Raw genomic sequence first — 121,896 nt, 5'->3', positions numbered from 1 at the left:
CTCTCCTTTCCTAGATTTTCATGGCTTTTTTGCCATGTGCCCTTCTGTAACCATGGATCAGCCCTTTTTTCTCCTCTAAAAGAGTGCACCACAGGATGACTTCCGGCTTGCTTTTTCCAGGGGAGAACACAGGTGCTACAGAAAGAGATGTCTCACGAAAAGGAATTTTGGGGTCACACAGCTTCTTCTTCATAACATAAAGGTGGGGTACAGTTGAATAACAAAAACAAATATCTAAGATGTTTGAACCAAGGTCCATGTATTCATTTATTTCTCAAGGTAGCATGAAGATAAAACAATTGAAATTCCATCTATAATGAGTTACAAATGATAGTAAGCTCAGGAACCTTGAGCATATATATCTAAGCATATATATCTATAAGGCAAATAAAACAAATATGTTTCAGAATGTGGGCATCACATTTTAGCTAACCTGAGGAAAGCCACTCCAAGCCCCCAACACCATGACACCAAGAATCATTCTCAACCAATCGTTTTCCAAACAAAAGGTGAAAAGGCAAAACTGTGGCTAATAATAATAGAAGAAAAATTTCATCCAGAAAGACTGGAGGCCCATCAAAGTCACATCTCTTCTTCTGATTCTTGTTCTCGTTCAGCATTTTTCAGGAGCCCAACTTCTGAGGGGCAGAACCTCGTCAATCGAGATTTAACCAACCTGAAGACAGAATGAAAATCATCTCGTATTATGCTGTTTAAAATTAAACCTCCAAATTATCTGTATCTATAATACAACAAACTCCAAATGATCTGTGTAAATGGAAGAGGTACCCCCAAAAAGAAAATCACTTTTATTTGTCTTTGGAGCTACCTGCAAACATTTTGTGGATTAAAGCTGCATATAAGCAAACAAACACAATAAAGCTCTAATATGTAATGATTGTTTGTATCATATTCAACATTTATAACTTTAATAGTTTCTAAAACAAACAAGAGAATCTCTGGACTGAAGTAAGCCCAGACGAAAGAGCTCAGCTGTGTGTTAAAGAAGCCTTCTCTGAGAAGGAAGCACACAAAGGCATCTCCTTCCCCCACGTTGAGCCCCATGTCAAGTCTGGGCTGTACTGCAGCCCTTACTATCTATGTCTGCAGAGAGCTGCTTCTTTGCTGGCCTCAAGCTGCTCTGTTGCATGTGATGGTCCTAGATGCATTCAGAAGTTGAAAGAAGTGACCTGTATTCTTCTAACTATTTGCATAGATTAAGAGAATCTATAGGTGTGGTCAGGAAATTATCATTTTGGCATTGGAAGATATGAAACTTCTTGGTGGCAGAAACTCAGCAGGCTCTTGACTTCTCTGATGTAATAAAAACTAGGTAAAGCTTTTCCTGTGCAGGATTATTTGTGAAGCCATCTCGCTGTGACTATTTCAATAAAACATAGCTAACTTTCAGAAATACACAATATGGAAACAAACTGATAAATAAAATCATTCTCATTTTTGGGGAAAAAAATGTCACTAGCCTATCTGTACCTATATACTTGTTTCCTGCCTTTCTGCTCCCAGTGAAGGTCTGGCCCACCCCTCACAATATACCTAGTTTTCACTTGTGCTCTGGATCTCACTAGAGTATGAACTTCCGAAGAACAGAGACTTCATCTTATTTACTGCCTTAACTCTTGCCAGAGTCTAGAACGATGTCCGGTACAGAATGCCTCACCACATATTTAATGATTTAGTGGGCTTGTGGAACGATCTTCCCGGAGTTTACATCACTCACCTTGTTGTTCAGTCACTCAGTCGTGTCAGATTCTTTGGGACCCCATGCACTACAGCACGCCATGCTTCCCTGTCCTTCACTATCTCCACAGTTTGCTCAGACTCAGTCCATTAAGTCGATGATGCCATCCAGCCATCTCATCCTCTGTCACCCACTTCTCCTCCTGCCCTCAATCTCTCCCAGGCTCTTGGCACCAGGTGGCCATCAGAAGTAATTCTTCAGTCACTTGCAACTCACCATTAATTCCTCCAACACACAACTGAGCAATATCAGTAACATCTATTGACTTATCAAGAGCCAAGAAAAATGACTCAAAGTCATTTGCCTTGATAATTAGTTAACCATTGACCTTGCTCCCAATGTCCTCAACTCCAATGCACTACTCTCATGAAAGACCAATACTTCTGACTAAGGGGACAACTGGGACAGTGTGTCATTTTTAAACCCACACAGTCACCTGCATATTGCAAAATCTGACTATGTGCTAAATGAAAGGAATTAATTAGTTACTTCATTCATTAGATTTATTCTTGATGACTCCTAGAAAATAAAGAACTGTCTACTTATTACCAACTAATTGTTAACACAGAATCTAAGGACTCCTCCTTTTCCCACATCTGCTCTCTGAGTTGTATCTGTTGCTGTTGTTGTTCAGTCATAAGTCATATCCAACTCTTTGCAACTCCATGGACTACAGCATGCCAGGCACCCCTGTCCTTCACTATCTCGGGGAGTTTGCTCAAACTCATATCCATTGAGTTGGTGATGCCATCCAATCATCTCATTCTCTGTCACCCCCTTCTCCTCCTGCACTTAATCTTTCCCAGCATCAGGGTTTTTTCCAATGAGTTGGCTCTTCATATCAAGTGGCCAATGTATTGGAGGTTCAGCTTCAGCATCAGTCCTTTCAATGAATATTCAGGACTGATTTCCTTTAGGATTGACTGGTTTTGATCTCCTTGCTGTCCAAGGGACTCTCAAGAGCCTTCTCCAGCACCACAGTTTGAAAGCATCAGTTCTTCGGCATTCAGCTTCCTTTATGGACCAACTCTCACATCCATGCATGACCACTGGAAAAACCATAGCTTTGACTATACAGATCTTTGTTGGCAAATAATGACTCTGCTTTTTAATATGCTGTCTGGGTTGGTCATAGCTTTTCTTCCAAGGAGCAAGCATCTTTTAATCTCATGGCTTTTAATCTCATGTCACCATCCACAGTGATTTGGGAACCCAAGAAAGTAAAATCTGCCACTTTTTCCATTTTTTCCCCCATCTATTTGCCATGAAGTGATGGGACCAGATGCCATGACCTTAGACTTTTGAATGTTAAGTTTTAAGCCAGCTTTTTGGCTCTCCTCTTTAACCTTCATCAAAAAGCTCTTCAGTTCCTCTTCACTTTCTGCCATTAGGGTGGTATCAGATTGAGGGATAGAGTAATAAAAGGAAGTGCAAATAATTGTTATTTCTTGGAATCATGCAAGTCCAGGAAATTAAGGTCAGGGTGTGTCTGGGCTTTTGCTCCCACATGTTCTTTTCAGTTAATATAAGAGCAGAGCTGAGACTCTGGGTATACTTCCAGAGTCGATCTGGAAATCAAACTTTCAAAGGCAAACTACAATCTGATATGAATTTGTTCATTTCTATTTTGTTCTTCAATATGGCTCACAAGAGTCGTCTCCTTGAAGACCAACCTGAAAATGGGTAGTATTTCTCTGTCCATCCAGAGGGGCTTTTTAAATAGCTCTGTACCACAGTGGTGTCATATATGAAATACAATAAAGATTTCATAAAGATAGACCTGTCCTATGAGCTGTCATGAGGAGAACAGCAGGCATGGGACTAGATGAGGCAATCCTTAAATCATTATTCTGGAAAGCTGAAAAGCACGGCTTCATTTTTCAGAGATTTGGGAGGTAGGAGTTTCATAACCCAGTTTTGTTTCCATGGTGATCTTTGTGCTCTGTCAAATAAATTCTGATAGAATGTCCTCAAAACCCATCAGCTGTGACTGAGTTACAATCCAGTTTCACAGTCAAACCATGATGAACAGATTTTCAAAACTCTTCATGACTACAGGAACTACATATGACCTCACTGAAAGTTTGTATTTATTCTTCATGATATTCTTTAAGCTACTGCTTAATGTTATATAAAAATACACTGGAACACATGTTTTTGGCCTTATATTTCAAGAGCAATATGAGAGTGAAACTTAAAAGCATATAAAACAGTATTTCCAAACAACTGAACACTATTTGAGTAGTTCTGAAACAGATCTGTTAAAATAGAAATAAGTGTCTATTGGGTGCCTATATAATTTTGACAGCATGACAAGAGCTGTGAGAGATATGAAAAAAGGTCTTTTCCTGCCGGTGAACAATCTAGGTAGCAGATAAGACTAACATGAGCTAATAGTAAATATCACAAGATAGATCGCAACTGTTAAAATGTGTGTTAGAGACTAAAGTACTGTAAAACTCATGAAGGGAGATAAGCAAAGACTAAAACAATCACAGAAGTTTTCACAGGAGAGATGAGCATTTAATTGGGATATGCCAGGTAGAGGTAACTATGTGGTCAATAAGTCAAAGGTTCTGGGTAAGGAGAGCCAATTGAAACAGTAAACATGGAGTTTCTGGTTTCCAGAAAACTAAAGGTGGATACGAGATTCATTAGTGGTCTGAAGGTTTTTGAAACAGGAAGAGACAATAGTCTTCTTTTGGCTCTGGATGGGAGCTGACATGGGGTAGAGAGATTGCTTGAATGCCGGCTTTATTCTTGGAGGCGGCACAGCCCCTAAGGAGATGAGGCCCAGAAGTCAGCCTAAAACAACAGAGGAAGAAGTCAAGTTTCACTCAATGACAGAGTGAGCCTTAACCACCAGCACATCCATATGCTTTGAGGGAACTGAATAGGACTAATAGAAATCACTCAGTGAGAAGGTAGAATTTCCCAGCACCCATGGCACTTAGACCTCTGTACTACACTGTGCTTAGTTGTTCAGTTGTGTCTGACTCTTTGAGACCCCATGGACTGTAGCCCACCAGTCTCCTCTGTCCATGGGGATTCTCCCAGCAAGACTACTGGAGTAGGTTGCCATGCCCTCCTCCAGGGGATCTTCCCAACCCAGGGATCGAACCCATGTCTCTTGCACTGCAGGTGGATTATTTACCATGTTAGCCACCAAGGAAACTTAGACCTCAAGTATGGGGTAACTACAGATCAAGGTAGGCTGACCGAAAATATACCAGAGACATAATGGAAGCTAGACCAGGAAAGGACTTCCTCACCCAGAGACACAACACCAAAGCTCTTTAGCAGTGAAGCTCAAAGAAGCACAGAGCAGGAGAGATAACCCGGGTAAATGTCTAGAGAAAGGACTAGAAAGCTAGTTCAGGCAGAGTCTGAGACCCCTCTGGTCTAGAATCAGCTACTGCAATTTAGGGATTTAGAGAACATGCTAGATGTGTACTATCCAATATGGTATCACTATGCATATATGAATATTTAAATTAATTAAAATTAATGCGGCAGTAGGCACATGTCCGCCTGTAATGTAAGAGACCTGGGTTTGATCCCTGGGTTGGGAAGATCCCCTGGAGAAGGGCATGGCAACCCACTCCAGTGTTCTTGCCTGGAGATTCCCCATGGACAGAGGAGCCTCATGGGCTACAATCCATGGGGTTGCAAAGAGCTGGACAGGACTGAGTGACTAAGCACAGCACAGGCACATGTCAAGTGCTCAATAATCACACAGAGCTCATGTCTATATGATGACCATAGATATAGAACAATCTTCAATCAATGCTAAAGTCTGAAGGATTGGAGCCTGCATGATCAATAGTTGGAATCAGCCAGGCCAACTGTGGTTTGGCATTAGCTACCATGCTAATAGAAATAATAATGAACCAAACTCGCTTCTTTCATTCCTATAATCCTTCAAGCTTCAGCTTAATTCTCAATTGTGAGGAGGCCTCCTCTGTGTTCCAATAGTGCTTTATTCTTACACTATTTCCATGTATTGTACTATATTTAAACTGTCTCTCTCTCCCCATAGGGTCTATACCTTATACACTTTTTGATACAAGAGAAGAACAAGAACAAGAGGAATAATATAAAGAACAAGAGTGAGCGGGGGAGGTGGTTTAAGATAGCAGCCTAGGAAGGTCCTGAATTCACCTCCTCTCATGGACACAGCAAATCTTCAGCTACATAAGGAACAATTCCCTAATTAAAAAAAAAAAAAAGACCCGAAAACTAGCCAAAGAGCTCCTCTACAACACAGGACAAGATCCACAATGAGATGGGTAAAAGAGGCAGAGACATGGTCCCATCAAAGACCCCACCCCCAGTATGAAGACTCACAATCAAAGAGATCTCACAGATACAGAGCTTCTTCCTGAGGAGCAAGAATTTGTGTCCTATATCAGGCACCCGGACCCCTGGGACTTGCATTGGTGAGATGAGCCCCAAAACATCTGGCTTTGAAAGACCAACAGGGCTGATGTTGAGAAGAACCAAAGGGGTGTAAGGAACAGAGATTCCATTGTGAAAGGGCTTGCATGCAGCCTCACCCACCTGGCCATACAACATAAAACCCACAGTTTGAAAAGTGTCTAGACCATACATGAATGGAATTCATTTCCTAACCTTAGAGCATCTACTAGCAAGGAAGAAATCTGTTAGGATTCTCTCCAGGAATGGAAGCACTGGCAGGTTCCATTTTTGCTTTCTTCCCCCTCTACTTTGCTAGTGCCAGCACTAGCAGCCACCATGTTTGCACTCTTTTTCTAACTTGCTAGCGCCAGTGTTAGAAATCAAAGGAGAAATTAAAAAATACCCAGAGATAAGTGTAAATGGAAATACAACATACCAAAACCTAGACAGCAAAAGCAGTTCTAAGATGAAATTTATTTATAGCAACACAGGTCTACCTCAAGAAATAATAAAAAATTCAAATAAACACCCTAAATTTTACATCTAAGGGAACTAGAAAAAATGAACAAAGCAAGCACACAGTTATTATGAGGAAGGAAATAATAAAGATCAGAGCAGAAGTAAATGAAATAGAGACTAAAACAGCAATAGAAAAGATCAATGAAACAAACTGCTGGTTCTTTGAAAAGATAAAATAGACAAACTTTTAGCCTTACTCCCTAAGAAAAAAGGAGAAGGCTTAAATAAATAAAATCAGAAATATAAGAGGAGAAATTGCAACTGATACCAAAAAAAGGTACAAAGGATTAAGAAAGTATTATGAACTATTAAACACCAACAGATTGAATAACTTGGAAGTAGTGAATAAATTCCCAGGAACATACATCTTCCAAGACTGAATCATCATGAAATAAAATATCTGAATAGATCAATTACTAGGAAAAAGACTGAAACAGTAATCTCAAACAAAAAACTGTTTATGAAGAAAAGTCCAAGACCAGGTGGTTTCACTGGTAAACAGTACAGATATTAAAAAAAGATTTAAATACCTATCCTTCTCAAACTCTTTCAAAAAATGTAAGAGAAGAGAATGCTCCCAGACTCATTTCACAAGGCTAACATTACCCTGATGCCAAAATCAGACAAAGATATCACACAGGAGAATAAAATTATAGGCTAATATCACTGATGAACATAGGTGCTAAAATCTTCAACAAAATATTAGCAAACTGAATTTAAGAATGCATTAAAAGGATCATGTACCCTGATCAGTGGGATTTAATCCAAGGATGCAAGGATGGTTCAACATCCACAAATCAATAATATGATACATCACATTAACAAAAAGAATAATTAAAATCATATGATTATCTCAATAGTTGCATTTATGATTAAAAAAAAAAACCTCTCAACAAGTGGGTATAAAGAGAACATACCTTAACCTAATAAAGGCCATATATGACATGCTCACACGTAACATCATACTAAGTGATGAAATCAGGAAGGTTTTTTCCTTAAAATCAGGACCAAGACAATGATGCTTACTCTAGCCACTTTTAGTCAAAATAGCATTGTAACTCAGAAAATTTAGGCAAGGGGAAAAAAAGCATACAAATTGAAAAGGAAGAAAAACTGTTACTACTTGCAGATGACATGATACTATATATATATATGTATAGTATATATATATTGGAGAAGGCAATGGCACCCCACTCCAGTACTCTTGCCTGGAAGATCCCATGGATAGAGGAGCCTGGTAGGCTGTAGTCCATGGGGTCACTAAGAGTTGGACATGACTGAGCGACGACTTCCCTTTCACTTTTCACTCTCATGCATTGGAGAAGGAAATAGCAACCCACTCCAGTGTTCTTGCCTGGAGAATCCCAGGGACGGGGGAGCCTGGTGGGCTTCTGTCTATGGGGTCGCACAGAGTCGGACGTGACTGAAGTGACTTAGCAGATGACTTCCCTTGTAGCTCAGTTGGTAAAGAATCTGCCTGCAATGCAGGAGACCTGAGTTCAATTCCTGGGCAGGAGGATCCCCTGGAGAAGGAAATGGCAACCCACTCCAGTATTCTTGCCTAGAGAATCCCCATGGACAGAGGAGCCTGACAGGCTACAGTCCATGGGGTCACAAGAGTTGGACACAACTTAAGAGACTAAATCACTATGTGTGTGTGTGTGTGTGTGTATGTAAAACCCTAAATACTCCACCAAAAAAAAACAGAACCAATAAATTCAGTAAAGTTGCAGGGTAAAAAATTAATATGCAAACTTATATTTTTATATGCTAACAATGAACTATCAGAAAGAAAAGTTAAGAAAAAAATCCCATTTAAAATGGCATCAAAAAGAATAAATTATAAAATACATGCAAACAAATTTAACTAAGAAGATGAAAGATCTACACACTGAAAACTATAAGACACTGATGAAAGTAATTGAAGAAGACACAAATGACACAAATAAGCGGAAAGATATTCCATGCTTATGGATTGGAAGAATATCATTAAAATGTCCATATTATCCCAAACAATCTACAGATTCAATGCAATCCCTACCAAATTACTAAAGGTATTTTTCATAGAAATATAACAAACAGTCCTAAAATTTGTATGGAATCACAAAAGATCCTGAATAGCCTAAGCACTCTTGCAAAGGAGAACAAGGCTGGAGGAAGCATGCTTTCTGATTTCAGACTATGCTATGAAGCTGTAAAATCAAAACAGTATCATATTGGCATAAAAAGATCGATGGCACAGAATAGATAGCCTAAAAATAAACCCACACATAATATGGGCAGTCAATTTACAATAAAGAAGGCACAAATACAAAGTAGGGAAAGGCCAGTCTCTTCCAAAATAGTGCTGGGAAAACTGGATAGCCACATGCAAAAGAATAAAACTGGACCACTGTCTTACACCATATGCAAAAATTAGCTCAACTGAGATATTTATATGTTTATATTTATAATATTTTATCCTTATATGTATGTAATAGAATATTACTCAGCCATAAAAAAGAATGGACTGTACCTTAAGGGTATTATGCTAAGTGAAATAAGGCATCAAGGAAGAAAATACCATATGATTTTAGTTATCTGTGAGATCTGAAAAACAAACAAAACACATATACAGAATGGTTGCCAGAATGTGGAGAGGTAGGCATAAATAGATGGAGGGTATCAGGAGGCACAAACTTCCCAGTTATAAAATAAATAAGTCTTATAGTTTTCAAAGTATCGGTCTTTTGTCTCCTTAAGTAGGTTTATTCCTAAGTATTTTATTATTCTTAATGAGATGGTAAATGGGTTTGTTTCTTGAATGTCTCTTTCTGGTCTTTCATTGTTAGAGTATAGAAATGCATAGATTTATGTGCACTAATTTTCTGACCTGCAACTTGACCAAATTCACTGATGAGCTCCAGTGGTTTTCTTTGGATTTTCTACGTATAGCATCTTTAGGACTTTCTGTGTATAGCATCATGTCATCTGCAAACAATGACAGTTTCACGTCTTCTTTTTCCAATTCGGATTCTGTTTGTTTTCCTTTTCCGATTGCCACAGCTAGGACTTCCAAAACTATGTTGAAGAGAAGGGGCAAGAGTGGACATCCTTGTCTTTTTCCTGATCTTAGAGGAGATGCCTTTACCCTTCCACCTTTGAGAATAATGTTAGCTGTAGGTGTGTCTTATATGACCTTTCAGGTATGTACTCAAATGATGTTGAGGTATGTACCCAAATCCCAAAGAAAGTGAAAGTGAAGTTACTCAGTCGTGTCCGACTCTTTGCGACCTGTGGACTGTAGTCCACCAAGTTCCTCCATCCATGGGATTCTCCAGGCAAGAATACTGGAGTGGGTTCCCATTTCCTTTTCCCAAAGAAAGGCAATGCCAAAGAATGCTCAAACTACCACACAATTGCACTCATCTCACATGCTAGTAAAGTAATGCTCAAAATTCTCCAAGCCAGGCTTCAGCAATATGTGAACCGTGAACTTCCAGATGTTCAAGCTGGTTTTAGAAAAGGCAGAGGAAACAGAGATCAAATTGCCAACATCCACTGGATCATCGAGAAAGCAAGAGTGCCAGAAAAACATCTATTTCTGCTTTATTGATTATGCCAAAGCCTTTGACTGTGTGGAACACAATAAACTGTGGAAAATTCTGAAAGAGATGGGAATACCAGACCACTTGGTCTGCCTCTTGAGAAACGTATATGCAGCAACAGAATTGGACATGGGACATGGGACAACAGACTGGTTCCAAATAGGAAAATGACTACGTCAAGGCTGTATATTGTCACCCTACTTATTTAACTTCTATACAGAGTACATCATGAGAAATGCTGGGCTGGAAGAAGCACAGGCTGGAATCAAGATTGCCGGGAGAAATATCAATAACCTCAGATATGCAGATGATACCACCCTTATGGAAGAAAGTGAACAGGAACTAAAGACCCTCTTGATGAAAATGAAAGAGGACAGTGAAAAAGGTGACCTAAAGCTCAACATTCAAAAAACTAAGAGCATGGCATCTGGTCCCATCACTTCATGGGAAATAGATAGGGAAACAGTGGAAACAGTGTCAGATTTTATTTTGGGGGAGTCCAAAATCACTGGAGATGGTGATTGCAGCCATGAAATTAAAAGACGCTTACTCCTTGGAAGGAAAGTTATGACCAACCTAGACAGCATAATAAAAAGCAGAGACATTATTTTGCCAACAAAGGTCCATCTAGTCAAGGCTATGGTTTTTCCAGTGGTCATGTATGGATGTGAGAGTTGGACTTTGAAGAAAGCTGAGCGCCAAAGAATTGATGCTTTTGACCTGTGGTGTTGGAGAAGACTCTTGAGAGTCCCTTGGACTGCAAGGAGATCCAACCAGTCCATTCTGAAGATCAGCCCTGGGATTTCTCTGGAAGGAATGATGCTAAAGCTGAAACTCCAATACTTTGGCCACCTCATGCGAAGAGCTGATTCATTAGAAAAGACCCTGATGCTGGGAGGGATTGGGGGCAGGAAGATAAGGGGACAACAGAGGATGAGATGGCTGGATGGCATCACCGACTCGACAGACACGAGTTTGAGTAAACTCCAGGAGTTGGTGATGGACAGGGAGGCCTGGCGTGCTGCAATTCATGGGGTTGCAAAGAGTCAGACATGACTGAGCGACTGAACTGAACTGAACTGATGTACCCAAATTATTTTGAGGTATGTACTCTCTGTGTGCACTTTCTGAAGAGTTTTTAAAATCATAAATAGGTGTTGAATTCTGTCAAAAGATTTTTCTGCATCTTGAAATGATCATGTCACCTCACACCAGTCAGAATGGCCATCATCAAAAATCTCCACAAACAATAAATGCTGGAGAGGGTGTTAGAAGGGAACCCTCTCACACTGTCAGTGGGAATGTGAACTGGTGCAGCCACTGTGGAGAACAGTACAAAGGTTCCTTAAGAAGCTAAAAATAGAGCTACCATATGATTCTACAATCCCACTCCTGGGCATCAGTTCAGTTCAGTTCAGTTCAGTCACTCAGTCGTGTCCGACTCTTTGCAACCCCGTGAATCATAGCACACCAGGCCTCCCTGTCCATCACCAACTCCCGGAGTTCACTCAGACTCACGTCCATCAAGTCAGTGATGCCATCCAGCCATCTCATCCTCTGTCGTCCCCTTCTCCTCCTGCCCCCAATCCCTCCCAGCATCAAAGTCTTTTTCAATGAGTCAACTCTTCTCATGAGGCGGCCAAAGTAATGGAGTTTCAGCTTTAGCATCATTCTTTCCAAAGAAATCCCAGGGCTGATCTCCTTCAGAATGGACTGGTTGGATCTCCTTGCAGTCCAAGGGACTCTCAAGAGTCTTCTCCAACACCACAGTTCAAAAGCATCAATTCTTTGGTGCTCTCCTGGGCATATACCCAGAGAAAAACATGGTCCGAAAGGATACATGTACCTCAGTGTTCACTGCAGCACTATTTACAACAACCAAGACATTTAGGAAGCAACCTTAATGTCCATGGACAGAAGAATGGATTAAAAAATTTGTGGTACACATATATATAAAGGAATATTACACAACTATACAAAAGAATTAAATAACGCCTTGTGCAGCATCATGAATGAACCTAGAGATTGTCATACTGAGTGAAGTAAGTCAGAGAAAGCAATATCATATGATATTGCTTATACGTGCAATCTAAAAAGAAATGATATAAGTGAACTAATTTATAAAACAGACCTACAGACTTAGAGAAGGAACTTATGGTTATGGCGGGGTGGGGGAGGAATGGGGGCTATTTAGAGAGTTTGGGGTTGACATGTACACACTATTATAGTTAAAATGGATAACCGACAAAGTCCTACTATATAGCACAGGGAACTCTGCTCAATTTCCTATAACAACCTAATGGGGAAAAGAATTTGAAAAAGAATAGATACATGTATATGTAGAACTGAATCACCTTGTTGTACACCTGAGACTAACACAACCTTGTTAACCAACTGTACTCTAATATCAAATGAAAAGCTAAAACATGAAAATAAAAGAAATAAATCATGGGAATGTTACATATAGCATGCTGACCATAATCAATAATATTGCATTGTAGATTTGAAAGTTGTTAAGAAAGTAAATCTTGAAAAGTTCTCATCACACGGGAAAAAGTGTTTGTAAATCTGCATGGTGACAAATGGTATAATGAGACTTATTGTGGTGGTCATTTTGCAATGTATATAAAAGTTGAATCATTATGTTGAACACCTGAAACTTGTATAATGTTGTGTGCCAACTGTGCTGTATTTAGTTGCTCAGTCGTGTTCAACTCTTTGGAACCCCGCGGACTGTAGCCCATCAGGCTTCTCTGTCTATGGGGATTCTCCAGGGAAGAATATTGGAGTGGGTTTCCATGCCCTCCTCCAGGGGATCCTACCAATCCAGGGGTCGAACCCAGGTCTCCCACATTGCAGGCAGATTCTTTACCACCAGGGAATCCCCAAGAAATACTGGAGAGGGTAGTCTATGCCTTCTCCAGGGGATCTTCCTGACCTAGGAATTGAACCAGGGTCTCCTGCATTGAAGGAGGATTCTTTCCCAGCTGAGCTACCAGGGAAGCTGCATGTCAACTGAACTTCAATTTAAAAAGAAATCTATCACAGGAACCAGGAAAAAAAAAAAAAAAAAAAAGAACAAGCACAAGAAAAAGAAGAATCTTCGTTGAGTTCGTATTATGTTGTAGGCAGTTGAAATACACGATTTTCATTTAGGTCTTCATCTTTTAAACAACAAAACTGATATTTAAGGTGATTAAATAATCTACCCTAAGTCATATAGCTGACAAGCAGCAGAGCTAGAATATGGGTTCTTAGCCATCTGTATATTGCCCCTCACTCATCATGAAATATTGTATCAAAGTCCTCGTAAAAACATGGATCATTTAACTGAATCTTACTGTTAGAAGTATTGCAGTAAATGTCAAATTAATCAGATACTCAAACTTAATGGGAGACATACATGTTTGTCAAGAATGACCACAAGCTTGGGAAATTCTATAACTGAGGTATGCATGGGGAAATGGAGGGGGCTCACTGCAAGTATGGGGAGGACTTTGTGGAAAAGAAAACAGCATATGCAAAGACATGGAGGCACAGAAGAGCGTGTTGAAGGGTGATGCATAGGTTAGGAGCACAGCAGAGGTACTTTTTAGCTATTCCAACTTTAAACCAGCATTTATTCTTTTCATTGGACATGTCTGTGCTAGGAGATAATTTTCTGCTATATTACCCTGTTTTGTGGAATGCTAAGGAGGGAAATACCTCTTTGAACTTAAATTTCAGTCCTGATGAGTCTTGATGATCATAAACCAAAAAATAGAACTTCTACGAACAAAAGCACTAACTTACCAGGTGACAAAGGCATAAATTGCTCCAACGATGATAATGGCTGTTGCATAATGCCAGCAAAAGCATATGGAGAGAAACATAACGTTGTCATGATCCACTAAATCCCATGCAGGACCTCCACTGGGAGGATAAAGGACAAACCCGATCTGTAATTTAAAACAAGAGCACACATTAAGAAGTACCAGCCATATTCCCAAAGACGGTGCAGTTCAAAATGTTTTGTGTCAAGATTAATGGTAACATAACTCCCATTATCTGAGATGCTACAGATAAGAAACTCTACCTGTTTTACTAAAATGGACAATATCTACTAGTTAATATTTTTGGAAAAATGTTAAGGATATTTATAGATCAATTTTCAAGATACGAATAGTAATCATCTCTGGATATTGGTAGACTTTCAGAGAATATGTTAGGATTCTAAGTTGCTCAGCTTCACTAAATTATTTCAAAATCAGAGTTTTGAAAAACAGGTTTTAAAATAAACAAAGCCCTTGGGTAACATTATATTCATACTGAAAGCTTGTCTCCTAAGATCAGGAAACAAGACAAGGGTTTCTTATTTTACCAATTCTACTTAACACTGTACTAGAAATTCTAGCCAGTGCAATTAGTCAAGAAAAAATTGATAAAGGGCATCCACATTATAAAGGAAGAATAAAACTATCTATATTCACAAATGACATGATCTTCAGTTCAGTTCAGTTCAGTTCAGTCACTCAGTCGTGTCCAACTCTTTGCGACCCCATGAATCGCAGCAGGCCAGGCCTCCCTGTCCATCACCAACTCCCAGAGTTCATTCAAACTCACGTCCATAGAGTCAGTGATGCCATCCAGCCATCTCATCCTCTGTCGTCCCCTTCTCCTCCTGCCCCCAATCCCTCCCAACATCAGAGTCTTTTCCAATGAGTCAACTCTTCACATGAACGGCCAAAGTACTGGAGTTTCAGCTTTAGCATCATTCCTTCCAAAGAAATCCCAAGGCTGATCTCCTTCAGAATGGACTGGTTGGATCTCCTTGCAGTCCAAGGGACTCTCAAGAGTCTTCTCCAACACCACAGTTCAAAAGCATCAATTCTTCAGTGCTCAGCTTCCATCAAAGTCCAACTCTCACATCCATACATGACCACTGGTAAAACCACAGTCTTGACTAGATGGACCTTTGTTGGCAAAGTACTGTCTCTGCTTTTCAATATGCTACCTAGGTTGGTCATAACTTTTCTTCCAAGGAAAAGTCATTCATTTCATGGCTGCAGTCACCATCTGCAGTGATTTTGGAGCCCCCAAAAATAAAAGCTGACACTGTTTCCACTGTTTCCCCATCTATTTCCCATGAAGTGATGGGACCAGATGCCATGATCTTCGTTTTCTGAATGTTGAGCTTGAAGCCAACTTTTTCACTCTCCACTTTCACTTTCATCAAGAGGCTCTTTAGTTCTTCTTCACTTTCTGCCATAAGGGTGGTGTCATCTGCATATCTGAGGTTATTGATATTTCTCCTGGCAATCTTGATTCCAGCTTGTGTTTCTTCCAGCCCAGCGTTTCTCATGATGTACTCTGCATAGTAGTTAAATAAGCAGGGTGACAATATACAGTCTTGACGTACTCCTTTTCCTATTTGGAACCAGTCTGTTTTCCCATGTCCAGTTCTAACTGTTGCTTCCTGACCTGCATATTGGTTTTTCAAGAGCATACATATAATTATAAAGAAACCACACACACAAAAAAACTATTGGAGCTAATAAATAAATTTAGCACACTTGCAGGATACAAAATCAACACACAAAAGATGCAATGAACAATTCAGAAAAATTGTTAGGAAAACAATTCCACTAATAATAGCATTGAAAAGAATAAAATACTTGGGAATAAATTTAAGCAAGGAGGCTCAAGATTTGTACCTTGCAAACTACAAAACATTATTGAAAGAGATCAAAGAAGATCTAAATAAATGGAGTGTAGCCAGGGGTCGCAAGAGTCAGACACAACTTAGTGAATAAACCACCATTACACCATATATAAAAATAAACTCAAAATGAATCAAAAACCTAAATATGAGAACTGAAATCATAACTCTTAGAAGAAAACACGAGGAAAAAGCTTCATGTCCTGGGATTTGGTACTGATTTCTTAGACATGACACCAAGACACATCAAAATTTAAAACTCATGTGCATCAAAGGACAGTATCAAGAAAATGAAAAGACAACCTTTAGCATAGGAGGAAATTTTGAAAATCATATCTGATAAGGAATTGATATCTAGAATATATTAAGAATCCTTAATCTCAACAAAAAGCCAAAGGAAAAAAAAAAAAGCCAAACAAAATTTTAATGGGCAAAGGACTTGAAGACTCATTTCCCCAAAGAAGGTGTTTAAATCCTCAATAAGCTCAAGAAAAAATTATAAACATCATTAGTTATTAGAGAAATGCAAATCAAAACCACTATGAAATACCACTTCACACCCCCTATAATGGTATTAATAATAGTAAGTAACAAGTGTCGGTAAGGATATGGAGAAATTAGAATCCTTACATGTTGCTATTGAGAATGTAAAATGATATATGTATGCATGCCCAGTCTTGTCTGACTCTTTGTGACCCCATGGACTGTAGCCCTCCAGGCTCCTCTCTCCATGGGATTTTCGAGGCAAGACTACTGGAACAGGTTGCCATTTCCTACTCTAGAGGATCTTTCCAACCCAGGGACCAAACCCATGTCTCTTGCATCTCCTGCATTGGCAGGCAGATTCTTTCCCACCGTAACACCTGGGAAGCCCATAAAAATGATACAGCCATGTGGAAAACAATTGGACAGTTTCTAAAAAAGTTAAATGTAGAATATCATTCTAGATACTATATTTATCCAGAATAACTGAAAACAGGTATCCAAACATCTACACTAATGTTCAAAGCATCATTCTTCACAAGGGCCACAGTTGAAAACATTCCAATTGTCCATCAGCTGATAATGAACAAGCTAAATGTAGTATTTCCATACCACAGAATATTATTCAGCCATAAAAATGACATTAATTTATAATGCAACATGGATGAACCTTGAAAACATTATGTTAGAGAAAGAAGAGAGACACGAAAGGTAATATATTGTATAGTTCTGTTTGTATGACATAACCAGGATAGGTAAACCATAGAGACACAAAGCAAATTAGTGGCAACCAGGGACAGGAAGGAAAAGAAAAGGGAATGACTGGTTAATGGATCTGGGGTTTCTTTTCAGGGTGATGAAAATATTTTAGAACTAAATAGAGGCGAGAATTGCACAACTCTGTGAATGTACTAAATGTTGCTGAATTATACACTTTAAAAAGCATAAAATGTTGCTAGAGGGGAGAAGGTTCCAGGGATGAGAGAATTGGTGAGGGAGATTAAGAGGTACAAATTTCCAAGTATGAAATGTACACTGTTGGAAATACAGTCAACAATTATGCAATATCTTTGTATAGTGGCAGATACTAGATCCAGATAATACATGGATATTAGATCTGAGGGATCACATTGAAATGTATAGAAATATCAAATCACTATGTTGGGCATGAGGAACTAACATAGTGCTCTAGGTCAGTTATACTTCAGAAACAAACTCATAGAAAAAGAGATCAGATTTGTGGTTACCAGAGGTGGGAGGTGGGGGAAGGGGAATTGGATGAAGGCAGCCAATGGGTACAAACTTTCAGTTATAAGATAAATAAGTGATATAATGTACAATGTGATCAATATAACTAACATGGCTGTGTGTTATGGAAGTTAAGAGAGTAAATCCTGAGATTTCTTATCACAGGAAACAATTCTTTTCAATGTCTTTAATTTTGTTTCTACATGAGATAATGGATATTCACTAAACTTATTTTTGTAATCCTTTAATTATGTAAATGAAATCATTGTGCTGTATATCATAAACTCATACAGTGTTGTATGGCAATTATTCGTTAATAAAACTGAAAAAGCAAGGAAGGAAGAGGGGGAGGGAGGAATTGAATTCTGTTATGTGAATTTTACTCCAATAAGAAAAGTAAGATAAATAAATAATAGGTAGATACATAGAGGAACATATGTCAGGTTTGAGATCTAAATGAGATACAAAACCAAGATAATTCCATGGGTAACTGTACAAAAGTCTACCATATATTAGCTAACTATGTGTCAGCTACTGTGCTTAGGAGGTTTCTCTACTATGGCCCTTCAATAATATATTATTATCCCAAGTTAATGTATTGTTATCCTCATTAACCAGATTGGAAAATTGGGTGGTTTAGTAATTTGCTTCTGATCATAAATCTAACAAATGTAATCTTACTGGGGAAAAAAACCAGCACTTTATTTTATAATATTGAGTGAAACCATTTCTGTTGGAAATTTCCCGTAATATGAATAAATCAGGGAAAAGTAACAGCTGTGCCTTAATCACATGTTCCTGTTTCCCATCTGAAAGGATTCCCTTGAGGGAATTCCCTGGTGATCCAGCGGCTAAGACTCTGAGCTCCCAAAGCAGGGGGTCTGGGTTCTATCCCTGGTCATAGAACTAGACCTCATGTGTCACAACTAAGAGTTTGCATGCTGAACTCAAGATCCTGAATGCCCAGCAAAGGCTGGCGATCCTGTGTGCTGCAACTAAGAACAAGCACAGCCAAATAGATAAATATTTAAAAAATAAAGGATTCCCTTTAGCTGGAAGGAGATCTGCCACTGGTACTCCCTGGAAGATGTACCACCATGTGTCAGGCACTGTAACCTCACTCAGGCACATAAGTTCAGTTCAGTTCAGTCGCTCAGTCCGTGTCCGACTCTGCGACCCCATGAATCGCAGCACGCCAGGCCTCCCTGTCCATCACCAACTCCCGGAGTTGACTCAAACTCATGTCCTTCGAGTCAGTGATGTCATCCAGCCTTCTCATCCTCTGTCGTCCCCTTCTCCTCCTGCCCCCAATCCCTCCCAGCATCAGAGTCTTTGCCAATGAGTCAACTCTTTGCATGAGGTGGCCAAAGTACTGGAGTTTCAGCTTTAGCATCAATCCTTCCAAAGAAATCCCAGGGCTGATCTCCTTCCGAATGGACTGGTTGGATCTCCTTGCAGTCCAAGGGACTCTCAAGAGTCTTCTCCAACACCACGATTCAAAAGCATCAATTCCTCGGCGCTTAGCCTTCTTCACAGTCCAACTCTCACATCCATACATGTCCACAGGAAAAACCATAGCCTTGACTAGATGGACCTTAGTTGGCAAAGTAATGTCTCTGCTTTTGAATATGCTATCTAGGCTAGTCATAACTTTTCTTCCAAGGAGTAAGCGTCTTTTAATTTCATGGCTGCAATCACCATCTGCAGTGAGCCCCCAAAAATACAGTCTGATACTGTTTCTACTGTTTCCCCATCTATTTCCCATGAAGTGATGGGACTGGATGCCATGATCTTTGTTTTCTGAATGTTGAGCTTGAAGCCAACTTTTTCACTCTCCCCCTTCACTTTCATCAAGAGGCTTTTTAGTCCCTCTTCACTTTCTGCCATAAGGGTGGTGTCATCTGCATATCTGAGGTTATTGATATTTCTCCCGGCAATCTTGACTCCAGCTTGTGTTTCTTCCAGTCCATCATTTCTCATGATGTACTCTGCATAGAAGTTAAATAAGCAGGGTGACAATATACAGCCTTGACGTACTCCTTTTCCTATTTGAAACCAGTCTGTTGTTCCATGTCCAGTTTTAACTGCTGCTTCCTGACCTGCATACAGGTTTCTCAGGAGGCAGGTCAGGTGGTCTGGGATTCCCATCTCTTTCAGAATTTTCCACAGTTTATTGTGATCCACACAGTCAAAGGCTTTGGCATAGTCAATAAAGCAGAAAAAGATGTTTTTCTGGAACTCTCTTGCTTTTCCCATGATCCAGCGGATGTTGGCAATTTGATCTCTGGTTCCTCTGCCTTTTCTAACACCATCTTGAACATCTGGAAGTTCACGGTTCACGTATTGCTGAAGCCTGGCTTGGAGAATTTTGAGCATTACTTTACTAGCATGTGAGATGAGTGCAATTGTGTGGTAGTTTGAGCATTCTTCGGCATTGCCCTTCTTTGGAATTGGAATGAAAACTGACCTTTTTCAGTCCTGTGGCCACTGCTGAGTTTTCCAAATTTGCTGGCATATTGAGTGTAGCACTTTTACAGCATCATCTTTCAGGATTTGGAATAGCTCAAATGGAATTCCATCACCTCCACTAGCTTTGTGTGTAGTGATTCTTTCCAAGGCCCACTTGACTTCACATTCCAGGATGTCTGCCTCTAGATTAGTGATCACACCATCATGATTATCTGGGTCGTGAAGATCATTTTTGTACAGTTCTTCTGTGTATTCTTGCCACCTCTTAATATCTTCTGCTTCTGTTAGGTCCAGACCATTCAGTTCAGTTCAGTTCAGTTGCTCAGTCGTGTCCGACTCTTTGCGACCCCATGAATTGCAGCACGTCAGGCCTCCTGAACCCTAATTCTCATCCTCACAACCACCCCAAGAAGAGGGTGTCTCATCCCCATATCACAGAGGGTAGAACTCAGAGACTTCGGTCATGTCCCCAGTATTACAAAACAGTTGAATGACGAACAGGGTTCCAAGCCAGGAGGGCCTCCCTCCAGAACTCTGTGTGCTCCTTCCTCTACCCAACACGCTTTTTCATCATTTAGCCTTTCTCCATGGGGCAATGTGAAGGACAGTGGCTTAGACACCAGGGTCCATGTGAGTCATCTCAGCAGTTTGATACAGTTTGAACAATCGGTACTGAGACAGTAATTGGTCCCATAAAGACATGGTACTGTTTCTCCCTTAAAACACAGATTATAGACTGGCAGATCCTGAGCCACATTTATATCACAGATGTACTTTGCCTGCCCTGCACATTTTTAAAAATAAGTTGAATTAATTTACAATGCTTGAAAAATTAGGGAACTTCATGCAGAAGTCCATAGTCTCAGCTTACTTCTAAAAGTAGAAATAACTGGCCACACCAGACCTGCCTTTCAAAGCATGAACAGCAACATGTATTCTCCATTGATTCATCATTCAGGTTGGTAGCTGCCTGACCAAGTGGAGCAGTCCAGAGGCCTTCATTTTTACACTGGTCCTATGCACTTTATTTATTAACCAATGTCACATTCACACATTTTTCTAAAATATCAAAGCTGACAGACTTCTTTTGTTGTGTCTATTTCATGGATAAGAAATCTAAGTAAGGCGCGAACCTGCCTCAGGGTCTCCAAACAGTCACAAAGGCACTTGCATCATTGCAAGAGCTGGGGACTCTATGAGGACAGGGCTCCATTCTAAAGGGATGAGTAATTAACAAAAGATAAATCAGTTATCAAATTAGAGATCTGAGCCTACAGTACCCATAAACTCCAGGAGGAGAATGCCACCCAGCTGCTTTACCTGCTGTTTGAACATATCTGTGTTTTGTAATACCCCTTTATAATACTTCAAGGAAAGCTCACAGTGGAAACCAAAGTGATCAGAGCCCAGGTCCCTGAAGGCCCTGGAAGAAAGAGAGACTTTCTAGCTCCTCTGTGCTCACTGTTTGGAAATGACAATAAGGAAACTCAAACCATGTTGTCAATTCTCAGTTTAAGGGGCCCAGCCATTTCAACCAGGGTGTCAGAACTGCTTCTCATGTTCTCCTCTCACATCAATACATGGAGGTTGACAGAGAAATCTGTGTCAACCAAAGGCCTTTTGGGAGGTTGAGTTTAATGACCTATCTAGTTTAAGGACTAGCTCTCCAGTTCCCACCCATCAGTCTCACTTGTGTTCCTTCAGTTCCATTCGTACCACTCACCTACCCCTGCCTGGGGAGTGATCAACTCCAGCTTCCAGAGGGAAGACTTAGCAGTTGTTGTGAGTTAAATCATTCCTTCTAAAAGGGCATGTTGAAGTCCTAACCCCTGATACCTGTAAACGTAACCTCATTTGGAAATAAGGTCTTTGTAGATGACATCCAGATGAGGTCATAATGGATCAGAATTGGCCCTAAATCCAGTGATGAGTGGGGCTTCCGTGATAGCTCAGTTGGTAAAGAATCTGCCTGCAATGCAGGAGACCCTGGTTTGATTCCTGGGTCGGGAAGATCTGCGGGAGAAGGGATAGGCTACCCATTCCAGTATTCTTGGGCTTCCCTTGTGGTTCAGCTGGTAAAGAATTTGCCTACAATGTGAGAGACCTAGGTTCAATCCTTGGGTTGGGAAGAAGGCTGCCCATTCCATGAACTGTATAGTCCATGGGGTCGCAAATAGTTGGACACAACTGAGTGACTTTCACTTTCCAGTGATGAGTGCCCTTATAAGAGGTCCATGTAAAGACACAGGTACACAGAAATACACATGTGTGACTCTGGAGGCAGAGATTGGAATTATACTACCAACAGGCCAAGGAAAGTCAAGGGTTGCTGGCAACTGACAAATTCTCTCTTGGGGCCCCCAAGAAAGAACCAACCTGCTGACAACTTGATTTTTAGTTCTATCTCCCAAAACAGTGAAGTCTTCCTGCTTGTTGGAATTTGTTTTTGCAGCCCTTGTACACTAATACAGGGGCTAAGGCTGAAATAAGCAGAAGAGTATCACCTGTCCTAAAGCTCAAACCTGGACATATTGGTGACTCTCACTTCTCTTTCAAACCCCAACTAAAGTTCACCTTCTCCTAGAAGATTTCTCAACCCTCTTCCTATGGAATTAATAGTATCTCCTCAAGGCAGAGGCATTTTCAGGGTGGAACATTTCATTCAAGCAACAGTCTCATAAGATATCATTACTATTTTTTAGTTGAGGAATCTTAAGCACACAGAACAGTTAGTCTATGGTCATCTGATTAATATGGTAGACCCGGAATTCAGATCTGGGTCCGCCTGACCCGGACTCACAGACTTCTCCCTTCATGCCACAGTCACAACTGTTTTTTTCAGAGTTTCCAAAATCAAATCCCTCCCAGGTGTGTCCTCCTCTTTCCTTGATTCTCTCTGCACTGTGGTCCTCACACTGGGAATGACGAAGTACAAAAGTGAGCTTTAGAAATACTCATTCACAAACGGACTCAGAAAACATGATTCATGGAATAAATGTGCCTGAGAGATTTTTTTAACCTTTTCTAAATTGCCTTTGATTAGGCTTTTGAAAAAAATATATTTGGCTGTAATGTAGTTCAGGAAACTACAGGAACCATTTTGATAGGTGGGGAAGGGAATTCCCTTCAGGTTTGTCTATTACTTAATCATTTATATATGAGCTATTTTAAATAATGGCCACTGCAGCATTTTCCTCATTTTATTCACCTCTCCATATTTATGGTTCCAAGAATCCAGGTGTACCTTTTCTCTAATCTATCTATATATTGTTTATTAATCACATATGGAGAAGTAGCAAGAGAAAAAATATGCTGAAAAGCAAATCACAACACAATAGTATTAGCCTGAGATACAGTTTGGGGCATAAACATTCATAGCAACAAAACATGGAAGCAAAATAAATTCACCTAAGCCCCTGAAACATTTTTGTTTCAGAGGAAACTAACCGGGAGAGAGCAGGGGAGGAGATGTACTATTGTTAAACCTGCCTTTCCTGCCAGCGTGTGTGTTTGCATTGGTATCAAATGTTCATTTTCCTTTAAGTCCCAAACTAATCTAGGCATAATGACAGATGGAAAGTTTTTAAATGATCTCGGATTTATGCCCAAAGATTCTAACCTCATATCTCTTCCTTAGAAAAACTCTTGGGGGGATATTAAAATATTATTCCTCTGCCAGAAAGAATGATATTAAGCCAACCTAAAATCCCAGGGAGAATCCCAGGGACGGGGGAGCCTGGTGGGCTGCCGTCTATGGGGTCGCACAGAGTTGGACACGAATGAAGAGACTTAGCAGCAGTAGCAGTAGCATGGTCAGTTATGAAAGCTCACAGCTTCCTCCTTCAGATATTTAATCAAACATTAATGAGTAAAGAAACACTAAATAGTTTCATTCATTCTGAGCTTATCTTTATTATTCCTTTTATCAACTCTGGGTTTCTCCCTTTCTCCTTACTTTCTAACTTCTTTATTTGCATATTTAGCTCTTTAAAACCTTAATTTAGTAAATATATGGAGAATCTTCAACCCAACAAAGATGGAATATTACTATCTTTTCAAATACATGGAACATTTACTACTAGTGACATTGGGCTACATTCCAAAAGCGGTCTCAACACATTTCAAAGGGAACACATACAAAGCAATAGAATTGCAAATAAATAATTTAAAAAAGAAAGAATATTTTGGGGAAACTGAAAAGTATGCTCCTAAATAACTCATAAATTAAAGAGGAAATCACACAGAAAATGCAACATTCAAAATTTCCCAAGAGTGAAAGCTACCATACATGAAATCTCACAGGAGGTAGCTATAGTAGTAATATAGAAAAAGAATTCTATAGAAAGGTATGGGGCTTCCCAAGCAGCTCAGCAATAAAGAATCCACCTGTTGTACAAGACCTGGGCTCAGTCTCTGGGTTGGGAAGATCCCGTGGAGGAGGGCATGGCAACCCAGTACTCTTGCCTGGAGAATCCCATGGACTGAAGAGCCTGGCAGATTATAGTCCACAGGGTCGCAAAGAATCAGACATGACTGAAGCAACTGAGCATACATGCAGTCTTAGATGTATTATATGTAAAAATAAGAAAACTAAATATAAGTGAATATTCAACTCAAAAGACTAGAGAGAAGGAGAATACAACCTCATGACACTAAAGAAAAAACTGAAAATAAGGAGAAATTGACAAATGCATAACTAATATAAAATTTTAACAGACCTCTATCAGAAAGTGAAAGATCAACCGAATGAAAAGCAATTAGAAACAGAGAATACATAAACATATAATTAACAAGAGTTCCAAGAGCCTGACTTTACCCCACACTGAGAGGAATTTTAAATTTCCTTTTAGTTTCCCTGGAACCAAACCACCAGCCATCATATCTACCCCAGACCTGGAGTCCATAGGCCTGCAGTCCATATCTTCTCCAACTATGCATTTCTATTCTATCTGGCCCACAGGTGGCTTGCCCTAGTTTGGGTTGTTTAATTGCAACTACATATTTTTTACCCTCTTACTCTCATTTATTTTTCTCTTTTTTAACATCTTTTAAATTTCATAGGTAGTTTTGATAGTTTATGTATCATTGTTATATGTTTGAATCAGAGGAGATTTGTTGAAGCATAAACCCACTGTCATCTTGGTCAGAAGTTATCACTGTTGAATTTTTTAAATTTATTTTTAGTTTTGATCAGCAATACAGCAATACATGCACAATGTATAGTCAAATATTCCCATCAAGAGATACAGAATGCATAATTATGTTTTACATGCCATTCTATTTAGCTTCCCAACAGATGATAGATAATCTCACAATACAACTTCTGTATACCAGCTGGTTAAATTCACCGGTTATAAATTTTATCACATGATAAGTTATTTGTTACTTTTGCTATATGATTTTTCCTTCAAAACAACCCTTGAATCTAGCTCTTTACTCGCCTGTTCTCCAACAGCCTTCCCCACAAGCTTAAATATCACATCTTTCCTAGCTCCCATTTTGACCATGATGTTTCTCTGCCCCTTGCCCACCAGGGCATTGTTATCACTCTTCACTGAAATGCAAATCCCTGGAAGAATCTCATCATCCCATATCCTTGAGCCTTAGTGACTAAAAATCTCCTTTAAGAAATCTTCTGTCATTAAACCACATTCACCTTTCATCCCAGGCTTTCATTATATCTATATATGTATATTGGATTATGATTTATCAGTCTCTATAAAATAGTGGTCCCCAATCTTTTTGGCAACAGGGACTGAATTCGTGGAAGATAATTTTTCCATGAACCAGGGTGGACGAAGCAAGAGTTTCAGTTAAATTCAAGTGCATTATATTTATTGTGTACTTCATGTTTTTTCATATTATATCAGCTCCACCTCAGATCAGACATTAGTTCCCAGAAGTTGAGGACCCCAGGTGTATAGTATACATTCACTAATAGGAATATATGTTTTCAACAACACTCCAAGATTAGGGAGTCAACAGTAAAATGGAAAATGCCTGGGATTTGGAGTCAGACAGACCCACTTTTAGAACCTAGCTCCATTTCTGTGTGATCCTGGGAAAGTAACTTGCTCTCTCTGAGCCTTCTTTATCAGTCAATTGGGGATGATAATATCTAACTTCCAAGTTGTTGTGAGGACAAAATGAGAATGAAATAATGTGTATGTAAAAGTTGTGCCCAGTGGCCAGCATATACTTATTCCTCAATACATAATTCCCTCCCTTTCCTGCCTTTCATATGTTTCTCAAGCTTATTACTCATTAGGCTTTAAGTGGCTTTAGCATCAGGAACTGCTTCCAGCTAAGCACCAGCTCAGAGTTCCTACAAAATGGATATTCAGGTGTGTGATAAAGGTGTATACCTCCCACCTCCTTCTGTCACTATTCTCACCAAGGCCGCTGGGCCCCTCAAAGGCCTGCTTTCTCACTACCAGCAGCATATCAGAAGGACGTCTTTGGGTTTCAGAGCACAACACCTACAATCAAAGAGGGAAGGCCATCAGTGCAGACACCAGGCACATTCACTGGAGCCCCCAACTCACCTGCCAGAACCAGCTTCCGTGAAGCAGGAAAAGGCTTGTCCGCAGAAGTTCCACAGTTATATTGGCCTGTATGAAGAGCTCCATGAAGGCAACCAGGCCTGTTGAAAATATGACCAAGACCAGAAGCTTGTGCACGAAGATGTCTAGCATTTCCCGGCCATGAATGTGATTGTAGAAGACAAAAGCTGTCAGAGGCAGAAAAAATCGTTTGCCTTTTTCAGTGAAACTATCTACTGTTTCCCTCAGTACACAACTTTCATAAACACACACATTTATTTGTCCAAAATATCAGATGCCCACTGCTTCCTACAATATTGGAAACCTCTAGCATTTGGGAGGGCTTCCCAGTTGGCTCAGTGGTAAAGAATCCACCCGCCAATGCAGGAGGTGCAGGAAATGTGGGTTCAATCCTTAGGTCTGGAAGACCACCTGGAGTAGGAAATGGCAGCCTGCTCCAGTATTCTGGCCTGGAAAATCTCATGGACAAAGGAGCCTGGTGGGCTACAGTTCATGGGGTGGCAAAAGAGTCGGACATGACTGAGCACACAGCATTTTTGGAGTCATCACTACCTCTTTAGGATGGAATCTTTCAAATTTCCTTTCCCCTTCCCCAGGTTTTATTCTCTTCTCCACTATATCATGACATTTTCTATAACTATATTTCAAAGCCATCTTTTATGCAAAAAGAAGAATAATAAGCATGAACGGAAACAGGTGTTGAGGTGAACAGACAGATGAATGAGACAAACCCTCACCTTAAGAAATTCAGTCCACTGAAGGCAGTAAATATACACACAAGTCATAAGAGTAGAATTTGATGGGTATGATAAGATTCTCTGGAAGCTCCCAAGAAATAGTAACTAACCATATTTTTTAATCCCATGTACAGAGATGCTGGCTTCAGTTTCATCCTTTTCATTTAGATGAGGGGGAAAAGATGTTCACTGAAAATATGGTAATACCCTGAGATAAAGAGAATCATGGCATCATGGCTGGTGCCCAACCAAAGCTCTTACCTTTGGATGTGAGAGGCAAAGTGGACATTAGGAAAGACTATCTCTTGATAATGGGGAGATTTTTCTAGTTCTACAAACAGTCTATCCCTTACATATAAAATAAATGAAAACAAATCATTAAATACTTGTTTTCAGTGTTTCCTTCCTAACAGGGAGGCTAACGGAACAAAGAATGTTAGGACTTCATTTTCATGCGACCGGATATTTTGGACCCTGTTTATCATATAATGGTGGAGTTTGACTATATCAATACTAGATTTGGAAGCTACTCTACTGTGAGTGGTCTCCTCGTTTGAGGATATTTATGCTTCACTATTCTCAGCTCAATTCTATATGTCAAAAATAGAAATGATGATCATCTCTTGGATAAATCAGAGGTAAACCATGGCTGTCATTGTTGTTGATTTGTTGCTGAGTCGTAACAGACAAGTTCTGCAAACGCAATGGCTGGAGCCCACTAGGCTCCTCTGTCCATGGACTTCTCCAGACAAGAATACTGGAGTAGGTGTTTCTTTAAGAAAATGTGAAATGTGAATAAAACACATTGAATGACTGGGCTTGCCCAGTTGTACTAAATGAGTCAGTGTGTGTGTGTGTGTTAGTGTTCAGTCATGTCCAACTCTTTGTCATCCCATGGGCTGTAGCCGGCCAGCCTCCTCTGTCCATTGAATGCTCCAGGCAAGGATACTGGAGTGGTAGCCATTTCCTTCTTCAGGGGATCTTCCTGACCCAGGGATCAAACCCAGGTCTCTTGCATTGCGGGCAGATTCTTTACAAACTGAGCCACCAGGAAAGCTCAAATGAGTCAGTAGGGAAGGAAAATCTTTGGAATCTTGTCTAGGACATCTCAATAGCTCACCATGGCCTAAACCAAACAGATGACCTTGTGGGCCAAGGCTATACCAGGACACAAAAGAAATATTATTGTAAAGGGCTAGACAAATGTCCAAGAATAATGAAAGGTATATGAAAATACTCATACTTACCCTCCACAAATAAAGCATTTGATAACATTAACTTGCTAAAGGAGGCAGGAAGTGAAATGATGGTAGAAGATAAGATGTTTGTCACACCCAGCAGCCCAAAGAAGAAGTACATGGTAAAATGCTGCCAGCTCAGGAGTTGGACCCATTGACCCTCCTGGTAGTCATACAAGGTCAGGTGTGGTCCTCCAGGTAAAAACTGTTCTCCAAGGATGCCTGCAGAGGGATATATCACACTTTAAGCCATCTTTCCACAATTTTACTAAAAAAGGAAGAGGCAGAAGGACCAGCCTACTTCTTAGCCCAATATGTTATCTTTTTATGGCACTGATTCTTCTATCTGGGCTGTTACCTAACAGCTGAGCACTGGCTCTTTAGGCTGGTTTTGAAGCTTCAGAGATTGGTTTGGATAATCACTCTTAGTCAAAGATAGTGAGTTTCATCAAACAGTTATTTTAGATCCTCAAAGCTAATGGTCTTAGTTCCACAGAGTTCCCTGATTAGTTCCCCTGATGGCCTTAGTTCCTACTTTAATGACTAGACAAACCCTGAGTAATTTTAGATTTAGATTTGTGAGATTAATCCTATAGCATCTGATTAATTCTTCTTACATAGTACATCTTTGGGTAGTGAGTTGTGCTTGGTTCAGGATTAAAATGCTAGAGTTTAGCTTCTCCTCAGTTAAGGATAACTGAGAAAGCACACACAGATATAGCATACAGTCTAGCCAGTTACACAAATTCTGAAACACTTTCTTGAAGATGCTGCTTCATTTGTTAATCTATAGAATTTGGCAAGGAAATTCCTCTCTTTGAAACATAGTTGATCCACAGTTGGATGACCATCGCAAAGACCTCTCATCATGAACAAAGCATGAAGAAATCTAAAGAAAAATTAGGAAGTTTTGCCTTCAGTAAAGGAGAGGCTGAAGTGGAACTCTAAAAACACAGAACATTTTTACAGAATCATAGAACAAATGGAAAGGCCTTACAATCATCTGGCCCAACCTCCCTCTCTAATTTAGTAACCGCACAAAAAGGATGAGCACAGAAGATAAGGTTTTCTTCAACCTGAACCCTGTGGATAGCCTATCAGGAAGAATTTATTATTGAAACTTTCCCATAATCACTTGATTATCTTTGCGACATTTTGAAAAATGGCTTTGGATAGAGTTAACTCTTTCAGGCCTCAGAATAACTGACATAAAATTATCTTAAAGGCTTCAACTAAATCTAAAAAGGAAACTCACCTTGAGTGGACAGGCAAATTAATTGCTATGACTAACTCATAAGGAATAGCCCTTTGTATAACATGAAGTATAAGTTCTAATAAATTATCCAAAGTAGAAATTACAATTAGAATAGGTATTCAGGTATTTTTAATAAAATACTTATTTTAGCAATTTTTTGTTTTGATATTGAATTTTCTCTTTGCATGTGAAAATACCCCAAAAAGCAAACAGAACACAGAAAAGGGTCACTCACCAGTTAAAGCCATTCCAACTAATACGATTCCTTCCAAAATTTCAATTCGACGGAATAATGCTTTGGAATCAAGGTAAGAAGTCCGTTTCTGCTTTTTGAAGGCATATTTCAGAATGCACTTTATAGTCCACCAAATCCCCAAGATAAAAAAGCAGGATCCAGGGAGAGCATGGCCTTTGAAATTCCCCATAACTACCAAAATAAGAACATAGAGAAGATGAAGGTGTTTCATTTCCAAAACCTGGCCCAAACATCGCTTATTCCTATATACTATCTTCTGATGGTGGTAGATATATACTGCTGAGTCAGAGGACCCAGTATAACTGTCCAGCAACATAGACCAATCAACAATACCATCAAGCAGAAAGACAGACGTTCATTGAACACTGAACCTTGTTCTAGGCACTGTGTCTACTGGTTTACATGTGATCTCTAACCTAATTTTCACAATATACCCACGAATCAGGGGTTAAATCACATTTTCAATTGCGATACAGGTGTGCTGCGGCTGCTGCTAAGTCGCTTCAGTCGTGTCCGACTCTGTGCGACCCCATAGACGGCAGCCCACCAGGCTCCCCCGTCCCTGGGATTCTCCAGGCAAGAACACTGGAGTGGGTTGCCATTTCCCTCTCCAATGCATGAAAGTGAAAAGTGAAAGTGAAGTTGCTCAGTGTCCAACTCTTCGTGACCCCATGGACTGCATGCAGCCTACCAGGTTCCTCCGTCCACGGGATCTTCCAGGCAAGAGTACTGGAGTGGGATGCCATTGCCTTCTCCAGGATACAGGTGTAGAGAAGTGAAATTACTTATCCAAATCTCACAATTATTTTAAAAAAATCTTTCACTGTTTTTAACAAGGAGCTCAAAAGATCTCTTAAAAGTGATAGTGTGTACTCAGCCAACACACTTTAATCATATTTGAAAGATAGTAATAGGAAAGTTGGGAGAAGGCAATGGCACCCCACTCCAGTACCCTTGCCTGGAAAATCCCATGGACAGAGGGGCCTGGTAGTGCCGCAGTCCATGGGGTCGTTAGGAGTCAGACATGACTGAGCAACTTCACTTTCATTTTTCACTTTCGTGCACTGGAGAAGGAAATGGCACCCCACTCCAGTACCCTTGCCTGGAAAATCCCATGGACAGAGGGGCCTGGTAGGCTGCAGTCCATGGGGTCGTTAGGAGTCAGACATGACTGAGCGACTTCACTTCCATTTTTCACTTTCGTGCACTGGAGAAGGAAATGGCAACCCACTCCAGTGTTCTTGCCTCGAGAATCCCAGGGAGGAGGGAGCTTGGTGGGCTGCCGTCTATGGGGTCGCTCAGAGTCGGACACGACTGAAGCAACTTAGCAATAGGAAAGTTCTATCTTTATGTTTAAAACTCGAAGTGATATGAAATTGCCTACAAAAAAATTTAAGTAGGTAATTTCAGAGTATCAAACATCAAGTGTGTGGAAGAGACCACTAGCGCTCATCAAATATCTGTGTACTCTTCCACACGCTTTTCCCAGCCTCTTCTCCATTTTAATCAGAACCATGTTTCCAGTTCTGTCCAGCAGATTGTGGCATTTCTCACTTTCATGCTAAGTCAGTTAAGAGCTTATGTGACTCCTTTAGCTTGTTTTTCCCCTGCTTTGGCAACCTTGGCATGGCATATCTACAACACAGAAGACAGTCAACCAGATAGCATTACATTTTTGCAGGAAACAACTCTTTGAGTCAAGTCATTATAAGTTGACATTTAACAGCTTAATCCAGCAGATTCAGAGGGATACCAAGCCAAATCAAATTGTAAATTCTGTAAACATAATGGCTACATGATTGAGCAATAAAAAACAGAAATATCCTCCTTTTTTGGTCAGTGCTATAGAAAACCAGGCTTGAATTGAATTGCTACATGATCAAGCAACAAAAAACAGAAATACTCTTTTTTTTTTTTGGTCTTGACCAAACATGTCTTGAATTCAGTCTTAGAGAAAGTCAGTCTTGAATTATATGAGTTTACGTGAGCAGTCCTTTGTTCAAAGCAAATGTACCTTCTACAGAATAACAAAGAAAGAACTCAGAATCATCCCTGTGGATCTGACAGTAGATCAGTGCAGAAGAACTCATGAAAGGGGGATTTCAGGATTCTCCTCAGCCCAGCAGGGCTGGGTGCTGGACCTCTTGGTTTGGGACGGATCCCTTTGAGTTACTTCCACATCCTCCTGACAGAACCGTGAAGATGAACTATGAAGCTGACTAAAACACTAAAAGTTTCTTAAATCTCCAACTGAGATCCCAGATGGACATTTCAGCAGCTCCTGAATCATCCATACCTTCTAGAGACTCTGCCTCAGTGTACCACATAGTGCAAAGTCAAGCTTCTTACCCAGACTCTGACTCTAATGAGTGGTGTGGTCTGGATGAGGTCCCATAAGCTCTCTGAGCCTTGGTCCTTAATTAATAAAGAAGGAGGTGGCTTACCAGACATCTGGACTTCCTTCCTGCCCTAACAGATTCACTGATTCATTATCCTAATCACCATCTTTATCACAGTGTTACTGAGTCCTCTTACTTGTCATAGTTTAAGCAACCACAAGAGACTAAAAAATACTTCTACCCGGGATTGAAAAGTACAAGTACACTGTAAATTTTTTTTTAACTTTTCTGGAAAAGAATCTGATATATTTTAAAGGAATCTTAAAGATTTTTACATTCCTTGGTACAGGGAATGCATTTCTAGGAATTTATCCTAAACTTCTAACTGGAAATAGAAGTACCAAATTAGAAACACTATACATCTTTAAAAGTAGGAGATAGGGGATATATTTAGTTAAAATAAATAAATAGGATTTTTTAAAAACTGAGGAAGATCTGAAGATCTAGAAAACTAGATCTGAATCCCAACTTTACCATTTACCCGCTCCATGTCTTTGGGAAAGTTATTTACCCTTTCCAGGCCTCAGATTCCTCTTCTGTTGCGATCATGGGGCTCATGTGCTCAGTCGTATTCAACTTTTTGCAACCCGCTGGACAGTAGCCTTCCAGGCTCCTCTGTCCATGGAATCCTCCAGGCTAGAAAACTGGAGTGGGTTGTCATTTTCTTCTCCAGGGGATCTTTCTGACCCAGGGATTGAACTCTCATCTCTTGCATCTCCTGCACTGGAGGCAAATTCTTTACCACCTGGGAAGCCCCCCTCTTTTGTTAAATAGTACAAAGTTTCTAACTGATAAAGTTAAAATGAAATATTTCAAAGCAAACAACCCACAGTATTATTAAACAGCCTCCTGCTATTCTCAACCCATCTCAAACTATGAAAGTAAAACCAGATGAGAAATTCTACTTGGATACCAACTGCAGCAAAGCAAGAAGCACCTATACAATCCACCTAGCAATCATTCATGCATAGCCTGTAACATTGCTCCTGCTGCTGTCTTAGAGAGTTACTAGAATTTTCTGTGGTTATTTAACTCCTTGACTGCAATTAAAGAATAAGCTGCAAGTAGATTGAAAGCAGGAACCAATCTACTCTTCCATTCCCCACTGGACCTATGAAGCTCTAAGTTAACAAGAGTAAATAAGCCCTTCTTATAACATAGGATCACATATTTATTCAACACCTCCATTGAACTAATCATCTTATTTATACCACCCACTACCAGAAAATAATATTTTCTCCAGTTATCACCACTCATCCACTTACTCAAGCCCAAAAATATGAAAGTCATCCTAGAGTCCACCTATGTCCCTGAAAACTAATTGGTTATTGATACTTACTGCCTCTACTTTCTTTGTCAACCCTCTCCTGCCCCAAACTTGGTTGAGTTCCCCTAGCCTCTTGAATTTTATCTACTTGGAAAATCCTCCTTGATGGACAGACAGAAAAGAATCACTCTTATACCTTCTCAGAGTACTCAGTTCTCACTTTAATGAATTCTTTGTGTGATTAGTTACTGCAAATGTGCCTTCTCTATTAGCCTGTATGTTCATCACTATACTGTGAGAGCCTGTAAAGCAGGTAATTGAGGCCTCTCAGTGGTTATGAGCCTGGGTCATCCATTTTTTTCTCTTTTTTTTAAGTTCCTGGTATATGGAGGATAAAAAAGAAGGAAGTTCCAAACAAGAGTTACCAAAATTGTGGTTGCTTTTAAATATTCAGGTTTGCCTAATAAATACTCTGAATGCACACATAAAATATATTGCGTATTTTAGAAATAGCATGAAAATATCTGAATTGTAAAGCTCTAAGCCAAGTCTACCTCCATGACCAGGTAACAGATTCTTGTACCCCCAAAGGCTGAACAAACCAGCATATCTCAGAACAGTCCCTGGGATGTGATAGGGAGATAATGGGAATAGTTGAAGGATTTTGAGATGATCAGAGTGGGATAAGAAGTGACTCCTTTTCCTATGTCAGTTATAGAACTTCTGTATAGTTAGCCTTTTAATCTGAAACCTTCTGATGGTTCCAACCTTTCTCTTTAAAAGACCCAAGCAAAATGAAGTCAAAGCAGGCTTGCTATATTTGGGCTAAGGGGCTCAGCAGACCCAGTTGCTCCTAAAAACAAAAAATGGCACTCACTTAATTCCACTTCCATTGTGGAGAGAGAAAACTCACTCAGAACCTCAAACTTCACTCCAGTCAACTTCTAGAACACCACCACATGTACATCTGTCTTTTGTTCCCTGGTTTACTATTGCTTACAAGTGCAATTGCTGGTAAAAACCTAGTAATCCAGAGTTTAATTAGATCTCAATCCAAAAGCTGACATGCTGCCCTTGGAAGGAGAACACGGGGTTCTCCTCCACAAAGCACAGCACACTCGCCAGACAGCCAGCAGAAACCCCAGGGAAATCACCAGGCTAGCAAACCAGAAGGTCCTTCATCAGCATCCTCCCTGCTTGATCGCACCACTTATAAAGGTTCAGGCGGCCCTAAAGTGGTGAACTTCAAGATTCAATCACTGGTTTCTAGCTTCCAGTCATCCTAAAAATTGATACTCTTCCCCATCCAGAAAAAAACCCTCTGCTCCTAATGACACCAAACATCATCCCCTAAGCTAAGACAAGAAACAATGCCTGAAACCCCCATTAGCTGTATTTTACTGACCAACTCCTGACATACACAAACATTCACTCACCACCCAAAAGGGAAATATTTCAAAACTCTAGCATTTGGGAGTAATATTGGGCAAATCTCAAGCACAAAATCAGGTGATAGGTGTTCATTCCCATTAACCAAAGCCACTTAAACAATCACCAGGCCTGTGTGTGGAAAGAGGAGAGTACTGAAAATAGCCGCAAGAAACAGATTCTGAAATTTACTCATTGGATTCTGAACCAGATATAAATGAATACCATGGAGAAAACTGAAACTAAAATTCATCTTCAGTCACCACCAAACTTCAAGTAAAAATTCATCTTGAGCCATGACCAAAATAAAATATTACTAAAGCTTATTTAGTGACTCATATCAAGACATTTATAAATCCAATACAATAAACCAATTTGAGCTGTTTCTTGAGCTCACTTTATCATCTGCCTTCATTTTCAAAGCAATGTGTATATAAGCATATGTAGCTTTAATTTTTTTTTGATTCTCCATCATTCCATATCAGTTCTTTCTCTCCCAAATTTCAACTGTTTTGAAAGACTTTCTTAGTTAAATTATCCTTACCTTCAACTTTCCTCAGTGTCAATTCCCATGCAATTCTCTTCTCCCAGAATTGAATTTACAATGGTCCCAGTCTCAAGAAGGAAAAGCAGATACTGACTGGCCTAAAACTGTCCCCCTCTTCCTCCTTGGAGACTAAACCAATGTGCTCATATCCTTCCACCTTCAACTTGAGCAGATTAAGTCTTCAGAATATGTCACAATGCCGGCATAAATGTGAGTCTAAGGACCACACCCTTTTAAACACCCTACCTCCAGTCCAAACATTGTGCCACAGAGTATTTCCCAATGAGACTCACCTTGACACCCCACCCTCATAACCACAGTCACGTCCCACCTGCTGTGAAAACCAGAGCCAGGGGAGCATGTCTGATCTTTGGCCTCTGTCTTCCAGGCTATCAAGATGGACAGGCAACAAAAGGAAAGACCATGGCAGCAGTAACATAGTAAAGCCTGATTTTAAGTCTGATAAAGACACCATCATCTAACATACAGTGCATCAAGCAAGAGATTGGCACAGGTGCTTAAGTTAGGAGTCACAGCCAAATCAAAGTTATAGGAATAAGAAAGTTCAGTTCAGTTCAGTCGCTCAGTTGTATCCAACTCTTTGTGACCCATGGACTGCAGCACACTAGGCCTCCCTGTCCATCATCAACTCCCAAAGTTTACCCAAACTCATGTCCAGTGAGTTGGTGATGCCATCCAACCATCTCATCCTCTGTCATCCCCTTCTCCTCCCGCCTTCAGTCTTTCCCAGCATCAGGGTCTTATTCAAATGAGTCAGTTCTTTGCATCAGGTGGCCGAAGTATTAGAGTTTCAGTTTAAACATCAGTCCTTCAAATGAGTATGCAGGGCTGATTTCCTTTAGGATGGACTGATTTGATCTCCTGCAGTCCAGGGGACTCTCAAAAGTCTTCTCCAACACCACAGTTCAAGATAAGAAAAGATGATGGGAAAACATTTAAGTAGGTCAACAGTGAAGGTCTCTTGCCTTCACAGAATATACAAACTGAGAGACAGGTGAATAAATAACTTAGAATAAATTATTCTAAACCAATATAAGGCTCGCACAAAGTAAAATGTGAACAAGAAAGAAGCAACAGACTGACTCTAACCTGGAGAGCCAGCAGCTGCTACCCTATCTGCATTCAAGTCTTATTTCCTCCTTCAGTGGAAACTCTTGGTGAACAAGGGCCATGTCCCCTAGAATGCTTCACACCTAGGTAGCACTGAATAATTAGCCAGTGAATGATGAGCTCCTGCCTGGGACCCCACCTCCCTGAAACACTGGCCTCAGTGGCAAACAGGATCAGAAAGAGTCAGGATGCCTAATTAAAGGCAGACTGGGCTCACTTCAGATCTACTAATTCAATCAGCAGGGGGAAGCCCAGAAGTCTGCATTTTTAAGAAGTACTCACCACTTGATCTTTAGGTACTCTTGAGTTTTGAGGACCAAAGGCTTAGAGTATGTGGGGGACAAGCAAGGTGGCACCAAGACACTCAGATTTAAATGTGGCCTCCCCATCACCATTCCCCAGAGGTATTAATCTTCCATAAGTACCTAAGTCCTGATGTGTTTGCTCACATCAGGCTTCATATTAGGCAATGGTGTGTGGCTTAACACCTACTCTGGAGACCAGATGATAATCTGGGTCTGTCAGATGACAATAACCATTCTAGAGTGCTGCCATTCTATTTATTTTACTCTATTTTATCACGCATTATTAAGACATCATTTTACTTTTATCTTTTCTATACCCCTGGTTCTTATTCCCATATCCTTCTCCATGTTCAGATAGATAAAACCATCCATGTCACATGGATCATTCTTATTCAAACATTCAGAATCACAAACAGAACACTCAGCTTGAAACTATGTGACAGGATAAGGCAATCCAAAGACATCTTGAAAAACAAAACAGACAAATAGAAAGTAAGACTAAATGCCATGTTACATTATGGGCCTGTAGCCAACTCTTCAAATATAGACGCCTAGATTGTTTCTGTTAGTAGTGTTGCACCTGATATGGGTAGGAAGCTAGCATGTACTATAAACTGCTAATAACTTCTCATGTATCTGCCTATTCTCTCTTTGAGAAAACCCAAGGAAATATTCTTTCCACCACGGTTCAGTTCAGTTAGTTGCTCAGTCGTGTCCGACTCTTTGCAACCCATGGACTGCAGCACGCCAGGCCTCCCTGTCCCTCACCAACTCCGAGAGTTTACTCAAACTCATGTCCATTGAGTTGGTGATGCCATCCGACCATCTCAACCTCTGTCGTCCCCTTCTTTCCACCACAGGTATGAGGAAACTGAGACTCCAAGAGATTTATTAACCAACACTATGGCACAGAGTTATTAAAGACCAGAGCCAGGATTTCAAGTTCTTTATATATCTGATCCCAAATCCCATTCTGTCCCCCTAGATCAGGGCAAAGACTAGAAAAGGTTTTCGAATAGTCCCATCAGTCTTCATCAAGTACACTCACATAAGTTGAACATAGAAAGGAGAGAAATCCTCCCTCTAGGATTATCAATAACTGAGTTATCAGCACAAGTGAAGGAGGTGAAGCTTTGAACATAGCCACAATATTTATTTATCCAATAGGGTAGTCAAAGTCAGAATGCACAGGGATGCCAACAAAAAAGAAAACCAGGCTGAGTAGTGTGCAACATCATTTGACAAAGGTCTAGACACTGAGATGAGTATTAGTGATGTGGTAAGAATCTAAAGCAGTCATCTGTAGTTCCAGGCTTCATTCAGTTCAGTTCAGTCACTCAGTCGTGTCCGACTCTTTGCGACCCCATTAACCGCAGCACACCAGGCCTCTCTGTCCGTCACCAACACCCAAAGTTTACCCAAACTCATGTCCATTGAGTTGGTGATGTCATCCAACCATCTCATCCTCTGTCGTCCCCTTCTCCTCCTGCCCTCAATCTTTCCCAGCATCATGGTCTTTTCAAATAAGTCAGCTCTTCACATCAGGTGGCCAAAGTATTGGAGTTTCAGCTTCAATATCATTCCTTCCAATTAACACCAAGGACTGATTTCCTTTAGGATGGACTGGTTGGATTTCCTTGCACTTCAAGGGACTCTCAAGAGGCTTCTCCAACACCACGGTTCAAAAGTATCATTTCTTTGGCGCTCAGCTTTCTTTACAGTCCAACTCTCACATCCATACATGACTACTGGAAAAAACATAGCCTTGACTAGATGGACCTTTGTTGACAAAGTAATGTCTCTGCTTTTTAATATGCTGTCTAGGTTGGTCATAACTTTCCTTCCAAGAGTAAGCGTCTTTTAATTTCATGGCTGCAATCATCATCTGCAGTGATTTTGAAGCCCAGAAAAACAAAGTCAGCCACTGTTTCCACTGTTTCCCACCTATTTGCCATAAAGTGATGGGACCAGATGCCATGATCTTAGTTTTCTGAATGTTGAGCTTTAAGACAACTTTTTCCCTCTCTTCTTTCACTTTCATCAAGAGGCTCTTAAGTTCTTCTTCACTTTCTGCCATAACGGTGGTGTCTTCTGCATATCTGAGGTTATTGATATTTCTCCCAGCAATCTTGATTCCAGCTTGTGCTTCCTCCAGTCCGGCGTTTCTCATGATGTATTATGCATATAAATTAAATAAGCAGGGTGACAATATACAGCCTTGATGCACGCCTTTTACTATTTGGAACCAACCTGTTGTTCTATGTCCAGTTCTAACTATTGCTTCTTGACCTGCATACAAATTTCCCAAGAGGCAGGTCAGGTGGTCTGGGATTCCCATCTCTTTCAGAATTTTCCACAGTTTATTGTGATCCACACAGTCAAAGGCTTTGGCATAATCAATAAAGCAGAAATAGATGTTTTTCTGGAACTCTCTTGCTTTTTTGATGATCCAGAGGATGTTGGCAATTTGATCTCTGGTTTCTCTGCCTTTTCTAAATCCAGCTTGAACATCTGGAATTTCACAGTTCACATATTGCTGAAGCCTGGCTTGGAGAATTTTGAGCATTACTTTACTAGTGTGAAATGAGTGTAATTGTGCGGTAGTTTGAGCATTCTTTGGCATTGCCTTTCTTGGAATGAAAACTGGCCTTCTCCAGTCCTGTGGCCACTGCTGAGTTTTCCAAATTTGCTGGCATATTGAGTGCAGCACTTTCACAGCATCATCTTTTAGGATTTGAATTAGCTCAACTGGAATTCCATCACCTCCACTAGCTTTATTCATAGTGATGCTTCCTAAGGCCTACTTGACTTCTCATTCCAGGATGTCTGGCTCTTGGTGAGTGATCACACCACCATGATTATCTGGGTCATGAAGATCTTTTTTGTACAGTTCTTCTGTGTATTCTTGCCATCTCTTCTTAATATCTTCTGCTTCTGTTAAGTCCATACCATTTCTGTCCTTTATTGAGCCCATCTTTCCTTGAAATGTTGTCTTGGAGAGATCTCCAAGACAATGTTTTCTTGAAGAGATCTCTAGTCTTTCCCATTCTGTTGCTTTCCTCTATTTCTTTGCATTGATCACTGAGGAAGGCTTTCTTATCTCTTCTTGCTATTCTTTGGAACTCTGCATTCAAATGGGTATAGCTTTCCTTTTCTCCCTTGCTTTTCCCTTCTCTTCTCACAGCTATTTGTAAGGCCCCCTCAGACAGCCATTTTGCTTTTTTGCATTTCTTTTCCATGGGGATGGTCTTGATCCCTGTCTCCTGTACAATGTCACCAACCTTCATCCATAGTTCATCAGGCACTCTGTCTATCAGATCTCATCCCTTAAATCTATTTCTCACTTCCACTGTATAATCATAAGGGATTTGATTGAGGTCATACCTGAATGGTCTAGCGGTTTTCCCTACTTTCTTCAATTTCAGTCTGAATTTGGCAATAAGGAGTTCATGATCTGAGCCACAGTCAGCTCCCAGTCTTGTTTTTGCTGACTGTATAGAGCTTCTCCATCTTTGGCTGCAAAGAATATAGTCAATCTGATTTCAGTGTTGACCATCTGGTGATGTCCATGCATAGAGTCTTCTCTTGTGTTGTTGGAAGAGGGTGTTTGCTATGACCAGTGCATTCTCTTGGCAAACTCCATTAGCCTTTGCCCTGCTTCATTCTGTACTCCAAGGCCAATTTTGCCTGTTACTCCAGGCAAAAGTACTTCCTACTTTTGCATTCCAGTCCCCTATAATGAAAAGGACATCTTTTTTGGGTGTTTGTTCTAAAAGGTCTTGTAGGTCTTCATAGAACCATTCAACTTCAGCTTCTTCAGCGTTACTGGTTGGGGCATAGGCTTGGATTATCGTGATACTGAATGATTTGCCTTGGAAATGAACAGAGATCATTTTGTCGTTTTAGAGATTTCATCCAAATACTGCATTTCAGACTCTTGTTGATTTTGATGGCTACTCCATTTCTTCTAAGGGATTCCTGCCCACAGTAGTAGATATAATGGTCATCTGAGTTAAATTCACCCATTTCAGTCCATCTTAGTTCACTGATTCCTAGAATGTCAATGTTCACTCTTGTCATTTCTTGTTTGACCACTTCCAATTTGCCTTGATTCATGGACCTAACATTCCAGGTTCCTATGCAATACTGGTCTTTACAGCATAGGACCTTTCTTCTATCACCAGTAACATCCACAACTGGGTGTTGTTTTTGCTTTGGCTCCATCCCTTCATTCTTTCTGAAGTTATTTCTCCACTGATCTCCTATAGAATACTGGGCACCTACCCAGGCTTCACGCTGCTTCACAACTCATGTCAGTGAAAATGTCAAAAATACTTTGTCAAAAATCATAAAATTACACATTTAAAATTTAGGGCTAAACTTTTTTGTTTGTAAATTATCCTTCAATAAAGCTAACTGAAAAGGGAGAATGACCACTTCTGCACTACTCTCCTGGCAACATGGAACACGATTTTGATGGATGAAGCCTTAGCAACTATTTTAGATAATAAGGCCCATGTTGAAGAGACAGAGCAGTGAATCTGAAAGAAATTTAATCTGGACAACTTTGTTAGGATCTATCCCATTCCTGAATCCTCCATTTTCATGAATATTTTATGCAATATTGAAATGAAATCTATCATGTATAAAAGCCAAAAATATTTAAATCTATTTTGTATAGCAACAATAACCTTAAAAACTATGTTTCATATAATAGCTAACATTTTGATTGCTTTCTGTATACCATTCTCCATTCAAGTAAGTGTTTTGCATTTTGACTTGTTTAACCTTCATAAGAAATCTTTGAAGCAGATACCAGTAAATATTCTTGTCACTCTGACTTTGTAGACAAAGAACTTGAGGCAAAGTTAGAATTAAGATGTCCACAATCACATAGGTAATAAGTAACAGTACTGGGCTTTATATCCAACCCTTGGTCTATAGTATCTTTACCACAATGTACCATAAATACAGTTAAAAAATACATGACCAAGAAGACATTGGCACTTAATGTAACTGACAAACACTGAGCAGCCAGAATGTAATTTTTAACCAGGAATCAGTTAAAAAGAAAAAAAAAATTGTTCCCCTATACCCTTCTATCATGGGCAAGAATAAGAACAAACAATTCAACACAAGGCAAAAATCTTAATGACTGATAATCATATGAAAAGATGTTCAATATCACTAGAAACCAAAGAAAACTAAATTTAACATAGAGCTATATTTTCACCTATTACTTTGTCAAACTTAAAAAAGATCTATTACATCAAGTGTTGAGGAGAGTGTGAGGACATTGGAATGCTTATACACTGCCATAAGTGTAAATAAGATTGCTGGCCACAGGCCACCACTTCCATTTGTACTATGTAACCTAAAAATTCATAGACTAGACATGTTCCCTTGAATATAAAAAAAATTATTGCTTCATTGGTAGTAGTAACATGAAATTAGAAGTAACCTGAATATCTATCAACAGAGAAATGGAAAAATAACATGAAGCAACATATATGTAGAATACGAGAGTTTAAAAAAGACCTCTTTAAAGATAAAACGTACTAGATCTATATTTAGCAACACGAATAGATTTTTAAAGCATTAGGTTGAATGAAAATTGCAAGTTGCAAAACACAACTATGGTTTGATGCAACTTACATATTGTTCTTAAACACTTGAAACATAATGCCATTCATTGCTCACTCACATATATAAATATAAAAATATAAAGGCAAGGATAGGCACTATTAATAGTGGTTTCCTTTGAGGAGAGTGAAGGAAACTAGAACTGTGGGATGTCAGGGGGTGCTTCATCTGTAATACTCCCTTTTATTTAAAAGAAAGAAAAACTTGAAGCAAGTAATACAAAATGTCAGTTTTGCGTGGTCGGAAGACTAGAGAATGCCATATTGTGCACTTTCATTAGTTTTTTAATTAATAGATTTTATTTTTTAGAAACACTTTAGGCTTACAAAAATTAAGCAAAAATTACAGAGTTCCATGTTTTCTCTCTCCAGCCCTCACAGTTTCCCAATTAATAACATGATGCATTAATGTGGTACCTGTGTTACAACTGAGGAACAAATCATGACGCATTTTTATTAACTGAAGTGCATAATTTACATTAGGGTTCACTCTTTGTGTTTTACAGGTCTTTGGGTTTGACAAAAGCATCAGGTCATATATCCATCAGTACAGTATCATATAGAATAACCCTCAAAAACTTCCTGCTCCACCTATTCATCCCTTCCCTCCTGCCCCTGAGCCCCAGGCAACAACTAGTCTTTTTACTATTTCTATAGTTTTGTCTTTTCTATAATGTCATATAACTGGAATCATACATGTAGCCTTTTCAGACTGAAGCTTTTCTCTTAGTAACAGGCATTTAAATTTCCTCTGTTTCTTTTTGTTACTTGATAGTTCATTTCTTTTTAGTGCTGAATAATATTCCTGTAGGTCAAGAAACAAAAATTAGAACCAGACAAGGAAAATGGACTGGTTCAAAATTGGGAAAGGAGTATGTCAAGGCTGTATGCTGTCACCCTGTCTATTTAACTTCCATGTAGCGTACATCATGCAAAATGCCAGACTGGATAAATCACAAGCTGGAATCAAGATGTCAGGGAGAAATATCAGCAACCTGAGATATGCAGATGATACACCACCCTAATGGCAGAAAGCAAAGAGGAACTAAAGAGCCTCTTGATGAAGGTAAAAGAGAAGAGTGAAAAAGCTACCTTAAAACTCAACATTCAAAAACCTAAGATCATGGCATCTAGTCCCACCACTTCATGGCAAATAGATGGGAAAACAATGGAAACAGTGACAGACTTTATTTTCTTGGGTTCCAAAATCACTGTGGATGGTGACTGCAGTCATGAAGTTAAAAAACATCTGCTCCATGGAAGAAAAGCTATGACAAAGCTAGACAGCATGTTAAAAAGCAGAGATGTCGTTTTGCCAACAAAGGTGTATACAGTCAAAGCTATGGTTTTTTCAGTAGTCATGTATGGATGTAAGAGTTGGTCCATAATGGAAGCTGAGGACCAAAGAAATGATGCTTTCAAACTGTGCTGCTGGAGAAGACTCTTGAGAGTCCCTTGTACAGCAAAGAGATCAAACCAGTCAATCCCAAAGGATATCAACCCTGAATATTCATTGGAAGGACTGATGCTGAAGCTGAAACTCCAATACTTTGGCCACTTGATGTGAAGAGCTGACTCATTGGAAAAGACCCTGATGCTGGGGAAGATTGAAGGGAGGAGGAGAAGGGGATGACAGAAGATGAGACGGTCAGATGGCATCAACTCAATGGACATGAGTTTGAGTGAACTCCAGGAGATGGTGAAGGACAGGGAAGCCTGGCATGCTGCAGTTCATGGGGTTGCAAAGAGTCAGACATGACTTATTGACTGAACAAAAACAATATTCCATTGTATGACTGTTTCACTGTTTCTTGTTTTTGTTCTTTAATCCATTCCCCTATTAGGGTGTTTATATTATACATTTGCTATACACATTTAAACATTTATGTGCAAGTTTTTGTATGGACATCAGTTTCCAACTCATTTGAGTAAATATCCAGGAGCACAATCCTGAATCACGTGGTGTGAGTATGATTTGTTTTGCAAGAAGCTTCCAAATTGTCTTTTAAAATAGCTGTATGATTTTACACCCCCAGGAACAAATGACAAAGAATTGCTCCATATCTATCCTCTCTTGCATTTGATGTTGTCGATGTTCTGGATTTCAGCCATTCTAATAGGTGTGCAATAGTACCTTATTGTTGTTTTCATTTGCATATCCACGAAGACACCATTTGTCATCTGTATATTTTCTTTAATCAAGTGTCTGCTCAGATCTTTTGCTTACTTTTTAATTGGGTTATTTGTTTTCTTACTGCTGACTTTTAAGAGTTCTTTGTATATCTGGATTTCTCTCCTTTATCAGACACTTGAATTGCAAGTATTTCCTCCCAGTTTGCAGCTTGTTTTTTTCATTCTTTTAAAAGTATCGTTCACAAATTCGAAGTTTTAAGTTATAGTGTAACATACATTTTTTTCTTTCATGGATTGTGCACTTGATGTTGTAGCTAAAAGCACATCATTTCTAAGGTCACTTTGATTTTCTATGTTATATTCTAGAAGTTTTACAGCTTTGTTTTTACATTTAGGTCTATGATCCATTTTTGAATTAATTTTTGTGAAAAAATATAAGGACTTTGTATAGATCTTTGTTTTTTTTGAATGTGGGTGGGTATACAGTTGTTCCAGCATCACAAAGATTATTCTCTCTAGGGACAGAATTTCAAAGATCACTTGACTATATGTATGTGAGTCTATTTATGGGCAGTCTATTGTGTCTCATCTATGTGTCTTTTCTTTCACCAGTACTACACTGTCTTAATAACTGTAGCTTTATACTATTTCTTGAAATCAGGTAGAGTCAGTCCTATGATTTTGTTCTTCAAGATTGTGTTGGTTATTTTGGGTCTTTTGCCTTTCTATACAATGTTTAAAATTAGTTTGTCAATATCCACAAAAAAATTGCTGGGATTTTAAGTGGTATTGCATATATAGATCAACACAACACTGAATCTAAGAACTGACAACATTGGTTCATTTCAGCCATAAACATGGAATATCTTTCCATTTATGTAGATTTTTAATTTCTTTCACTAGAGGTTTATAGTTTTCCTCATATAAATCTTGTACATATTTTCTTAAACTTGTATTTCTTTTCTTTTTTTTTTGGTGCTAAGGTAAATAGTGTCATGCATTTCTTTTAATCAATCATTTTAATTGGAGAATAATTACTTTACAATATTGTGATGGTTTTTGCCATACATCAACATGAATTGGCCACAGGTATATATGTGTCCCCCCCCATCCTGAACACCCCTCCCACCTCCCTCCTTACCCTATCCCTCTGGGTTGTCCCAGAGAACTGGCTTTGGGTGCCCTGGTTCATGGATCAAACTTGCACTGATCGTCTATTTTACATATGATAATATACATGTTTCAGTGGTATTCTCTCAAATCATCCCACCCTCGCCTTCCTCCACTGAGTCCAAAAGTCTGTTCTTTACATTTGTGTTTCTTTTGCTGCCCTGCATATAGGATCATTAGTACTATCTTTCTAAATTCCATATATATGCTTTAATATATAGCATTTGTCGTTCTCTTTCTGACTTACTTCACTCTGTATAATAGGCTCCAGCTTCATCCACCTCATTAGAACTGACTCAAATGCATTCCTTTTTATAGCTGAGCAACATCCTATTGTGTATACGTACCATAACATCCCTATCCATTCGCCTGTCGATAGACATCTAGGTTGATTCCACATCTTAGCTATTGTAAATAGTGCTGCAATGAGCATTGGGGTACATATGTCTCTTTCAATTTTGGTTTCCTTGGGGTGTATGCCCAGCATTGGGATTGCTGGCTCTACTCTATTCTGTTTTTTAAGGAATCTCCACACTGTTCTCCATAGTCGCTGTACCAGTTTGCAGTTCAACCAACAGTGTAAGAGCATTGGGATTGCTGGCTCTACTCTATTCTGTTTTTTAAGGAATCTCCACACTGTTCTCCATAGTCGCTGTACCAGTTTGCAGTTCAACCAACAGTAAGAGGGTTCCCTTTTCTCCATACCCTCTAGCATTTATTGTTTGTAGACTTTTTGACGGTGGCCATTCTGACCAGTATGAGATGATAACTCTTTGTGGTTTTGATTTGCATTTCTCTAATAATGAGTAATGTTGAGCATCTTTTCTGGTGCTTATTAGCCATCTGCATCTATTTCTGCTTTATTGACTATACCAAAGCCTTTGACTGTGTGGATCACAAGAAACTGTGGAAAATTCTGAAAGAGATGGGAATACCAGACCACCTGACCTGCCTCCTGAAAATCTGTGTGCAGGTCAGGAAGCAGCAGTTAGAACTGGACATGGAAAAACAGACTGGTTCCAAATAGGAAAAGGAGTACGTTAAGGATGTATATTGTCACCCTGCTTATTTAACTTATATGCAGAGTACATCATGAGAAATGCTGGACTGGAAGAAACACAAGCTGGAATCAAGATTGCCAGGAGAAATATCAATAACCTCAGATATGCAGATGATACCACCCTTATGGCAGAAAGTGAAGAGGAACTAAAAAGCCTTTTGATGAAAGTGAAAGAGGAGAGTGAAAAAGTTGTCTTAAAGCTCAACATTCAGAAAACTAAGAACATGGTATCAGGTCCCATCACTTCATGGGAAATAGATGGGGAAACAGTGGAAACAGTGTCAGACTTTATTTTGGGGGGCTCCAAAATCACTGCAGATGGTGACTGCAGCCATGAAATTAAAAGACACTCCTTGGTAGGAAAGTTATGACCAACCTAGATAGCATATTCAAAAGCAGAGACATTACTTTGCCAACAAAGGTCCGTCTAGTCAAGGCTATGGTTTTTCCAGTGGTCATGTATGGATGGGAGAGTTGGACTGTGAAGAAAGCTGAGCGCTGAAGAATTGACGCTTTTGAAGTGTGTTGGAGAAGACTCTTGAGAGTCCCTTGGACTGCAAGGAGATCCAAACAGTCTACTCTAGAGGAGATCAGTCCTGGGTGTTCTTAGGAAGGAATGATGCTAAAGCTGAAACTCCAGTACTTTGGCCACCTCATGCGAAGAGTTGACTCATTGAAAAAGACTCTGATGCTGGGAGGGATTGGGGGCAAGAGGAGAAGGGGACGACAGAGGATGAGATGGCTGGATGGCATCACTGACTCGATGGACGTGAGTCTGAGTGAACTCCGGGAGTTGGTGATGGACAGGGAGGCTTGGCGTGCTGCAATTCATGGGGTCGCAAAGAGTCAGAGTGAACTGAACGCAAAGAGTGAGTGAACTGAACTGAACTGAGTATCTTCTTTGGAGAAACGTCTGTTTAGATCTTTTGCCTACTTTTTGACTACGCTGTTTAATCAACTCAATTTGATTGGATTGTTCAATCTTCTCATATTGAGTGGCATAAGCTGCTTGTTTTATTTTGGAGATTAATTCTTTATCAGTTGTTTCATTTGCTATTACTTTCTCCCATTCTGAGGGCTGTCTTTTCACCTTGCTTATAGTTTCCTTTGTTATACAAAAGTTTTTAATTAGGTCCAATTTGTTTATTTTTGTTTTTATTTCCATTACTCTGAGAGGTGGGTCATAGAGGATCTTGCTGTGATTTATGTCAGAGAATTTTTCAAACTCCAATTGTTCATTCCTGGTATATAGGAGAGCAGTTGACTTCCATATATTAACCTTATATCTTACAACCATAATCACTTACTAGTTTCAGGAATTTTTGGTTATTGTTGATTTTCTGGGATTTTCTACACAGACAATCATATAATCTGCTTAATAGTTTTATTTATTCCTTCCCAACCTGTACACTTTGTATTTCCTAACCTGTACATTTTGTATTTCCTTTTCTTATATTATTGCATTAGCTAGAACTTCTAGTATAATGTTGAATATTGCTGGTAAAAGGCGACAACCTTGCCTTGGTACCAGTCTTAGGGAGAAAGCATCCAATCTTTCACCATTAAGTTTGATGTGAACTGTAGATTTTGTGTAGATATTCTGTATCAAATTAAAGAAGTGTCCCCTTATATACCTATGTTGCTACTTTTCAGATTAAAAAAAAATACCTAAGACAGTCTTTGTTGTTGTTATTGTTGTTCACTCAGTCATGTCTGACTCTTTGTGACCCCGCGAACTGCAGCATGCCAGGCTTCCCTGTCCTTCATCATGTCCTGGAGTTTGCTCAAACTCATATCCATTGAGTCGGAGATGCCATCCAACCATCTCATCCTCAGTCATCCCCTTCTCCTCCCACCTTCAACCTTTCCCAGAATCAGGGTCTTTTCTAATGAGTCAGCTCTTCGCAACTAATGAGTCAGCTCTTGTGGCCAAAGTATTGGAGCTTCAGCTTCAGCATCAGTCCTTCCAATGAATATTCAGGACTGATTTCCTTCAGGATTGCCTGCTTTGATCTCCTTTTAGTCCAAGGGACTCTCAAAAGTCTTTTCCAACACCACAGTTCAAAAGCACCAATTCTTCAGCACTCAGCCTTCTCTATGGTCTAATTCTCACATCCATACATGACTATTGGCAAAACCATAGCTTTGACTATATGGACCTTTGTCAGCAAAGAAATGGCAAAGTAAGATGGTCTTTAGAACTAGAAAATAGAGAACCTTAAATGCCAGGTTAAGAGGTTTGAATTTTATTCCATGGACAATAAAAAGTAACCGGATGTTTCGAGTAGGAAAAAAAAAGATGTGACAGAGAAATGTATCAGATCCCTTAAACTCTTCCACAATACAAGAATCTAATTTCTATTTAAAGATGTCCTGCAAACTCCCCCAACTTCCTTCAATACCTCATTCTGCTGACATTAAAATCTCATGCTCTATTAGCCTTGCCTCATAGCCAATTTGAATCCCTCAGAGGTCTCAAGGAAGATGCAAAATATTCATCAGTCTTGATAAACTGCTTTCACACAAACCTGACTTGCAAACCCAGTATTCTACTACCCACTCCCTGCCCAGAAAAGAAAGTTATGTCACTCTGGTTCAGAGCAGAGACACAGGCAACCCATGGCCCAAACTCTCTTATTAAGCAAGGTACAGTCAAAATACAGTGACCACACCTGAATCAACAGTGTTGACACAGTCATTTGCATCACACCTTCTAAAGAAAGAGTTGCTATTGTCAAGAGCTCTATTTATAAGGATATCTAGAAGCCTGTCTACAGAGAACATCCTGTAAGTCAGTTCTATCCACTGGGGACATGAAGTCAAATCAGAATCCTCATTTTAGCCAGATCCCCATGTGACTTACACACACATTAAAAACTAGAAACATTGGTCTGGTCTAGGGAAGAATTTCCCAACAGTGGCACTATTGACATTCCATGCCAAATTATTTGTTTATTGGTTCTCCTGTGCTTTCCAGAATGTTCAGCAACTTCCCTGGCCTCTACCTACTAGATTCTGATAGCAGTTTCCCCCTAACTGTGAAAATCAAAGATATCTACAGATATTGATAAATGTCCCCTGAGGGGCTAACTCATAGCCCCTTCCCAAGTAAAAAAGCACTGGTTTAGAAGACCCTTGGTTCAAACCCCTTAACATTAAAAAATGTGTTTTTTTTCTTTCTCTTGAGAAAAAGACAAATATAACAAGTTTAGCTATTAACTACTGTATTGAAATATGTTCAAACAAGATTATGTGCACCTTTTTCAGAAAGATAGAGTACATGTCATTGTAACTAACAGAAAAAAAAACATCATTTTGAGAGATAAGACTTGAAAAATTCCCATGACCTTTCATATAAACATTTTTGAAGTACACTGTTTAATATTACTATTGAAAACAAAGGACTTGGCATTAAATATGATATACACGAGGTCCAAGGACCTATCCTTTCATGTTATCACTGCAAATACATTTGCTCTAGATGCCATCATATAAAAGTCTATCTAGAACACCTCCCCATTTTGAAAAAGATCATCTACAAGGCTAATGATCTGTGTCCACCCTTAAATAGTGTGTGTGGTGACAAAGTAGGGGAAGTCATGTTCAAATTCAGTTTATGAGAAAACAAATAAATTTCAGAACCAGACACTGAAGCTAGGATGGTGATATCTGAACACTGTACAATTTTGCTGGCATCGAGAAGGAAAAGGTTGCATAATAATTCTTTGGTCTCTTAGTCTCTTGGATTTAGGAGATTTAGGTCTCATATTTATTCTAATTAATTTTTTCACAGAAACCATCTAGGAAATAATGGCTCTTGATTTGGATGAGGGTCTCTGGCAAATAAAGAAAGAAACAAGGCAATTTCAGCTATTGATAAACTAGCTCAGGGTATCCTAGCAGAAAGCAAAGAAGAACTAAAGAGCCTCCTGATGAAAGTGAAAGAGGAGAGGGAAACAGTTAGCTTAAAACTCAACATTCAGAAAACTAAGATCATGGCATCTTGTCCCATCACTTCATGGCAAATAGATGGGGAAACAGTGGAAACAGTGACAGATTTTATTTTGGGGGGGGGGCTCCAAAATCACTGCAGATGGTGACTGCAGCCATGAAATTTAAAAAAAAAAAAAAAACTTGCTCCTTGGAAGAAAAGCTATAACCAACCTAGACAGCATATTAAAAAGCAGGGACATTACTTTGCCAACAAAGGTCCATCTAGCCAAAGCTATTGTTTTTCCAGTAGTCATGTATGGATGTGAGAGTTGGACTATAAAGAAAGCTGAGCACTGAAGAATTGATGCTTCTGAACTGTGATGTTGGAAAAGACTCTCAGAAGTCCCTTGGACTGCAAGGAGACCCAACCAGTCAATCCTAAAGGAAATCAGTCCTGAATATTCATTGGAAGGATTTATGCTGAAGCTGAAGCTCCAATAGTTTGGCCACCTGATGCGAAGAACTGACTCATTTGAAAAGAGCCTGATGCTGGGAAATATTGAAGGCAGGAAAAGAAGTGGACGACAGAGGATGAGATGGTTGGATGTCATCACCGACTCACTGGACATGAGTTTGAGTAAACTCTGGGAGTTGGTGATGGGCAGAGAGGCCTGGCGTGCTGCAGCCCATGGGGTTACAAAGAGTTGGACAGGATTGAGCAACTGAACTGAACTGAACTGATCCTGAGGGGAGGGTTCATTGGTTCTGCTTGAAAGTGCTGAGCTGGTCTGAGCTGAGTCGAAGGGGTGAGGCCAAGGCAGGGGAAACATCTATGCAGTGGATGAAACCATCGGCTCAGTACCACCCTCAAATATGCATGGTCTTATTGATTCCATTACACAGAAGAGACAGCTAAGCTTAGAGACATTTGCCACTTGCCTGAACGTCTGTAGTTAGTAAGGGGTAGAGGGCAGAAAAAGAAGCCAAATCTCCCAATTACTAGTGGACAGTGTTCTTTCTGTTAATACAACACCAAATACCCTTGTTTTAATTTCTTGTTGCTGCTCTAACAAATCACCATACATTTCAACAAAAGATTCACTATCTTTCAGCTCCGGAACTCAGAAATCAGAAATGAGTCGCACTCAAATCTCAGTCTCTCTCTCTGAAGCTGCTCCCCATTCTTCTGTTGCTCTGTGTCCTTTTTCTTTCTCTGATCATCCTGCCTCCCTCTTATGAGGACCCTTATGTTTACATTGGGCTGATCAGGATAATCCAGAGTATAATCTCCATATCCCAGATCCTTAACTTAATCAAACCTTCAAAATCCCTTTTACCACGTGAAGAAAAGCAGAATATATCACCCCGAAGAATGGCTCTTTGACATAAAAATTATTTTTGAGCTGAAGGCTATTAAGAATGCAGGGAGGAGGCAGTCCTAAGATGGTGGAGGAAAAGGACGGGGAGACCACTTTCTCCCCCACAAATTCATCAAAAAGAACATTTGAACACTGAGCAAATTCCACAGAAAAACTTCGGAATGCTGGCAGAGGACATCAGGCACCCAGAAAGGCAGCCCATTGTCTTCGAAAGGAGGTAGAGAAAAAAAATATAAAAGATAAAAAGAGAGACAAAAGAAGGAGGGACGGAGATCCATCCCGGGAAGTGAAAGTGAAGTCGCTCAGTTGTGTCTGGACTCTTTGCGACCCCACGGACTGTAGCCTACCAGGCTCCTCCGTCCGTGGGATTCTCCAGGCAAGAGTACTGGAGTAGGTTGTGGTTTCCTTCTCCAAGAGATCTTCCCAACCCAGGGATCAAACCCAAGTTTCCAGCATTGCAGGCAGACACAAAGAGGTAGGGAAAAAAATATAAAAGATAAAAAGAGGGACAAAAGAGGGAGGGATGGAGATCCACCCCGGGAAGAGAGTCTTAAAAAAGAAGTTTCCAAACACCAAGAAACACTCTCACCGGCAAATCTGTGGTGAGCCTTGGAACCTCAGAAGGCAACATAACCAGGAGGAAAAACATATAAATAATTAGAACCACAGATTACATGCCTAAGGCAACTCCCGGCAGAGAAGCAGTGCAGACATCTGCATCTGCCACTAGCAAGCAGGGACTGGACAGGGAGGCGCGGGCTGCATTGCTTAGGGTAAGGACCGGGCCTGAATGCCGCAAGAGCAAACTGAGGAAACTAACTTGAGATAGCAAACCAGACTGTGGGATAGCCCTCCTGCGAAACTGCTAAGTCACTTCAGTCATGTTCGACTCTGTGCGACCCCATAGACGGCAGCCCACCACACTCCCCAGTCCCTGGGATTCTCCAGGCAAGAACACTGGAGTGCGTTGCCATTTCCCTAACCTAAAACACTGCCAGGCTCGCTCACAGAACAAAGGACTGAGCAGAGCTAGCCGACTGTGGACTTGCCCATCCCCCGCCAGAGACAGGCAGGCGAGGGCAGCCAGAGCCAGGAGAGGGCAATTGCAGCCCCAGAGAGGCATCATCTACCAAACTGCAAGCAGGCTTCATTGCTAGCCAAGACTTCTTGTGATTCTAGATGGTCGACTTCCACCAGGAGGATCACAGCCAGAGATCAGCTCGCCAGAGGAAACACACGGCACACCTGAGAAGGTGTGCTGGTTGTACACCCAGAAAACCGATAAGTCTCAACGACCGTGCTCGCCAAGCACCTAGTCACCTGAGCTGCTCAAACCTGGGAAGGATACAAAATGCAGGCCCAACTGAGTCTGCGCCTTTGTGGAGTACCCGAGTACCTGAACCTGAGCGGCTTGGACCTGGGAAGTGCATACAACCCAGGGCCGGCCTCAGACAGTTCCCAGCAGAGCAACCTAGAGCCTAAGCAGTGTGGACAGGGAAAGCACACACTCCGTGAGTGGGGGCAAACCCAGTGTGGCCAAGACAGTGTGAACACACTCCAGTGTTATTTGTTTGCAGGGTTCTTCCCTCCCCACAGCACGACTGAACAAGTGAGCCTTAAAAAAGTGACCACCACCGCCCCCTTGTGTCAGGGTGGAAATTAGACACTGAAGAAGCCAGCAAACAGAAGCTAAATAAACAGAGGGAACCACTTTGTAAGTGACAGGTGCAACAGATTAAAACTCTACAGTTAGCACTGACTACACAGGAATGGGACTATATATCTTGAGAAGTGTAAGCCGGATCAAAGAACTATCTGAAAATAAACTGACCCCACACTGTCCACAGCAACACCAGAGAAAGTCCTAGATATATTTTTACTAATATCATTTTTTAAATTTTTAAATTTTTAAAAAATTTTAAGTCCTCTATTACTCCTTTAATTTTCATTTTTATAACCTATTAGTTTGCCAAAAAAGACCCTATTTTTTAAAGCAAACTTCATATATATATTTTATAATTTTTGTGACTTTGTTTTTTTCTTTAATATTGTATTTTTGAGAATCTAACCTCTATTCTAGATTTTTAATCTTTGCTTTTTGGTATTTGTTATCAATTTTGTACCTTTAAGAACCCAATCTTCAGTACCCATTTTTACTTGGGAGCAAGATTACTGGTTGGATTGCTCTCTCCCCCTTTGGACTCTCCTTTTTTTCCACCAGGTCGCTTCTATCTCCTCCCTCCCCCTTCTCTTCTCTACCCAACCCTGTGAATCTCTTTGTGTGTTTCAGGCTGTGGAGAACACTTAGGGAACTGATTACTGGCTAGATCAGTCTCTTTCCTTTTGATTCCCCCTTTTATCCTCCTGGCCACCTCTCTCTCTTTCCTCCCTCTTTTCTTCTCTATGTAACTCCGTGAACATCTCTGAGGGGTACAGACTGTGGAGAGCACCTAGGGAGTGATTACTGGCTTGCTTGCTCTCTCCCCTTTTGATTCCCCCTCTTCTCCTCCTGCTTACCTCTATCTCCCTCCTCCCTCTTCTCTTTTCCATGTAACTCTGTGTACCCCTCCAGGTGTCCCTCACTGTGGAGAAACTTTACATCATTAACCTAAATGTTTTATCATCAGTGATGTATAGATGGAGAAGTCTTGAGGCTACTGTAAGAATACGACTGAAAACCAGAGGCAGAAGGCTTAAGTCCAAATCCTGAGAACACCAGAGAACTCCTGCCTGACTCCAGGAAACATTAATCAGCTCATCAAATGCCTCCATACCTACACTGAACCAAGCACCACCCAAGGGCCAACAAGTTCCAGAGAAAGACATACCACGCAAATTCTCGAGCAACACAGGAACATAGCCCTGAGCTTCAATATATAGGCTGCCCAAAGTCACACCAAACCCGCTGACATCTCAAAACTCATTACTGGACACTTCAGTGCACTCCAGAGAGAAGAAATCCAGCCCCACCCACCAGAACACAAGCTTCCCTAACCAGGAAACCTTGACAAGCCACCCGTCCAACCCCACCCAGAGTGAGGAAACTCCACAATAAAGAGAACTCCATAAACTGCCAGAATACAGAAAGGCCACCCTAAACTCAGCAATATAAACAAGACGGAAAGGCAGAGAAATACCCAGCAGGTAAAGGAACAGGATAAATGCCCACCTAACCAGAGGAAGAGATAGGGAATCTACCTGATAAAGAATTTCAAATAATGATGCTGAAAATGATCCAAAATCTTGAAAACAAAATGAAGTTACAGATAAATAGCCTGGAGACAAGGATTGAGAAGATGCAAGAAATGTTTAACAAGGACCTAGAAGAAATTTTAAAAAGAGTCAATATATAATGAATAATGTAATAAATGAGATCAAAAACACTCTGGAGGGAACCAACAGTAGAATAACAGAGGCAGAAGATAGGATTAGTGAGGTAGAAGATAGAATGGTAGAAATAAATGAAACAGAGGGGAAAAAAGAAAAAAGAATTAAAAGAAATGAGGACAACCTCAGAGACCTCTGAGACAATGTTAAACACCCCAACATTCGAGTCATAGGAGTCCCAGAAGAAGAAGACAAAAAGAAAGACCATGAGAAAATACTTGAGGAGATAATAGTTGAAAACTTCCCTAAAATGGGGCAGGAAATAATCACCCAAGTGCAAGAAACTCAGAGAGTCCCAAACAGGATAAACTCAAGGTGAAACACTACAAGACACATATTAATCAAATTAACAAAGATCAAACACAAAGAACAAATATTAAAAGCAACAAAGGAAACACACACACACACACACACACACACACACACGGGGATTCCCATAAGGATAATAGCTGATCTTTCAATAGAAACTCTTCAGGCCAGGAGGGGCTGGCAGAACATACTTAAAGTGATGAAAGAAAATAACCTACAGGCCAGATTACTGTACCCAGCAAGGATCTCATTCAAATATGAAGGAGAAATCAAAAGCTTTACAGACAAGCAAAAGCTGAGAGAATTCAGCACCATCAAACCAGCTCTCCAACAAATGCTAAAGGATATTCTCTAGACAGGAAACACAAAAACGGTGTATAAACTCAAACCCAAAACAATAAAGTAAATGGTAACGGGATCATACTTATCAATAATTACCATAAACATAAATGGATTGAATGCCCCAAACAAAAGACAAACACTGGCTGAATGGATACAAAAACAAGACCCCTATATATGTTGTCTACAAGAGGTCCACCTCAAAACAAGGGACACATACAGACTGAAAGTGAAGGGCTGGAAAAAGATATTCCATGCAAATAGAGACCAAAAGAAAGCAGGAGTAGCAATACTCATAAAGTAGACTTAGTAGACTAGTCTACTAAGTAGATAAAGTAGACTTTAAAACAAAGGCTGTGAAAAGAGACAAAGAAGGACACTGCATAATGATCAAAGGATCAATCCAAGAAGAAGATATAACAATTATAAATATATATGCTCCAACATGGGAGCACGACAATATGTAAGACAAATACTAACAAGCATAAAAGGGGAAATTAATAATAACAGAATAATAGTGGGAGACTTTTTAATAGCCCCCTCACACCTATGGATAGATCAGCTAAACAGAAAATTAACAAGGAAACATAAACTTTAAATGATACAATAGACCAGTTAGACCTAGTCGATATCTATAGAATAGTTCATGCCCAAACAATGAATTTCACTTTTTTCTCAAGTGTACATGGAACCTTCTCCAGGATAGATCACATCTTAGGCCATAAATCTAGCCTTGGTAAATTCAAAAAAAATTGAAATCATTCCAAGCATCTTTTCTGACCACAATGAAGTAAGATTAGATGTCAATTACAGGAGAAAAACTACTAAAAATTCCAACATATGGAGGCTGAACAACACGCTGCTGAATAACCAACAAATCACAGAAGAAATAAAAAAAGAAATCAAAGTATGCATAGAAATGAATGAAAATGAAACGCAACAACCCAAAACCTATGGGACATTGTAAAAGCAATGCTAAGGGGAAGGTTCATAGCAATACAGGCTTACCTCAAGAAACAAGAAGAAAGTCAAATAACTAACCTAACTCTACACCTAAAGCAACTAGAAAAGGAAGAAATGAAAAACCCCAGGGTTAGTAGAAGGAAAGAAATCATAAAAACTAGGGCAGAAATAAATGCAAAAGAAACAAGAGACCATAGCAAAAATCAACAAAGCCAAAAGTTGGTTCTTTGAGAAGTTAAATAAAATTGACAAACCATTAGCCAGACTCATCAAGAAGCAAAGGGATAAAAATCAAATCAACAAAATTAGAAATGAAAATGGAGAGATCACAACAGACAACACAGAAATACAAAGGATCATAGAGACTACAATCAGCAATTATATGCCAATAAAATGGACAACTTGTAAGAAATGGACAAATTCTTAGAAAAGTACAACTTTCCAATACTAAACCAGGAAGAAATGGAAAACCTTAACAGACTCATCACAAGCACAGAAATTGAAACTGCAATCAGAAATCTTCCAGCAAACAAAAGCCCAGGACCAGATGGCTTCACAGCTGAATTCTACCAAAAATTTAGAGAAGAGCTAACACCTATCCTACTCAAATTCTTCCAGAAAATTGCAGAGAAAGGTAACCTTCCAAACTCATTCTATGAGGCCACCATCACCCTAATACCAAAACCTGACAAAGATGCCACACAAAAAAGAAAACCACAGGCCAATATCACTGATGAACATAGATGCAAAAATCCTCAACAAAATTCTAGCAAACAGAATCCAACAACATATTAAAAAGATCATACATCATGACCAAATGGGCTTTATCCCAGGGATGCAAGGATTCTTCAATATCTGCAAATCAATCAATGTAATACACCACATTAAAAAATTGAAAGATAAAAACCATATGATTATCTCAATAGATGCAGAGAAAGCCTTTGACAAAATTCAACACCCGTTTATGATAAAAAAAAAAACCCTCCAGAAAGCAGGAATAGAAGGAACATACCTCAATATAATAAAAGCTATATATGACAAACCCACAGCAAACATTATTCTTAATAGTGAAAATCTGAAAGCATTTCCCCCAAAGTCAGGAACAAGACAAGGGTGCCCACTCTCACCACTACTCTTCAACATAGTTTTAGAAGTTTTGGCCACAGCAATCAGAGCAGAAAAAGAAATAAAAGGAATCCAGATTGGAAGAGAAGTAAAACTCTCACTGTTTGTAGATAACATGATCCTCTACATGGAGAACTAAAGACTCCACCAGAAAATTACTAGAGCTAATCAATGAATATAGTAAAGTTGCAGGATATAAAATCAACACTCAGAAATCCCTTGCATTCCTGCTGCTGCTAAGTCGCTTCAGTTGTGTCCGACTCTGTGCAACCCCATAGACGGCAGCCCACCAGGCTCCCCTGTCCCTGAGATTCTCCAGGCAAGAACACTGGAGTGGGTTGCCATTTCCTTCTCCAATGCAGGAAACTGAAACTAACATTCCTATACCCTAACAATGAGAAAACAGAAAAAGAAATTAAGGAAACAATTCCATTCACCATTGCAATGAAAAGAATAAAATACTTAGGAATATATCTACCTAAAGAAACTAAAGATCTATATATAGAAAACTATAAAACACTGGTGAAAGAAATCAAAGAGGACACTAATAGATGGAGAAATATACCGTGTTCATGGATCAGAAGAATCAATATAGTGAAAATAAGTATACTGCCCAAAACAATCTATAGATTCCATGCAATTCCTATTAAGCTACCAATGGCATTTTCCACGGAACTAGATCAAATAATTTCACAATTTGTATGGAAATACAAAAAAATCTCAAATAGCCAAACAATCTTGAGAAAGAAGAATGGAACTGGAGGAATCAACCTGCCTGACTTCAGGCTCTACTACAAAGCTACATTCATCAAGACAGTACGGTACTGGCACAAAGACAGAAATATAGATCAATGGAATGAAATAGAAAGCCCAGAGATAAATCCACGCACCTATGGACACCTTATCTTTTACAAAGGAGGCAAGAATACACAATGGATTAAAGACAATCTCTTTAACAAGTGGTGCTGGGAAAACTGGTCTACGACTTGTAAAAAAATGAAACTAGAACACTTTCTAACACTATACACAAAAATAAACTCAAAATGGATTAAAGATCTAAGCATAAGGCCAGAAACTATAAAACTCCTAGAGGAAGACATAGGCAAAACACTCTCAGACATAAATCACAGCAGAATCTCTATGACCTACCTCCCAGAATATTGGAAATAAAAGCAAAAATAAACAAATGGGACATAGTTAAAAGTAAAAGCTTTTCCAAAACAAAGGAAACTATAAGCAAGGTGAAAAGAGAGCCTTCAGAATGGGAGAAAATAATAGCAAATGAAGCAACTGACAAAGACTTAATCTCAAAAATATACAAGCAGCTCCTGCAGCTCAATTCCAGAAAAATAAACGACCCAATCAAAAAATGGGCCAAAGAACTAAACAGACATTTCTCCAAAGAAGACATACAGATGGCTAACAAACACATGAAAAGATTCTCAAAATCACCCATTATTAGAGTAATGCAAATCAAAACCACAATGAGGTACCATTTCATGCCAGTCAGAATGGCTGCTATCCAAAAGTCTACAAGCAATAAATGCTGGAGACGGTGTGGAGAAAAGGGAACCCTCTTACACTGTTGGTGGGAATGCAAACTAGTACAGCCACTGTGGAGAACAGTGTGGAGATTCCTTAAGAAACTGGAAATAGAACTGCCATATGACCCAGCAATCCCACGCTGGGCATACACACTGAGGAAACCAGAATTGAAAGAGACACGTGTACCCCAATGTTCATTGCAGCACTGTTTATAATACCCAGGACATGGAAGCAACCTAGATGTCCATCAGCAGATGAATGGATAAGAGTGGTACATATACACAATGGAATACTACTCAGCCATTAAAAAGAATACATTTGACTCAGTTCTAATGAGGTGGATGAAACTGGAGCCTATTATACAGAGTGAAGTAAGCTAGAAAGAAAAACACCAATACAGTATACTAACACATATATATGGATTTAGAAAGATGGTAACGATAATTCTGTATGTGAGACAGCAAAAGAGACACAGATGTATAGAACAGTCTGTTGGACTCTGAGGGAGAGGGCAAGGGTGGGATAATTGGGGAGAATAGCATTGAAACATGTATAATATCATATAAGAAACGAATCGCCAGTCCAGGTTCGATACAGGATACAGGATGCTTGGGGTTGGTGCACCACTGGGATGACCCAGAGGGATGGTACAGGGAGGGAGGTGGGAGGGGGGTTCAGGATGGGGAACACGTGTACACCCGTAGTGGATTCATGTTGATGTATGGCAAAACCAATACAATATTGTAAAGTAATTAACCTCCAATTAAAATAAATAAATTTATATTTTTTTAAAAAAAGGGTGCTCAGGGCTGGTGCACTGGGATGACCCAGAGGGATGGGATGGGGAGGAAGGTGGGAGGGGAGTTCGGTATGGGGAATACATGTACACCTGTGGTGGATCCATGTCAATGTATGGCAAAACCAATACAATATTGTAAAGTAATTAGCCTCCAAAAATAAATTAAAAAAAAAAAAGAATTCAGGGAAAGTTCTACCTCTCTTTTTCTACCTAAAGGCAGAACACACATTCTCCTTTTACTAGAGACAGTCTTACCAGCCCAGAGATGGCCCCAGAGGAATCTGCAATGAACATTAGCCACTAATTCCCTGCCATATATTTTTCTTCCTAGTTTGCTGCCCTTGGAAGGCTAAACTTGCTTTCTTTGTCCCGTCATTTCTCTCCACAGTTATTGCTCTTTGTTGAAGATGCTGTAGAAACTGTAGTTCTAAGCCACTTATAAAAGTGAAAAGTGACTTTTCACTGAAGTTTCTCCCACGTGCTATGCACTGCAGGAGTTAATAAACTGTTTTCCTCTTGTTGATCTTTTTGTTACAGAGTCTGAGCTGAAAACCTAAGATGAGTAAAATTTTGTCTACCCTACTTCCTGATGACTCACATGGAACAGGTTGGGATGTCCCACTCTCTCCAGATCCTGCAGATGGGATCCTGGAACAAAAAGCCAGGGAAAGGTAGGAATTCTTACCCAAGTCAGCTCTCTCAGGTCACTCTGCAATTCCTGAGCAAGAAAGGAAGGTAAAATTTTCCCTTATCCCTTCCTCTCCAAATGTTTTTCCACAGAATTATTTGTAAATTTTAGTTATTTAAACTGTGACTCTGTGGATTTGGTTTTCCAGGTACCAACAGCCTTTGGGGCTTCCCAGGTGGCATGGTGGTAAAGAATCTGCCTGCCAGTGCAGGAGACACAGGAGATGAGGGTTCAACCCCTCAGTCAGGAAGATCTCCTGTATCAGGAGCCACATTAGGCATTACTGACAAAATGGAGGCATGGCCCCAACCCCCTCCCCTCATTTTGCAGGCACGGACCCGGGATGAAGGAGTTAGGCCTTGTGATTCTGACTTGTTCTTTCCTTTCTTTGGTTGAGTTGGCTGGAAAGAATGTTAAGGTGCTTGAGAGAAGCATGAGAAAGCAAAAACCTTTTGCAGCCCAGGAAATAATCTATAAAATAACCATTGACATTTGTTCAAGGATATTTACAAAGATAGGCTGCAGCTTGAGGCCATAGGAAGGATTGTTATCTGAGACCTGTTTGTGAGGGGAATGTTTATGGCAAAAGAAGTTTGCTGAGTTTAGGGTTTAGGAATAATAAAGAATTGCTAGAAGCTTCACTTTCACTTTCATGTGTTGGAGAAGGAAATGGCAACACACTCCAGTGTTTTTGCCTGGAGAATCCCAGGGATGGGAGAGCCGGGTGGGCTGCCGTCTACGGGGTCACACAGAGTCGGACACGACTGAAGTGACTTAGCAGCAGCAGCAGCAGAAGCCTTTTTAGGAGAGAGTGATCTTAAGATGCTAGGGGCAAACAGGATTTAAAAGATAAGAAATAAACTGAGGAATGTGGCATGAGTTACAATGTAATCATAAGTTAAGTATAGGACACAATAAGAGAAAGAAGATAATAGATATTAAAACCAATTCTGAGAGAATCGCTGAAGTGGGAACTCTGTTTGTAGGACAACAATGATTTCTGGAGACAATAAATCTGGGTGGGGAAAACTAAAAATGTCAACCCTCTGACCTAATGCTTTCTTCAAAGTATAAAAGAAAACCTGAAGCTTGAAATAAACATGTACTATAAGTCAGAGGCTACATCATCATCCACTGACCGCTCACCCCTTCAGGCTGATTCCCTGGCTGCTGGAGCTGGACTCCAGCACTTGCCTGGAGAATGCCAAGGACAGAGGAGTCCAGTGGGCTACAGTCCATGGGGCTGCAATGAGTCAGACATGACTGAGCAACTGAGCGTGTGTGCACGCATGCACACACACACACACACACACAGCCTCTCAGGAACAGTCATTAGTTTCCTTGTCTCTGTCTTTTGTGGTGTTTCAGGAGGCCCTAAAGGACCTTTGCCATCTTTCCCTTATTTGTATTATTTGTACTGGGAAATTTTTCAACATAATCCCTTGGGTACAACACAGATTAGTGGGTCTGTGATTTAAGGTATCTCACTCTGTGAGAAACCAGAGCTTCTTCACTCATAACAACAAAGGTCTTTACTTTCTTAGACAATCTTTGAGGGAAATTTTGGATTTCAAGGGGAACTTCATCTTCTGTACAATCTTTGGGGATGCCTCTTATGTCCATGGTTAAGCCATAAAAGGCGCATTGGTTTCAAGTCATGAAAAGGCTTATTCGTTTAGTTACAGTCACATTAAAATAGGTATACCTTTAAAGATTTGAGCTTTTATATTTAAAAAGATATTTGAGAGATCTCTCATTCTAAATAAATGGTCTATTGGTACTTAGAAACTAGGCCCCAAGAACACACAACAAGGTTGTTTTATTGTTCCTTACTCTGTAACCAGACCTCCTCAGCTCCTGGTCTTTCCGTATATGGGGGCCCACCACAAAACGTAAATAAATAAAACTCACAGCCTATACTACACTTAAGAAATTTCTTAAATAGTAATTGCTTTAAATTTCTCATAATAAATAAATATGCTCCTGAATTTCTTCTTTAAAAAATATTTCTAGTGACTTAGTTTCTGGTGATGTAAATTTTACCACATCTCTAAAATATAAACATCAGAAGAGTTAACTAGAACACTACCTACAGCCACCTGAGACTGGATGGAAAGAAGGAGAGACTTTTTTTTAAACAAATAGCTATGAAAGGTCCTTTGTTCAAAATCTAGTCCACAGCCTCTATGAGACTATCTGTCTAGAGCAAAGTTTAAAACCTTAAAAAGTTTTCTCCACAAATACTGGTAAAAATATTTAGCCATCTAAGCAAATAACCTTACCTTATTCCATCTGCCAGAAATGCAATTTGAACTGAACTTTCTTTTATAAAGTGGTCAGTTTTATATTCCATAACTGTCTTTATTCCATAAATGGCTAAAATTTTTAAATGAAAGGTATAGGATGTTTGTTTGCATCTGTGTGTATATTTATGTATGTCTGGGCCCGTGTTATGTATATGGGGTATTTTTGTACCTTTGGATAGTATTGCCAAAAATAACATGTGAAAGAGCTTAATAAGGACGTGTATAAATTAAAATGTTCCTAAAATGTTCAGAAATGTAGAAACTGACCAAAGTGTTTTTCAAGTTCATACGACTGGGTTAATCTTCAGTAAATAAAAGCTAGTTTAAGTTTTTAAATTTAATAAAACAAGCATTTCTTCAGGAATTTCAACATTAAATTTAACACATATTTACAATTTTTTCTACCTGGACTTAATAGTCAAACAAGCATATGTTATCTCTACTAGATATTTAAGATTATAAAATTACAAATCAAATCTAAGAAAAATATACAACCAATTGCTTAATGTACATCAAGCACAACAGCAAAAAAAGAAAAAGAAGCTATGTATTTAATTTTTTAAGTGCTTTGCTTTATGATTATTAAGAATAAGTTAATTAAATAAAAATAGGTGGGATAAGAGCTTATAAATTTACTTCTCAACAATGATTATGTTTTACTTAAAAACAGCTTCCAAAATCTTCTTGGTGAAATAAGCCTTAAAGTTATTCTATGTTAAATGATAGGTAATCATTAACTATCTAGATTATTCCCAGAAGATACAATACTGAAACATTATTGCTAAACAGAAGTTCACTTTTGGCTTCTTATGACAAAGGGACAAAAGATATTTGGGTCTATTAATAACATGTTTTTCTCACTGTGTTAAAATTTGTACTATGAATAAAAGGCATATGCATCTAGAAATTCTGAAATGTTTAATTCATAATTTGCCAGTCTATAAAAAATGTTGGTATGTGACAGTTCACAGTTGTCTGCTTCTTAATTCTCACTGAAAACTAGGGTTACTAGGGATTAAAATTTTTAACAATATAGTAAGAAAAAAACTCTGTATGTAAAGTATATAAGGAAAGTAAGATACACTTTTGGTAAGAAAAGATATGAGGTATGAAGATGCTTTTCTGTTAAGGGAAATGGGGAGTAATTTTCTCCTGGTTTAGAGGTTAGGGTTAGGGTTCAGTTCAATTCAGTTCAGTCTCTCAGTCGTGTCCGACTCTTTGCGACCTCATGAATCACAGCACACCAGGCCTCCCTGTCCATCACCAACTCCCGGAGTTCACTCCAACTCACGACCATCGACTCGGTGATGCCATCCAGCCATCTCATCCGCTGTCGTCCCCTTCTGCTCCCAATCTCTCCCAGCATCAAAGTCTTTTCCAATGAGTCAACTCTTCTCATGAGGTGGCCAAAGTACTGGCTTTGGCCAGCTTTAGCATCATTCCTTCCAGAGAACACCCAGGACCAATCTCCTTTAGAATGGACTGGTTGGATCTCCTTGCAGCCCAAGGGACTCTCAAGAGTCTTCTCCAACACCACAGTTCAAAAACATCAATTCTTCGGTGCTCAGCTTTCTTCACAGTCCAACTCTCGGTTAGGGTTGGCGTGCTGCAATTCATGGGGTCGCAGTCAGACACAACTAAGCGACTGAACTGAACTGAACTGAAAGGTTGTTTCAGAATAATAAAGGAGAAAGAGGAAAAAAAAAGACAAAAACTAAACAGGTTTAGAAATTTGGGAATAGAGACAAAATCTTGTATAGTCAAGATGGCTCAAATTGAATAAATTTATCACGAGAGTTTTTTTTTTTAAACAAGGGATTTTAAAATAAGCTTTAATATCAAAAATGAGCATATGTAAAACTAAAATTTATTTTCCTTTCTCTGTTAAAAGAACTAAGTCTTTTCAGACTACTGATCTGCTCTTGGTAAGAGATTATAAAAGATTTCTTTAACCTTTTAAGAAATTTTCCTATAAAACCAATATTTTTTAAATTTATTTTTTATTGAAGGATAATTGCTTTACAGAATTTTGTTGTTTTCTGTCAAACTTCAACATGAATCAGCCATAGGTACACATATATCCTCTCCCTTTTGGACTTCCCTCCCATCTCCCTCCCCATTCTACCCCTCTAGGTTGATACAGTCAAACTAGTCCCTGTTTGAGTTTCCTGAGCCATACAGCAAATTCCCGTTGCCTATCTATTTTACACATGGTAATGTAAGTTTCCACGTTACTCTTTCCAAACATCTCACCCTCTCTTACCCTCTCCCCATGTACATAAGTCTATTCTTTATGTCTGTAAAACCAAGATTTTATGTCATCAAAATGTTACCTGTGCTTCATGTTGTCTTTATCAGGTGTTCAATTAAATAAGAAAAACAGTCTTAATATTAAGAGAGCTAAGTTTTGCTTTTTTTCCCTCAGGACATGTAACTTTCTATATTTGCCTTTGAAATCTTTTTATTGTTACTTTGGATAAATATATTATTTCACAGTGATCTGTGACCCTAGTAAATCAAGTGTTTCAAGCTTTTGACATTTTTTTTTACAAACTTTTCAAAACCAAATTCTAAATGAAATCTTTTTGATTTGGAACTTTGAGATTTTCCAGGGGTATTCTAGAAAATCTCAAAGGATTTGTTCTCTCAAAAGAGAAAAGTTAAATTAATTAGGGTTATTTGATATGTTAAATTACATGGGAATAAGAAGGATTCCCTGGTAACTCAGACAGGGTAGAGTCAGCCTGTAATGCAAGAGACCTGGGTTCAATCCCTGGGTTGGAAAGATTCCCTGGAAAAGGAAATAGTAACCCACTCCAGTATTCTTGTCTGGAAAATCCCATGAATGGAGGAGCCTGGAAGGCCACAGTCTGTGGGGTCTCAAAGAGTCGGACACAACTGAGCATCTTCACTTCTACTTCTAAGAAGTGATGCTAAATCGTCTTTAGGTTATATTTGTATGGGTATGTTAGTGTTGTAACTAGTCCAAAATCATGAAAAACTGACATGTCCTACCTAGTATGATGTTAACAGTCATAATTCCAGCTATCATCTTAAAATGATGTATGTCACAGATAGCCAAATTTCCTTGTCAGTTAAATTATAATGAATTCTCATCAGAATTTTAACCATGGCCATGCATATGTCTTTTGGAATTCACAGAAAGTTATTGTTTTATTATGATGCTGTCTTGAAAGCTTAATTTCTAGAACTGTAATAGAGAAACTGATAGATTTATAAAACTGTTAACCCATGATCAAGCAGAACAAGAATTAATTACATATGACTAAATGAACTGATGAGGATGATTATAATTTTTTATGATTTTTTTCTTTGAAACATTACCAGTTCATTAATGTTTTGCTTTTCCAAATTTAAAGAAAACTTTTTCTCTTTTCTATCAAGCTACTCATAATTTATGGCAATTTGGTAAATTATATCTTTGCAGACAGAACTTTCTCTCTAACTGATCCCTCAAGAATTCAGAAACTTCTTATTGAGTATTCTTACTTTCATGGCACCATCAGTTCAGTTCAGTTGCTCATTTGTGTCTGACTCTTTGTAACCCATGAATCACAGCACACCAGGCCATCACCAACTGCTGGAGTCCGCCCAAACCCATGTCCATTGAGTCTGTGATGCCATCCAGCCATCTCATCCTCTATCGTCCCCTTCTCCTCCTGCCCTCAATCTTTCCCAGCATAAGGGTCTTCTCCAATGAGTCAGCTCTTCATATCAGGTGTCCAAAGTATTGGAGTTTCAGTTTCAACATCAGTCCTATCAATGAACACCCAGGACTGATCTCCTTTAGGATGGACTGGTTGGATCTCCTTGCAGTCCAAGGGACTCTCAAGAGTCTTCTCCAACACCACAGTTCCAAAACATCAATTCTTTGGCACTCAGCTTTCTTTAGTCCAACTCTCACATCCATACATGACCACAGGAACAACCACAGCCTTGACTAGACGGACCTTTGTTGACAAAGTAATGTCTCTGCTTTTCAATATGCTGTCCAGGTTGGTCATAACTTTCCTTCCAAGGAGTAAGCATCTTTTAATTTCATGGCTGCAATCACCATCTGCAGTGATTTTGGAGCCCAGAAACAAAGTCAGCCACTGTTTCCACTGTTTCCCCATCTATTTCCCATGAAGTGATGGGACCAAATGCTATGATCTTAGTTTTCTGAATGTGGAGGTTTAAGCCAACTTTTTCACTCTCATCTTTCACTTCCATCAAGAGGCTCTTTGGTTCTTCTTCACATTCTCCCATAAGGGTGGTTACATCAGAATATCTGAGGTTATTGATGTTTCTCCCAGCAATCTTGATTCCAGCTTGTGCTTCTTCCACTCCAGCGTTTCTCATGATGTACTCTGCATATAAGTTAAATAAGCAGGGTGACAATATACAGCTTTGATGTACTCCTTTTCCTGTTTGGAACCAGTCTGTTGTTCCATGTCCTGTTCTAACTGTTGCTTCCCGAACTGCATACAGATTTCTCAAGAGGCAGGTCAGGTGGTCTGGTATTCCCATCTCTTTCAGAATTTTCCAGTTTATTGTGAGCCACACAGTCAAAGGCTTTGGCATAGTCAATAAAGCAGAAACAGATGTTTTTCTGGAATTCTCTTGCTTTTTCCATGATTCAGCAGATGTTGGCAATTTGATCTCTGGTTCCTCTGCCTTTTCTAAAACTAGCTTGAACATCTGGAAGTTCACGGTTCGCATATTGCTGAAGCCTGCCTTGGAGAATTTAAGCATTACTTTACTAGCATGTGAGATGAGTGCAATTGTTCGGTAGTTTGAGCGTTCTTTGGCTTTGCCTTTCTTTGGCATTGAAATGAAAACTGGCCTTCTCCAGTCCTGTGGCCACTGCTGAGTTTTCCAAATTTGCTGGCATATTGAGTGCAGCACTTTCACAGCACCATCTTTCAGGATTTGACATAGCTCAACTGGAATTCCATCACCTCCACTAGCTTTCTTCATAGTGATGCTTTCTAAGGCCCACTTAACTTCACATTCCAGGATGTCTGGCTCTAGGTGAGTGATCACACCATCGTGATTATCATGGCACTATAGTTATGTGCATAAATTCAGTGAGAATCTGCTTTCCTTATAAAAGAACACTGTGGTCAATATTGATTATATTACCAAGACTTTGACTGGAAGGTAGTATTTGAGAATGACGTACATAGATATAACCAGACTATATTAAGAAACTAAGGTTGGCTTTATGGATCCAACAAAGCCTCCCTTCAAAAAATTACCAGGTATCTTATTTATAGGGTTCCCAGCTTAACCAATGAGAATGGAAAATCATTTCCTAGCAAATCCAGAACCTCATGGCATTTTAGATCTCAAGAAGAGAAGAATTCACCTAAATCTATAGGACTTAGAAGTGAGTCCTTGGCTTGGCTCCCAGAATACTCTCATACTCTATCAAAAGTCCTAGCAAAGCAGACTTAAAAGAGCTTACATGATCGACCTCTATTTTTGCTGCATTTATGTAAATAATCAGACCAAGTTTAATGAAATTAACTTATTTGGCAAACCAATTATGACCAATTATGAGTCATTATGACTCTCTTTGGTAAAAATGGAGGTGACTATAGAGAGAAAAATGTTGTTTCAATGGAAAACTATAACACACCTTTGTGGAATATTATATCCTAGCCCTGTTCACTGTCACTGAGGTTTTGTTATTTACATGTGAACTAGAGTGGATCCCAAATTCTTTCATTTCCAACACTATCTGGTCACAACTCTCCAAACTAGCATTTTGAGTGTTTTCCCCACCATTCTGACTTGTAATTACTAAGAAATAAAACCGCCCTTTCCCCAAAACCACTGAAGCTGAACAACTTGATATAAACAGAAATATCACCCACCACAGTTCAGGTATGGACAACCTTGTCCTTCATGCCTGCTGCTGTATAGGTCACTCAGAAGGTTCACTGGAACACACCTGATGACATCCTCAGAGATATTTCAACTGCAAAACATACTTTGAGCTCAGTATCTCGAAATCTGTTCAGCTAACGGTCATCTGGATTCAGAAACCAGTTTTATAGTCAACTCCAACCATTAAACATATTTTTCCTTTAGTTTCTATAGAAATGCCTCTTACTAAATCCCTGATTGCTCACACCACACAGTCGCTTAATTTAGATGGAAACTACCTACAACACCACCTTCTGAAATGGGACACAACTGTTGAACTGAACTGACCTATTACCAAACTAAGAGACTGATTCAATAAAATATGAAACAATGTTCTTAAATCCATTCTTTTCTGCTTGTTCCTGTCTATATTTTTTCCCCATTTGTTGATCTCTTACTTTACAACTTCTAACCCAACTCAGCTTTTAATATGTGACACTTTCTAAAAATAAAGTTTTGAATTGGAAACTAAAGGAAATCAGAATAAGTCATCCCAAAATATGCCTCTTGGACATAAAAACTGTTTTGAGCTGAAGGCAGTAGCAAGTGGAAGAAAAGCTCTCTCTACCTGCCTCCTTTCTGTCTAGAGGCAGGATGTAAGTTTTTCTTTAACTGGAGCCAGATTCTTATCAGCCTGAAGGTGGCAAGACAAAACTGCAAACAAGTTGCATTAGTTTCCTCCCATATGTTTATCTTCCCACAGTGCACCGCCCTTGAAAACCTAAACTGCTTTCCTCTGTCTTACCATTTCTCTACAAATTTATTGTTTTTTGTTGAAGATGCTCTATATCCAGAATTCTAAACTGCCACTTCGAGTTATTTTTCAATGAAGTTTCTTTCACGTGATATCTGCTACATGCATTGTTTTTTGTTTTTGTTTTTAAAGACTGTTATTTTTTCCTCCTGCTAATCTTTTTGTTAAAAACACCACCTGAAAACCTAAAATGGATAGAGGTCCAGTTTTTGCCTTCCTGATTCATGTAGAGCAACTCGTTCTGTTTCCAGAGATTAGAACTTGGCCATTTTAGGGCTTCCCTGATAACTCAGTTGGTAAAGAATCCGCCTGCAATGCAGGACACCCTGGTTCAATTCCTGAGTCAGGAAGATCTGCTGGAGAAGGGATAGGCTACCCATTCCAGTATTCTTGGGCTTCCCTAGTGGCTTAGCTGGTAAAGAATCTGCCCACAATGTGGGAGACCTGGGTTTGATCCCTGGGTTGGGAACATCCCCTGGAGAAGGGAAAGGCTACCCACTCCAGTATTCTGACTTGGAGAATTCCATGGACTGTGTAGTCCATGGGATCGCAGAGTCAGACACGGCTGAGCAACTTTCACATACCCTCTTAGGTATATTATCCAGATGGAGCACCTCTGACAGTCATAAAAATAAAAACTTTAAAAATCTCCAACAGATGGTGGGGAGACAACAGACATGGAAACTGGGTTTTTCTGCTACCAAGCTAGGGAAATGAAGGAATGAGTAAATGGTGATAAATAGATAGATAGATAATGAAGTCGCTCAGTCGTGTCCGACTCTTTGCGACCCCATGGACAGTAGCCAACCAGGCTCCTCCATCCATGGGATTTTCCAGGCAAGAATACTGGAGCAGATTGCCATTTCCTTCTCCAGGGGATCTTCCCGACCCAGGGATTGAACCCAGGTCTCCCACATTGTAGGCAGACGCTTTACCATCTGAGCCACCAGGGAAAAGAAGCCTGTAAGAGTTAAGCAATCCCAGTTTTTAGTTTGACTGTTTCTAATCTTTGGTGCACATAACTAGACTTGTCCTTCACAAAGTTAATTCCTTAATCACCCTCTGACTCGAGGCATCCTGCAGCTGCGTTCTTTCCCTCACACACCCTTGTAACAGTCTTCAGAAAGTCACAGGCCAATAATCTTGAGGATGACCAAACCCATAGCTGTTATGGAACTTTCCAGAAGAATGCAAGACAGTCACTGCCTTGATCCTTACCACATACTTCTGAAGAAGACACCCAGCTATAACACCTCTGCCTATTTCCTGGGCGGGCAGGGGGCACAGTTGAGGTGCTAGCCTGTGTTTCCTCTTTGCCAGGCAAAGGAATAAAACCACCCTTTCTTTCTCCTTCATGTCTCTGTATTTCTGTTCGGCATCGGTGCACAGAGAACCAAGATTTTGGCAGCAGAAGGAGCCTCCTTAGGCTCTCAGTTTCCGTCATTGAAGAAAACTCAAGGGCCTAGTGTTGTGTACTTCTCAATCCTGGCTGCACCAGAGAATTATCTGAAGAGCTCATAAAAAATAACTAATGCCTGGACCTCAATTCCAAGAGATTCTACTTCAAGTCTGCTTATATATATATACATCTCCTGGCTCCACCCTTATTTTTTTGGAGTACATGCTCAGAGCTACTAAGAGGTTGTTTTCCAGGCTATAGCCTCAGTAAAACCCTGAATAAAACTTAGACTTACAACTCTCCTGTTTTAAACTCTCCAGATGGTTTTTGTTAACTCTCCAGACGATTCTCATTAGCTAGAGGAGCTCTTATGCCTGGTATCTGAGCTCCATCAGCCTCGATGACTGCTACACTAAATGAAGGACGGAAAGGGAAAGAGGGGCTGACCATGGGTCCTGTCATGTGCCAACACATAATACATTTTACATATACCAGTTAATTTAATCTTCTTGATTATCATTCTCATTTTAAAGATAACGATAAAGAGATAAATTTCATAAGGATTACAACATCAGTCACAATAATGTTGCAACAGAACCAAGATTCAATCCCAAGCCTATATCCAAAGGGGACAAAGGAGAAATAATATTTTTTGAGCACCCATCAATTTAGGGGCTCTGTAGAATCCTCCCAATTCCATGAGGCATTATTTTCCTCCATTTTAAATACATTTGACAAGTGAGTGGCTTGAAAGGCTAACTAACTTGTCCAGGACAAATAGCTTGTAAACAACAAAACCTGGATCTTGACTAAAGTCTGTTCACTTCTAAAGCCCCCTCCTCTATCCCATCCTTCCCTGTGCCTCAAAAGCTAATTCTAACCACCATAACAAGAGTCATTAACATTTATTAAGTGCTGACTTTGTATCAAAAATGGTACTCATAGCTTTATATGTGTTATTCAAGGAAAAATCAAGTAAAATGATTACAATAGAAAAAATAGTTTTCAGTATATGAGGTATGGGCCAGTAGTATCTCTTGCAACAATATTCTCAGATAACTCATCAGCACAATGAAGTTGGATAAGACTGCTTCAGATGGGCTTTGGTTTTGCCTCTTAGCTTTTCAAAGAGTTGTTCTGCTAATACATAGTCTGGTCTAAGGTTCTCCATTTACCAGATTTCACAGGCCCCAGTGAAAGATACACAAGGAGGCAGCTGCTTCCATTGTGTGGTTGAAGATGATGTTAAAAAAAAAATGTTAAAATACCTTCTTCCCAGTATGGCCATTTTCCTTTGAGCATTTCAGGGTATTGGTGTTTAGATACACACTGTTTTCTCCCAATACCCACAGCAAGAGGCCACTCTTTAATGAGACAAATTATACTGGAGGTGTGATTAGCTAATAGCCCTAGGAAAGCCAGAATGGGATAAAGCACTGTTTCTCAAACTGTAATGTGCAGACATTTTAAAAGGAAATAAATTCCTTTCAAGCCAGCATGTTGACAAATTGTTTCTTAAATGTTAATAGTAAAATATATATATTTGGACAACTGTGAAAATAAAACCAATTTATAAATTAAATATAAGCAAACACTACAAAACCAACACAAATCAAACTAATGCAAAAATAGACAATTAATTCTTTTAAAATATGTGGCCTTTCGCAAGTACAGCACATATTCTTTTCAGCCCAGAAGATGTATATTATTGTGTTCCCCCAAACTGACTCATATCTCTATTCAAACTAAAACCCCCTGTAAGGTTGCCTGGCATTTTAAGTGTATCTTCTTTATTCATCAACCCTTAATAATTAAATCAGCACTACATGCCCCCCATCATGATCCAAAATACAAAAATATCAGCTTCAGCACTGAGGTCACTGGCGGAACTCTAATAAGACACTCATCCAGGTAATGTAGAATATGCTTATATATTTCTCAGTAATTGCTGGCATGAAAATGCAATTAGATTATCATAATAGAAAGGTTTCAGACCCCCTCCCTCACCCTCCAAGAACATATAAGCAGACTCCTAGCAGTCTATCAACAGCAACTTGAGAAACATTAGATAAAGAATTAGGAAGAATTGTACCCAAATTCAACTCTCACATCCATACATGACTACTGGAAAAACTGTAGCTTTGACTAGACAGAACTTTGCTGGCAAAGTAATGTCTCTGCTTTTTAATATGCTATCTAGGTTGGTCATAACTTTTTTTCCAAGGAGCAAGTGTCTCTTAATTTCATGGCTGCAGTCACCATCTGCAGTGATTTTGAAGCCCCCAAAGTAAGTCTGTCACTGTTTCCATTGTTTCCCCATCTATTTGCCATGAAGTGATGGGACAAGATGCCAGTTTTCTGAATGCTGGGTTCTAAGCCAACTTTTTCACTCTCCTCTTTCACTTTCATCAAGAGGTTCTTTAGTTCTTCTTTGCTTTCTGCTATAAGTGTGGTGTCATCTGCATATAAAGAAATACAAAGAAAGCTGAGCGCAGAAGAATTGATGCTTTTGAACTGTGGTGTTGGAGAAGACTCTTGAGAGTCCCTTGGACTGCAAGGAGATCCAAACAGTCCATTCTGAAGGAGATCAGCCCTGGGATTTCTTTGGAAGGAATGATGCTAAAGCTGAAACTCCATTACTTTGGCCACCTCATGAGAAGAGTTGACTCATTGGAAAAGACTCTGATGCTGGGAGGGATTGGGGGCAGGAGGAGAAGGGGACGACAGAGGATGAGATGGCTGGATGGCATCACTGACTCGATGGATGTGAGTCTGAGTGAACTCCGGAAGCTGGTGATGGACAGGGAGGCCTGGCGTGCTGTGATTCATGGGGTCACAAAGAGTCGGACACGACTGAGCAACTGAACTGAGAACTGATGCTTTTCTTGCAAATCAAAACCACAATGAGGTACCATTTCACGCCAGTCAGAATGGCTGCTATCCAAAAGTCTACAAGCAATAAATGCTGGAGAGGGTGTGGAGAAAAGGGAACCCTCTTACACTATTGGTGGGAATGCAAACTAGTACAGCCACTGTGGAGAACAGTGTGGAGATTCCTTAAGAAACTGGAAATAGAACTGCCATATGACCCAGCAATCCCACTGCTGGGCATACACACTGAGGAAACCAGAATTGAAAGAGACACATGTACCCTGATGTTCATTGCAGCCCTGTTTATAATACCCAGGACATGGAAGCAACCTAGATGTCCATCAGCAGACAAATGGATAAGAAAGCTGTGGTACATATACACAATGGAGTATTACTCAGCCATTAAAAAGAACACATCTGAATCAGTTCTAATGAGAAGGATGAAACTGGAGCCTATTATACAGAGTGAATTAAGCCAGAAAGAAAAACACCAATACAGCATACTAATGCATATATATGGAATTTAGAAAGACGGTAACGATAATCCTGTATGCAAGACAGCAAAAGAGACAGATGTATAGAACAGTCTTTTGGACTCTGTGGGAGAGGGAGAGGGTGGGATGATTTGGGAGAATGGCATTGAAACATGTATAATATCATATAAGAAACGAATCACCAGTCCAGGTTTGATGCAGGATACAGGATGCTTGGGGCTGGTGTACTGGGATGACCCAGAGGGATGGTACAGGAAGGGAGCTGGGAGTGGGGTTCAGGATGGGGAACACATGTACACCCATGGTGGATTCATGTTGATATATGGCAAAACCAATACAATATTGTAAAGTAATTAGCCTCTAATTAAAATAAATAAATTTATATTTTAAAAAAAGCATGGAATATCTCAAGAGGCCAAATTTAATTATTCTTCTGAAGGTTCTTGGGCTCCATTTTATTTCTTAAGATAGATCTATAAATCTGATAGCAATTGAACTACATCAAATATATGAAGCCCTTAAATAAATGTAAGGAAAAGACAGAATCCTTAAAATGTCATGTCAAAGTAAATAACTGGGTGCTTCCCAGCAAAGACAGCTTTAAATCAGCAGGGATACCAACACATGGAAGTAATTAATAGAAATATTTTCAGTGAGAAATAGAAACATATCTATGGCCATTACTGAAATGCATTAAACAAGGTGAACTTTTTGGAGAAAGTGAAAAATAATATTTGCTAAAAAAAAAAAAAAAAGCTTTTTAGCTGTCATACAAACAAAAACAAAAACATTCTAGGCTTTTCTGAATTACACCATGGCTATTTCTTAATCAAAAGTGCCCCCATGCCTCATTTATATAGTAGCTCCATAAAGGAGTTGTGGAAAACTTAACTTTTTTCATTAGCTTCCATGTACTCTCACTTTATAAATATTTATGTTGCACTAATTCTGGAAAAGATCCTGTATTCCTCTCTTGCTGACAATCTGCTACATACTACATCTTTCAAAAGGATAAATGAAAAGGAAAATGAAGTCTCTTGTTCAGTGATTCCTCATGTAGATAATACTCCCAAAGTCTGTCTGTGTGTGTATATACACTTTTCAACCAACTCCTTTGTATCTACTTGGACATATGAGAGGGCCTCAGGGGTTCCACACTGGATGGTCTCTTGAAGTCCATCCAGCTTCTTGACACCACTGTTCAATGTCCCCATCCAGTGTTTCCAGCCCACAGCACAGCTGTACAGAAGTCAGACTACAGCCCATCACCATTTAAAAAGAGGCTGCTAACTGACACTAGGGATACAGAAAGAAAGGAGACACCACTGTTAATCAACACATACATGGCTTGACACTCATTTAAACAATATGCAGGGATTAAGGACTTCCTAGATCTTCCCTGGTGGCTCAGACGGTAAAGCGTCTGCCTACAATGCTGGAGACCTGGGTTCGACCCCTGGGTCAGGAAGATCCCCAGGAGAAGGAAATGGCAAACCACTGCAGTACTCTTGCCTGGGAAATCCCATGGACAGAGGAGCCTGGTGGGCTGCAGTCCATGGGGTAGCAAAGAGTCGGACACGACTGAGCGACTTCACTCTCTTCACATGAACTCAGTTCAGTTCAGTTCAGTCACTCAGTTGTGTCCAACTCTTTGCGACCCCATGAATCGCAGCACACCAGGCCTCCCTGTCCATCACCAGCTCCTGGAGTTCACTCAGACTCATGTCCATCAAGTCAGTGATGCCATCCAGCCATCTCATCCTCTGTCGTCCCCTTCTCCTCCTGCCCTCAATCCCTCCCAGCATCAGAGTCTTTTCCAATGAGTCAACTCTTTGCATGAGGTGGCCAAACTACTGGAGTTTCAGTTTTAGCATCATTCCTTCCAAAGAAATCCCAGGGCTGATCTCCTTCAGAATGGACTGGCTGGATCTCCTTGCAGTCCAAGGGACTCTCAAGAGTCTTCTCCAACACCACAGTTTAAACGCATCAATTCTTCGGCGCTCAGCCTTCTTCACAGTCCAACTCTCACATCCATACATGACCACAGGAAAAAACCATAGCCTTGACTAGATGGACCTTAGTCGGCAAAGTAATGTCTCTGCTTTTCAATATGCTATCTAGGTTGGTCATAACTTTTCTTCCAAGGAGTTAGCATCTTTTAATTTCATGGCTGCAGTCACCATCTGCAGTGATTTTGGAGCCCCCAAAAATAAAGTCTGACACTGTTTCCACTGTTTCCCCATCTATTTCCCATGAAGTGATGGGACCAGATGCCATCATCTTCGTTTTCTGAATGTTGAACTTTAAGCCAACTTTTTCACTCTCCTCTTTCACTTTCATCAAGTGGCTTTTTAGTTCCTCTTCACTTTCTGCCATAAGGGTAGTGTCATCTGCATATCTGAGGTTATCAATATTTCTCCCGGAAATCTTGATTCCAGCTTGTGTTTCTTCCAGTCCAGCATTTCTCATGATGTACTCTGCATATAAGTTAAATAAGCAGGGTGACAATATACATCCTTAACGTACTCCTTTTCCTATTTGAAACCAGTCTGTTGTTCCATGGACTGCTGCTGCTGCTGCTAAGTCACTTCAGTCATGTCCGACTCTGTGTGACCCCATAGATAGCAGCCCACCAGGCTCCCCCGTCCCTGGGATTCTCCAGGCAAGAACACTGAAGTGGGTTGCCATTTCCTTCTCCATGGACTCAGCACCTGCAAAATCTTACCCTCCCATCCCTTAGGGGTACAAATTACAGTTAGGTTCCTGGTACTAGTAAGAGGAAACTAAGGCTTAGAAAAGACAAAGCTCATTGGAAGTGTCCTCATAGCAAGTTAAATGGCAGAGCTGGGATTTGAACCTCATCTCACTGACTCTCTGAAACCCATGCTCTTACTGATATGCGCCTGCCCTTCCACGGAGACAATGAAACTCAGTGTGTGAAGGACAAAGAGGACGCCAGCATGCCTGGCCCAGAGGGTGAGGTGGGGCAGGAGCAGGAATTACGGAAGCTGGCTAGAGGTGAGGCTTCAAAGCTTACTTGAGGCCAGCTGCGCATCCTGCTGCAGGCCTTGCTTCGCTGGGCGCTGTCATTATGCAGACAAGGAAAGGTAAAGTGTGAAAAGAGAGACAGAGGTGCCCACAGCTCCAGGCATGCTGCTCCTCTACCAGTATCTGGAAGCTAGTAAAGGCTTTGAAGCAGGGAAATTGCATAGTCTAAATGTTATTTCAGGGTGATTAATTTGGTAGCAATGCACAGAAGATATTAAAGGGAGCAAGAGGCTGGAGGCGAGGAAACTGGTTAAGAAGCTATTGCAGACGCTCATTTCCAAGACGAGTCTGACTCAGAACAGGGCAGCGGTATGGGGGCAAAAGAGCAGAAGTGAGTGTTCCCCGCCAAAGGAAGAGCTGACAGGCTCTGGGGAACTGCAAAGCTGCAGCTGCGAGTCAGTGATGGTCTGAGGCTGGGAGAGACAGAGGAGGAAAGACACTTCCAGAGCCAGTACATGTCCCAGCCCTGAACCCTGACGTACCTGCCTCTTCTGTCTCCCCTCCAGACCACAAGCTCAAAGGAGTGATAGAGCCTCCCTGTGTCTGGCAGCCCCACAGCTTTTCCCCATTGCCAACCACATGCTGGAGGTTTGGTAGACTCAGTAAATATTGACTGGCAGTCTGCTTCTTCCGGCTGGAATGCTGTGTTCCCACCTTTGCCTGGAAATGCCATGGACGAATGCCTTCCTGGAGGCCCAGCTCAAACACCTCTCCCTCAGAGAGGCCTCCGGTCAATTTAAATTAGATCCTGCTGTTTTCCTCCCAGAGAAATTTCTCTTTACATACTTCTTACAATATGTAATTTTACATTTGTTGCTTTTTTATTTTTGATTTCCTGTTGTTGCTTTTGCTGTCAGTGGCAGTCCTCTACTTCCCCCCTAGGCATAAGCACTGCAAAGTCAGTTTGTCTTTTCACCACTGAGTCCCCAAAGCCCACAAAGTGCTATCCCATAAGAATAAAATGTAATTTTAAATTGCCAGTACCTGCATTTTTTAAAAGTAAGAAGAAACTGGTGAAATTCATTTTGATAACATTTTTATTTAACCAAACATATCTAAAATGTTATCATTTAAACATGTGATCTATAGAAAAAATTATTAATGAGATTAGCTAACATTCCCTTTTTTGCATAAGTTTTCAACTCACCACATATCTCAGTTGGAATTAGCCAAGCATTCTCTAAACACATGTGACTAGTGGCTGCTATAATAGACTATTAATATAGATCCTTGCAGGATGCTTACATGTACTACTTTCTTAGTACAAAGTTAATTCATGAAAAAAGGAGGTTGCGAAGGGTAGAAAGATGGAAAAAGCAAGAGAGAAAAAGACAGGGAAGAGAAACTAACCTTTGCTGGGTGTTTACTTTCACCTATCAATAAATTGTGTGATTTAATTCTCATATCAACCCTGGTGAGGTAGGTTGAGAACAGTGTTTATAAATGAGGACACTAACTCTGCCCACATCACATTCTCTTTTGAACACAAGCCATACCTAACAAGTCTAAACAGGCTCCACTGCTATCTACACTTTCTCCCCGCAGGTAAGACAGCCCAGGGCTCCTGTAAGGTATTATTTTGAATCTCATATACTCTCTCATTTCAAAAGTATAGTCTAACCATTGCAGGCTAATGTGGGAGTGTCTCCTTCATCCTCCAGACATATTTCAGAGGAATTCTTATCCCATTGCAGCTGTTAATTGCTGGTGTTGTTCAGTCTCTCAGTTGTGTCCAACTCTTTGTGACCCCATGGTCTGCAGCATGCCAGGCTTCCCTGTCCTTCACCATCTCCCACAGCTTGCTCAAACTCACGTCCAATATACAGCTTTGACATACTGCTTTCCCAATTTGGAACCAGTCCGTTGTTCCACGTCCGATTCTAACTGTTGCTTCTTGACCTGCATACAGGTTTCTCAGGAGACAGGTAAGGTGGTTTTGTATTCCCATCTCTTGAAGAATTTTCCAATTTGTTTTGATCCACATAGTCAAAGGTTTTAGCATGGTCAATGAAGCAGATGTTTTTCTGGAATTCTCTTGCATTTTCTATGATCCAAAGGATGTTGGCAGTTTGATCTCTGGAAATATTTCCTACAGACATGTTTCAGAGGAATTCTTATCCCATTGCAGCTGTTCATTAGGACTCAGCTATGACCAAACAACATGATGGCATTTAAAGTTCTCCAAATATTCCAAACTCCCTAACATGCCTCCTTAGCTCTATAGAGTTTTTCTGCTGCCTGGAACCCTTCCTTCCTTCAACCAATAATACACATCCTGCATGACTCAGTTCAAGAAAAAGAGGAGGAAGAAAGAGAACAACAACAACAACAAAAAACTCATCAGTCATCTTATCTCAACCAAGGAATCTCCCTGATTCACTCTGCAAGTGTGTGGAACCCTATTCTGTGTTCTCAAGACACTCTCACAGAGTTTTTTTCTGAATGCCATCATTACATATCTAGGATCTCCCTCACTACACTGTGAGCTTCTAAAAAGCAAGAACTGTGTCTCTTATCTTTACATCCTCATTGCCCAGCATTTATTGAATGGGTTTTTAAGTAAATAAATGATGGATGGACTGTTGAGCATGCTTATAGCCCTGTTTGAGTATAAGAAGCAATACCTGGTACTACATAGTCTTAAAAGAGGACTAGAGTGCTCTTGCAACATCAGCATCCCAACAGACCAGCTGTCAGGGTATGGGTTACAGTGATAGGAGCAGACAGTCTCTACAGAGGACACAGTGATGCCCTCAAACATTTCATAAGCAGTAATATTCTAAGCCAGCAGTCCCTAACCTTTTTGGCACCAGGGACTGGTTTCGTGGAAGACAATTTTTCCACGAACCACAGTGGGCTGGGAATTGTTTGAGGATGATTCAAACGCATTACATTTATCGTGCTCCACAGAGGTTAAAGTGTCTGCCTGCAATGTGGGAGACCTGGGTTCGATCCCTTGGTCGGGAAGGTCCCCTGGAGAAGGAAATGGCAACCCACTCCAGTATTCTTGCCTGGAGAATCCCATGGACAGAGGAGCTTGGTAGACTACAGTCCACGGGTCACAAACAGTCGGACACGACTGAGCGACTTCACTCACTTCACTTATGAGAATCTAGGAAATTCTATCTTACGTGACTCAGATGGTACAGAACTTGCCTGCAATGCAGGAGACCTGGGTTCAATCCCGGGGTCAGGAAGATCCCCTGGAGAAGGGAGCAACACACTCCAGTATTCTTGTCTAGAGAATTCCAGGGACATAGGAGCTTGGGGTGGCAGTGGGGGGTTACAGTCCATTGGGTCACAAAGAGTCAGGCAAAACTGAGCAACTAACACACATGAGAATCGAATGGTGCCACCAATCTGAGAGGAAGCAGAGCTCAGGCAGTAATGCAAGCAATGGGGAATGACGGTACATACCGATGAAGCTTCACTCACTCACCCACCACTCACCTCCTGCTATGCAGACTGATTCCTACCAGGCCATGGACCAGGGACTCCTGTTCTAAGCTGTGCAGAACATTTAGCAAAGCTGGGACTAGCCCTTATGTTAGCCTCAGGTTCAGTTCAGTACAGTTGCTCAGTTGTGTCTGACTCTTCGCTACCCTGTGGACCACAGCACCCCAGGCTGCCCTGCCCATCGCCAACTCCTGGAGTTTACTCAAACTCATCTCCATGGAGTCAATGAGACCAACCAGCCATCTCATCCTCTGTCGTCCCCTTCTCCTCCTGCCTTCAATCCTTCCCAGCATCAGGGTCTTCTCCAATGAGTCAGCTCTTCGCATCAGGTGGCCAAAGTATTGGAGTTTCAGCTTCAGCATCAGTCCTTCCAATGAACACCCAGGACTGATCTCCTTTAGGATGGACTAGTTGGATCTCCTTGCAGTCCAAGGGACTCTCAAGAGTCTTCTCCAACACCACAGTTCAAAAGCATCAATTCTTCGGTGCTCAGCTTTCTTTATAGTCCAACTCTCACATCCAAACATGACTACTGGAAAAACCATAGCCTTGACGAGATGGACCTTTGTTGGCAAATTAATGTTTCTGCTTTTTAATATACTGTCCAGGTTGGTCATAACTTTCCTTCCAAGGAGTAAGCATCTTTTAATTTCCTGGCTGCAGTCACCATCTTCAGTGATTTTGGAGCCCCCAAAATTAAAATCAGCCGCTGTTTCCCCATCTATTTCCCATGAAGTGATGGGACCAGATGCCATGATCTTAGTTTTCTGAATGTTGAGCTTTAAGCCAACTTTTTCACTCTCCTCTTTCACTTCCATCAAGAGTCTCTTTAGCTCTTCACATTCTGCCATAAGGGTAGTGTCATCTGCATATCTGAGGCTATGGACATTTCTCCCGGCAATCTTGATTCCAGCTTGTGCTTCTTCCACTCCAGCGTTTCTCATGATGTACTCTGCATATAAGTTAAATAAGCAGGGTGACAATAGACAGCCTTGATGTACTCCTTTTCCTATTTGGAACCAGTCTGTTGTTCCATGTCCAGGTCTCACTGTTTCTTCCTGGCCTGCATACAGATTTCTCAAGAGGCAGGTCAGGTGGTCTGGTATTCCCATCTCTTTCAGAATTTTCCACAGTTTCTTGGGATCCACACAGTCAAAGGCTTTGGCATAGTCAATAAAGCAGAAATAGATGTGTTTCTGGAACTCTCTTGCTTTTTCCATGATCCAGTGGATGTTGGCAATTTGATCTCTGGTTCTTCTGCCTTTTTTAAAACCAGCTTGAACATCTGGAAGTTCACGGTTCACGTATTGCTGAAGTCTGGCTTGGAGAATTTTGAGCATTGCTTTACTAGCATGTGAGATGAGTACAATTGTTCGGTAGTTTGAGCATTCTTTGGCATTGCCTTTCTTTGGAATTGGAATGAAAACTGACCTTTTCCAGTCCTGTGGCCACTGCTGAGTTTTCCAAATTTGCTGGCATATTGAGTGCAGCACTTTCACAGCATCATCTTTCAGGATTTGAAATAGCTCAACTGGAATTCCATCACCTTCACTAGCTTTGTTTGTTGTGATACTTTCTAAGGCCTACTTGACTTCACATTCCAGGATGTCTGGCTCTAGGTGAGTGATCACACCATCGTGATTATCTTGGTTGTGAAGCTCTTTAGGAAGCTAAAGCTAATTCTCACCCCATCTGTTTTCAACAAGATGGGTGGGCTTTGATGGCATTATGCTAACTCAGAGAGACAAAGGTCAACACTGTATGATTTCAGTACAATCAGTGCAATATAAAAAACCACAAACCCATAGATAATAGAGAACAGATAGGTGATTGCCACAGGCTGGTGGGAGAGGAGGGTAAAAATGAATAAAAGTGTTCAAAAGGTACAAATTTCCAGCTACAAGATAAATAAAGTGACATATTATTCTGCATGGTGACTGTAGTTAATAATACAATAGTGTCTATTTGAAAGTTAAATAGAGAGTGGGTCTTAAAAGTTCTCATCCTACCCCCGAAAGTATGTAACTGGGTGTGATGATGAATCTGTTAACTAATCTTTTTGTGGTAATCATTTCTTAATATATATGGATTGGCCAAAAAGTTTGCTCAGAATAGATTATGGAGAAAACTGAACAAACTTTTTGGTCAATCCAATACATATATCAAATCATTATCTTGTACACCTAAAATGAATACTGCGGTTGTTATTGTAATTGCTATTTAGTTGCTAAGTCATGTCTGACTCTTACAACTCATAGACTGTAGCCTGCCAGACTTCTCTGTCCATGGGATTTCCCAGGCAAGAATACTGGAGCAGGTTGCCATTTCCTTCTCCAGGGGATCTTCCTGACCCAGGGAACAAACCCCTGTCACCTACATTGCAGGAGGATTCTTTACCACTCAGCCACTGGAGAAGCCCCAAACTAATACAATGTTAGGTGTCAATTTTATCTTGATAAAAAAGAAAGGAAAATAAAACAAACAAGCAAATTTAAAAGTGGGCAAAAGGGCTTCTCTGGTGGCTCAGTGGTAAAGAATCTGCCTGTCAAGACAGGACACATGGATTCAATCCCTGACCCAGGAATATCCCATATGCTGCAGAGTAACTAAGCCCATGCAACACAACTATTAAGTCAAGGATTTGGAGCCCAGAAGCCACAACTACTGAGCCCATGTGTGCTGCAACTGGTGAAGCCTGGACAAACTAACAGCCATGCTCCCAACAAGAGAAGCCGCCAAAATGAGAAGCCTGCACACCACAGCTAGAGAAAGCTGGTGCAACAGTGAAGACCCAGCATAGTCAAAAATAAATGAATAAAATTATGGTTTTTAAAAAGCGAGCAAAAGACCTGAACAGACACTTCAGCAAAGAAGATATACAGATGGCACATAAGCATATGAAAAGGAGCTCAATACCATGCCATTGCTGCTGCTGCTGCCATTAGGGAATTATAAACTAAAACAACAGTGAGGTACCACTACATATCCATTAGTATGGCCAGTCTCTGTGACACTGACATCAAAGGCTGGTGATGACATGAAGTAACAGGAACTCCTGATCATTGCTGATGGGAAAGCAATATGGTACAGATACTTTGGAAGACCATCTGGCAGCTTTTTAAAAAATTAGTCATACTCTTACCATATGATCCAGCATCAGGCTCCATGGTATTTACCCAAACAAGCTGAAAGCATGTCCACACAAAAATCTGCACATGGATATTTAGAACAGCTTTATTCATAACTGTCAAAACTTGGAAACAATAAAGATGTCCTTCAGTAGGTAAATGGATAATTAAGTGTAACACATCCACACACTGGGGCTTCCCAAGTGACTCACAGGATAAAGAATTTGCCTGAAATGCAGGAGACGCAGGAGACAGACGTGGGCTTGATCCCTGGGTCAGTAAGATGCCATGGAGGAAGGCATGGCAACCCAAATCCAGTATTCTTGCCTGGAGAATCCCATGGAGAGAGGAGCCTGGTGGGCTACAGTCCAATAGGGTCTCAAGGAGTCAGAGACGACTGAAGTGACTGGGCGCGCACAGATGCATCCGTACAATGGAAAACTATTCAGTGATAAAAAGAATGAACTGCTAAGCCACAAAAAGTCATGGAAGAAACTTAAATGTGTATTACTAAGTGGAAGAAGCTAATCTAAAAAGGTTGCTTACTACATGATTACAATTATGTGACATTCTAGAAAACCAGAGAGAGTAATAAGATCAGTGGTTATTAAGGGTAAGAAAAGTGGGAAGGCTGAACCGGCAGAGCACCAAAGATGTTTAGGGCAATGAAATTATTACATATGATTCGATAATGGTAGACACCTGTCATCATACATTTGCCAAAAGGCATAGAACGTATACCACCAAAAGTGAACTGCAGTGCAAACTAGGGACTTTGAGTAATAATAACGTGTTAATGTAGGTTTGTCAGAATGTACCTCTCTAGAGTGAGATGCCAATAGTGGAGAGGGCTGTGCATGTTTTGAGGGAGAGGATGTACGGGAACCCATTGTACTTTCTGTTCAATTTTGCTGTGAACCTAAAACTTCTCTAAAACATAAAATCTGTTATTCAAAAAGGCACTGCAGGTAGATGCCCAAGATAAGCAGCCATGCTTAGTTACTCAGTCATGTCCTACTCTTTGTAATCACATGGACTGTAGCCCACCAGGCTCCTCTGTACACAGGATTCTCCAGGCAAGAATAGTGGAGTATGCTATTGTGCTCGCCTCCTGACCCAGGGGATCTTCCTGACCCAGGGGTTGAACCTGGGTCTCCTGCATTGTAGGTAGATTCTTTACCATCTGAGCCATCAGGGAAGCCAGATTCCCAAGGTATTTGCTTAGTCATTCAGTCGTGTGCAACTCTTTGTGACCCTATGCACTGAAGCCCACCAGGCTCCTCTGTCCATGGGGACTCTTCCGGCAGGAATACTGGAGTGGGTTGCCATAACCTCCTCCAGGCAATCTTCCCAGCCAAACCAAGGGATTAAACCCAGGTCACTCGCATTGCAGGTGGATTCTTTACCGTCTGAGCCACCAGGGAAGCCCAAGGTACAACAGCACATAAACAACAGAGCAGATGGCATAACTTTCCAGGACCCAGCAGGGACAGCTGAGAGGGGGCTCCACCAATTTGTCCTGTGTGTGGCATCTACTAGCATCCTAACATGGTCCTAAAGGAAAACCAAAAAATCATAATCTGTGCTCCCAAAGCACTCTTGATTTCATGAGCCAAAAGTCATGAAGACTCACTGAAGCAACAGGAAGGAAGTGGAGGAATCAGGAGATACTCTTGTTTACTGGAAATTGAGTCCAGTACCCTGCACAGGAGCGCTCCTGGTACCTCAACAAAAGCCAACTATATCCAAGCCAGATGAGTCATCCTGTGGCCCTAGCCAGGAAAGGAGTTTCCCTCAAACACGCCGAATTTCACAGTCACTTTTGAAATGCAGGTTAGCCTCTGCAGGTTGAGAGGAATCTTCATATCCCTAAAGGGCAAGAGCCATAGCTGACAAGCTACCAATATGTACTGATTTTTTTTTTCTCCTTTCAACATCATGTCCTTCACTCTTGTGCTCTCCTCTGAAATCCCTCTAGTTTATCCCAAATGTAAGAATTTTACTTGCCCTTCTCTGCAACTATAACAAGACAGATTCTGAAACAGTTATTCTGTGGCCTCACCAAGAAGCAATGAGAGCAACCTACCCCCACCCCTCAAAAATCATGACCCGAATGCATCCTCCTCAAAGGGCCTGTATCATGCAGTGTGCATAGCTGTGCCTGCCCCCGCCCTCGCCCCCTCACCACCCTCAGGACCAGGCAAGTGGCCACATTTCTACCACCAGACACAAAGGGAAGTAACAAGAAGCTCTGTACCCCAATAGAGGTTCCCTATTGTGGGAGCATACCATCTTGCTGGCTTGTCAGCCCATTCCAAAAGAACTGAAGGTTGCTTACAAAGATTAATAGAGTTGGCAAAATAAAATAAAGAAAATCATAAAAATGGGAAGTTGAGGGGCTTGCTTCTTCTGGATTGGGAGTGAGGAAGACTGGTAACAATCTAATGGTCTCTAATTTCATTTCTCCCTACTTGAATCTGTCCCTTCTTTACTGATCTTATCTGATTCTATCTCTCTTGGCAAAGTCACCAAAGATCCCAACTTGCTGCATTCAATAGCCAGTTCTGTCCTCAGCTCACTTGAGCCACTAGCAGAAATTCAAAGAGTGGATCAAGGCCTTTTGCTGGAAAATACTCTTCCCCTGTTTTTCCTCCTCTCTGGTTCCTCTTTCTTTTCTGCTTTCTCCTATCTCACAGGTCCTTAAAATTAGCAAGTCCTCAGGCTCAGTTTTTAGAACTCTTTTCTACCTGCCCTCAGTACTGGGGGATCTCATTCTGCTTCACAGCATGAAGTACTATATCACCACTCCTAGATTTCTATCTTTAGCCCTGCCTTCACTGCTTAACTCTAGACTCCCATATCAGCATCTCCACTCAGCATCTCCACTCAGATATCTGAAGTGAAAAAGTGAAGTTGCTCACTTCAAAAACAAAGTGAGTCACCTGTCCGACTCTTTGCGACCCCATGGACTCTAGCCCTAAGATGTTCCTCCATCCATGCAATTTTCCAGGCAAGAGTACTGGAGTGGATTGCCATTTCCTTATGCAGGGGATCTTCATGACCTAAGGATCGGACCAGGGTCACCCGCATTGCAAGCAGATGCTTTTACCATCTGAGCCACCAGGGAAGCTCAGATGTCTGACATACACCTCAAATCCCAAACCATCCAAAACAGATCTCCTAACATCCCGGACCAGACCTGCTCTAGTTTTCCCCACTCAATGACAACTTCATCTTTCTGGTTACTCGCCCCCACCACAGTTCAGGATGATATAGAGTCATCCTTAACTCCTCTCTTTCTCTCACTTCGTACATCTAACCCACTAGAAAATTCTGCTGGCTCTATCTCCAAAATATTCCCCAGGGCTGTCCACTCTTTACTGCACCCTGGTAATCACTTTCATATAGGTCTGGGTTATTACAGTGGTCTAACTGGACTCTGCTTCCACCTCCACCCTTCACATTTTTCTCAACATAGGAGCCAGTGTTACTCTATTGAAGTATAAGTTGGGCCCAAGTTTTCACAAGAAACTTCATCAATTCAGTTCAGTTCAGTCGCTCAGTCATGTCCGACTCTTTGCGACCCCACGAACCACAGCACGCCAGGCCTCCCCATCCATCACCAACTCCCAGAGTCCACCCAAACCCATGTCCATCGAGGCAGTGATGCCATCCAGCCATCTCATCCTCTGTCGTCCCCTTCTCTTCAGAGTCCCAAGTGATTTAGCCCGTCGCTCCTCCAGCCTCTTATCCTCTCCTCCACCAGCCGCACTGGCCTCCCTGTTTCTCCTTGCACACCAGCCTTGCCTCCACCTTACAGCCTTTGCACCTGCTGCTTCTCCTTCTTGAAATGCTCTTCCCCTTATCTCCTCTAAGTCTTTGCTCAAAAACTTTCTCAAGGAGTCCTTCGTGATCATCTTATTGAAAACTACTAAGTGCCTCAAACCCCATACCCTTTTCTTGCTTTACTTTCCCATAATAATTCCCATCTAAACTACTACAGAATTCCCTGGCTATTTCATTGATTGTGTTGCCCCTCACTCGAACAAAAGCTTCATGGATGTATGATTATCTTTTCTGTTTTTCTTTTCTTCTTAATCGCTGGCTCCAGAACTGTGCTTGGCATATAATAATTTGGTACATAAGTGTTAGAAGTTAATGCAAATGAAAAGTTCTTGCTCTTTTACACTAAAGATTACTATAGAAATGGTGAACTAATTTTTGACTGTGTCAAACCAATTCTCCCTTCATAGTCATTCATCATCCTTGGTCTGAGTAGCACCTTGGACTTGAGGCAGAAGGTTTAAGGATTAAGAAACAAAACAAAGCCCTGTTTTAAAGCCTTACAACAAAGCCTTCATGTCTTACTCAATGCTGAAAATTTGCCAACAGAATAAAAAAATAGACCATAACCTGACAAGTTTCTGTCAGTTTTACACACATACACACATCCAGTTGCACACCAAAAGCAACTAGTAAGAAAACACAATATTAAAATTTACTACACTTTCACCTCTACCCACACTCCCCACAGCTCATGAGTGTTGAAGATGTGCTGTTCAGTAGCTGACAATCCTAGCAGATGCTGCTTTAATGCTTGAGAAAGACAAGCATCTTTTACCAGCATCAGCCTTGGAACAGCTCCAGAGAAATCCTTTTTCTTCCTCCCATTCACACCTTTCTCCCTGGGCATGCATGGTATACATTGCCAGTGGCCTCCACCTCCATCCAACCTACAGAAACCTGGCCCATAACACCCTGTAATTAATGTCATCAGACAAACAAGACTGAGTGCCACTCCACTATGCACGCTCTCTGCTTAGCAGAAGACACTGTCCTTTGCAATCAGGGAAGCACTCCCCAGCCACTGTCAGCAGGTGCTTCTCCAGGTCCTGAGAAGGATTTACAGCCTTTATGCCCACTCTCACCAAGTCTGCCTCCCGACTAACCATTTCTATGAAACTGCTCAGTCATCCAGCTTAGGTAGCCAATGTGTAAGCACAGGAATAGTGGAGGCTTCCACAGGGATAAGGCTCACCCATGACCCTGCTTCTCTCTCCTGGGCCAGTCCACCAAGCCAGGCTACTCACACCCATTCCCACCCAAGGGAAATAGATAAAAGCTGCAGGGTACAGCCCTCACCTGTGCACAGCCTATGAAGATTAAGAAAACTCAGGAAAGAATATTCACAATCATTGCTGCTGGTTTCAATATTTGGACCCAGTAGCCAATAAGAATATTTCTTAGATCTTGCTTTAAAAATAAATTTTACACATGTATGTGTAAAATGCACCCATGAAATTGAGGTTATGCTATCAAAGAACCATAAAACAAAGTAAACCAAGGAGATGTAGAAAATCCTTCTTTTCCAAGTACGGAAGTACCACATGTTGCCCAGACCTGAATCATTCTTTTAATTAGAGGTTCTAAGTCAGTATAGAAATGCTTTTAGAAATGGAAAAGAGATCTCTGAGACTCTCCTCTTAAAGGAGGTTAAATATGCCATCAATTAAGATCAAAGAATGGGTAGCAGTTTCACTAGGTGTTTATCTGGATACATAAACTTGGAGGAAGACGATCAAACAGGTTCTTGATTTTATTTTCTCCCTCTTGTGACACCTGAGTGACCCTGGAAGAATGAGGCAGAAACAGCTAATAGATTTGTATGGCCAAGAACAAAATGAAAGTGTGGGGCCCCTTGTTTGTAAATTGTTGGGATGTTCACAACAGTGACAGTAGAGCATTAAACCGAGAATGAAGTGCTCTCATCTAAAACTGGACCCTGTACAACTGTACACATCGCACAACCATGAAGCTGGCTCTGAAGACAAAGAATTTCTCTTCTGGTTGTTGAGCAACCTGCATGGGAACTACAGTGGACAGAGATGCTCTGGGCATCATTCAACCTAGGCAGAGTGTCTGGAAAGCTCCATGTCCCTATGAAGCATCACTCCATGCTGGTATCACTTGGAGAGAAATTCCTGCCATCTGATAAAATCCTGAATTGTACTCACAAACATGGCTATTTCCTTAGAGACGCAAAAGCTTTCTTCTCCTGGGACTAAATAGACATTTCTCCAAAGAAGACATACAATGGCCAATAGGCACAGGAAACCATACTCAACTATTAGATACTCAATTATCAGAGAAATACCAATTAAAACTACAATGAAGTACCACCTCACACTGGTCAGACTATCCATCATTTAAAAGTCTATAAAATAACAAATGCTAGAGAGGATGTGAAGAAAAGGGAACGCTCCTACATTGTTGATGGGAATGTAAATTGGTGCAGCCACTATGGATAATAGTATGGAGGTTACTTAAAAATCTAAAAACAAGTTACCATATGATCCTGAAATCCCACTCGTAGGCAATATCCAGAGAAAACTATAATTCAAAAAGACACATGCACCCCAGTGTTCATAGCAGCATCATTTATAATAGCTAAGACATGGAAACAACCTAAATGTCCATCAACAAATGAATGGATAAAGATGTATTATATATACACACCATGGAATAGTAGTGTAGTGTTACTCATTCAGTCATATCCAACTCTTTGCAACCCAGGGATATTCCCAACCCAGGGATCAAACCTGGGTCTCCTGCGTTGCAAGAAGATTCTTTACCACCTGAACCACCAGGGAAGCCCCAGGTGGAATACTACTGCTGCTGCTGCTGCTGCTAAGTCACTTCAGTCGTGTCCGACTCTGTGCGACCCCATAGATGGCAGCCCACCAGGCTCCCCTGTCCCTGGGATTCTCCACCCAAGAACACTGGAGTGGGTTGCCATTTCCTTCTCCAATGCATGAAAGTGAAAAGTGAAAGGGAAGTCGCTCAGTCGTGTCCGACTCTTAGCGACCCCGTGGACTACAGCCTACCAGGCTCCTCCATCCATGGGATTTTCCAGGCAAGAGTACTGGAGTGGGGTGCCACTGCCTTCTCAGCCATAAAAAAGAATGAAATAATGCCATCTGCAGCAACATGGGTGGACATAGAGACTATCATACTAAATGATATAAGTCAGAAAGAGGAAGACAAGTACCATATGATATTATTTATTGTAGACTCTAAAATATGACACAAATGAACTTCTTTACAAAACATAAATAGACTCACAGACATAGAAAACAAACTTATGGTTACCAAAAGGGAAAGGGAAGGGAGAGATAAATTAGAAATTTGGGATTAGCAGACACAAAGTATTATATATTAATATAAAACAAACAATGTCTTACTGTATAGGAGTGTGTGTATATATATATATATATACACACACACAGACAAAAATGTGTGTATATATATATATATACACATATATACACATAACAATCATTTTGCTGTACACTAGAAACTAACACAACATTGTAAATCAACTATACTTCAATTTTTAAAAAAGCTTTCTCCCCCAGTAATTGGTATTTACTTATTTAAGATTGACTGGGCCCCAATTAACCTAATCAACTGGATTGATCTGAAAAGAACAATCTTTCAGGGTGGGCCCAGTAAGAGATTTGAGTGCCTGGAGGCAGAAGATTTCCTATAATTTTGGTTAAAGAAGAGATCTCTTTACCCTAACAAGTTGGAAGAGACTTCTTTGTTCATCAGCCATTGGAAATGGTTAGATTTTATAAGAATTAGTTACAAAAAATATGACTCAACCGTATGGCTGTTGTTGTTTAGTTGCTAAATCACATCCAACTCTTTTGCGACCCCAAGAACTGTAGCCTGATGGGCTCCTCTGTCAATGGGATTTCCCAGGCAAGAATTCTGGAGTGGGTTGCCATTTCCTTCTCCAGGGAGATCTTCCTGACCCAGGGATTGAACTACATTGCAGGTGAATTCTTTACTACTGAGCCACCTGGGAAGCCCAACCATAGGGCTAAGGAAAGTAAATTAGTCTTCAAGAAGATTTCCGACAAATGTTTTAGGTTGGCTCAGTTGCTTCCTTTTTCTCTTTCTGTGTTTTTGCTAACTCTCCCTCTTCATGTTTTTCAGGCTCTCAGTTGGAATAACCAGCAGGCCCTCCCTTTTCCATCCACCATCACCACCCTCAATCAATATTCACCCATCCTGTGACCAAACGGCCCCTCTAATACATTAATTTCAGAAACGTGGTTAATGATGAGATGGACTAGAGGTGGAGGTGAGCCTAACAGAAGGCCAGTGGAGAAACCTCAATTAAACTAGTCTTTCTGCAAAGGATACCACTGCTTTCTCCAATACTAGTCTAATGGCTCTTTCTATAAGAGTAAGATGCTCAGTTATGCAAACTAACTTGCTAATCATTTCTTCAATGACTTAAAACACCAAAAAAATATTTATTCACCCTTATTCTTGCTTTCTTATTCAACATAGACTCAGAATTGCCCATGATGAATTGCTTCTCAAATCATACCCACAGGAAAAAGAGAAAAGGATGCGTTTCAGTTTGAGGATGATAAAGAAGAAGATACTTCTCAATATCACTTGTTAACTAAAACATGGAAAAAATAAAGGGATGATGTGACAAAAAATGAAGGAGAGATGATATTCTTGCAGATTTTCCTGAAATTGTACTTTTCAGGCCTAAGTTCCCTCATTAACAACACTCCATCCCAACTCGCATATGCTTTATGATTCAGCAGTATTACTGAAGGGTGTGCACCGAAAGGAAAAGTCAGAGGCTTCACTGTGCTCAGTGTGAGAGTCAACACTGTTTTCCATGAAACACAGAACCACTGTGCTCTAAGCAGCAGGTGTTTAACACGACAACCCAAATCTTTTCTTTTCAGAACTAATTTCACCCCCGTGTCAGGAAACCTCAAAATCCAAACATCCACTCAGTTGACCTTTCTCTGTTTTTAACTTTTCAAAAATATCTTTCAAGACAGGAAAACAATTCGGTCCTCTTAATTTATATATATATATATATATATATATATATATATAAAATTCAGACCTAGAGACACAGACAGACAGAGAGAGGATGAAAACAGATATTCCATACAAATGGAAATCAAAAGAAAGTCAGAGTGACAATTTTCATATCAGACAAAATAGACCTTAAAGAATATTATAAGAGATAAAGAAAGACACTACATAATGATCAACGGATCAATCCAAGGAGATGACATAACAGTTGTCAATATTTATGCACCCAACATAGGAGCACATCAATACATAAGGCAAACAGTAATAGGGCATAAAAAGGGAAATTGATGGTAACACAATTATAGTAGGGAACTTTAACACCCCACTTACACCAAAAGACAGATCATCAAACAGAAAATTAATAAGGAAACACAGCCTTAAATTACACATTAGATCATATGGACCTAATTGATATCTTCAGGACATTCCAACCAGATGCAGAAGAATACACTTCCTTCTCAAGGGCACACAGGACATTTTTCAGGATAGGCCACATCTTGGGTCACAAATCAAGCCTCAGTAAATTTAAGAAAAATTGAAATCATATCAAGCATCTTTTCTAACCACGACACTATGAGACTAGATATGAATTACAAGTGATTAAACAAATTTCTAAATAACAAACAGATTACTGAAGAAATAAAAAGGGAAATCAACAAATTCCTAGAACTGACAACAAAAATGTGATGACCCAAAGCCTACAGGATGCAGCAAAAGCAGTTCCAAGAGGGAGGTTTAGAGCCATACATTCCTACCTCAAAAAACAAGGAAAACAACAGACAACCTAACTTTACATTTAAAATAACTGGAAAAAGAAGAACAAAAATAACCCAAAGTGGCAGAAGGAAAGATAGCTCAAAGATCAGAGCAGAAAGAAATGAAAAATAAATAAAGGAATCAATAGTAAAGATTAACAAAACTAAAAACTGGTTCTTTGAGAATATAAACAAAGTTGACAAACCATTAGCCAGACTTATCAAGAAAAAAAGGGAGAAGAATTAAATCAACAAAATTAGGCATGAAAAAGGAAAGGTTACAACAGACAATACAAAAGATCATAAGAGACCATTATGAGCAACTATATGCCAATAAAATGCACCACCTGGAAGAAATGGACAGATTCTTAGAAAAGTTTAACCTTCTGAGACTGAACCAGAAAGAAATAGAAACTATGAACAAACCAATGCAAGCACTGAAATCAAAACTGCTATCAAAAATCTCCCCAAAACACAAAAGCCCAGGGCCAGGTGGCTTCACAGGTGAATACTACCAAACATTTCAGTTCAGTTCAGTTCAGTTCAGTTCAGTTGCTCAGTCGTGTCCGACTCTTTGCAGCCCCATGAATTGCAGCACGCCAGGCCTCCCTGTCCATCACCGACTCCTGGAGTTCACTCAAACTCACGTCCATCGAGTCGGTGATGCCATCCAGCCATCTCATCCTCTATCGTCCCCTTTTCCTCCTGCCCCCAATCCCTCCCAGCATCAGAGTCTTTTCCAATGAGTCAACTCTTCGCATGAGGTGGCCAAAGTACTGGAGTTTCAGCTTTAGCATCATTCCTTCCAAAGAACACCCAGGGCTGATCTCCTTTAGAATGGACTGGTTGGATCTCCAAAAATTTAGAGAAGAACTAATCCCTATCCCTCTGAAACTATTTCCAAAAATTCCAGAGGGAGTAACACTTCTAAATTCATTCTACAAAGCCACTATCATCCTGATACCAAAACCATGACATCACAAAAAAAGAAAATCGCAGGCCAATATCACTGATGAACACAGATGTAAAAATCCTCAATAAAATTCTAGCAAAGAAAATTCAACAATACATTAAAAAGATGTACACCGTGGCTGATTCGTGTTAATGTATGGCAAAACCAATACAGTATTGTACAGCAAAATAAGGTAAAAATAAAAATTAAAAAAAAAAGATAATGCACCATGATCAAGTCAGGTTTATCCCCAGGGATGCAAGGATTTTTCAATATACACAAATCAATCAATGTGATACTCTATATTAACAAATTAAAAGATGAAAACTATGTGATAATCTCAAGAGATGCGGAAAAAGCTTTTGTCATAATTCGGCACCCATTTGTGATAAAAGCTCTTCCAAAAATGGGCATAGAAGGAACCTACCTGTACATAATAAAGATATTATGCAACAAGCCCATAGCAAACATTATTCTCAACAGTGAAAAACTGAAAGAGTGCCCACTCTCACCACTATTATTCAACACAGTTTTGGAAGTCCTAGCTAGGGGAATCAGAGAAGAAAAAGAAATTAAAGAGGAATCCAGATTAGAAAAGAAGTAAAATCCTCACTGTTTGCAGATGACATGATACTATACATAGAAAACCCTAAAGATATTATCAAGATATTATAAAGTACTAGAGCTAATCAGTGAATCTAGTAAAGTTGCAGGATATTAAATCAATACATAAAAATCATTTGCATTACTATACACTAGAAAGAGAAATTAAGTAATCAATCCCATTTACCATTGCAACAAAAACAATAAAATACCAAGGAATAAACCTATCTAAGGAGACAAAAGAGCTATATACAGAAAACTGTAAGACACTGATGAAAGAAATCAAGGATGACATAAACAGATGGGGAGATATTCTATGCTCCTAGATTGGAAGAGTCAATACTATGAAAATAACTGTACTACCAACTGTAATCTACAGATTCAATGTAATCCCTATCAAGTTACCAATGGCATTTTTCAAAGAACTAGAACAAAAATTTTCACAATTGGTATAGAAACAAAAAAGACCCCAAATAGCAAAGCAATCTTGAGAAAAAAGAATGCAGCTGGAGGAATCAACCTCCCTGTCATCAAGACAGTATGGTACTGGCACAAAATCAGAAATATAGACCAATGGAACAAGATAAAAAGCCCAGAGATAAACCTACACACCTATAGGCATCTTATCTTTGACAAAGGACTCAAGAAATTGAATGGGGAAAAGAGTTGTTTCAATAAATGGTGCTGGGAGAATTGGAGAGCTATGTATGAAAGAATGAAACTAGAATACTTCCTAACACCATACACAAAGATAAAATGGATTAAAGACCTAAATGTAAGACCAGAAACTATAAAACTCTTAGAGGAAAACAGACAGAACACTGTATGACATAAATCACAGCAAGATTCTCTATGACCCACCTCCCAGAGCAATGGAAATAAAAACAAAAATAAACAAGTGGGACCTAATTAAACTTAAATACTTTTGCACAGCAAAGGAAACTATAAACAGGTGGAAAGACAACCCTCATAAAGGGAGAAAATAACAGTAAATGAACCAACTGACAAAGGGTTAATTTCCAAAATATACAAGCAGCTCATAAAACTCAATCCCAGAAAAACAAATAACCCAATCAGAAAGTGGGCAAAAAAACCTAAACAGACATTTCCCCAAAGAAGACATACAGATGGCTAAAAAACATATGAAAAGATGCTCAACATCACTTATTATTAGAGAAATGCAAATCAAAACTACAATGAGATATCACCTCATACTGGTCAGAATGACCATCATCAAAAAATCCACAAACAATAAATGCTGGAGAGAGTGCAGAGGAAAGGAACCCCTCTTGCACTATTGGTGCGAATGTAAGTTGATTACAGCTACTCTGGAAGACAGTATGGAGATTCCTCAAAAAACGGGGAGTAGAACTACCATATGACCCAATAATTCCACTATCAGAATACTGGAGTGTGTTTCCATTTCCTCCTCTGGGGGATCTTTCCAACCCAGGGATCCAACCTGTGTCTCCGGCAGATCCTACATTGCAGGCAGATTCTTTACCACTGAGGCACCTGGGAAGCCCTAGGCATATACCCTGAGAAAACCAAAATCGAAAAAGGCACATGTACTCCAGTGTTCATTGCAGCACTATATACAACAGTTAGGACATGGAAGCAACCTAGATGTCCATCGACAGATGCATGGATAAAGAAACTGTGGTGGTGTACATGCAATGGAGTATTAGCCAACTATGAAAAGGAACACATTGAGTCAGGTCTAATGAGGTGGATGAACCTAGAGCCTATTATACAGAGTGAAGTAAGTCATAAGGAGAAAAACAAATATTATATATTAAAGCATATATATGGAATCTAGAAAGATGGTAGCAAAGAACCTATTTGCAGTGGAGATGCAGACATAGAGAAGAGACTTATGAACACAGGCAGAGGGTAGAGAGGAGGGGGAGGTGAGAGGAATGGAGAGAGTAACACAGAAGCATATACGCTACCATAAGTAAAATAGATATCTAGCGGGAATTTGCTGTATGACTCAGGGAACTCAAACTGCGGCTTTGTAACAATCTAGAGTGTTCTTGCCTGGAGAATCCCAGGGACGGGGGAGCCTGGTGGGCTGCCGTCTCTGCGGTCGCACAGAGTCGGACATGACTGAAGCGACTTAGCAGCAGCAGCAGCAGCAGCAGAGGGGTGGAAAGGGGTCGGAGGTGGGAGGGAGGTTCAAGAGGAAGTGGACATATGATACCTATGGCTGATTCATCTTGATATACAGCAGAGGCCAACACAATATTGTGAAGCAACTATCCTTCAATTAAAAATAAATAAATTTATTTTTTTTAATCTTGAAGAAGGACTTTAGAGTGGCATGAAAATTTGATTTCCAATCCCCAAAATAATATACACAGAAAACAGGAGGGGAAGAATCCTGACTTAGCCTCTACTGAATTCTGTGCAGTTTCTGGGTAAATGAGATCCTGGAGAAAGCTGCCAACAGAAGGACAATTATGGGTTTTGGCAGAAGAGCATGAGAGTAGAGGGCAGAGACAACGTGGGAGATGGAAGCAGAACTGAGACTGAAGCAACTCAAAGGCTCCTGCCTGCTTCAAGGGTTTCCCATTGTCAAGCAGATTTTCATCTCAGGGAAAAATAAGCTCCCATCTGAGAGGCAATCAGAATGTAACTGCTTATCAGGGCACAGTACTTTGACCCACTCACTCTACCCTTTCTTACTCATTATCACTCAAGCAGAAATAAAATAATGCTAAAAGCAGAAAGAATAAGGACCTAACAGGAGCAGAAGAGATTAAGAAGAGGTGGCAAGAATACACAGAAGAATTGTACAAAAAAAATGTCTTTATGACCCGGATAACCATGATGGTGTAGTCACTCACCTAGAGCCGGATATCCTGGACTGGAAGTCAAGAGGGCCTTAGGAAGAATTGTTACTAAGAAAGCTAGTAGAGGTGACTGAATTCCAGCTGAGTTATTTCAAGTCCTAAAAGGATGCTGTTAAAGTGCTGCACTCAATATGTCAGCAAATCTGGAAAACTCAGAAATGGCCACAAGACTGTAAAATGTCAGTTTTCATTACAACTCCAAAGAAGGGCAATGCCAAAGAAACTCAAATGCCATAAAATTGCGCTCATTTCACATGCTATCAAGGTTATCCTCAAAATCCTTCAAGCCAAGCTTCAGCAGTACCTGAACAGAGAGCTTCCAGATGTACAAGCTGGGTTTCACAGAGGCAGAGGAATCAGATATCAAACTGCCAACATTCACTGCGTCATGCAGAAAGCAAGGGAATTCCAGAAAAACATCTACTTCTGCTTCACTGAGTACACTAAAGCCTTTGACTGTGTGGACAAAAACAAACTGAAGAAAATTCTTCAAGAGATGGGAGTAAAAGACCAGCTTTCCTATCTCCTGGAGAAACGTGTATGCAGGTTAGAAGAAGCAACAGTTAGAACTAGACATGGAACAACAGACAAGTTCAAAACTGGGAAAGGAGTATGTTGAGGCTGTATATTGTCACCCTGCATGTTTAACTTAAATGCAGAGTACATCATGTGAAATGCTGAGCTGGATAAATCACAAGCTGGAATCAGGATTGCTGGGAGAAATACCAACAGTCTCAAAGACGCAGATGATATCAGTCTAATGGCAGAAAGTGAAGAGGAATTAAAGAGCTCCTTGATGAGAGTGAAAGAGGAGAGTGAAAAAGCTGGCTTCAAACTCAACATTAGAAAAACTAAGTAGCTTCTAATGTGAAAGGTTACATATTATGCAAATTAAGAACAACAGAGCACTTTCAATTGTGTGGCTTTCCTGGGCATCTTTCCTTCAAGCAATGCTTTAGAAATTCAGATCACATTCCTCTTGGAGGCCATCTTCAACACAAGGACTTTATGTTCACCACAGAGGCAACAGAGAGGTGGTAGAGAAGGCTTAACTGGTTTAAACCAATCAGATGGCCCTATCTATACACAAGACAAATAGAAAATACAGTTGTGTGACCTGAAAGAAAAAAAACTAAGATCATGGCATCTGGTCCCATCACTTTATGGCAAATAGAAGTGGGGAAAGTGGAAGTACTGGCAGATTTTCTTTTCTTGGTCTCCAAAATCATCACTGATGGTGACTGCAGCCATGCAATTAAAAGGCACTTGCTCCTTGGAAGGAAAGTTATAACAAACCCAGACATCATATTAAAAAGCAGAGACATCACTTTGCTGACAAAGGTCCTTACAGTCAAATTTATGGTTTTTCTAGTAGTCATGAATGGATGTTGGTCCATAAAGAAGGCTGAACACCAAGGAATTGATGCTTTCAAATTGTGGTGCTGGAGAAGACTCTTCGGAGACCCAGAGACTGCAAGGAGATCATACCAGTAAAACCTAAAGAAAATCAACCCTGAATATTCATTGGAAGGCATGATGCTGAAGCTGAAGCTCCAATACGTCGGCCACCTAATGTGAAGAGTCGATTCATTGGAAAAAACTGTGATGCTGGGAAAGACTGAAGGCAGGAGAAGGGGGACCACAGGGGATGAGATGGTTAAGATAGCATCACCGACTCAATGGACATGAACCAAACTCAGTGGACAGCAAACTCCAGGACATAGTGGAAGACAGAGGAGCCTGGTGTGTTGCAGTCCATGGAGCCACAAAGAGTCTGAACAACAACAATAACAATATGCCAAAAAGCAAAACCAGTTACACCTACCACAATTAACAACTGTTAGACTGTATCAAGTTCTGTGCATTTCTCTCCAGAAACCACAATCTTTGTCCTTGACTACATCTTCCAAACAGGCTGAAGGTCCCAGACATGTGCAGGAAGACAGGAAATGGTCCTAAGCTCATCAAGTGAAGACAGAAAGCCTCACCCATGCTCTCCTCATCTCTCTCACTGAAAAACACCAGAGAGAAACGGATCCTCCTCCAATCAATGCTGATTGAAAGGAAATGAAAGTGATAGACTTTTTCCATCCACCATCTAATGCTGCGGCTGCTGTTATTATTATCTCTATTAAATACTGCAAGTAAACTGTTTCTGCCACAAGAACCATCATAGAGATCGTGAGAATACTGACCAATATGCATCCCTGTATTCCTGCTGTAGTAACCCAACCCACAGTCCAGCCAACACTGGGAATAAAAGTAAGGTTTTGGAAGACTTCTGATCAAGAGCCTCCTTTTCAGGTGAAAACGTGATCTTAAGACCTCTGCTTTAAAAGAAAAACTGACTTCCAATTTTTTCTAAGACTGACCCTTTATCCCCAGTCCTTCAAAGAAAGTAACATTTTCATCAAATGATAGTAGTGATATCTTGTCATTATCTTCAAGTAAGAGCGTTCTTACTTTCTTACAAATTGATTTGGGACACACTGTTTTAAGAAACATATACTTTTCCCCATCCAAGAGACTTATAAGAAGAAAAGCCACCTATCTGCTCAGGCAGAATGGGAAAGGATGGCAAGGTGCTTGGTACCAGCCAAACTGAAGAACGCTTGTTTCTTCAAGTGGCAAAGTATTAAAGAAGAGATACCCAGAAGACAGGGTGTCAGACTGAACTTCTAGGCAGCAATGAATCAGCAAAACACACTTGGTGCTTGGTGACCAAATTAAAAATTACCTAATCTCGGAGGAGAAGAGACAGCCCAGGCTCGAAGTCTGGAGGTCAGTTATTGACCCCGGAGCATTAAGCTCATGCATGACCCCAGAGTAATCTCACTAACCCAACCTCAAACTGCGAGTAGCAAATTCAAAGTCTGACTCTTCAGCTTCAGTTCTAACACAACACTGGTACACTCCTGTTTAATTTCAGAGGCTTCTGGTTCTAGACCCTGGCTGAACTCACCCCTTACACCTGTCAGCAGATCTGGGACTCCCTGGTTTGGCCCGTACTGCTCTCTAAGGTGTTTGATTCCAAGTCACCCATCAGCCTTAGAGAATCAGCCCCACTTCACCAGCCATTGCTCCCAGCTCCAATGCCTGGGGCAGATACATGATATACTGACTGAGCTTACCTTCCCATAAGCCAGTGCCGAAGTTGGAGTTACCAAACACAGGAAACATATTTAAAAAACAATAATAGACATGAAAGAGGAACTGCTGTCTCAGAAGCCAAGATAAATATCAACCCAGACCATGGTTTGGCAGAGTAGGGCACATTATGTACAAAATGTTACACTGAAGGACTCAACTGTTTGACTTCATAATGGTACAAAAATGTGTGTGGAAATACACCTCTAGGTCAGTCAAGGATGGTGTATTTCATTTTAAACACAACTGCTTTACTATTTTGGGGTGCCAGACATTGTGAATTTTGTCTTTTTGGGCACTGGATATTTTTTCATATTTCTAAATATTCTTGAGGTCAGTTCTGGGGTGAGTAGGTGACCTGGGAGCAGTCTGATCCTCTCAGCTATCACTTTTTAATGATCTGTTAGGCATGTCAGGAGCAGTGATCAGTGTAGGGCTAACTATTCCCCATATCTGAGGCCAGACCTTCCTGACTGTCTGTCCAGTACTCGTGAATTATAAGTTTTCCAATCCGACTGGAGGGAACAAGCAATATTCCCAGACTTTTGTGACTGCAGGGCACTGCTCTCCACCCTCTCCCTCATCTTTGCACCCCTCCCGCCACTCTCCAGACTCCCATAGTTGACTCACTTACTCTTATGAACACATGAGGGGCCTTCCTGCATGTTTCCAGCAACCCCTCTCTGTGCAGGTCTCTTGGTTCTGGAGCTCAGTCCTGTGAACTCTGGCCACCTTGGTTTCCTGGGCTCTCAGCACCACCTCTCAACTCAAGGAGTACGAGTTCCACCTGGGGCTCAGCCTGGACCCTCTCCCAGGGATCAGCTGGAGCAGTTGGAGTGTTCACCTCCTTGTAATTTCCTGGATATCATTTCCCTCCCATTGCCTGATGACCAGTGTTTCAAAACCCATATATTGCTTCGTATATTTTATCTGATCTTTTTTATTATTTCAGGATAAGAATAAATCTGGCCCTGTTACTCTGTCTTGGGCAAAAACAGAAATTCTTTCAAATTCAGTCAACTTAGCACTCAACACCAATATTATTACACAGAAAAGATACCACTTTAACCTGAGTTTTTCAGAATGAGGATCTTGAGGCACCGACCCAAGAATCTCCTAAAAAGCTTGATAAAAGACACATTACTACTTCACATCCTCAGACTATTGAATATACTTTTTTTTTTTTTGGCCACTAAAGGGATTCCCCAGAGAAGGCAATGGCAACCCACTCCAGTATTCTTGCCTGGAGAATCCCAGGGACAGAGGAGCCTAGTGGGCTGCCGTCTATGGAGTCGCACAAGTCGGACATGACTGAAGCAACTTAGCAGCAGCAGCAGCAAAGGGATTCCCAGGTGGCTCAGTGATAAAGAATCCACCTGCAAATGCAGAAGATGCAAGAGACGCAGGTTCGATCCATGGGTTGGGAAGATCCCCTGGAGTAGGAAATGGCAACCCATTCCAATATCTTTACCTGGAAAATTCCATAGATAGAGGAGCCTGGCGGGCTATAGTCCATGGGGTCACAAAGAGTTGGACATGACTGAGCATCAGCAAGCACACACACACCAAAAAAATTGAGAATTGCTTTCATTACCATGCCAGTTCATTAACAAAAGACAATCAAATCCTCTTCTGAAAGCTGGAAATCATTAGAATAGGTAATGGGTTTAAAAGGCAAGGAGAATACTGGAAGTCCAGCCTGAAATGATGTTGACTCTCCAATACCTCTTCCAGCTATATAAGCATGCTGTGTATAACCCATGTCTCTCCACGGCCACATGAGCAATTTTCCAGCTGCTGCTTTCTCATGCACTGCAACAGCAGTGCTCCATTTGGAAACTGGAAAGCAACGGTGAGATGGGGAAAGACTCATGACTGTCTCCACACAGATAGCCTCTGGATGATAAGCACCCAGGCCAAAAACTCATTGAGTAACTGTCATGCTCTCCACCAATGAATTCTCATCAACAATATCAACAATCACACTATCAATCTTTTATTTTCTAATCTCAAAAGCAATTGGAATGTCGCCTGTACCATCCTGACTCACACCAGCCCCATTTCTGGGAAAGGAAACAAACAGCCTAAAAGGCTTGTATAAGGTGTAAATACAATCTGGACATCATGAGGCCAAGCTTATCAGAGGAGAAGTAGATTGCATTATTCGAGCAGTGTGTGAGTGTTAGTCACTCAGTCATGTCCAACTCTTTGAGACCCCACAGAATGTAGCTTGCCAGACTCCTCTGTCTATGGAATTCTCCAGGCAAAAATACTGGAGTGGGTTGCCATTCCCTTCTCCAATGGGTCTTCACAACTCAAGGACTGATCCTTAGTCTCCTAAATTGCAGGCAGATTCTTTACCATCTGAGCTACCAGGGAAGTCCTATTTGAGCAGAGTTGCTCACAGGTCTTCTCTGGGACTTAGTATTGGCCATCTCACTCATTTTGAAACTAGTGCCAAAGTTATTGCTACTGGAGAACATGAGAGAAGCACCAGTCCAAGCCTGAGCTTGTAGATGAAAGAACAAAACAAGTATCTCACACCTCAAATCATTATGTGGCCTCTACCTGAACCTACTTTTTTTATCCAAAGTCTGACTACATTTCATTAGCATTGGGAAAAGATGGGGCAAGGTGGAGATGGGTGGATGAAGGCAGAGCCAGATGACCTTTCCGGCCATGGTGAATATCAAAAAGTGGCAACCAACAACAGGTGCTTCACTCCTGAGGATAATATTACACATGGCATAAAGCATTCAGACACTGCAAGGAGGTTATCCTGTGCTTAAATCCTGATTTCATCACTGTGTGACCTTGGAAGAGTTACTTAACCTCTCTGTGCCTCAGTTATCTCATCTCTAAAATAATAATAGCCTCTACCCCAAAAGACATCCATGACGGTACAACAAGAAGAACCCTGAGAAGAGCTGACACCTAATAAACTGTCACTCACTTAGCCATTAGTTGTTTGTGCATCTTTCTGTGAAGAAAGAGCTTTAAAGTATGATCACGGTCACATAACCTCTCTCCTCCATAAAACACAATACAGTTCATGAAGCGCCATTACATACAGGACTTCATGAATCCTCTCTTAGAAGTACAGGGAGAAAGGCCTGCTTTTCTGATGAGGAAAAGGAGCCTTAGCGTCTGTATGGGGTTTTCCCATTTGTCCCAGGAGGATGATCTCATTCATCCTCATTGATTCATTCCTCTGCTCCCCGCAGTGCAAACAACAGTGGAAAAGTCACACAAGCAGTAAGGGAAAAACCAGATCACCCTGCTCTCCCACAGTCTGTCTTCATGCCCTTGGTGCAAACAAACTGAGGGCAGAGAAGGAGGAGAAGCGGCCCCAGAGGTGGAGAGGCTGGGCTGTCAGTCCTCCTTCCTGCTGGCTTAAAGGCAAGAGCTCCTAGGTCCCTGACCCCAACACCCCCCATTCTTTCTCAACAAAACCTTCTCTCTCCTCCATATCACTCTCTCTTCCTCAGGCCCTTGTCCTCAAGGTTCAGCTACCACATGATTGTGGTATGAGCACTTTTCACGACTTTTCCTTCTACATTAACATTTTTTAATGTTGTTAAATTTTCATTCTTTATTTAATACAAAGTGTCCCTAAATCTGTCCTAAATGTGCTCCTTACTACATGCCTCTCTCTATGCTGGCTTTTCCCCTCTTCCTGTAACAGATGTTGACAATCATTAGTCTGAATTATTTCTGGCTTATAGAGAGAGGAAGTGAGGTTCAAATAACTGGAGAACAACTCTCTGATCTAAAGGAAGACTTTATATTTGAGTCTTCAAATATAAAGGACACGTCAAAAGAAAACAAGCTGTTAAAATTTTTTTAAGTCCATACCTAGACATATCAAAGTGAAATTCAGAACTTTATACTTTGTTCATTTAAAGTGTGAGGATAGTAATTTAATACAGGGCTACCTGGAAATGAGGGATGTCATTTGAATTTTATGCAAGTAGTTGCTGTTCAGTTGCTATGTCATGTCCTACTCTTTTGGGACCCCATGAACTATAGTCCATCAGGCTTCTCTGTCCATGAGATTTTCAGGCAAGAATACTGGAGTGGGTTGCCATTTCCTTCTCTGGGGCATCTTCCCCACCCAGGGATCGAACCCACATCTCCTGTGGCTTCTGCATTGGCAGGCGGATTCTTTACCACTGAGCCACAAGGGAAGCCCTCATGGGGTTAAAGCCTAAAGAATAAAAATACTTTCACTAAATATCTAGAATAATGTTTGACTAAATGCCTGGATACTATAGCCCGGACAAATTGACACAAAAAATAAACTTTGCAGATGGAAATAACCCAAATGTCCATCAACATTTGTTTTGGATAAACAAAATGTGATATATACGTACAAAGAAAATTTATTAAGCTTTAAAAATAAATCAAATTATGACACTATAATCTGGGTGAACCTTGGAGACACATGCTAAGTAAAATAAGCCAGTCATAAAAAGACAAATACTGTATAGTTTCACTTATATGAGATACCTTGAGTAGTCAGATCCATGAGAAAGAATGTAGAATGGTTGCTGCCAGAGGCTGAGAGGACAAGGGAAGGTAATAGAGAGTTAAGGGTTAATGAGGACACAGTTTCGATTTGATGGAAAAGTTCTGGAGATACACAGTGGTGATGGTTGCACAAAAATGTGAATGTACTTGACGTCACTGAACTATCCACTTAAAAATGGTTACAAAGACAAATTTTATGTTACGTTTTTTACCACAGTAAAAAATGAACTGCTTACATGTATAGGCTTTAGTATGATGCAGACACCATGTTAAATGTTTTCTACTGATTTTCTCTTTTAGTGGCTTTGATATCCCTATTTTATAGGTAATAAAACCTCCAAGACAAAGTGACTTATGCTAGTAAGAAGCAAGTATCAGGTTGAAACCCTCAGTCTGACTCCAAAGTCCGTGTGCTCAGTCAGTGTGCTAGACTGAAAAGAGTGACTACATTAAGTTAATAAGATAAAAAGAAAATTAAACTGTTTTTCAAGAAATATTTTAAAGTTGATTCACTATATTAAAAAATGTAAGACTGAATTCCCAAAATTCAAATGCAGACTGGGTATGACTAATAACAGGACCCCTCAAATAGTCCTGCGTTTACCTTCACCATGAGAAGTTCTTATCCCAAAACCACAGTGTCTCTAGAAATAAGAAACAAACAAACAAACAAACAAGGATTCATAAGTAACAGGAATAGAAAGGGTACCTGGCATCTGCCCCATTCTTCCACAAGCCTTGGGACATTTCATTGTTTCTCTGTATTTTCAAATAAAACTACTGTGGTTCTATTTATATTTTTAAATTATATTCATGTTTAGATCTACACCCATGAGTAGACTCTTGGAGAAGGACTGGAAGGATACAGACCAAACTACTAACAAAATTACTTCTGGAAAAACTAGTAGAAAGGGAAGAAGGCAGGTAAATAAAGGGGGAATCATTACTTTTGATGCCTGTGTACTCTGTTTTAGCTTTTTAAAGGCAACATTGATTCACCTGATATTCCTGAAAGTCTACCGTAAGTCCAAGGTCTATGGTAGTTCTGTTCAATCAAGATGAAAAGACAGATATTATGTGTAATGAGCTCCATCTAAAAAACAAGTAAAACATCTCCAGATGAGATGGTTGAATGGCATCTGCTGCAGACCATGGGGCAGCAAAGAGTTGGACAAAACTTAGCAACTGAACAACAACAATAAAACATGACCTGTCTGCATAGGCAACACATCCATACACAAGACTCATGTTGATATTCTGGCCACTCCTGGGAAATTGTACCAACTCCACTCCTCCAAATGGTTCCTCCACTTCCAGTGATCCTGCTTGCATGGACTTCTTGACTACTTCTTGACATACCACTCTGATGTATTATACCCAAGGCAGCACAGACTAATGGTTAAGGTTTGGGCTCTAGGGGATGCAAGAAGAATAAAAGAATCATCCAGGGGAAGAAGGACCTTAAAGATCTTTTTATAGTTGATGGCACAGAGAAGGCCATAATGGCTCAAAGTCTTGCCCAAGGTGACACAGGTGGTCCACAGCAGCATCAGGGCCAGACCTGGGTTCCCTCTGACACAGCTCAATGCTTCCCAAGGAAGAGACAGCAGAGATCTCCAAACTGACTCTCCACTGAGGTGAATACTACAGGTCTTATCTTCTTCAACAATTGTACATCATAAGGTTATAAATATTACCATGTGAATGCTCGACTCTCTTAGCAACATAAAAAGGGCTTTCCAGCACACACTGTGTGTGTAGAGGGTTGGGGATGGGTGCAACAATCACAACCATGTCAAAGACTTTAGAGTGCAGCCTGCATCTGAAACGTAGCCTGAGTAATAATCCAGGATGCCAAACCACTTCAGCAGAGCTCCAAGACAGCCACCACAACAGTGATTCCAAGAGTGGGACCCAGACTCACTGGGCAGTCCTTCAAGGCCCTGGAGGTGGGGGGGGGGGGGCGGTTGGAGGTCACAGAAGCAGTGGAACAGATGGGGAGGGTGTGCTGGGCAAGGGGTAGAAACTGGACTCCAGAGATGGATCATTCCAGAGACACCTCCAACTATGCAACTGCCACCAGTTTAGCTTGCCACTTCCTACCAATCTTACCTCCCAAGCCTCTCCTTCCCCACAGGCTTTCCCCACCACCCTCTCCTACCTCCCCCTCCCCCACTTTCCATCTTTCCATCTACTAACTTCTCATGAATTATCCCTATCACAATCCAATGTCCTGAGGGTAGATTCACACTTTCTAGCCTCAATGCTTTTGTCCATGCTTTCCCTTCCTCCTAGAATGCCTGCCACCTTCTGTTCTAGGATTCCTTTCCCCTCAACCAAAGCTGTTTGTCAAAATCTTTCCCAGAAATGCCAACCTTCCTATAAAACCATCCTATAGGTTCTCTTTCCCAGAACCTTCTGGATCTTTCTAAGGTGCCTGATAAATTCTACCTCACTCTCCTCTCCAAACTCTCTCTCCCTTACAGCCATACACAAGGCCCCATTAACAACTGGTCTGCACTCAGTAAACCCTAGGTGCTAGTGTAGAGGTCAGAATGGTGGCTGGGAAAACAAATGCAGCAGGAGAAGCTGAGAAGGGAGCCGGTGATAGGTAATATTATCTCCCCATACAGAGGATGGAACTGAGGTAAGATGGACTGAGTAACTTCCTCAAGATCAAACAGGAGGGTTTTGAATTGAACCAGACCAGCTGGCTCTTTATACTGATCCCTGCAACACTGCTCCTTCTAAACCTCCAGCCCTGAAAACCACTTCAACTCTTCCAATCACAGTGTGCAATGCTTTTCTGAATCAAAAACGCACTAGCAATTAAGGCACCTACTGCTTTCTAAGTCAGAAATTAAAGATTAATTCTGGCCACAAATGCCACAATAGTAAATAATATCTGATAAAGCTTCAAATCTAAAACATTACTTAAACAGAGACAATTGTTGATGTCTAAGATAGAATGAGCCTCAGGCCATTCACCTAGCTCAATATTTGCCAACATTTCCATTTCTAAATCCTGAAATAAATATCAGAATTATGTGGAAGCACAAAGACCTAATAACCACTCTGAATATTATTTTGATGTAATTATGGGATTAATACATAACATTGATGCTATTTACTGGTGTACATAGGGATGTACATAGTGGTCTGTACGTAGTGGTCATAATATAACATTATTGATGTACAGAGTGGATATACATTATTGATGTACATAGTGGCACATAGTGCGATTAATATATAACATTATTGGTGTACATAGTGGATGCACAGCATCTCTAAACACACGTTTAATGTGTTTTTTAATGATCAGGGAAGAATTTGTGCCTACCACTATGAGCAGGAGAATACAGAAAAGACATTGAGCTTCATTCACATGTAAGTGAAACAGTAACTACCTAAAACAATTCAGGATTTAAATAATTTAATATTAAACATCTTATTTAAGAAAGTAAAAGTTTCATTAGTTGTGAATAACCCAGATAACTTTTCAATCCTCTACCAAAACAGAGTGTAGGGGGTGGATAAAAATACGGGCTCTACAAATGTATACACTGTTCTCACAGAAAGAAAACAGAAAAGTTATCGGTAGTTCAACTTTGAAGTTAGAAGAGGCTTTTAATAGGAAAGCAGTTAAATTTCTGTTCCCAGGAAATTTTTAAAAATAGCATACAGATGCCCCAAAACTAAAGTGTTACCAAAGAAGTAAAGGAAACGAAGTCTGTTCGGTTTGGGGCAGCTAGCGGTATTCTCTCCCTGATGAAGAGAGGGCTAGTGAGAATAGGAAAAGACGCAGGGTAGAGATCACAGAGCGCTAACAGGATATCCAACACGTATCCAAAACTTACCCAACTCAGTCTTAATACTAGCTTTCCCACTTCGCCAGTTTTAAATCGGACAGCTGCTGGGCTTTCGTTGTTGCTGTTTCTGTCCTTTGGATCCCAGAGCCCCAAGAACGTTTAACAAGTAGGATGGGATCTGGCCCCCTCTCGCATTAGAGGGGAAAAGTTTTAAACTTGGATTCCAGGTTGCTTCATTGGGAAAATGAATAATAATAAGTGGCTGCAAGGAGAGAACGTGGGAGACGTGCTCAGCTGACGTCGGCCCGAGAAGGGGCAGCACAGTTCCCCGGCGCAGCTGTCCAGATGTGTCTCATCTGATTCCCTCGCGGGGCATGAGTCTAGGAGGCCGCCGCTAGCAGAAGCTCCAGCTCATTGGTCTCTGGGACTCCTCGCTGGCCGCCTATTGGCGGGTTAGCCCGCCACTCCCGCGGGCCTCAAGCCCCGCCCCCCGCCCCCCGGGCTCGCTCGCTGCATCCTTGGGAAGAACCTGGAAGTGGAGCGCGGGTGCTGATGTGGCACTCGGCGGCCACTGCGGTGCCGGGAGGGGCCCGGGCCGAGAGGGGTCTTCCGCACCAGGGCTAGTCCCGGCCCTGCTTCCTTTTACTCCCACCCTTTCAGGTGGTTAGGCTGGTTTCTTTAAACAGTGTGATTTCAACCCGTTCTTGGGATGAAATTATAGGCGCGCCACGCGCTGGCTTAAATCCCCAACATTTCCGAGTGGAAGGGACTGGGGCTCCGAAATGCCCACGCCCCTAAAGGGCCTCAAACCACGTCTCAGAACTTCACTCTCCCCTCTTGATCCTGGGAGCAAAAGATGAAATTCAAAAGCCTTTTTCATGGGGACAGTATTCTTTTGTTGGAGGAAAAAAACTTAATGAACACTTCACTGAAGTCCTCATTAACTAGAGATTGTTCTTTCTGCAGAAAGGCCCAGGGTTGATTATGGGAGAGATTTGGAAGACTTGGTTAGTTTCAGCTGGGTGATGGTAGTTGTAGGAAAATGAAAAAAACTTTGTTTTGTTCTGTGAGAATGTAAACAGGACAACAAAACGATGCTTTGATCCTGGGGAAACTGTTGAAAGATTGATTAGTTGGGGAGAGTGTCTGCAAACCAATCACCTTTACAATTTGAGGATGTTGACAGAAATGGGACCTCACTGAAACATTAAGATGGCAAGAGCTACACGCATTGGGCCACACACCATGAACTGTGCCAGGTCTTCACTAAATTGCTTTACCTGCATTATCATGTTTAATTCTTACAGCCACCCTATGAAGTAGATATTAAAATTATCTCCACTTTCAGATGAGGCTACCAAGACACAGACCAGGCAGTCTATCGTAGCACACCACCAAGTTTTCCAATATGTGTTCACATCATGAGCACATAAATTTTCAGGCCATTTGCCAGGAGTAGGTGGGTCAAAGTTTATTTTATGAGTGCCTCTGCCTTCTGATGTCCAAAGCTTTCACTTTGTAGATGATGTATTCTTGGTTGGTCTATTTGTTAACTATTGCTGTTTAACAGATTACCACAAATTTTGGTAGCTTGAAACACCACACATTTACTCTTGCAGTTTTTAAAGGTCAGAAGTTGAGGCATGTCTTAACTGGATTCTGTGCTCAGCATCTCACAAGGCTGCCCTCACAGTATCTGTCAGGATAAATCCTCATCTGGAGGCTCGAGGAGGGAAGAATATGCTTCCAGGCTCTCTTGGGTTGTCGGCAGGCTTCATTTCTTTGTGGCTATAGCTCTGCATCCCCTGCTTCTTTGTAGATGTCAGCGAGCAGCTGCCCTTGCCTCCTAGAGACTAGTCTCAATCTCCTGAAGTTCCTGGATTCCAGGAGGTGGAGAGCCTGGGGTCCTCCTTAGGGTCTGTCTGCCACAATGGACTAGTCAGACCATGTTATCTCTCCTCTGCAAGCCCTCCAAAAATTCAGGGTCCCATTCACCAAGGAAAAGAAATACATGAGTAGATTCACAATACTCAATCACTCTAGCAGTCAAGAAAACTCACGAAGGAAGCTTGGCCCTTGAAATTCATCATGAGTTTGGCTTTCTGGAACATTTGTAATCTGATAAGGGTACACCTTTAATTCAAAAGTTATTCAACAATGGCCTGACAGTCAAGGTATATGATCAACCTTCTACACTCCTTACCATCAACAGATATCTTACATTGTTGACCACTGACATGGCTTCCTCAAAAATCTACTTAAAAAAAAAAGAGACTTCCAGGGAGGAAGACGGAGTAGATACAATTTTCCCTGTTTCTCCTGCTAGTATAACCACAAACCCTGACTTTACATATTAACAAATATAAGATGATTTTGAAGGGTTGAAAGAAGAAGCCAGAGAGGCTTAGAATCTAGGGACCAAACGAATGTCATGATCATGAGTTCCTTGATCCAGAGTTGGACCCCAGCAAGAGCTCTGCCAAATGTTTAAGGAATTAACACCAAATCTACATAATGTCTTTCAGAAAATAGGAGAGAACCCTTCCCAACTGTCTTTGGCAAGACAGAATTTCTCTGATGCAAAACCAAAGAAACAAAGCATAAAAAAGAAAACAACAGACCAATAAATATCCCTAATGAATATAGATGCAAAAATATTAGCAAATAGAACTAAGCAATATATAAAAATTATTATACACCATTAGCAAGTTGGGTTTTTCCCCCAGGGATGCAGGGCTTATCTAATTAAAAAACTAACCAATATGACCCATGACATTCACAGACTAAATAAAAATTACACAAATGTATCAGTTGATACATGGATCACAACAAACTGTGAAAAATTCTTCAAGAGATGGAAATACCAGACCACCTGACCTGCCTCTTGAGAAATCTGTATGCAGGTCAGGAAGCAACAGAACTAGACATGGAACAACAGACTGGTTCCAAATCAGGAAAGGAGCACATCAAGGCTGTATACTGTCACCCTGCTTATTTAACTTATATTCAGAGTACATCATAAGAAATGCCAGGCTGCATGAAGCACAAGCTGGAATCAAGATTGCGGGAGAAATATCAATAACCTAAGATATGCAGATGATACCACACTTATGGCAGGAAGTGAAGAGGAACTAAATAGCCTCTTGATGAAAGTGAAAGAGGAGAGTGAAAAGCTGGCTTAAAACTCAACATTCAGAAAACTGAGATCATGGCATTTGGCCCCATCACTTCATGGCAAATAGATGGGGAAACAGTGACAGATTTGATTTTGGGGGGCTCTAAAATCATTGCAGATGGTGACTGCAGCCATGAAATTAAAAGACACTTGCTCCTTAGAAGAAAAGTTATGATCAACCTAGACAGCATGTTAAAAAGCAGAGACATTACTTTGCCAGCAAAGGTCCATGTAGTCAAGGCTTTGGTTTCTCCAGTAGTCATGTATGGATGTGAGAGTTGGACTATAAAGAAAGCTAAACACTGAAGAACTGAGCTTCTGAGCTATGGTGTTGGAGAATACTCTTGAGAGTCCCTTGGACTGCATGAAGATCCAACCAATCCATCCTAAAGGAGATCAGTCCTGCATATTCATTGGAAGGACTGATGCTGAAGCTGAAACTCCAATACTTTGGCCACCTGACGTGAAGAGCTGACTCATTGGAAAAGACCCTGATGCTGGGAAAGATTGAGGGTGGGAGGAAAAGGGAACAACAGCAGATGAGATAGTTGGATGGCATCATCAACTCAATGGGCATGAGTTTGAGTAAACTCAGGGAGTTGGTGACAGACAGGGAGGCCTAGCATGCTGCAGTCCATGGGGTTGCAAAGAGTCGGACATGACTGAGTAACTGAACTGAACTGTTCAGTCGATGTAGAATAAGCATTTTCAACAAAATTCAGCATCAGAAAAATAGAAAAGGAGAGGAGAATGTGCACAAGAACACATACAAAAAACCCAAAGCTAACATTACATTTGGCTTCCCAGGTGACTCTGTGGTAAAGAATCTGCCTGTAATGCAGGAAATGTGAGTTCAGTCTCTGGGTTGGGAAGATCCCCTGGAGAAGGAAATAGCAACCCACTCCAGTATTCTTTCTTGCCTGGAAAAATCTGATGGACAGAAGAGCATGGTGGACTACAGTCCATGTAGTCTCAAAGAGTCGGCCACAACTGAGCACACACAACATTATACTTAATGTGGAAAACTAGATGCTTTTCCTACATACTTTGTGATTCTATTTATATAACATCCTTGAAATGACAAAATTATGGAAATGGAAAACAGAATAATGATTGCCTGGGGTTAAGGAGGTGGTAGGGTGGAAGGGAAATGAGTGTGACTATAAATGAGCAAAGTAGTGTAGTGTTGGAAGAATTTTGTAGTTTGACTATATGCATGGGATGTTGTTGGGATACTGTACTATGATCGTGCAAAATGTTACAATTGGAGGAAACTGAGTAAAGAGTACATGAAATCTTGGGTCTTCCCTGGTGGTCCAGTAGCTAAGCTTCTGCACTTTCAATGCAGGGAACCTGGGTTCGATCCTTGGTCAGGGAACTGGATCCCATATGCTGAAACTAAAGATCCCACAGGCTGGAAAAAACAAACAAACAAAACAAGATCCCACATGCTATAACTAAGACTAACAGCAGCCAAATGAATAAACTTAAAAAAAAAAAAAAGAATAGTTGAGGTCTCTGTATTATTTCTTTCAGCAGTATATGCATCTATAATTATCTCAAAAACTTCAACAAAAAGAAAAGATTTCTGACTATTTCCCTCACCTCTTCCTGGTTTACACAACTTATTAAGCAGTCTGGTCACTGAATACAGCTCTGTCCAGCAAGAGAGGATCTCCTATCAGCCACTTACTTTCTGGGTAATGTTCTAGATGAAATAAGTGGAGAGTTACACAGAAGTATTCTGAAAATTTGGAATTCTGGGTTGACTATTCTTGGGCATGATGGTGCATCCTCTCTCTTCACAGCACCGCTAGGCCAGTTAGACTGGTATACCTTCAAGGTGACAGCCTGGCCCAAAGGGGACCTAGAGGATTCAAAACTAATTCTAGTTCAGCCACCTGCATTCTCATACTGGATGACATGGTCCTAGGTCATAAGAATAATGGATGCTTGATTGTACACTGCCCACTGAGTTCTCCTCTAATAGCCCATGCATGCCCAGGTGAGGGATGTAAGAATCTCCGTAAGTTTTAGAAAACCTGGGCTTGTCCCTCTTGCACCCTACTCACTAGATAAAAGATGTGGTGTGAATAGGGTTTGATTAGAAAAGAGGTGAGGTTATAGCTACTGAAACAGACACACTGACTTTGTAGAGGTTGAGGGAGAGCACCAACCCTGGTGCTGGAAGAAGGAACATCAGTAACCCTGGGGCAGATGGAGAAGGGGGGAACGTTAATCATTCATCTTTCACAACTGCCCTGGAGACTTTTTCCCTGAGGAAAAGGCATAGATGAAACCATCCCAAACTGCTGTGATCATCTTATGTGACACTGTGAGTCTGTCATTCCCTGCCAGACAGTTCTGACCACAGTTTGATACCCATTCTCCTTAACCTTACCAAAAAGGTCTCCTGAAAACAGCAAGAGATGACTCCAATTCCAGTATTTCCCCCACAGACCACCTGTCAATACCTCTGAATGTTCCCTTCAAAAAGTCTAGAAATAATAAATGCTGGAGATGGTGTGGAGAAAAGAGAACTCTTTTATACTATTTGTGGGAATGTAAATTTGTGCAGCCACTACATAAAACAGGGAAATTCCCTGGGGGTTTAGTGGTTAGGATTTGGTGCTTTCACTGCTGGGGACCAGGTTTGATCTCTGGTTGGGGAACTACAATCCCATAAGCTACAAGGAGCATCAAAAAAAACAACCCCCCCTCAAAAAAAAAAGAACGAAACAAATAGAAAACAATATCAGTTCAGTTCAGTTGCTCAGTCATGTCCAACTTTTTTCAACCCCATGGACTGAAGCATGCTAGGCTTCCCTGTCCATCACCAACTCCCAGAGCTTGCTAAAACACACATCCATCAAGTCAGTGATGGCTCCAATCTTCTCATCCTATGTCGTCCCCTTTTCCACCTACCTTCAATCTTGCCCAACATCACGGTCTTTTCCAATGAGACAGTTCTTCACATCAGGTGACCAAAGATTTGGAGCTTCAGCTTCAGCAACAGTCCTTCCAATGAATATTCAGGCCTGATTTCCTTGAGGACTGACTGGTTTGATCTCCTTGCAGTCCAAGGGACTCTCAAGAGTCTTCTCCAACACCACAGCTCAGAAGCATCAATTCTTCAGCACTCAGTTTTCTTTATGGTCCAACTCTCACATCCACACATGACCACTGGAAAAATAAAAGCTTTGACTAGATGGACCGTTGTTGGCAAAGTAATGTCTCTCTATTTTAATATGATGTCTAGGTTGGTCATAGCTTTTCTTCCAAGGATCAAGTGTCTTTTAATTTCATGGTGGCAGTCACCATCTGCAGTGATTTTGGAGCCCCCCAAAATAAAATCAGCCATTGATTCCCCATCTATTTCCCATGAAGTGATGGGACCAGATGCCATGATCTTAGTTTTCTGAATGTTGAGTATGAAGCCAAGTTTTTCACTCTCCTCGTTCACTTTCATCAAGAGGCTCTTTAGTTCTTCTTCACTTTCTGCCATAAGGGTGGTGTCACCTGCATAAATGAGGTTATTGATATTTCTCCCACACTCTTTACCCAGCTTGTGCTTCTTCCAGTCCAGCGATTCTCATGATGTACTCTGCATATAGGTTAAATAAGCATTGTGACAACATACAGCCTTAATGTACTCCTTTCTCAATATGGAGCCAGTCCATTGTTCCATGTCCAGTTCTAACTGTTGCTTCTTAACCTACATTCAAGCTTCTCGGGAGGCAGGTAAGAGGTCTGGTAGTTTCATCTCTTGAAAAAATTTCCAGTTTGTTGTAATCCACACAGTCAAGGCTTTAGCATAGTCAATTTGAAGCGGTGAGAGTGGCTCAGTCGTGTCTGACTGTTTGCAACACCGTGGATTATGCAGTCCCTGGAATTCTCCAGCCAATAATAATGAAGTGGGTAACTATTCCCTTCTCCAGGGGACCTTCCCAACCCAGGGATTGAACCCAGCTCTCCCACATTGCAGGTGGATTCTCTACCATCAGAGCCACTAGGGAAGCAATGAAGCAGAAGTTTTTCTGGAATTCTCTTGCTTTTTCTATAATCCAACAGATGTTGGCAGTTTTATCTCTGTTTCCTCAGCCTTCTCTAAATCCAGCTTGAACATCTGGAAGTTCTCGGTTCTCGAAATGTTGAGGCCTGGCTTGGAGAATTTTGAGCATTACTTTCCTAAGTGTGTTCCATGAGTGCATTTGTGTGGTAGTTTGAACATTCCTTGACATTACCTTTCTTTGGGATTAGTATGAAAACTGACCTTTTCCAATCTGTGGCCACTGCTCACTTTTCCAAATTTGCTGATTATTGAGCGCAGCATGTTCACAGCATCATCTTTCAGTATTTGAAATAGCTCAGCCGGAATTCCATCACCTCCATTAGCTTTGTTTGTAGTAAAGCTTCCTAAGGCCTACTTGACTTCACATTCCAGGATGTCTGGCTGTAAGTAAGTGATCACACCATAGGGGTTATCTGTGTCATGACGATCTTTTTTGTATCATTCTTTCTGTGTTCTTACCACTTTTTCTTAATATCTTCTGTTTCTGTTAGGTCCATACCATTTCTGTCCTTAATTTTGCCCATCTTTGCATGAAATTTCCCTTGGTATCTCTAATTTTCTTGAAGATATCTCTAGTCTTTCCCATTCTATTGTTTTCCTCTATTTCTCAGCATTGATCACAGAGAAAGGCTTTCATATCTCTCCCTGCTATTCTTTGGAATTCTGCCTTCAAATGGGTATATCTTTCCTTTTCTCCTTTGCCTTTTGCTTCTCTTCTTTTCCCATTTGTAAGGCCTTCTCAGACAACCATTTTTCCTTTTTACATTTCGTTTTCTTGAGGATGGTCTTCACAAATGCCTCAGGTACAATGCTATGAACCTCCATCCATAGTTCTTCAGGCACTCTCTCAGATCTATTTCTTTGAATCTATTTGTCACTTCCACTTTGTAGTCATAAAGCATTTAATTTAGGTCATATAGTTCCAAAGAAGAGCAAGGACAGATAAGAAAGCCTTGCCCAGTGATCAGTGCAAAGAAATCGAAGAAAACAATAGAATGGGAAAGACTAGAGATCTCTTCAAGAAAATTAGACATACTATGACCTGGAGTAACAGGCCAATTTGGCCTGGAATGCAGAATGAAGCAGGGCAAAGACTAATAGAGTTTTGCCAAGAAAATGCACTGGTCATAGCAAACACCCTCTTCCAACAACACAAGAGAAGACTCTACAAATGGACATCACCAGATCGTCAACACTGAAATCCGATTGATTGTATTCTCTGCAGCAAAAGATGGAGAAGCTCTATACTGTCAACAAAAACAAGATGAGGAGCTGACTTTGGCTCAGATCATGAACTCCTTATTACCAACTTCAGACTGAAATTGAAGAAAGCAGGGAAAACCACTAGACCATTCAGGTATGACCTCAATCAAATACCTTATGATTATACAGTGGAAGTGAGAAATAGATTTAAGGGACTAGATCTGATAGATAGAGTGCCTGATGAATTATGGACGGAGGTTTGTGACATTGTACAGGAGACAGGGATCAAGACCATCCCCATGGAAAAGAAATGCAAAAAAGCAAAATGGCTGTCTGGGGAAGCCTTACAGATATCTGTGAAAAGAAAAGAAGCGAAAAGCCAAGGAGAAAAGGAAAGATATAAGCATCTGAATGTAGAGTTCCAAAGAAAAGCAAGAAGAGATAAGAAAGCCTTCTTCTGCGATCAGTGCAAAGAAATAGAGGAAAAGAACAGAATGGGAAAGACTAGAGATCTCTTCAAGAAAATTAGAGATACCAAGGGAACATTTCATGCAAAGATGGGCTTGATAAAGGACAGAAATGGTATGGACCTAACAGAAGCAGAAGATATTAAGAAGAGGTGGCAAGAATACACAGAAGAACTGTACAAAAAAGATCTTCATGACCCGGATAATCACGATGGTGTGATCACTCATCTAGAGCCAGACATCCTGGAATGTGAAGTCAAGTGGGCCTTAGAAAGCATCACTATGAACAAAGCTAGTGGAGATGATGGAATTCCAGTAGAGCTATTTCAAATCCTGAAAGATGATGCTGTGAAAGTGCTGCACTCAATATACCAACAAATGCGGAAAACTCAGCAGTGGCCACAGGACTGGAAAAGGTCAGTTTTCATTCCAATCCCAAAGAAAGGCAATGCCAAAGAATGCTCAAACTACCGTACAATTGCACTCATCTCACATGCTAGTAAAGTAATGCTCAAAATTCTCCAAGCCAGGCTTTACCAATACGTGAACTGTGAACTTCCTGATGTTCAAGCTGGTTTTAGAAAAGGCAGAGGAACCAGAGATCAAGTTGCCAACATCCGCTGGATCATGGAAAAAGCAAGAGAGTTCCAGAAAAAAACATCTATTTCTGCTTTATTGACTATGCCAAAGCCTTTGACTGTGTGGATCACAATAAACTGTGGAAAATTCTGAAAGAGATGGGAATACGAGACCACCTGACCTGCCTCTTGAGAAATCTGTATGCAGGCCAGGAAGCAACAGTTAGAACTGGACATGGAACAACAGACAGGTTCCAAATAGGAAAAGGAGTACGTCAAGGCTGTCTATTGTCACCCTGCTTATTTAACTTCTATGCAGAGTACATCATGAAAATTGCTGGACTGGAAGAAACACAAGCTGGATTCAAGGTAGCCAGGAGAAATATCAATAACCTCAGATATGCAGATGACACCACCCTTATGGCAGAGTGAAGAGGAACTAAAACGCCTCTTGATGAAAGTGAAAGAGGAGAGTGAAAAAGTTGGCCTAAAGCTCAACATTCAGATGGCATCCGGCCCCATCACTTCATGGGAAATAGATGGGGAAACAATGGAAACGGTGTCAGACTTTATTTTGGGGGGCTCCAAAATCACTGCAGATGGTGATTGCAGCCATGAAATTAAAAGAAGCATACTCCTTGGAAGAAAAGTTATGAGCAACCTAGATAGTATATTCAAAAGCAGAGACATTACTTTGCCGACTAAGTTCTGTCTAGTCAAGGCTATGGTTTTTCCACTGGTCATGTATGGATGGGAGATTTGGACTGTGAAGAAGGCTGAGAACCAAAGAATTGATGCTTTTGAACTGTGGTGTTGGAGAAGACTCTTGAGAGTCCCTTGGACTGCAAGGAGATCCAACCAGTCCATTCTGAAGGAGATCAGCCCTGGGATTTCTTTGGAAGGAATGATGCTAAAGCTGAAACTCCAGTACTTTGGCCACCTCATGCGAAGAGTTGACTCATTGGAAAAGACTCTGATGCTGGGAGAGATTGGGGGCAGGAGGAGAAGGGGACGACAGAGGATGAGATGGCTGGATGGCATCACCAAGTCAATGGACGCGAGTCTGAGTGAACTCCGGGAGTTGGTGATGGACAGGGAGGCCTGGCGTGCTGCGATTCATGGGGTCGCAAAGAATCGGACACGACTCAGAGACTGAACTGAACTGAACTGATGGGAACATTTCATGCAAATATGGGCTCAATAAAGGACATAAATGGTATGGGCCTAACAGAAGCAGAAGATATTAAGAGATGGCAAGAAAACACAGAACTGTACAAAAAAGATCTTCACGATGCAGATAATCACGATGGTGTGATCACTTACCTAGAGCCAGACATCCTGGAATGTGAAGTCAAGTGGGCCTTAGGAAGCAACACTACAAACGAAGCTAGTGGAGGTGATGGAATTCCAGCTGAGCTATTTCAAATCCTAAAAGATGATGCTGTGAAAGTGCTGCACTCAATACACCAGCAAATGTGGAAAACTCAGCAGTGGCCACAGGACTGGAAAGGTCAGTTTTCATTCCAATTCCAAAGAAAGGCAAGGCAAAAGAATGCTCAAACTACTGCACAATTGCACTCATCTCACATGCTAGTAAAGTAATGCTTAAATTCTCCAAGCCAGGCTTCAGCAATATGTGAACCGTGAGCTTCCAGATGTTCAAG

The 121,896-nt window shown here is 40.6% G+C and overlaps 1 protein-coding gene across 4 annotated transcripts; it reads right to left on the bottom strand.

Moving 5' to 3' along the window:
* Positions 1-242: 242 nt before the first annotated feature.
* On the bottom strand, positions 243-111,236 carry LOC138419381 (transmembrane protein 45A-like). Of its 4 annotated transcripts, none has more exons than XM_069552241.1 (7): positions 110,786-111,104; positions 107,928-108,021; positions 30,211-30,402; positions 28,730-28,942; positions 26,728-26,912; positions 14,077-14,222; positions 243-676 (listed from the first exon to the last, which is right to left on the bottom strand). In XM_069552241.1, exons 2-7 carry the CDS (start codon positions 108,019-108,021, stop codon positions 583-585), a joined length of 924 nt encoding a protein of 307 aa, XP_069408342.1. In that variant the 5' UTR covers positions 110,786-111,104; the 3' UTR covers positions 243-582. The 4 variants fall into 4 exon arrangements, with proteins under 4 accessions (XP_069408342.1, XP_069408356.1, XP_069408346.1 ...); XM_069552235.1 differs by lacking the exon at positions 243-676 and adding an exon at positions 4,261-4,564 and having other exon boundaries at positions 110,786-111,091; XM_069552255.1 differs by lacking the exon at positions 107,928-108,021 and having other exon boundaries at positions 110,786-111,236.
* Between the last annotated feature and the right edge of the window lie 10,660 nt (positions 111,237-121,896).

Source organism: Ovis canadensis, chromosome 1, assembly GCF_042477335.2.
Source record: "Ovis canadensis isolate MfBH-ARS-UI-01 breed Bighorn chromosome 1, ARS-UI_OviCan_v2, whole genome shotgun sequence".
NCBI classification, from domain to species: Eukaryota; Metazoa; Chordata; class Mammalia; order Artiodactyla; family Bovidae; genus Ovis; species Ovis canadensis.
Note: the sequence above shows the minus strand (reverse complement) of the source record. Positions and strands in the feature narration are given on the sequence as shown.

Coding starts and splice junctions, on each gene's coding strand:
- LOC138419381 (XM_069552235.1), bottom strand. CDS start 108,021: ATGGAGCTCATTACACATAATATCTGTCTTTTCATCTTGATTGAACAG. Junction 14,223..26,727: donor ACGGAAGCTGGTTCTGGCAG/GTGAGTTGGGGG, acceptor TTTAAATTACAG/ATCGGGTTTGTCCTTTATCC. Junction 4,565..14,076: donor ATTTATGCCTTTGTCACCTG/GTAAGTTAGTGC, acceptor CTGTTGTTTTAG/GCTGACTTCTGGGCCTCATC.